This window comes from Mercenaria mercenaria, chromosome 15 (assembly GCF_021730395.1).
Source record: "Mercenaria mercenaria strain notata chromosome 15, MADL_Memer_1, whole genome shotgun sequence".
NCBI lineage: Eukaryota > Metazoa > Mollusca > Bivalvia > Venerida > Veneridae > Mercenaria > Mercenaria mercenaria.
The window spans coordinates 25,567,518-25,695,108 of NC_069375.1; the positions used below are offsets into that span (position 1 = coordinate 25,567,518).

The following is a 127,591-nucleotide window of genomic DNA, read 5'->3' on the forward strand; positions in this document are numbered from 1 at the left end:
AAATGTGCGGTTCACCTTATTCATGGTCAAATATCTAAAAAAAAATAAGCACACGGATATATATTTTATTTCACCACATTATATGTATTTCTCTCATTCTATCTCTCATTCATACACGTAAGACAAACAATACGATTGGACATACATGACAAGTGTAGACAAAGACTGCACGGACAAACACACGGATGAATTGCCTCGGGAACCTTCGTTAATATCCGTGATAAAACGCACATTAACGAGGATCAACGATTCAATAAAACAGCAGACGATACAAGGCATACAGACACTAAATAGAAAAATGGCGCGAAAAAATGGTAGTCGCATAATGGCGGATACAAATAGTCCTCATTTTTTTTTGCTCTGTAGAGCTATTTTCCTTATTTTCTTTGCATTTTTTTTTGCTAAAATCACATGGCAGATCTATGCTTGACATGTAGGTAGCATTTTCATAATGAAATAACAACATGACAGATTTTTTTTTATGAAAACTTAGATCATACACCACCACTATAATTTTGGGTCTCATTTTTTAGCTTCTTCTTCTTGTCGTTCGCGACTAAATTGTTAGCCCAGTAGCCTCGATAATAGTGGTTTGCCGCAGATCCTCAATGCCTCCATACAGTTTCTGGTGGATTGAGGTTTCTAACGGCCAAGTCGCAGCTCGCTCCTGGTCATGCCTTTTACATCTCTGAAGTATATGCTCCGCAGTCTGATCTTCTTCACCACATGGACAAGTTGGCGATGATGCCAGTCTGTATTTCTTGTACATGTGAGCATTGAACTTGTTGTGCCCTGAGCGGAGCCTGACCATCACCACTTGTTCAGACCGATCAAGGAGATGAAAAGCATCTTCCTCCATCCTTGGTCTCGTTAGTGCCTTGATGATGGCGGCTTTCTCCTTGTAACTGATAGGTTCTGTTGGTTGCTCTGACTGAGCTCCTAGCTTAGCCAGTTTGTCTGCCTCTTCATTGCCTGCAAGTCCACAATGGGATGGAATCCACTGAATGCTACTTTGCAGGTTAATCTCAGGCTCTGCATTCTCCTGGCTAGCTGCGGAGCTTTATTGTTTATCAGAGCTTCCATGACAGACAGTGCAGCTGTGAGAAAGACGACTGAGGAGCTTTCTTCTGCCGAGTCTTCAACCATTGAGACGGCCTTCATGAGTGCTTAGTCACTGCCTTGTAATTGCTGCAGTGTTTTCCTGTGTAGTGTTTCTCTCTTGCCAGATGGGTATTGAATGAAAACTCCTGCTCCTCCATCTTTGACGGCGCATGTGGCTGATCCGTCTGTATAGACGTGAGTCCATGATTCCGGAGGATAGTCTTCATTGATCATAGCAAGTTTGAGGCTCTTCCGAATGCCTTCATCCTCTTGCTTCCCGCGGTCAAGACGAGGAACAGCAAGTCTCAGTCACAGAGGACAGATCATTCACTAGTGAGTTTATAATGTCTTCACTACTCAGTTTTGAACTCTCGGTTGAGTTTCTTTGCCTCATATACGAAGCTGCTACGTTTGAGCCGATTCTTTGTGTAGCCATCTAGCTTGGCTTTCAAGGGATGGTCTTGAAAAGACCTGAACTTCTCCGCTTGAAGCAGAACCTTTACATGTCGTCTGTCTTGTAACGGCTGTGTGCCTGTTAGCTTCTCCATGAAGGAGATTGGTGTAGACTTTGTAGCACCTGTCATGATCCGCAATGCTTGGTTCTGTACCTTGTCTAAAGCCTGCTGGTTAGTTTTGGCAGTGGTGGACCAGGCAGTTGAGCTATACTCTAAATGGGGTCTCACTATTCCCTGATATACTGTCTTGAGTATTTGCTTATTTGCTCCCCACGTTGTTCCAGCAAGTTTGCGCATCATGGCAAGCTTCCTACGGGCCTTCCCTTCTGCTTGACTAATGTGGGGCTTCCAGGTTAGCCGTTTGTCAAAGGTCACTCCGAGGTATTTTGCCTCGTCTGCTTCAATTATTATTTGATAAACGACATTGTGTCAGAAATCATTAGTCCTCCACCTCTGATTCATGTGGCGAAGTTGGCAGTTACTTGCGGAGAACAGGTTTGTACTGGTACAGAATCAAGGAATACTGGTTAGGGTAACTGCCCGCCGTTATATGACTGAAATACTGTTGAAAAAACGGCGTTAAACCCAAAACAAACAAAACAAACTAATAATTCCGGACGATGCTCGAACCAACGAAAGCGGGGGCAGTTAAGCACTCGACCACGTGTGATGAATTTGATGAGAGTTATGAGAAAACGTGTGCAACAGAGGCGAATTACGATAGAAGAATCACGATACAGATTCCGGTCTCAGAATGCAACATTGCTATTGGTATATTTAGACAACCAATCAAGATGCGAGGTTATAAAGCCGAATTCGTAGACTAGTATTAGATTTGACGCATCTAAAAACGCAGTTTTAAAGTTGATAAATTTCACACGGAAGCATTTTTAGACTGGTCTTCAAATTCCCATTTAAAGAATCTTGGACCGAGGATACCAGCCCATTGACTATATATATTGTTATATTTCTATCCCCACTAACCCCCCCCCCCCCCCCCCAAAAAAAAAACAACAAACAAACAAAAAACAAAAAAAACCCAGAAAAAACAAGCAAACAAACTTTTGTCATATTAAACCACGTTAAAGTGAGCGTTAGATATATTTTTAAATTATTGAATATCTTGATGTAAATACTCCGTTAATCATTTTAATGTTGCTTTTTGGTGTTGTGTTGACGTGAATGCACACTTTATTATGACCTTAATTACAAAATAACAAACCCAGAGACTAAAATACATCCATTGAAATACATTGAATGGTTCCCAGTTTTGCTTTTGTGTGATTTGACCACTTAAACACGCACGAGTTTAAAGTGAGTATTCGCTCCCAAGTCAAAAAGTCGGATATTAGTTTGGTGGGTGCTGACTGACAACAATGTTAAAGATTAGAAAATGGTGCAGAAGAATGCCGAAGACGGCCTGATAGCACTATGTCACATGAAAGCAAGTACGTTATAGCTTAATTACTTTAAAACTTGGTAAAAACTAGGTGTGATTCTAAAAAATAGTCAAGTCGAACTGAAGGACTGTACAGACTGTGCTTGAAATGCTTCTCCTGACAAAATTCGAACCGTCGTTCAGTTCACTTCTACGGTGCCCCTAAAGTGACATGTTACGCACTTTTTTTCCACTTAGGTAATGTGAGACTTTTTTTATTTCGTTTAAACGAAATCATTTCGTTTTAACGAAATAACTATTTCGTTTAAACGAAATCATAAATAACTAATTGGTTTAAACGAAACGAAATCATTATTTCGTTTAAACAAAATGATTTCGTTTTTACGAAATGTTATTTCGTTTAAACGAAATGATTTCGTTATGATTTCGTTTAAACGAAATAAAAAAAGTCTCACATTACCTAAGTAGAAAAAAAGTGCGTAACATGTCACTTTAGGGGCACCGTACACTTCAGGTCTGATCCTGAGATGATTTTTTTGCTGTTTCATTTTTCTTATATTTCTCTTTTCTTGCAGTTTTTAGGTCTTGACCTAAAACAGCAGCTACCACATGGTTTTTAACTTGTCATTATTACATTTGAAATTGTTGTTGTCATGCCATCTTATGTTCTGTTATGTGCTAGAAATGTGTTTAGGTTCGACTAACAAACTATATCTCTTAATGTTTTTAGTTCTTGCAATCATTGTATTTCTATTACTGCTTTTTTACTTTTGAAAATAAAACATAGTCGGTTCAAAAGCACCTGGAGTGCTTATGTTGTATTGTTGTGTGTTTTGCCGACTCAAAATAAAATTGTCTTAATTTCTTATCTCGACATAGCTCGGCTATTTGAAGAATAAGTACAGCTATCCTATTCACGTCGGCGTCGGTGTCACACCTTGGTTAAGTATTTCACCTCGTTTTTTTCCCGTTTCTTCACGTTTTGACAAAATCTTTTAGGATAAAGCTTTGAAACTTTCAATACTTGTGTACCATCGCCATGTCCAGTTTTCGGCAAGAGTACATAACTCCATTAAGAATTAAATTATGGCCCCTTTTAACTTAGAAACCTTGGTTTAGTTTTTCGTACCTGTTCAATTTTTGTGTAAAGTGTTTGACATATGGCTTTAAAACTTTTATCACTTGTTTATTATAACAGTCTCTATCTGTAGGCAATAGTACATAACTACTTTGACTGAATTATGCCGCTTTTTGGACTTTGAAATTGGTACAGTTTTTGTACAAGTCCATGTTTTGTCGAAAATATTTGACTTGTGGCTTTGAAAGTTTGAACAATTGTTTATCATCATGATTTCTGTCTGTAGGCAGGAGTATGTAACTTTGTCAAGAATTTTGGCTGAATTATGGCCCTTTTTGGACTTTGAAATTGGTTCAGTTTTCGTACAAGTCCATATTTTGTCAAAACTATTTGACATGTGGCTTTGAAACTTTTAACAGTTGTCTATTGTCACGATTGCACATGACCCAATTTCAAATCTGACCTAGATATCACCAAGGTGAACATTCTGACTAATTTTCAAGAAGATCCATTCACAAGTATGGCCTCTAGAGAGGTCACACGGTTTTTCTTTTTTCAGACCTACTGACCTAGTTTTTGACCGCACATGACCCAGTTTCAAACTTGATCTAGAGATCATCAAGGTGAACATTCTGACCGATTTTTATGAAGATCCATTGAGAAATATGGCCTCTAGAGAGGTCACAAGGTTTTTCTATTTTTAGACCTACTGACCTAGGTTTTGACCCCACGTGACCCAGTTTCGAACTTGACCTAGATATCATCAAGGTGAACATTCTGACCAATATTCATGAAGATCTCTTGAAAAATATGGCCTCTAGAGAAGTCACAAGGTTTTTCTATTTTTAGATCTACTGACCTAGTTTTTAACCCCATGTGACCCAGTTTCGAACTTGACCTAGATATCATCAAGGTGAACATTCTGACCAACTTTTATGAAGATCCATTGAGAAATATGGCCTCTAGAGAGGTCACAAGGTTTTTCTATTTTTAGCCCTACTGACCTAGTTTTTGAACCCACGTGACCCAGTTTCGAACTTGACCTAGATATCATCAAGATGAACATTCTGACCAATATTCATGAAGATCTCTTGAAAAATATAGCCTCTAGAGAGGTCACAAGGTTTTTCTATTTTTAGATCTACTGACCTAGTTTTTGACCCCACGTGACCCAGTTTCGAACTTGACCTAGATATCATCAAGGTGAATATTCTGACCAATATTCATGAAGATCTCTTGAAAAATATGGCCTCTAGAGAGGTCACAAGGTTTTTCTATTTTTAGATCTACTGACCTAGTTTTTGACCCCACGTGACCCAGTTTCGAACTTGACCTAGATATCATCAAGATGAACATTCTGACCAATTTTCATGAAGATCTCATGAAAAATATGGCCTCTAGAGAGGTCACAAGGTTTTTCTATTTTTAGATCTACTGACCTAGTTTTTGAACGCACGTGACCCAGTTTTGAACTTGACCTAGATATCATCAAGATGAACATTCTGACCAACTTTCATAAAGATCCCATGAAAAATGTGACCTCTAGAGTGGTCACAAGCAAAAGTTTACGGACGGACGCACGGACGGACGGACGCACGGACGACGGACGACGGACGCCACGCGATCACAAAAGCTCACCTTGTCACTTTGTGACCGGTGAGCTAAAAACAAGAGGACTATGATGTTCCTGAATCGCCCACCTGTCCCCACATGACCCAGTTTTAAACAGAGTATGACGTCGTTTTTTTCTATTATTTGACATTGTGACCTAGTTTTTGAGCTCATGTGAATCAATGTTGAATCTGACCTAGATATCATCAAGATAAAAATTCTGACCAATTTTCATGAAGATCCATTGAAAAATATGGCCTCTAGAGAGGTCACAAGGTTTTTAATATTTGATCTACTGACCTAGTTATTGACGGCATGTGACCCAGTTTCGAACTTGATCTAGATATCATCAAGGTGAACATTCTGACCAATTTTCATGAAGATCCATTTAAAAGTATGGTCTCTAGAGAGGTCACAAGGTTTTTCTATTTTTAGACCTACTGACCTAGTTTTTGACTGCAGTTGACCCAGTTTCGAACTTGACCTAGATATCGTCAAGATGAACAATCAGACCAACTTTCATACAGATCCCATGAAAAAGATGGCCTCTAGAGAGGTCACAAGGTTTTTTTTATTATTTGACCTACTGACCTAGTTATTGATAACATGTAACCAAGTTTCGGACTTGATCTAGATATCATCAAGGTGAACATTCTGACTTATTTTCATGAAGATCCATTGAAAAGTATGGCTCCTAGAGAGGTAACAAGGTTTTTCTATTTTTAGACCTACTGACCTAGTTTTTGACCGCAGTTGATCCAGTTTCGAACTTGAACTAGATATCATCAAGATGAACATTCAGACCAACTTTCATACAGATCCCATGAAAAATATGGCCTCTAGAGAGATCACAATTTTTTTTTTGTTATTTGACCTACTGACCTAGTTATTAAAGGCATGTGACCCAGTTTCGAACTTGACCTAGATATCAGCAAGGTGAACATTCTGACTAATTTTCAAGAAGATCCATTCACAAGTATGGCCTCTAGAGAGGTCACACGGTTTTTCTATTTTTAGACCTACTGACCTAGTTTTTGACCGCAGTTGACCCAGTTTCGATCTTGACCTAGATATCATCAAGATGAACATTTTGACAAACATTCATACAGATCCCTTGAAAAATATGGCCTCTTGAGATGTCCCAAGGTTTTTTTATTATTTGACCTACTGACCTAGTTTTTGATGGCACGTGACCCGGTTTCGAACTTGACCTAGATATCATCAAGGTGAACATTCTGAATAATTTTCATGAAGATCCATTGAAAAGTATGGCCTCTAGAGAGGTCACAACGTTTTTCTATTTTTAGACCTACTGACCTAGTTTTTGATCGCAGTTGACCCAGTTTCGAACTTTAACTAGATATCATCAACATAAACATTCTGACAAACTTTCATAAAGATCCCATAAAAAATGTGACCTCTAAAGTGGTCACAAGCAAAAGTTTACGCACGCACGGACGACGGACGCTGCGCGTTCACAAAAGCTCACATTGTCACTTTGTGACATGTGAGCTAACAAAAAAGTAGGTCAGTAGGTCACGATTAAGGCTATACAATACGAGTACTGAAATCTGTATCAAATATTATACATGTTATCAAAGTTTCGTTGCTTAACTTCAAAAACAAGAGCTGTCCGTAAGACAGCGCGCTCGACTTTTATCAGTGCTTGACTCTGAATTAGAGCTTTGCCAGTAAACAAGAGGGCCATGAAGGCCCTGTATCTCTCGCCTGACCTATTAACCTAAAGACCATCAAGATTAACATTCTGACCAAGTTTCATTAAGATATGGTATAATGTGGCCTCTAAAGTGTAAACTAGCTTTTCTTTTAATTTGACCTAGTGACCTTTTTTTTGACCCGACATGACCCAGATTCAAACTGGACCTTGAAATCACCAATAATACGATTCTGACCAAGTTTCTGAAGATACAGTCATAAATGTGGCCTCTAGAGTGTCAACAAGCTTTTCCTTTGATTTGACCTAATGACCTAGTTTTTGACCCCACCTGACCCAGATCTGAATTTGACCTATAGATCATCAAGATTAACATTCTGACCTAGTTTCATTAAGATAAGGTCATAAATGTGGCCTCTACAGTGTAAACTAGCTTTTCCTTTGATTTGACCTGGTGACCTAGTTTTTGATCCTACATGACCCAGATTCAAACCGGACCTAGAGAATATCAAGACTACCATTTTGACCAAGTACGATACAGTCATAAATGTGGCCTCTACAGTGTTAACAAGCTTTATCTTTTGAGTTGACCTGGTGACCTAGTTTTTGACCTGACATGACCCAGGTTCGAACCTGACCTAAAAAGTATCAAGATTAACATTCTGACTAAGTTTCATAAAGATACAGTCATAAATGTGGCCTCTAGAGTGTTAACAAGCTTTTCCTTTGATTTGACCTAGTGACCTAGTTTTTGACCCCACCTGACCCAGATTCAAACTTGGCCTAAACAGCCTCAAGACTAAGATTCTGACCAAGTTTCATTAAGATATGGTTATAAATGTGGCCTCTACAGTGTAAACTATCTTTTCCTTTGATTTGACTTGGTGACCTAGTTTTTGACCTGACATGACCCAGATTCAAACTAGACCTTGAGATCATCAAGATTAACATTCTGACCAAGCCTTTGATTTGACCTGGTGACCTAGTTTTTGAACCCAGATGACCCAATATCAAACTCGTCCAAGACTTTATTGAGGGTAACATTCTGACCAAGTTTCATTAAGATTGGGCCCAAATTGTGACCTCTAGGGTGTTAACAAGCTTTTTCTTTGATTTGACCTGGTGACCTAGTTTTTAACCCTAGATGACCCAATATCGAACTCGTCCAAGATTTTATTGAGGGTTACACTCTGACTAAGTTTCCTTAAGATTGGGCAAAAATTGTGACCTCTAGAGTGTTAACTAGCTTTTCCTTTGATTCGATCTGGTGACCTAGTTTTTGACCCAAGATGACCCAATATCGAACTCATCCAAGATTTCATTGAGGGTAACATTCTGACCAAGTTTCATTAAGATTGGCTCAAATTTGTGACCTCTAGAGTGTTAACAGTCAAATTGTTGATGCCGACGCCGACAACGACGGACGACGGACACAGGGCGATCACAAAAGCTCATCTTTGAGCACTTCGTACTCAGGTGAGCTAAAAAAAGTCTAAGCTAAAAAGGGACATAACTCTGTTTAAACAGAGTTATGGGAATTGTGTCTCCTGATGTAGACTTTGATAGTAAATAACTGTTTTGAGTTTCAAGTCAAAAGCTTTAACAGTAAAAGAGATATTTGACTTTAACAAAAAATTCTAAGTTAAAAAGGGGCATAATTCTGTCAAAATTCAAATCAGATTAATGGATATTGTTTCTTCTGGTGTAGACTTTTATGGTAAATAAGTATTTTAAGTTTCAAGTCAAAAGCTTTGATAGTAACAGAGATATTTGACTTTATCAAAAACTTTAACCAAAAATTCTAAGTTAAAAAGGGGCATAATTCTGTCAAAATTCAAAGCAGAGTTATGGGGATTGTTTCTCCAGGTGTAGACTTTTGTAGGAAATAACTATTTTAAGTTTCAAGTCAATAGCTTTGATAGTAACAGAGATATTTGACTTTATCAAAAACTTTTACCAATGGCGGCGGCGACGCCGGGGCGAGTGCAATAGCTCTACTTTTTCTTTGAAAAGTCGAGCTAACAAGAAAGTAGGTCAGTAAGTCACTTTAATGATCCCTGAAAGTCAGTTATAAGATTGGTGTGCAAAACTGTACACGTCATCCAAATTTCAAGCTGGGTGACCTAGTTTTTAAATAGATATGATTCAAACATGGCGCAGAGATCATCAAGATAAACATTCTGACCAAGATTCATGAAGATAGGATCATAAATGTGGCCTCTAGACTGTTAACAAGCTTAACCTGTGATTTCAGCATATGACCTAGTTTTTTACCCCACATAACCTAAATTCGAATTTGGCCTAAAGATCACCAAGATAAAAATTCTGACAAAGTTTCATGAAGATAGGGTCATGAATGTGGACTCTAGAGAGTTAACAAACTTTTCCCTTGATTTGACATGGAGACCTAGTTTTTGACCCCACATGACCCAGATTCAAACTTGACCTAAACATCATTAAGAATAGCATTCTGACCAAGTTTCATGAAGATATGGTCATGCATGTGGCCTCCAGTGTTAATAAGCTTTTCCTTTGATTGACCTGGTGACCTAGTTTTTGACCCCAGATGACCAAATATCGTCCAAGATTTTATTAAGGGTAACCAAGTTTCATTAACACTGAGCCAAAATTGTGGCCTCTAGAATGTTAAAAGTCACATTGTTGACAACGGACGATAGCATACAACGGACACATGGTGATCACAAAAGCTCACCTTGAACACTTCGTGCTCAGATGAGCTAATAAACAAGAGGACCATGATGGTCCTGAATCGCTCACCTCTTCCCACATGACCCAGTTGATAAACTTTCAGACCAACTTTCATACAGATCCCATGAAAAATATGGTCTCTAGAGAGGTCACAAGGTTTTTTCATTATTTGACCTACTGACCGGCTTTTTGAAGGCACGTGACCCACTTTCGAACTTGACCTAGATATCATCAAGATGAACATTCTGACCAATTTTCATGAAGATCCATTCACAAATATGGCCTCTAGAGATGTCACAAGGTTTTTCTATTTTTAGACCTACTGACCTAGTTTTTGACCGCACATGACCCTGTTTCGAACTAGACCTAGATATCATCAAGATGAACATTCAGACCAACTTTCATACAGATCCCATGAAAAATATGGCCTTTAGAGAGGTCACAAGGTTGTTCTATTATTTGACCTACTGACCTAGTTTTTGATGGCACGTGAACCACTTTCGAACTTGACCTAGATATCATCAAGAATAACATTCAGACCAACTTTCATACAGATCCCATGAAATATATAGCCTCTAGACAGGTCACAAGGTTTTTCTATTTTTAGACCTACTGACCTAGTTTTTGACCGCACGTGACCCAGTTTCGAACTTGACCTAGATATCATCAAGATGAACATTCAGACCAACTTTCATACAGATTCCATGAAAAATATGGCCTTTAGAGAGGTCACAAGGTTTTTCTATTATATGACCTACTGACCTAGTTTTTGATGGCACGTGACCCAGTTTCGAACTTGACCTAGATATCATCAAGGTGAACGTTCTGACCAATTTTCATGAAGATCTCATGAAATATATGGCCTCTAGAGAGGTCACAAGGTTTTTCTATTATTTGACCTACTGACCTAGTTTTTCATGGCACGTGAACCACTTTCGAACTTGACCTAGATATCATCAAGAATAACATTCAGACCAACTTTCATACAGATCCCATGAAAAATAAAAGCCTCTAGAGAGTTCACAAGGTTTTTCTATTATTGACCTACTGACCTAGTTTTTGACGGCACGTGACCCACTTCAAACTTGACCTAGATATCATCAAGGTGAACATTCTAAACCAATTTCATGAAGATCTCATGAAATATATGACCTCTAGAGAGGTCAAAAGGGTTTTTTTTCTATTTTTAGACCTACTGACCTAGTTTTTGACCGCACGTGACCCATTTCGAACTTGACTTAGATATCATCAAGATGAACATTCAGACCAATTTTCATGAAGATCTCATGAAATATATGACCTCTAGAGAGGTCACAAGGTTTTTCTATTTTTAGACCTACTGACCTAGTTTTTGACCGCACGTGACCCAGTTTCGAACTTGACTTAGATATCATCAAGATGAACATTCAGACCAACTTTCATACAGATTCCATGAAAAATATGGCCTTTAGAGAGGTCACAAGGTTTTTCTATTATATGACCTACTGACCTAGTTTTTGACTACACGTGACCCAGTTTCGAACTTGACCTAGATATCATCAAGGTGAACGTTCTGACCAATTTTCATGAAGATCTCATGAAATATATGGCCTCTAGAGAGGTCACAAGGTTTTTCTATTTTTAGACCTACTGACCTAGTTTTTGACCGCAGCTGACCCAGTTTCGAACTTGACCTAGATATCATCAAGATGAATATTCTGACCAATTTTCATGAAGATCCATTGAAAATTATGGCCTATAGAGAGGTCACAAGGTTTTTCTATTTTTAGACCTACTGACCTACTTTTTGGCCGCACGTGACCCAGTTTCGAACTTGACCTAGAATTTACCAAGATGAACATTCTGACCCATTTTCATAAAGATCCCATGAAAACTGTGACCTCTAGAGATGTCACAAGGAAAAGTTTACGCACAGACGCACGGACGACGGACACTGCGCGATCACAAAAGCTCACCTTGTCACTTCGTGACAGGTGAGCTAACAACGTCAACATCAAAGCTTTATTTCACTAGGGTAATACCAACTTTATGTAATGGCTTTATTTCACTCCCATAACACTTGTACTCAATGCCTCTTCTCTGTATCAAGACAAAAACTGTTAAATGCCAACTTTAAGCAATGAAGAATGCGTAAGCTAGGAACCAAAGTTTTCCTCTTACTGTTAGTTTGACCCACATAAAACTAGTATCTTTCGTCTGTTAAACTTTTGACATCTTCATTACTAAGGACTTTTTCAGAAAAGACATCAAAATAGAGCACTTTTTAGACTGTTTGTTTGTTTTGTTGTGCTTAAAACAATCATAGGTCATATGGCAACTTTCCAGCCTTGATAGTGGAGGAAGACCCCAGGTGCCTTTCTGTGCATTATCTCATCACGGGCACTTACAAACACTACAAGTTAAAAGGTTAATGAACACAAGAGGACCATGATGGTCCTGAATCGCTCACCTCTTCCCACATGACCCAGTTTTGAGTATGACGTCATTTTTTCTATTATTTGACATAGTGACCTAGTTTTTCAGCTCAGTTTTGAACTTGACCTAGATATTATCAAGATAAAAATTCTGACCAATTTTCATGAAGATCCATTGAAAAATATGGTCTCTAGAGAGGTCACAAGGTTTTTCTATTATTTGACCTATTGACCTAGTTTTTGAAGGTACGTGACCCTGTTTTGACCTTTACCTAGATATCATCAAGGTGAACATTCTCACTAATTTTCATGAAGATCTCATGAAAAATATGGCCTCTAGAGAGGTCACAAAGTTTTTTATTTTTATACCTACTGGCCTAGTTTTTGACTGCACGTGACCCAGTTTCGAAACTGACCTAGATATCATCAAGGTGAACATTCAGATCAATTTTCATAAAGATCCATTGAAAAATATGGCCTCTAGAGAGGTCAAAAGATTTTAATAATTTTAGACCTACTGACCTAGTTTTTGACCGCAACTGACCCAGTTTCAAACTTGACCTAGATATCATCAAGATGAACAGTCAGACCAACTTTCATACAGATCCCATGAAAAGTATGGCCTCTAGAGAGGTCACAAGGTTTTTTTATTATTTGACCTACTGACCTAGTTTTTATGGCACGTGACCCAGTTTCAAACTTGACCTAGATATCATCAAGGTGAACATTCTGACCAATTTTTATGGAGATCCATTCACAAGTATGGCCTCTAGAGAGGTCACAAGGTTTTTCTATTTTTAGACCTTTTGACCTAGTTTTTGACCGCACATGACCCTGTTTCGAACTTGACCTAGATATCATCAAGATGAACATTCAGACCAATTTTCATACAGATCCCATGAAAAATATGGCCTTTAGAGAGGTCACAAGGTTTTTCCATTATTTGACCTACTGACCTAGTTTTTGATGGCAGGTGACCCACTTTCGAACCTGACCTAGATATCATCAAGACGAACATTCGGACCAACTTTCATACAGATCCCATGAAAAATATGGCCTCTAGAGAGGTCACAAGGTTTTTCTATTATTTGACCTACTGACCTTGTTTTTGAAGGCACGTGACCCACTTTCGAACTTGACCTAGATATCATCAAGACGAACATTCGGACCAATTTTCATGAAGATCTCATGAAATATATGTCCTCTAGAGAGGTCACAAAGTTTTTCTATTTTTAGACCTACTGACCTAGTTTTTGACCGCACGTGACCCAGTTTCGAACTTGACCTAGATATCATCAAGATGAACATTCAGACCAACTTTGATACAGATCCCATGAAAAAAATGGCCTTTAGAGAGGTCACAAGGTTTTTCTATTATTTGACCTACTGACCTAGTTTTTGAGGGCACGTGACCCAGTTTCGAACTTGACCTAGATATCATCAAGGTGAATGTTCTGACCAATTTTCGTGAAGATCTTGTGAAATATATGACCTCTAGAGAGGTCACAAGGTTTTTCTATTTTTAGACCTACTGACCTAGTTTTTGACGGCACCTGACCCAGTTTCGAACTTGACCTAGATATCATCAAGGTGAACATTCTGACCAATTTTCATGAAGATCTCATGAAATATATGACCTCTAGAGAGGTCACAAGGTTTTTCTATTTTTAGACCTACTGACCTAGTTTTTGATGGCACGTTACCCAGTTTCGAACTTGACCTAGATATCATCAAGATGAACATTCTGACCAACTTTCATATAGATCCCATGAAAAATGTGACCTCTAGAGTGGTCACAAGCAAAAGTTTACGGACGCACGGACGGACGACGGACACCGCGCGAGTATAGTAACAAAAAACAAAGTCCCAATAACTATGCAGAATATTTATCTAAAAGAACGTAAACATGCACCATGCACAACTAGGGGTTGGTACTGATCACTTGTGTGAAGTTTCATTAAATTGTGTGCAAGGGTCGGAAGATTAGGCGCGCACAAGACGCATAATGCAGACTGTATGTACATAGTATGTTAACAAGAAACAAAGTCCCATAACTCTGCAATTTTTGTCGTTGAAAGAACCTAACATGCCCAGTGCACAACTACTGTTGTTACTGATCACTTGAGTGAAGTTTCATTAAATTGTGTCATGGGGATGAGGAGAGATGGTGTGCACAAGCTTGTGTCTATGTATATAGTTTAGTAACAAAAAACAAAGTCTCGTAACTCTGCAAATTTTTTTTCTGAAAGAACCTAACATGCCACATGCACAACTACTGTTGTTACTGATCACTTGTGTGAAGTTTCATTAAATTGTGTCAAGGGGATGAGGAGAGATGGTGCGCACAAGATTGTGTCTACAGACGGACGGACAACCTGAAACCAGTATACACCCCCTTACAACTTTGTTGTCGGGGGAGGGGGGGGGGGGGGGGGGGGGGGGGGTACAATGAAAATGTTTAATGTTCATTTATAATAAAGTATTTTATTATCTCATAATATGTTGGTCAAATACCTCTGAACACAGACCACTTGGGACTAAAGATTATTAATTTCATGTCGGATTGAACTACTTGGAATAAATTTATATCGTATGACTTAAACTTTAACAATTCTGAATAATTCAAGAGCCAAGATGTAACGATATTGGCCCAAAGTAACTGCTTATCGGACTTGGCTTAGATGCTATAATAAAACATATTCTGAATCAGTTTGGTAAAGAAAAATTAGTTTAGTTCTCAAGCCGAAAATGTAAACACTGGCAATTTTGACTGATTCAAGGGCCATAACTCTGACTATACTGATCCGAACTGGCTGGTTATCTACTTGACATTAATTTTATAGAGATACACACTTTATATAAAATTAGTTAAGTTCTGACACAAAATACTCTATAGTTATTGAGCAGACATTGATTTTATTCGCCTGTAACACCGACAAAACACAATGCGTCGTTTTTCAAACGGGCGTATAAAATGTGATTAATTGTTATCACCCCCATGTAGCCTCTGCTCATAGGTGAGCTTTAGCACAGCTGTTCATAGGTGATCTTTAATACAGGTTTCACCTATTTCTCAACATTTTTCATGTAAGCTGCCTAAATAACAAAAATCAAACTTTCACTGTAGTTCATGCTTTTCAATTTGCAATCACATGTATTTGCAATTATAGATATAATATATAATTAAAATGGTATCCATAGGCAATAGTATCTATCTTACAGAAGACATTTCATTGCACTTCTTATTACAGAGCCATTCACACCAGTTCATTCAGTGAAATATGAAAAACATCTTTTGTAAATCATAATGATATTCATTTGTATGTTTCCATTTCTTGGGTTTTTAAGTCACACAAACACTACTTTAGGTCAAATGGCGACTTTGCACCTACTGGAGGTAGACCCAATGTCCGCCTCTAGCCATTGTCTCAGGCACAGACAGACATCTTGGTAGAACCACTGACTTTTCATAAGCCTACAGGCAGGCTTCCCAATGAAGGAATTCTACACCTCAAGCTAGGTTTCAGACCCAAAGTGAGGGACAAGTGATTTAAAGTCAGTAAACTTAACTACTCGGCCATAGAGACCGACAAATGTATTAATAGCTTCAAGCATTTGAACCATACTGATTTGTGTCTGTTGCTTGGAAGAAACATTTACAGTGTCTAATATATGTAAAAAAGGTACAGACAGACAAAGGGAGTCTCCAGTCTGAGTTGCCTAAACACATACCGGTAGCTTCATTGCAACAATATTATAGGTTAACACACACATTTTACACAAAGGGTAAATCTAAGTAATATTTTATCCCATTTAATATCAAGTCTGCAGATATGGTATTTCTTACGACATGACTAACACACAAATAAACTGATTAGCTTCTAACATATTCTGCTCCAAAACCTGAGGCAACCACATCCTGCCTTAGATTCAGTTAAACAAATCTTTCGCTATGTCCTCAGGCTGTGAGTTTATCCAGTCAAAGATATCCTTCATTTTTGCACCTACTTCAAGGCGGTAGTTCTTTGGAAACTGAGGTTTTATCAATTCTGGCAGACTGAAGTAGAAATCTGGCAGACCATGTGTTAAGATCCCAACAACTTGAACAGACCTTTCATTATCATTTGTCAATGCCGGAGCTCCTGATGCCCCATGTTCCATATAGCAGTCAAATATTAACTTTGAAGACTGGTCATAGCCTTGGTAGCCTTTGTCAACCAGAGCTGGATCTCGACCTATCCCATGTAACGCTGATTTGAAATAATCTCTATTTTGCTGCAACCAAGCCTGAGCTGACAGAATTCTATGTGAATTTGGATGAACAATCTCGCACTTTGGATCTAAACATTTTTTTATCTGACCTGGATGACCATATCCTATTAAAGAAACGTTGGTTACCCCACTTTCAGTCTTGCTTAAGTTCAGTTTCATGGGTAAATTTGACGGGTTTGATATTTCCAACACGGCTACGTCTAAATCTACACTGAAGATGAAGTTTCTCATCAACCTATAAGGCACCATTGGAGGTGTTAAAGGCGACTCATTGAAATTTATGTATGTGTCTGTACTTTCTAGTTGCCCAACGTCTGCAGCACCTGTGCCAGAAGGATCTGTGGATAAGAATACAAGTTTGTGTTAGTCAATGGTAATAATCAGTGAACAGATTTCTTTTTATTTCTGAAAAAAAAAACCAAACTGAAATACCAGTAATTTATTAAGTAGATTGTATTATCAAAGAGGTTCTAAGAAAGATGATCCTTGCCTTCTTTTAACATGCTATGTTTCAAAGAAATAACAGTAATGTAACCATATTTTCAGAAATTATGACGTTTTTGGCCTTTTTTTACCTTGACCATAATGAACCAAAAGTCTATAGAAATTTTTATTTGAATATTCACTCCTACACACCAATTTCTACTAAAATATTGTACAGTAACCAGTTTGTATTGAGCAAGAAGGGAATTAATTCCAGCTTCATTTCAAACTGTAACAAGCAAACAAAATCTTCTGTGTAATGTCACGTGCGATCAAACACACTCGCATGCATATCTCAATTGTGAGTGACGTTACTCAGAAGAAATAAAGCCCAAATACAACCTATACCTTCCACTGTTATAATGCATCGCATATTAAAATTTTATTCAAAAACATAATATCATAATGTAGAGATGCATACAGAATACTAGCAGTTGTTTTCGTGTACGACTGACATTTCTTTTGCAGGATAAAAACCTGATGTCATATTTTTATTAACGGCATTGCAATGTAAGATCTATTGATTGTGTTATAGATGTTATGTAAGACCAGGTGATCATGAGTGAAACAAATTTTCTATTTTTTAGTGCTTATACCTAAATTTTTATTTTTTGTATACTTATTTTTTTTTCACTCACTTTTTATTGTGAATTGAGCAGATATATTTCAATAAGGCAAAGAAAACCTCATAATAAATTTTGTTATGTTAATGCTGAAGTCAAAACAAGAGGGCAATGATGGACTTGAGCTGTTCATCTGATCTTGTTCGTTTGTCCTTGAATATATGTCATCATGACCCAATTTCTAACTTATCCCCGATATTATAAAGACAAATATCTAACAAGATTTCAGTAGTTTCGGTAGAAAATGAGGTTTTTCTTTTAACTGACCTACATCTTGATTTTCTGAACACTGATGACCCACTTTGGATCTTGACCTAGATTTCATACAGACAAACATTTTGAAATGGTTTCATAAAGTATAAAATATGACCACTAGAGTGTTAACAAGATTTTTGCATGAAACTTGACTTTGTGACCTACTTTTGACCCCAATGACCAAGTTTAATAAAAACATTTTAACAACTCTTTAAAACCATCTTTTCTTCATATATTTCATTAATATATATGGCCTCTACAGTGTAATCAAGAATTTTGTACGATTTAACCCGATACCTACTCTATGACTCCAATTGACTCAATTTTGAAAATGTCCAAGATTTCGTAACTATAAACATTCTGACCAGGTTTTATAATGATCAGGTAGAAAGTATTGCATCTATGGAGTGTTAACAAGTTATTTAGATGATATGACATAACTTCTGAAACCAAATGACCAAGTTTCAAACTTGATCTAAATTTCATTAAGGCAAACATTCTGACCAGGATGCATAAAGATAAGGCAGAACGTAAGTCTCCTAAAACTAATGACCTAGTATTTTACCCCACAGGACCGAGTTTTATAATTAGATCCACAGTTTACAAAGACAAGATTAGGTTTCATACAGATCAAAAAAATATGGCCTTGAAATGGTTAACAAGTTACAAAGTTTCTGACTATCAAGACTGCATTAAGACAAACATTTTGACCAGTTTCACTATCTTTTGGCTAAATTTTAATGATGACCTAGAGTGTAAAAGAATCAACTTTGGACTCCAGATGGTGCACAACTGATCCAAGACCGTCCGATATCCACTTATATTTAGAACTGGGTGAGCCAAAAAGTTAATGTCCATCAAACCATCAACCATGGTTTCCATAACATAGGTAGTACTAACTTGTTTGTGCTCAAGCAGAAGACAATCTGAATTCTTTTACATGTATTAGTCTAACTGTATCTGCTGTTATGTGGAGACATTTAACAACTAGCTTTTGTATTTCACCAAATAATTTACCATATTATACAGTTTGAATGAAATTTGCTAATACCTATTATTTTGTTTATGACATGCAAAGCTGTCATTACGGATCTACTTCCAACACGAAAAACTGTTCCAACCAAATTTCCACCAGAAATCAGGACACCCACAGACTTCATCTGTTCATGTAAAGCTAAAACCATGGTTTGGCTCAATGTGTCATCAACTGCTTTTTTGAATGGCTGCCCAGCAGACTTCAACGATCCCATGGACGATGCTCCAGAGTCTTGAACAGCTTGTGTTTCACCTGAAATATGTTTGTTTGATACAAGTTGATATACCAAAGGGCGTCTCATCTATTTTGTTCAAATACAATCATTTCATAAACAAGCAAATTCGATGAATTGGTATCCCCCGCCGAAAGGGTTTGTGGTGAGGAATGGCAAAAAAACATACCCGGCAAAAAGTTAAGGAGCAAATAATTTCAATAGTCAAAATCAATTTGAAAATGAATGCTTTTTTTTTTGGTTGTGGTGGGGGGGGGGGCAGCGGGGATGACTGGGTGAGGGTACAAAACATCACATGATGATTATAAATATTGATGGAAAATTAAAAATGAAAAAAAAAAAAAATGTCGCATACATAAGGTTTTTCTTTGATTTGACCTATCAACCTAGTTTATTACCCCAGATGACCCATATCTGAACCAGACATAGATTTCATCCAGACAAACATTCTGATAATTAAGTCTTATAAAGATCAGGTGTAATGCAGTCCCTATTGCATACATAAGGTTTTTCTTTGATTTGACCTAGTGGCCTAGTTTTTGACCCCAGATGACCTACATTTGAAGTTTACCTAGTTATCATCAAGGCAATCATTCTGACCAAATTTCATGAATATCAATTGAAACAAGAGGGTCATTATAACCCTGAATCCCTCACCTGAGTAATATGAGCCACATGTTTAAAATGGCAAATTGATGCTAAAATATTAGAAAGTAGGTCAGTAGGTCACATTCATGGTCACTGAAAGCCAGTTTTAAGATCGGTGTGCAAAACTGTACATGTCATCCAAATTTCAAGGCTGTATTTTAAAAAACAACAAGCAAATTCGATGAATTAGTATCCCCCGCCGAAAGGGCTTGTGGTGAGGAATGGCCAAAAAATATATCTGTCAAGAAGTTAAGGATGTTACTAAGAAGCAAATAATTTCATTAATCAAAATCATTTTAACAGAATATGAATGTTTTTTTTTTGTGGGGGGTGGGGGGGGGGGGTTGCGGGGATGACCAGGTGAGGGTACAAAATTTCACATGTTGATTATATATATTGATGGAAAATTAAAAATGATGAAAAAACTAGATGCCCGCCAGCTGTCAAAAGGACTGTAAGTTGCACATGACACTCCCTGTCTCAAACATTTATGCCAAATAAAAAAGAGATTGCAAAAAGTAGTTACAATATAAGTCATTTAAAGTAACAACTACGGGACGTAAATGTTTTTAAAAAAAAAAAAAAAAAAAAAAAAAAAATTCTAAGTTCTAAGTCCACACAAAAATCCTCACCAGTCGAGATAGGTCAAAATTCACCTGAAAATTGGATGTAACATGCATGTTGTACTACAGAAAAGTGGTCTTGATTTTTCCCTACGACCAGTAATAAAACAGTTACAAATATAAGCTATTTATAGTAACAACAAAGGGAAGTAATTCTAGGATCTTGCGCATGACACTCCGTCTCATGATGATGAACAATTGTGCCAAGTTACATCAAAATCCCTCTATGCATCAAAAAGAAATGCTCCAGACAAAGTCATTCTTGTATCTGACTTTTGACCTCTAAGTGTGACCTTGACCTTAGACCTGGTTCTTGCGCATGACACTCCGTCTCATGGTGGTGAACAATTGTGCCAAGTTTCATCAAAATCCCTCCATGCATGAAGAAGAAATGCTCCGGACAAAGTCATTTCTGAATTTGACCTTTGACCTGTAAGTGTGACCTTGACCTTTGAGATAGGAACCTGGGGTTTGTGCATGACACTCCGTCTCACTGAGGTTAACATTCATGTCAAATATAAACAAGATTGCTCCATGCATGTCAAAGTTATGGTCCGGACAAACAAATCCGGACGGACGCACGCACATACACCGAACAACTATTTGGACAACTATGTCTTTGCATCCGCAAGCGGGCTTGACAAAAAATGGGTGGGGGATGGAGATGCATGACTGGGGTGGTAGGCAAGACTGAGTGGAGAGTGAGGTGGGGGAACAGTACAACTTTGCATGCTGATAAATATTCATGGAAGGTTTAAAAGAAATGTTTTTGTTTTTTTTCTTGTTTTTTTGGGTGGGGGTGGGGGGGGGGTGTGACCAAGGCAAGGTGGTGACCAGGTGTGGGTACAGAACTTCACATGTTTATAATAAATTTTCATGGAAAAGAATGAAAGAAATTTAATGAAATTCTACCAATTGGTTGGTTTGTTATGTACAAATCTGTAGATTTTTAAACAATTAAAGGGCAATAACTCTAAGGAAAATTGACCAATTGAAAAAAAAATGACAGGCATCATCGAAGTATGTTGGTTCATATTTATTTCAAGTTTCATGGAATTCTACCAGCTTATTACTGAGAAATGGCTTAAGACGTGGATTTTTCATTAAATCAAGGGCAATAACTCTAAGGGAAATTGACCAATCCAAAAAAAACTTGACGGGCATCATCGCAGTATGTTAGTTCATGTTTATTTCAAGTTTCATGAAATTCTACCAGCTAGTTACTGAGAAATGGCTGCGGACGGATGGACAGACTGACAACGTCATTTCAACAAGAGCTCATCGAACACGAAATGCCCCCCTTGATGCATTCAGTAATTGCACAAGGAACAGAAATTATATGCTCACTGTAAACAAAAGTTCTACCATTCTGGTTTAATTTGACCTTGACCTTTAACCTATTAAGCTAACAAGAGATCACAGAGTGATCTTGGTGCCATCCACTGAGCCATTTTTGAATGTTCCAAATTTCAAGACTAGCTCAAGGTCAAAATCAAGGTCAAATTTCATTTTGGTAGAAAACAATGTGAATGTAGTCCAAATTTGAAAACTGGCTTGAGAAATGTGAAAGCAGGTCACTAGATCAATTTCAAGGTCAAAGTTCATTTCGATAGACAGAACTATGCATGTGCTTCAAATTTGAAGGCTGTAGCTTGAGAAATGTGAAAGTAGGTAATAGGTAAAAATCAATGTCAAATTTCAATTCAGAACACAAAAATATGCATGCGGTCCAACTTTGAAGCCTGTAGCTTGAGAAATGTGAAAGTAGGTCACTAGGTCAACCTCAAGATCAAAGTTCATTTCGGTACACAAAACAATGCATGTGGTTCAAATTTGGAGGCTGTAGCTTGAGAAATGTGAAAGTAGGTCACTAGATCAAAGTCAAGGTCAAATTTTATTTCAGAACACAAAACTATACAAGTGGTCCAAATTTGAAGCCTGTACCTTCAGAAATGTGAAAGTAGGTCACTAGGTCAATCTCAAGATCAAAGTTCATTTCAGTACACAAAACTATGCTTGTGGTTCAAATTTGTAGGCTGTAGCTTGAGAAATGTGAAAGTAGGTCACTAGGTCAGAATCAAGGTCAAATTTTATTTTGGAACAAAAAACTAGCATGTGGTCCAAATTTGAAGCCTGTACCTTCAAAAATGTGAAAGTAGGTCACTAGGTCAATAACAAGGTCAAAGTATTTTTCGGTAAACAAACCTATGCATGTGGTCCAAATTTGAAGGCTGTAGCTACAGAAATGTGAAAGTAGGTCACTAGGTCAAGATCAGGGTCAACTCATGTCAAGGTTCATCTTGCCACTCAAAACTATACATGTGGTCCAAATTTGAATGATGTAAGTTATGGACGTGAAGGTTCTAAGTTTTTCCCTATATAAGTCTATATGAACCATATGACCCCTGGGGCGGGGCCACATTTGACCCTAGAGGGATAATTTGAACAAACTTGCTAGAGAACTACTAAATGATGCTACATTACAAAATATCAAAGCCACAGTCTTTGTGGTTTGGACAAGAATATTTTCCCTATATAAGTCTATGTAAGCTATGTGACCCCCAGGGCAGAGCCATATTTGACCCTAGGGGAATAATTTGAACAATCTTAGTAGAGGACCACTAGATGATGTCATATACAAAATATCAAAGCCCTAGGCCCTGTGGTTTTGGACAAGAGGTTTTTCAAAGTTTTTTCCTCTATAAGTCTATATAAACCATGTGACCCCCGGGATGGGGCCATATTTGACCCCAGGGAAATAATCTGAACAATCTTAGTACAGGACCACTAGATTTTGCTACATATCAAATATCAAGGCCTTAGGCCCTATTGTTTTGGACAAGAAGATCAGAAACCGTTTAACTGTTCCTGGCCAATGTGACCTTGACCTTTAGCCTAATGACCTCAAAATCAATAGGGGTCATCTGCTGGTCATTACCGACCTCCCTATCAAACATTCATGATCCTAGGCCCAAGCGTTCTTGAGTTATCATCCGGAAACGGATTGGTCTACATTCCGACCGACCGACATCTGCAAAACAATATACCCCTCCTTCTTCGAAGGGGGGCATAATAACCCCCTCCCAATTTCATTGGCAGGGGATAAAAAAAGTAGGCCAGTAGGTCAAGGTCACAGTCAAGCGACCCCTAATTACTTGGTGTCATCTGGTAATTATAATTAAGCAGTCTAGGAAATATTTATTTATTTATTTATTTATTTGGGTTTTACGGCACACCAACACAGTATAGGTTATATGGCGCCAAACAGGACTACAAATTTTGGTTTCACATCCCATTTACATCGAAATAAAAACATGAGGTATGGAATCAAAATTTGCATACCTGCTGGAATCACAGAGTTACAGCAAAACCAAGTGTTAAGACCCTATCTGTCGCCTTTTACGTTCATGCAAGGGTAAGGCAGTGGTTCCAATTCTTTTCGTACACAGATCGTCCTAGAACCACATGGGGCCATATGATCTGATATTTTTTGAAGTATTTATAATATTCCTACATAACTCCAGGGCGGGGCCTCTTTTCACCCCAGGGGCAAAATTTGGGCAATCTTGTTAAGAGATCCACTAGGCAATGCTACATACAAAATATCAATGACCTAGGTCTTGTGGTTTTAGACAAGAAGATTTTTAAAGTTTTTTCCTATATAAGTCTATGTAAAACTTGTGACCCCCGGGGCGGGGTCCTTTTCACCATAGGGGCAAAATTTGAACAATCTTCATAGAGGACCATTAGATGATGTCACATGCCAAATATCAAGGCTCTATGCTGTGCAGTTTTGGACAAGAAGATTTTCAAAGTATTTCCTTTTGGTTGAGTTCTGCGTGGAATTTAATTCTTTGAATAATTTTTGAAAGAAGGCCGCCCAAGGATCATTCCTCTGAAGTTTGGTGTAATTCTACCCAGTTGTTTTCAAGAAGAAGACTTTTTAGAAAATGTTGACGGACGGACGACGCACAACGGACATAGAACGGTCACAAAAGCTCACCATGAGCCTTTGGCTCAGGTGAGCTAAAAATACAGCCTGCATCACATATGGAAGGATTTTCTTTTATTTGACCAATGACCTAGTTTTTGACCCCAGATGACCCATATCCGAATTTGACCAAGATTTCATCCAAATAAGCAATGTGATCAAATTTTATGAAGATCTGGTGTAAAATGCAGTCCCTAATGCATACAAAAGTTCTTTGATTTGACCTAGCGAGCTAGTTTTTGACCCAAGATTACCAATATTCGAAATTCGAATCGGACCTAGATTTCATCAAGGCAACAATTCTGACTAAATTTCATGTATTTCAAGCGTAAAATGCAGCCCATATGGCATACACAAGGTTTCTACTTTGTTTTGACCTAGTGACCTAATTTTTACCCCCACCCCGATAACCCACTTGACCTAGATTTCATCAAGGCAATCTTTCTGATCAAATTTCATGAAGATCAATTGAAAAATACAGCCTCTATCGCATACACAAGCTAAACGTTGACAGACAGACGATAGATATCGAGCGATCACAACAACTCACGGTGAGCTAATCAAGAGGGCCATGAAAGCCCTGTATCGCTCACCTCACCTACTGAACTAAAGATCATCAAGATTAACATTCTGACCAAGTTTCATTAAGATATGGTCATAAATGTGGCATCTAAAGTGTTAAATAGCTATTCCTTTGATCTGACCATGTGACCTAGTTTTTGACCCCACATGAACAAGATTCGAACTTGACCTAAAGATAACCAAGATTAACATTCTGACTAAGTTTCATGAAGATACAGTCATAAATGTGGCCTCTAGAGTGTTAACAAGCATTTCCTTTGAATGACCTAGTGACCTAGTTTTTGGCCCCACCTGACCCAGATTTGAACCTGACCTAAAGATAATCAAGCTTAACGTTCTGACCAGGTTTCATTAAGATACGGCCATAAATGTGGCCTCTACAGTGTAAACTAGCTTTTCCTTTGATTTGACCCTGTGACCCTAGTTTTTGACCCCACATGACAAAGATTCGAACTTGACCTAAAGATCATCAAGATTATCATTCTGACTAAGTTTCAGGAAGTTATAGTCATAAATGTGGCCAGTAGAGTGTTAACAAGTTTTTCCTTTGAAATGACCTAATGACCAAGTTTTTGACCCCACCTGACCCACATTTGAACTTGACCTATAGATAATCAAGATTAATATTCTGACCAAGTTTCATGAAGATACAGTCATAAATGTGGCCTCTACAGTGTTAACAAGATTTTCCTTTGATTTGATCTGGTGACCTAGTTTTTGACCCCCAGATGACCCAATATCGAACTCGTCCAAGATTTTATTGAGGGTAACATTCTGGCCAAGTTTCATTAAGATTGGGCCAAAATTGTGACCTCTAGAGTGTTAACAAGCTTTTCCTTAGATTTGACCTGGTGACCTAGTTTTTGTTCCCAGATGACCCAATATCAAACTCGTCCAAGATTTTATTGAGGGTAACATTCTGACCAAGTTTCATTAAGATTGGGTCAAAATTGTGACCTCTAGAGTGTTAACAGTCAAATTGTTGACGACGACGCCGCTGACGCTGACAGACGACGGACACAGGGTGATCACAAAAGCTCACCTTGAGCTAACTAGAGCTATCACTAAAGGTGATGAATGTACCCCCCGCATGCACTGACACAGTACACTGCAATTTGACGCACGCAAGATTGCATAATTATGTGGACGGTATGTATATAGACTGCATGTATACAGTATAGTAACAAAAAACAAAGTCCCATAACTATGCAGAATATTTATCTAATCGAGTGTAACATGCACCATGCACAACTAGGGTTGGTACTGACCACTTGTGTGAAGTTTCATTAAATTGTGTGTAAGGGTTTGGTAGATTAGGCACGCACAAGATTGCATATGCAGACTGTATGCACATAGTATGTTAACAAGAAACAAAGTCCCATAACTCTGCAATTTTTGTCGCTGACAGAACCTAACATGCCCCATGCACAACTACTGTTGTTACTGATCACTTGTGTGAAGTTTCATTAAATTGTGTCAAGGGGATGAGGAGAGATGGTGCGCACAAGATTGTGTCTATGTATATAGTATAGTAACAAAAAAACAAAGTCCCATAACTCTGCAATTTTTTTTTCTAAAAGAACCTAACATGCCCCATGCCCAACTACTGTTGGTACTGATCACTTATGTGAAGTTTCATTAAATTCTGTCAAGGGGATAAGGAGAGATGGTGTGCACAAGACTGCGTCTACTGACAGACGGACAGACAGACAGACAGACAACCTGAAACCAGTATACCCCCCCTTACAACTTTGTTGTCGGGGGGTACAAAAAGTGAGTCTATCAAATGAAGACAAGACAAACCCTATATCGCTCACCTGTTAAATCTGGCCTTGGAATCATCAAGATAAACATTCTGACCAAGTTTCATGGAGACAGGGTCATAAATGTTGCCTCTACAGTGGTAACAAGCTTTTCCTTTGATTTGAGTAGTGACCTAGTGTTTGACCCCACATGACCCAGTTTCGAACTTGGCCTAGATAAACAAGATCAGGATAAACATTCTTACCAAGTTTCAAGAAGATAGGGTCATAAATGTGGCCTCAGAGTGTTAACAAGCTTCTCCTTTGATTTTCCCGGTGGACTTAGTTTTTGAACCCATATGACCCAGTTTTGAACTTGGCACAGGAATCATCAAGATATACATTCTGACCAAGTTTCATGATGAAGGTTCATAAATGTGGTGTTTAACGTATTAACAACCTTTTCCTTTAATGTGACCTCGTGATCTAGTTTTTGTTCCCACAAGACCCAGTTTCTTATTTGGCCTAGAGATCAACAAGATAAACATTCTGTGCAAATCTGCATCAAATCAAAGCATAAATGTAACCTCTTTAAGGCTGAAAGGGCCAAAATAGAAACAGTAACTCTATAACCCATGATGGAATCTAGCCGGTTTTCGAAAAGAACCAATCTAATTTGTGACTTAACTTGTGTGTAAATGTGGTTAAAATCAAATGTAAAATGTCACTTCTATCATGTTCACAAGGTAAACATTAACAAATTTTGCTCTTTCAGGGGTTAATCAGGGGCTGTAACTCCGGAACCTATGATTGGATCTGATAGATACATCAAGGAATCAAAGATCTATTGTTGTCAAAGATATTTTGCAAGTTTGTATCAAATCAAACCATAAGTGAAGACTTTATATGGCTGCAAAACCCTAATAAGCGTTTTTGGCCCTTTAAAGGGTCAGAACTCTATAACCCATGATCTGGCCAGTTTTCGAAAGGAACCAAGATATATCACTAGTACAAGTGTGTGCAAGTTTTATTAAAATTGATTACAAATTGTGGTCTCTATATTGTCCACAAGACAAAATAAAAGGCCAGAACTCTGGAACCCATGATGGGACCTGACCAGTTTTCCAAAGGAACTGAGATATTTTGCAAATATAAGTTGTATACATTCAACTTTGATTAAAATCAATTGCAAAATGTGGTCTCTATCGTGTTCACAAGAAATTGTGGACAGCCAGAAGAAGGGTGATAACAAAAGCTCACCTTGTCACAACTTGATAGGTGAGCTAACAAGAGGACCATGATGGTCCTGAATCGCTCATTTGTCCCCACATGACCCAGTTTTGAAATGAGTATGACGTCGTTTTTTTCTATTATTTGACATAGTGACCTAGTTTTTGAGCTCATGTGACACAGTTTTGAACTTGACCTAGATATCATCAAAATAAAAATTCTGACCAATTTTCATGAAGATCCATTGAAAAATATGGCCTCTAGAGAGGTCACAAGGTTTTTCTATTATTAAACATAATGACCTAGTTTTTGAAGGCATGTGACCCAGTTTTGAACTTGACCTAGATATCATCAAGTTGAACATTCTCACCAATTTTCATGAAGATCTCATGAAAAAAATGGCCTCTAGAGAGGTCACAAGGTTTTTCTATTTTTAGACCTACTGACCTAGTTCTTGAACGCAGTTGACCCAGTTTCGAACTTGACCTAGATATCACCAAGATGAACATTCAGACCAATGTTCATACAGATCCCATGAAAAATATGGCCTCTAGAGAGGTCACAAGGTTTTTCTATTATTTGACCTAATGACCTAGTTTTTGATGGCACGTGACCCAGTTTTGAATCTGACCTAGATATCATCAAGGTGAACATTCTGACTAATTTTCATGAAGATCCATTGAAAAATATGGCCTCTAGAGAGGTCACAAGGCTTCTCTATTTTTAGACCTACTGACCTAATTTTGGACCACACGTGACCCAGTTACCTAGATATCATCAACATGAACATTCTGACCAACTTTCATAAAGATCCCATGAAAAATACCTCTAGAGTGGTCACAAGCAAAAGTTTAGGCACGCATGCATGGACGGACGAAGCGCGATCACAAAAGCTCACCTTGTGTCACTTTGTGACAGGTGAGCTAAAAATAACTGTGACATGAAAAGTACCAGATCTACTGTGTACCCAATCAACTGTATATCTTTATTATTAACTGAATCACGACCAATAAAACCTTAGAAGTATTGTATACCGCTAGAACAACTAGAGTTGTCACAAGAGTGACGAATTATACCCCCACAATATGGCCTTGTCACAGAACTAAGCCAATGTCAAAGCCAAATTTGCTTGACCTTTGACCTAATGACCACAAAATCAACAGAGGTCATCTGCTAGTCATGATCAACCTCCCTATGAAGTTTCATGATCCTCCGCCCAAGCATTCTCAAGTTATTGTCCGTAAAAGGTTTAAACAAGAGGGCCATGATGGCCCTATATCGCTCACCTGTTATCATTGCACTTGAGGACAAGAAGGTACTCAGAAAAAATATCTAAGTCCAAAGGACAGGAACAACAAAGGGAAGAAATTTAACCAAAAAGAAAAAAAAATCTTACAAGGTATAGATATGTTAAAATACACCTAAAAATTTGAGGTACCATCCATGCTGTACCACAGAAAACTGGTCTCGTGTTTTCCCTACAGCCAATAATAAAAAAAGTTACTAAAAATAAGTTATTTACAGTAACGTAAATATATTTTATGGTTACATAAAAGCATTTATGTCATTGTGACATGCTGCTCTATTTACTTGTTGTGTTTATCATCAACCAATCAATAGCTAGCTAGCCATCACGTGACTCGCATAATCCAATCAATTCTAAGCATCGCCATTATTCTCGCAGATTTTTCAATAATTACACACGATAGTTCTGAAGATTTAATTTTAAGAAATTCATGGTTATTTGGAGGATTTCGTCTTAACAGTTTATATCATCGTACGTATAAAGTGACATAGTTTAACTTAGTGTTATTATTTTCATCAGGGCGACCACAGAGTGCTTGAAAACGATCGTTTTTGTTTCGATTCTTTGTTCTCAGAAAGTTACTGGGACTCGGAGATTCTATTTTTAGTAAGCGGTTTCGCCGCTATTCATAGCTGACCTTGACCACTACAGTACTGATCACGCACGCTATCAGAGGATAATAAACAAACATGGCGGATATACAGAAGATACACATTTTCGGACATTCTTTTGTGAAAAGGCTGAAGCAATTTATACAGGATTCTGATGACTTAAAATTTAATTTAGATTTGAACTCTAGGCCCATGGTGCAATATACAGGATTCTCTGGAGCTACGATCATGACAGTACGGCAGCACTTAGACCAGATCGAAGACTTTGCGCCAGACTTAGTCGTACTGGTTATCGGTACTAACGATTTGTGCGATGCCTCAATGAGCAGTGACGGAGTAGCAAATCAGTTAATGGACTTGGTGGACACATTACTTTTTGTGATTGGTGTACCTAAGGTGATTGTTACCCAAATCCTGCATCGCACAGAAGGGAACATCAGGTCAAAACACTGGGTCAATATCGACTGGTACAATAACCGAGTAGACAAAACCAACATCATTCTATCGACACTAGACAACAAACCACACCATCGATCAAAACTTTGGCGGTTGAAAGGGTTTTGGACAGTCGATACGAAAGCTATGGTGTATGCCCAAGATGGCTGTCACCTCAGTCCTACTGGCAACATGAAGTTGTACAGGAACCTAAGGGCAGCAGTGGTCGCCTCGATGAATTGTTCCGTACTACGTGTGTAAGATAAGATAAGTACTTTGGTTTGTTTATTTCACAGTACAAATTAGCCTGAAGGCTCAGCAAGGTTTAAAATTCCTAATTATCAATCAAGGATACAAATTATTCACACTTCTAAATAATTTGATTTTAATTGCAAAACCAGGTACATTATTTAGCTCATCAACAAAAGAGTTTTCATGTAACTGGTTACAAAAGTATAGGTAGAATTTGTATAAATGACATTACCTACAGGATTATACTATAATAGGTGATGCTATGTCATTTAGTCATATTAACATAATTGCCATGGTGTTAAATGCAAGTTCCTATTTACTCATAAATCTATTTATGTCGATCAGTTTGACACCCTTTATTGTCTAAAGTACTTCCCAATGCAAGCAACAAGGTAGAAAACGTTAATTTACATGTATTGTATTATTAATTGTGGCGGATGTTGTCGCTGTTTTACTGTCGAAAAGATTATAATGGTCGAAATAATACATTTACAAGATTAAAACGCTTTACTTCGTATTTTGACAGCTGAAGCGATATACAATGTACTGACGTTTTTCCAGTAAAGACTTATGTTTCTGATTTAGAAACACATATTATGATGATGCTGGGATCATTATTTTCCAGCTGTTACAGTTACAATGTAACTACTGCAGGTTTAACCACTTGCACGTGTGTGTAGGACAGCTGATGCGATAAACACTGTACTGACGTTTTTCCAGTACAGACTAGATAAATGTTTTACAGCCATAATGTTACTTATTTGAGACATTTGTCTTAAATCATTAACTTCCAGCCGTCATGGTCTTAATTTTAGACCTAAATTGGTCACACCTTTATGTAAGACAACTGATTGTATAAACAATGGACTGATGAATATTCCAGTTCTTATGAAATATTAGCACATTTGTAATTTAACTTAATTACTTATTATATAAACATCTTTATTCACGTTAAGATTCAGTGAATGCCTTACTCTGTTTCGACAAAACTTTATCAACAATTTTATTGAATTCCAGATGAAAAGAATACGGTCTGCAAAAAAGACGCACTGCTGCAGTACGCAGCCTCCAGATGAGACTCAGGCAGACAACTCTGCACAGAACACAGTAGAATGTCAAGAATCATCTACAACAGTTACAAAAAGGGCTAAAACAAAAACTAAGAAACAAAGACCTTCACGCGCTCATCCTGTGCTAAACGCGCCAGCGCCAATACTAGACATGGAACAATCAGTCATACCAAGTACCTCAGTAAATGAAGCACAGAGTGGTGAAGAGATCTCATCACCAGATGACTCAGTCTTTTCTAACACAGACAGTGACACAACTCAGACTCCAAACAAGACTACCAAAAAGCGCAGACATTCAAAGCCTAAAAACGGAAAAACGACAAAAAGCTCCAAGCGAGCGAAGCGCACAAGGCCGTGTCAGGTGGAACAGTCCAGTTCCGAATCAGACTGCAGTGATAGTGATTCAGATGATTCAGAATACAATGATTTAAATGACGTTAATCACATTGTTGAAGCTCATACAAAGGCTATACTCCCAGGTAACTGTAATGGCAAGGACTCACTAACACCCATAAATACACCCATCCTCTCGCAAATAAAATCATCGCTACAGAAAAAAATCTGGAAAAATAAATACATTGATTTCGGCCTTCTCTTACCAAATAGTTCCCTTGTCCAGGATTCCAAGTTCACTCTTCAGGTGGACAGACGTTCTAACTTACATGTTATTCCCCAATCCAGGTCACGTAAAATAACAAGTATTGAATCCTGGACAACCGCATTTCTACGTTTTGTAGCTGTCTATTCTCAAAAATATCCAGCAGAGACCCCGGCCCTTATGAAATATGGTGAAATTGTACGCGACATTGCCACTCGCAGCCCTGGTCTGAGCTTTCTCCAGTATGACATGCAATTTAGGCTACTGAGAGAACATGCAATTGTCCAATGGGACACATTGCAGGGAGGGTGGCGGCGGTGTCCCTTGTGGCGGTTTCAGACCACTCTGATATGTTATCTGTTCAAAGTTTCAATAATGTTAGTTCATATGTAAATATTGTACATATTTGGCATTTCAATAAAATGCCCATTTTCACTCTATCCGTACTTGTGTTTTCACTGATAACATACTAGTGTCCGTTTGCCCTCGTTTTGCCCCAATCCATGCACCAATACATAAATATATTTTATGGTTACATAAAAGCATTTATGTCATTGTGACATGCTGCTCTATTTACTTGTTGTGTTTATCATCAACCAATCAATAGCTAGCTAGCCATCACGTGACCCGCATAATCCAATCAATTCTAAGCATCGCCATTATTCTCGCAGATTTTTCAATAATTACACACGATAGTTCTGAAGATTTACCACCTCCTCCCATTCCTCCACCTCTTCCAGTAAAGATAATTGTATAAGTTAATTTCCCTTATGTTTATTCATTTTTAACACATGTGTAAAAGCTGTACATATTGAAATATTAAGATTTAAACGTGCTCATAATTCACATAATATTTTATGCGAATTGTTTCTTCCATGCTAATTTTTAACTACCATGCTTTGTATCATGTATTTTAATAGTTGGGCGGTTTCAGACCACCCTGATATGTTTTCTGTTCAAAGTTTCAATAATGTTAGTTCATATGTAAATATTGTACATATTTGGCATTTCAATAAAATGCCCATTTTCACTCGGCGGTTTCAGACCACCCTGATATGTTTTCTGTTCAAAGTTTCAATAATGTTAGTTCATATGTAAATATTGTACATATTTGGCATTTCAATAAAATGCCCATTTTCACTCTATCAGTACTTGTGTTTTCACTGATAACATACTAGTGTCCGTTTGCCCTCGTTTTGCCCCAATCCATGCACCAATACATAAAAGGGAAGTAATTAAAAAAAATAAATATTGTAAGTGGACAAAAGAAGGATCTGCCAAATAAATCTGTTGACATAAATGAAATTTCAGATCAGTATCTTCATTAGTTATGGAGATATAACAATTTTAATTTGAAATACAGGGAGGTAATTTGACATAAAATCAGTCCATAGTTATCTACCCTGATTGTCTCAGTCCAACTAATAGCAATAATGAAATTTCAAATAAGTCCTGTAAGTACTTACTGATATAAATCCATTTTGATTACAATCAGGGGCAGTAATCAGATATAAAATAACTCTGGAACCTATGATTGGATCTGATTTGTCATGGAATCCAAGCTTTATTGTTGTTGAAGATATTTTGGAAGTTTGTATCAACTAAAATCATAAATGAAGTCTCTATATAGCTGCAAAAGCCAAAATAGCCAATTTTGGACCTTTAAGGGGCCATAACTCTGGAACCCATGAAGGAATCTGGCAAGTTGAAGAAAGGAAGCAAGATCTTGTGGTGACACAAGTTGTGTGCAAGTTTGGTTAAATTCAAATCATAAATGAAGCTGCTATTGTGCAGACAAGGTCAAAATAGCTAATTTTGGCCATTTTAGGGGCCATAACTCTGGAACACATTATGGGATCTGGCCGGTTCAAGAAAGGAACCGAGATCTTATGGTGACACAAGTTTTGTGCAAGTCTGATTAAATTCAAATCATAAATGAAACCACTATCGTGCAACAAGAAATTGTTGACGGACGGACGGACGGACTGACGATGGAGGAAGGGTGATCACAAAAGCTCACCTTGTTACTGTGTGACAGGTGAGCTAATGACCTTTGACCTTTGGAACTCAAAATCAACATGGGTCATCTGCTTGACATTACCAACCTCCAGATTAAGTTTCCTGATCCTAGTCTCAAGAATTTTCAAGTTATTATCTGAAAACTGTTTAAATGTTCCGGTTCACTGTCACCTTGACCTGTGACCTACTGACCTCAAAATCATTAGGGGTCATCTGCTAGTCATAACCAACATCCCTATCAATTTTCATAGGCCCAAGCATTCTCAAGTTATCATCCGGAAACCGTTTAAATGTTCCAAGTCACTGTGACCTTGACCTTTGACCTACAGACCTCAAAGTCGAACTTGACCTGCATTTCATGATGTTACACCTATGTACTAAAATTTATGATCCTTGGCCCAAGCGTTCTCAAGTTATCATCTGGAAACCATTTAACTGTTCTGAGTCACTGTGACCTTGACCTTTGACCTACAGACCTCAAAGTCGAACTTGACCTGCATTTCATGATGTTACACCTGTGTACCAAAATTTATGATCCTAGGCCCAAGCGTTCTCAAGTTATCATCCAGAAACCATTTAACTGTTTTGAGTCCTTGTGACCTTGATCTTTGATCTACAGACCTCAAAGTCGAACTTGACCTGCATTTCATGATGTTACACCTGTGTACCAAAATTTATGATCCTAGGCCCAAGCATTCTAAAGTTATCATCTGGAAACCGTTTAACTGTTCAGGGTCACTATGACCTTGACCTTTGACCTACTGACCCCAAATTCGAACTTGACCTGTATTTTCTGATGTTACACCTGTGTACCAAAAATTATTTCAATTGGTCAATCCTTTCTTGAGTTATCATCCGGAAACCATGCAAAACCAACAGACTGACCGCCAAGCTCACTCCTATATACCCCCACAAAACGAATAACTAGCATGTCTATATATAACATACCTCTAATTACTGGTGGGTTAAAATTCTGTGCCGGATAGCTCTGTCCAGGAGGACCAATGACAAAATTTGATCCAGCACCCATTGCCACTTTTCCACCAAACACATTAAATGATCCTGAAGGAGGCATACTCATTGTACTACTACTGCCACTGCCATCAAGCCCATCTGAAGCTACAGAGTTCATGTCTGAAACACATCAATAACATCCAACCCATTACATCCTGAACTTTAGACACTAACAGACAAGTATGCCCATGGGCAGAATGTCGAGCCCACCAGCTGTCAAGTGTGACCTTGACCTTGGACCTGGTTCTTGCATATGACACTCCCTCTCATAATGGTGAACATTCATGCCAAGTTACATCAAAATCCCACCATGCATGAAGAAGAAATGCTCTGGACAAACTTTAATTTGACCTTTGACCTCAAACTGTGACCTTGACCTTTGAGATAGGAACATGGGGTTTGCACATGACACACCTTCTCATTGAGGTAAACATTCATGCCAAATATAACAAGATTGGTCAATGCATGTCAAAGTTATGGTCTGGACAAAATCAGACGGACGCACTGTCGGACGGACGGATGCACACATACACCAAAAGTGGCGACTATATCGAGCTCACCGCAAGCGGGTTCCACAAAAATCATACTTGTCTCTGAATGCAACACCTTTGCCAAAATTGGAAGTACGAAATGCGAAGAAGTCATTTAAAGTTATTTCTATTTTCAGTTCTAGCAGCCAAAAAGTTTGGCAAAGTGCCTACAATTTAAACAAGAAATGTCTTTAAAAAGACAAACGGCATACAGGTAAAAATGTTTGAAATGCGGAAAATGCAGAATAAAACAGGATGTACAAAAAAGATTTGAATTTGCATCTATGAACACTTGATTTATTTGCAAATATTTCAATGAAGCAGCAAATTTTAATGACCAATATGTATCCTTTCAGTGATAGAAAGTAAAACTGATTTGACGTCCTGTTCTTATTCTGAAATAATTTTGTGTTGGGTCAGAACCCCCAAAAGTAACCCACTAGACTAAGTACAATATCTCATCCCATAATTATACAATTAGTTGGACTAGAAATAAAAAATAAACCACAGAAGCTTTTATATCACTAGTAACCCAAACAATTCTAATTACTTGATTAAGTCTTCAGTTTTTATAAAACTTAAAGCAAGAAATCAAGTTGAGATCAGTTGAACATTAATTTGCAGGTTGGGAAAACTTCTATAAGTGTTGAAATATTTTTTTGTTTGGGTAAAATAATAGTTAAATACTTACATATATGATGGAATAGTGATTTTTCAATTGAATTTGCACATTGTTGTTGTTTGCATGGTCATTTTTTTCATAAAATTAATGATTTTTTTTCAGCTTATCTAAGCGAGGTGCCCAAATGGGGAAGAAGTTTACTTTCGATTTCTCTTATGATGATAAATTACTAAAGATTTTAAAATTGGAATAAATCATGTTAGCTCTGGGTACAAAAACTACGACATATCCTCTATTTAATATGTGCCTTCTGTTATTCAATGTCATTTAAATCTTAGTAATAAATGGTCTTCTTTTCAGCGTGCACCTGTTCCATGCCCCGATTATTATAATATATGTCAAAATTCATGTTATACAGCTCACGCTGAAAAAATGAGAGGGCCATGAAGGCCCTAGATTGCTCATCTGAGTTACACTGTTTGCTTGAACAGTTATGGTGGAGGTTATGCAACTTGAAGGAAATATTCTGCAATAATTCTGAAATAGTGTCAGTGTTTTCCAACAAGAATTTTAATTATATATACGAGGGATGTTCGAAATGAATTGCTTATTTCTATCTGGAGACTTCAAATTTCAAGTTAGCCCAAAAGGGCTCATTTCATGCCCTCAAAGTACTCCCTGTGGCTAGAAATGCAAAGTTTCAGCCGATGTATCCACTTCTTGAAGGCGTCACGTTACGCTGATTTGGGCACAGTAATAAGGTACTGATGAATGGCAGATCCAAGTGCCTGTCGGGACTGCTATTTCCGCCCAGCAAGGAATGATTTCAATTTCAGAAACAAAAAGAAATCACATAGGGAAAGGTCTGGGGAATACGGGGCGTGAGGCAAAACAGTTACTCTTTCTTTCTTCAAAAACGCCGTAACTATTGCGGAGGTATGAGTGGGGGCATTGTATGTAGAAGACAGACATGTTTTAAACCAGTGGCAGGGCGTCGTTTCTGATAATACTTTTTCAGTTTCTTCAGTACTACGTCTTTGTAGTACTTTCCGGTGATGCTTTTGCCCTTTTTCACCGGCACTTTTATTGCGACTCCTTCACCAGAGAAGAAGATTGCATACAAAACCTTCTATGCACTCAAAGAACGTTTGGCAATTATTGGGCATTTGCTGTGTTTAGTGGCCCAGATCTTATTGCTAACCTTTCTGACGGGCTCAAAATAATGGACCCAGGTTTCATCACCTGTGACGACATTGGCAAACTGTTTTTTGTCATATTTTGGAAACATTTGAAGCAGCTTTTTGGCCACTTTAACCCGTTGCCTCTTTTGCTCATCAGTCAACAGATGTGGCACCCATCGTTGATAGTGATATGCCTACCTTTCGTGCAATATCATGAACTGTAAATCTGGCATCTCCTTCAATGATTTCCTTTATTTTGGAAACAATTTCTGTACGAGATGCAGATTTTGGCCTACCTGATTTCCGTGCATTTTTGATGGACTCTACACCAGACTCAAATTTCTTTTTCCACCGCCGAACTGTGTCATAAGACACACAAGAAGGTCCATAAGCAGTAGAAAGTTCAGTCATCAGCTGCTTCAAAGAACAACCAGTTTTGAGCAAGCTTTGATGTAAGCCTGTATTTCATCTTTCTTGCCGACGCTTCTACCAACCATTTTTACTACAGTGGTCAATGATTGCGTGTATTCAAATGGCAAATTTTATGTCTTACACTTAGTCTAACATGTACATTTATACACCGTTGTGTATGTATTGAATAACCCTATACAGGTAGGTATTGGTTTTTATCGTGCCCCACGTGGATATCAAGCTAGAGGACAATAAGCAATTCATATCGAACACTCCTCGTATATAACTATAATTTGTATCATAGCTCAGTGTTTTTTCTTAACAAATTTGGTGCAGGTAATTCGTATACTCTGAGTACAGAGTGCTGTAACTAAAAGTGTGCAGGTATTTAATACCCGCACGCTAGTTACCGCACTGTTGGAAAGAAAAGTATGCCTGCGTGTCTGAAACAGTAGACTGCGAAGTGTATTTTATTGATTTTCTGCTCTAGCATTGGTTTATTTTACCTGGGCTTTACACATTTGTAAAGCAAGGATTTTAGTACTCACTGAACTGCTGTATATGGCAATGTGGAACACCTACAACTACCATATATGACAGGCTATGATACAAAACAGAAAGAACATTAAAACTCTCGGGTAAACGATTTATACTCAGGGGCTATGCCCCCTCGTACAAATCGTTTACCCTCGAGTTTCAATGCTCTTTCTATTACATATATCTATTCATGGGCAAATAAGTGTATGTTGCACGGTAGGAGCGGGCATAAGACGTTGGGGGAATGACGACATGGGAAACTAAGAGACAATATCAAAGTTTCCACTACATACAATTAATTCTTATGGAAAAGTGACAACTCACTCTGGTGCCCAGGTTGTTGACAAATCGGAATAATTTGAACAATCTTGGTAGAGAGTCACACAATGACCATTCGTATAAAATAATTTTAGAATCAGGCCAGCAATTTCTGACAAAGATATTCTTAAAATTTCCACTATATACGTATAGGAAAAAAGTGACCATGTCCTCTGGCAGCCAAGTTCTTAACGAATCAGGATAAGTTGAACAAGGCAGTCTGAAAGACAGCTATATCCCACGTCGCTGTTATCATAGTGAATGGGTTGATGGTATTGGGTGGAAGCATTGACGTTGTTAAGTATATTTTATAGTTCATGTATGACAACATCAATGAATTTGAAAATCCTTCAAAGGGTCCAGACACAAAATGGAAAGCTCAAACCTTTGACCTTGAATTGTGACCTTGAACTTGAATCAACATAGCTGTCTCATGAGTTCTGCACATTGTCTTGATGAGGTGATCATTTGACCCAAGTTTCATTAAAATCCTTCAAGGATTTTAGGAGATACAGAGCGTACACAGTGTTACGAACGGACGGACAGAGACCATTCCTATAACCCCCCCACTGCTCTTGGCGGAATTAACAATCTTGGCAGAGGATCATAAAAAGACCATTTGAATGTGTGAAATTATTATAAAATTGGTCAAGCAATTCATACAAGATTTTAAAAGTTTTCACTGTATACATACTGGGGAAAGTGACCACGCCCTTATGCGGCCATTTTTTGACAAAGCGGAATAATTTGAACAATCTTGGTAGAGGGTCATACAAAGACCAAAGACCACTTGTGCAAAACCGTTTTTTATGGTGCCAAAGACTAAGTCTGATGAAGATCCATCAAGTGCTATACGCGAAGAAATAGTTTAAAGTTCTTTTCTCCATTTTTTTGCTCTAGCGGTTAAAAAATTGGGCTAAGTGCCCCTACCTGAACAAAGTTGAAGGAGGACCATAGGATAATGCTACAGACTAAGTTTGATAAAGGTCCATTGCAGGGCAAATGTGAAGAAGTCATTAAAAGTTATTTCTTTTTTAGCTCTAGAGGCCCCTTAAAGGGGTCAAATGTCAAAATTTGAACAAATTTGATAAAGGACTTTATAATTACGATGCTACAGGCCAAGTTTAATGAAGATCCATCAAGCAGTTCATGAGTGGAAGTTGTGTAAAGCTTTTCATATTTGTAGCACCAGTAGCCCCTTAAAGGGGCTGAGGGGCTGAGTGCCCCCATTGGAACAAAACTGGGTGAAGCCCTAATAATAATGGTACAGACCTAGTTTGATGAAGATCCATCAAGCAGTTCATGAGAAAAAGACCTTGCCAAAAAGTTGTTTAAAGAATTTTCTATTTTTAGCTCTAGCCGCCCTTTAAATCAGTCAAGCTGAACCATTTGAAAAGTTTGAGCTAAGACCTTGCCAGGGTGCTACATACCAAGTTTGGTGCAATTCTGACAAATAGTGTCAGAGTATATGTTTACGTAAACTTTGGACCATGTACGACAAATGATGGACTATCCACCTAAACTTATAAATTACCCAGAAACCTTCAGTACAGCTGAGCTAAAAACCAAAAGTGTTACAGAAGTTTCTGTAGGTGCTGCCATATTTGTATATCTACTTCTTTACCTGTAACAATAGAAAGTAGTAAGCAACTACAGTATGTACACTTTCTGTTTTTTACTACGCTATACAATATTAGGTAATTAAACAAGAGCTGTCACTAATGGTAACAAATGCCCCCGCAGCACCTTGACCTTTGACCTGGTGACCCCAAAGTCAGTAGGGGTGGTGTACTCAATAGGTACTATCAGCATGTGAAGTTTAAAGGTCCTAGGTGCAGTGGTTCGCGAGTAAAGTGCCTTCATGCAAAAAGTTAACGTTGGCCCCTGTGACCTTGACCTTTAACCTGGTGACCCCAAAGTCAGCAGGGGTGGTGTACTCAATAAGTACTATCAGCACGTGAAGTTTGAAGGTCCTGGGTGCAGTGGTTTGCGAGTAGTGCCTTCATGCAAAAAGTTAACATCGGCCACTGTGACCTTGATCTTTGACCTGGTGACCCCAAAGTCAGTAGGAGTGGTGTACTCAATAAGTACTATCAGCATGTGAAGTCTGAAGGTCCTGGGTGCAGTGGTTCGCGAGTAAAGTGCCGTCATGCAAAAAGTTAACGTTGGCCCCTGTGACCTTGACCTTTGACCCAAAGTCAGTAGGGGTGGTGTACTCAATAAGTACTATCAGCATGTGAAGTTTGAAGGTCCTGGGTGCAGTGGTTTGCAAGTAAAGTGCCTTCATGCAAAAAGTTAACGTTGGCCCCTGTGACCTTGACCTTTGACCTGGTGACCCCAAAGTCAGTAGGGGTGGTGTACTCAATAAGTACTATCAGCATGTGAAGTTTGAAGGTCCTGGGTGCAGTGGTTCGCGAGTAAAGTCCACACAAAAATCCTTACCTGAGGTAGAGATAGGTCAAAATACACCTCAAAAATTGGATGTAACATGCATGTTGTACTACAGAAAAGTGGTCTTGATTTTCCCCTATGACTGGTAATGAAAAAGTTACAATATAAGCTATTTATAGTAACAACAAAGGGAAGTAATTCTAAAGAAGGGACTTGCCCATGACACTCTGTCTCATGATGGTGTACAATTGTGCCAAGTTACATCAAAATCCCTCCATGCATAAATAGGAAATGCTCTGGACAAAGTCATTCTTGAATTTGGCATTTGACCTCTTAGTGTGACCTTGACCTTAGACCTAGGTATCTGGTTCTTGCGCACAACAATCCGTCTTATGTTGGTGAACATTTGTGCCAAGTTACATCAAAATCCCTCCATGCATAAATAGGAAATGCTCTGGACAAAGTCATTCTTGAATTTGGCATTTGACCTCTTAGTGTGACCTTGACCTTAGACCTAGGTATCTGGTTCTTGCGCACAACAATCCGTCTCATGGTAGTGAACATTTATGCAAAGTTACATCAAAATCCCTCCATGAATTAAGAAGAAATGTTCCAGACAGTCATTCTTGTATCTGACCTTTGGCCTCTATGTGTGACCTTGACCTTCGACCTAGGGACCAGGTTCTTGGCAAGACACTCCGTCACATAGTGGTGAACATTTGTGCCAAGTAATATTCAAATCCTGTTTTGCATGACAAAGTTATACGCCAGACAGGAAATATGACCCTTTAACCTTTGATCTCCAATTGTGACCTTGACCTTTAAGCTAGGGTTCTGGATGACACATCATCTCATCATGGGGAACATTTATGCCAAGTAATATTAAAAGCCCTCGATGAATGACAGAGTTCTGGACGGAACAGGAAAAAAACCCTGATTTTTGACCCCCAATTGTGACCTTGACCTTTGAGCTAGGGGTCCAGGTTTTGCGCTTGACAAGTCATCTCATCATGGGGAACATTTGTGCCAAGTAATATTAAAATCCCTTCATGGGTGGTAGAGTTATGGTCCGGACAGGAAAAAAGCCCTGTTGACCTTTGACCTCAAATTGTGACCTTGACCTTCGAGCCAGGGGTCCGGGATTTCTGCCTGACATGTCGTCTCTTCATGGGGATCACTTGTGCCAAGTGATATTAAAATCCCTTAATGAATGACAGAGTTATGGACCGGACACGGAACAGTTCCTATTCATGCCATGTTAACATTTGACTGCCAAGTGTGACCTTGACCTTTGAGCTAGGGGTCTGAAAGTCGTGCATAACACATCGTTTTATTATGAGGTACATTGGTGCCAAATAATATTAAAATCCTTTCAAGGATGGCAGAGTTATGGACCGGACAGGAAAAAAAGCCCTGTTGACCTTTGACCTCCAATTGTGACCTTGACCTTTAAGCTAAGGGTCCGGGGTTTGCGTATGACACATCGTCTCATCATGGGGAACATTTGTGCCAAGTAATATTAAAATCCTTTTAACGGACGGATGGACAGAAAGACGGACGGACAGAATGACGAACGGTATAGCACATTCCTATAGTCCCCGAAACTGGTTTTCAACCAGTAGGGGACTAATAAGCAGAACAAGTTTTATTTTTCCAATTTTTTACTTATTAGCCCATTGAGCATTTCCTGGATATAGACCAGTTGTATAGCACAAACTATGAACCAGTGCTTTATGTAAGGAGCCATGTAATAATACCTACTGTATGACTGGTTGGAATGTGAACTGTGTATTGCCACGGTTCCTTCAACTCTTACATCCCCACCATACACATTAAAAGACCCAGGTCCACCATGTGGCATTGAAGAACCGCTACCCGGATGATAATAAAAGCCATCTCCTTGATCATAACCTCTTTTACTGAATGATATTTGTTGAATGCGTTCTACTGTTGCTGGTTTGGCTTGTGCATTTTCTGAAAAAAATAATGAATAACTGTAAACTTTGTTAACGTCTACAGAATGCTTTAAGGTAAAAAAGGCAGACAGAAATTGCACAAACAGAAGTAATTTACCATAAAACTAGTTTATTCTTGAAATTTTGACATTGTAACATATTTGGTTGGTGTAGCTGTATCAGAAATTGCTTGTTCTACTAAGCAATGAACTGAAACAAAGGAAAACTGAGCCATTTATACATTAATCCATTTTTTAATAGTGCCACATAAGAATATCCTGCATTCTAAACACTTACTGTTGTATAAAGTCACACTACTCTTTTCAAATAACAAACGCTACTACTGAAGACTCCCACTAAGAGACTTGAAATAATTTTGAAATCATTAAAAGTAAATCTGTGTCCAATGTAAAATTATACCATTAAACTTCTCCTTAGGAACCAGCTTGTATGCCATTGCATAGTTTGTAGAAGCATTGACGAAAGCCGCTGCAAGCAGCATCTTCGGATTCTCGCCGCATTCAACCACAACATCATGCCAGGACTTCAGCATCTGATGGATCCTCTGCTGCACCTATTTAATAATAAAGTATCTCCTTAAAGCATTTCAAAGTTCTCCATAGAACCATATAGGAAACAAGAGCTGTCACTAATGGTGAAAAATGCCCTTGCAGCACCTTGACCTCTGACCTGGTGACCTTGACCTTTGACCTGGTGACCCCAAAGTCAGTAGGGGTCGTGTACTCAATAAGTACTATCAGCATGTGAAGTTAGGAGGTCCTGGGTGCAGTGGTTCGCAAATGAAGTGCCTTCATGCAAAAAGTTAACGTTGTGACGAACTAAAGGATGGAGATTTGAAAACTAATATGCCTCCCTTCGGGGGCATAAAAATAGCCTCCCATCCAATCTAAATTTTCAAACACAGCCATATTGGGAAAGTCTGATCAACCCACTGACAGGCATGTTTGTTTTGGGACTAATAAAGAGGGCATTAACAAATTTTATAGAAGGTCACCTAAAGATTTCTTGTAATAATTTCAAAATCATACCAGCAATTAACAAGATGTTTCACAAAATTTCCTGTTTTTTTTGTTTTTTTTTATCTATGTGGGCCATGTTTTTGAATAATATGGGTATTTCGCACAAACTTTGTAAAGGGTCACCCAAGAAACATTTGTGTGAAATTATTTTGAAGTTGGACAATCAGTTTTTAATATTGCCAGAGCAAAAGATAAGCTACATATTTGCATAAACACACAAATTTGTAAAAGACACAATCTGAATAATTATAATGCTTATCAAAACACATTATGTAAATTCAAAATGTACACTTCTCTTTTTATTTGAGGCATGCGCATCCGCACTCTGACAAAATGTCAAACAGACTGAAGACTACAGCAAATACATACCAGTCACAAGTATTATTGATTAAAATTTACTTCGCACTATGTGCTTTTGTCCCTATAATTTTGGACATGTGTCATTCTTCAAATGGTGTAAAGTACACAGCCAATTACAAGTTTATGATGCTTGATTGAGTAACCAATTTGAGAACTGACTTCAGTAATCTTAGGAAATATTATTATCCAAATGTTGGTAAAAACATACACTGGTGACTTATGCACATGGCTTTCATAAAGCTCAATTCAGTATGGATCATTAACCGAGCATTCATTAATAGGTTTTAATTCCAACAAATGCTGTTTTTTTCTAATTACAATTTTATTAAACATGACACTTTGTAAAACAAGAGGGCCAAGATGGCCCTAGGTCGCTCACAGTGACACCTGTGTAACACACCATAACAGTGTAAACATGTTTACCTAGTGATTTCATGGAGACAAATATTCTGACCAATTTTCATTAAGATTAGACCAAAAAATGTAGCCTCTTGAGTGTAAACAAACATTTTCTTTGATTCTAGAGTGTATACAAGCTTTCCCTATGATTTGATCTAGTGACCTAGTTTTTGACCCCACGTGACCCAGATTTGAAATCTACCAAGAATTCATGATAACAAACATTCTGACCAAATTTTATGAAGATAAAATCAAAAATGTGCCCCTAGGGTGTAAACAAGCTTATTCTTTGATTTGACCTGGTGACCTAGTTTTTGACCCCACATGACCCAGATAAAATTCCATTTGATATTTCATGCAGACAAACATTCTGACCAAGTTTCATGCACATTAAATGAACAAGAGTGTTAACAAGCTTTTCCTTTGATTTGACTGGGTTACCTAATTTCTGACCCAGTTTCAAACTTGACCTAGAAAGATTCTGACCTAGTTTCACGAAAGGAACCGAGATCTTATTGTGACCTAAGTTGTGTGTAAGTGTGGTAAAAATCAAATATAAAATGTCACTTCTATCATGTTCTCAAAGTAATAATTACCAAATTTTGGCTCTTTCAGGGGTCAATCAGGGGCTGTAAATAGAAATATCTAAGCTCTAGGCCTCCTTGTTTATTTTTAGAAATTTTTTTAAGATTTTCCTATGTAAAATCAAGTGACCCCTGGGGAGGGGTCAATTTTGACCCCAGGGGCCATGATTTGAATAAATTTTGTAGAGGTCAATGCTACATGTCAAATATCTAAGCTCTAGGCCTTCTGGTTTATTTTTTTATTTTTTTTGAAGATTTTCCTATAGAAATCGATGTAAAATCAAGTGACCCCTGGGGCAGGGTCAATTTTGACCCAGGGGTCATGATTTGAACAAGTTTAGTAGAGGTCCACTAGGCAATGCTACATGTCAAATATCTAAGCTCTAGGCTTCTGGTTTTTGAGAAGAAATTTTTTAAAGATTTTCCTATGTAAAATCAAGTGACTCCTGGGGTGGGGTCAATTTTGACCCCGGGGTCATGATTTGAACAAACTTGGTAGAGGTCCACTAGGCATTATGCTTCACACCAAATATCTAAGCTCTAGGCTTCTGGTTCTTGAGAAGAAAATTTTTTAAGTTTTTCCTTTCGGTTGCCATGGCAACCAGAGTTCTGCATGGAATTCAATTCTTTGAATAATTTTTGTAGAGCTTCACCCAAGGAACATTCCTGTGAAGTTTGGATGAAATTGGCCTAGCAGTTTATGAGGAGATGTCGTTTAAAGTAAAAGTTTACGGACGACGGACGGTGAGTGATCAGAATAGCTCACCCTGATTTTGTTTTTTTGTTTGTTTTGGGTTTTAACGCCGTTTTTTCAACAGTATTTCAGTCATGTAACGGCGGGCAGTTAACCTAAACAGTGTTCCTGGATTCTGTACCAGTACAAACCTGTTCTCCGCAAATAACTGCCAACTTCCCCACATGAATCAGAGGTGGAGGACTAATGATTTCAGACACAATGTCGTTTATCAAATAGTCACGGAGAACATACGCCCCGCCCGAGGATCGAACTCACGACCCCGCAATCCGTAGACCAACGCTTTACCTACTGAGCTAAGCGGGCGGGCTAGCTCACCCTGAGCCTTTGGCTCTGGTGAGCTAAAAAGTGATCAATAAAATCGATCTTAATGGTAATATTGATCATTATTGATTATTTTTAAAATAGTATTTGAACGTTGTGGGCATGTTGGCAAAAGTTAGGACTCTTCATCCAGTAACATTCACAACCGTATTTATTACATCTATCGACGTTCAAATTGTTGCTAAAACACTGCAGAAATGACAATATTTGTTTGAACGTGAATATGCAATAGGTTGGTTCACATACATGTTTGATAATACTGCCTACTTTACTTATACTATATAATTATAATAAATAATACAACAGGGTTCCCACAAAGCAGAGAAAATAAAATTCCCTGACTTTTCACTGACCAAACTCCATTTTCCCTGACAAAAACGTTCGCGTTCTGGGATGCTTACCTAGTCATCTATTGATAATTGTGGCCTCTATTCTTCCCATCAGACAACCCTTTCCATGTTTCTTGTTATATTGATAACTACAGGGTGTAAACATAATTTGTTCCAATTTAACGAATCGCTATAATATGTTAGTGTGATGTAACAGACAACAAGAAAGGCCCATACTATTCACTAACAAGAGGGCCATGATGGCCATTTTCGCTCACCTGAGTACCATTTCTTTAACCAAAAACAAAAAGAAAAAATTCTTACAAGGTACAAATGCAGACCAATATTCACATAAAACAAAGTCATATGACCTTTGACCCTTAAGTGTGACCCTGACATTGAATTTAGCCATCCGAAACATGCGCTCTGCACATCCTTTCAATGAGTGAACATTTGTGTCAGGTTTTTCTGAAATCCATCAAGGGGTTCAAGAGTTACAGAGCGGAAAGGAAATTGCTAACCAACACACAGACAGACAGACGGACACCAAGGCGATAACATAATACGTCCCTGCAGGCATATAAAAAAGAATCGAGATCTTACGGTGATACAAGTTGTGTGCAAGTTTTTTTAAAATCAAATCATAAATGAAGCTGCTATTGTGCAGACAAGGTCAAAATAGCCAATTTTGGCCATTTCAAGGGCCATAACTCTGGAACCCATTATGGGATCTGGCCGGTTAAAGAAAGGAACCAAGATCTTTTGGTGACAGAAGTTTTGTGCAAGTTTGATTAAATTCAAATCATAAATGAAGCTACTATTGTGCAGACAAGGTCAAAATAGCTAATTTTGGCCCTATCAGGGGCCATAACTCTGAAACCCATTATGGGATCTGGCCAGTTCAAGAAAGGAACCAAGATCTTATGGTGACCCAAGTTTTGTGCAAGATTGGTTAAAATAAAATCATAAATGAAGCTGCTATTGTGCAGACAAGGTCAAAATAGCTAATTTTGGCCCTTTCAGGGGCCATAACTCTGGAACCCATAATGGAATCTGACCAGTTCAAGAAAGGAACCAAGATCTTATGGTGATACAAGTTGTGTGCAAGTTTGGTTAAAATAAAATCATAAATGAAACCACTATCGAGCAGACAAGAAATTGTTGACGGACGCACGGACTGACGACGGGTGATCACAAAAGCTCACCTTGTCACTATGTGACAGGTGAGCTACACTAGAAATGTGTCCATGGGACATAGATGCCCCCACTACATGTCATTAAAATGACAATTTTTTCCCAGGTCAGGGGCCAGAACTCCTACAATACTGAATGAATCCGGACGCGAAACCCCAGGTGCACAACTGCACATGCTGACCAACATTCCTGTAAACTTTGGTGATTCTAGGTCAAATACTTTTGGAGCTACGTGCGACACAACATTAAAATGACCAATTTTTTACTAAGTCAGGGGCCATAACTCCTACTTGACTGGATGAATCCGGATGCAAAACCCCAGGTGCACAACTACACATGCTGACCAACATGCCTGGAAAGTTTTGTGACTCTAGGTCATATACTTTTGCAGCTAGGCATGACACAACATTAAAATGACCAATTTTTACAAAATCAGGGGCCATAACTTCTACAAGACTGAATGAATGCGGACACGAAACCCCAGGTGCACAACTACACATGCTGACCAACATTCCTGTAAACTTTGGTGATTCTAGGTCAAATACTTTTGGAGTTATGCGCGACACAACATTAAAATGACCAATTTTTTAGTAAATCAGGGGCCATAACTCCTACATGACTGGATGAATCTGGACGCGAAACCCCAGGTGCACAACTACACATGCTGACCAACATGCCTGTAAAGTTTTGTGACTCTAGGTCATATACTTTTGGAGCTAGGCACGACACAACATTAAAATGACCAATTTTTTACTAAGTCAGGGGCCATAACTCCTACATGACTGGATGAATCCGGACGCGAAACCCCAGGTGCACAACTACACATGCTGACCAACATGCCTGTAAAGTTTTGTGACTCTAGGTCATATACTTTTGGAGCTAGGCACGACACAACATTAAAATGACCAATTTTACAAAGTCAGGGGCCATAACTTCTACATGACTGAATGAATCCGGACGCGAAACCCCAGGTGCACAACTACACATGCTGACCAACATTCCTGTAAAGTTTTGTGACTCTACGTCAAATACTTTCAGAGCTACGCGCGACACAACATTTTCGGACGGACGGACGGACAAGAGCAAATCTATATGCCTCCCCCCCAAAGTGGGGGCATAAAAACTACCTATGATCAAGTTTTGGATTTTTCTACTGTGTCCGTTCAGACATTTAGTGTACAACATTCTATGAAAATTTGCCTTGATTCATATATCCTTAGGACGGCCAGCACATATTTATGCAACCTCGCAAGGTATATGTATGTTTTTGACAACACAGAAAATGACGTCACTTGACCTTCAGCTATTTGCGGAAGTAAATAAAATGAAAGTAGAAATGCTAAACTTGAAAACGAAAGCTGCATTTTGATTCGTAGATAGTCAGGGATCACGCGCAGGGGTCACCCCGTCTAAATGTATGCGCGTGGACTTCTTTTTTTAATTTTTTTTTTGCTATAGGGGAGCCAATTTTCAGCACTTTATCACGAATTGAAATTACCTGGGCTTTAGTACAGCATGTCAGCTTTTAATCTATGAAAAATTATTTGAGCTCTGGATAAACACAAATCCCACAACAGGGGTCCGTAACGGACCAAGGGTACATTGATAATTTGGAACTTCATCAAATCGCTCAAATTGTCATTTTTGATGTTGTCTGAGAGTGTCAGTATATGCCTCAGATGTAAGATATAACCGTATTTGAGAGCTGCAAACCTAGACATTTCAGAAATATTTTCAAAATAAGTTTCGTGTAATAAATGTTCTTTCTACGGAAACGTGAAAGGGCCATCAGATGCTAATACGTTTTAGTACGTTAAGGCTGCGGAAAGGATATGGCATTTTTCACATAATTAATAGGGGTAGTCTACTTGTAGACTTAATAGCATAATATGTATGTTGCAATTTATTTAGAAGTTGTTTGTTTCTTTTTACATTACAGTATTCGAGTTTGCTTTCTACAAATAATGATTAAAGATTGACATAGAATCATTTAAAGAAGAAATGCCTGTTATTTTCAAAAGTTGAAAATTCAATACAATATAATTATATAGATAGTATTCAGCTTAAATACGTCAATAGACTTAACAAATGTAAAATAATTGAAAAAATCTTATTTACATATTTTATCATGCTGATTTACTTTTCCAGCTGTAGCAAACTTAACTTACACCCTTTTTTTGTACAATGGTATTAGTGTTGGGTTTCTTTTTTGTTTAACCTTCCATTTTTAATTGTTTTTCTATGATGCCAGGTAAGTCCTAATATCCACCCTAAGTATGCAATTTGTTTGCATCTTTTCTACATCTCTTAATCTTTCAGTCTTTCTCTGTTAGCTGATTTCTAAAACATTTACAGGGTAATATTAAGAATCTTTTTTTTTGCTGCAAAGAACTCTATTAGAATAGTCTTTTACTTTTAACAGAACAATGATAACCATTCAAACTTATTAAACACAACTTCCATAAACACTTTTGCACTTGAAAACTAGTTTTGATCTTTACTAAGAAGAGTTGTCCAGAGGACTAAGGTCTATTTAAATATAAAATAAATCAAAATAGCAATGTTTTGCACATTACAATCTGTAAGCATTAATTTGAGTAAAGAAAATGGTAAACATGTAATAACGGCAATGGTATGAAATAAGTTTTCTTAAGAAACTTTTCCATACAAACATAAATAACAGAAAAGTTTTACTATGGCTTATATGGTAAAATGAAATAAATTTGCAACTATACTGGACTATACAGTTCATAGCATTCATATATGGTCTTAATTCTGTTAAAAGTTAAAAATAATTTTGTTTAACAGACTGTTTTTTTTAACAAGAGCACCGCCTTGCGGATGCAGACACTCATCTGATTTTTTGTCTCTGTATAATAGAAATATTGTCCTACCCATGATTTTCTAAGTCCAAAAAGGGCCATAATTCTTTCAAAAAGCAGGATGGAGTTATGTTTCTTGCTGTACCGAGTCAGCTTATGATGGTGAACAACTGTTGCAAGTTTCAAAGCAATAGCTTTGATAGTTTAGGAGACAGGATGACCTAAATATAAAACTTAACCAATAAATCTGATATTTTCTAAGTCCAAAAGGGGCCATAATTCTTGCAAAAAGCAGGCTGGAGTTATGTTTATTGCTGTACAGGGTCAGCTTATGATGGTGAACAAGTATTGCAAGTTTTAAAGTAATAGCTTTGATAGTTTAGGAGAAAAGCTGACCTAAACACAAAACTGAACCAAGAAATCTGATTTTCTAAGTCCAAAAGGGGCCATAATTCTTGCAAAAAGCAGGATGGAGTTATGTTCCTTGCTGTACAGGGTCAGCTTATGATGGTAAACAAGTGCTGCAAGTTTCAAAGCAATAGCTTTGATAGTTTAGGAGAAAAATTTACCTAAACATAAAACTTAACCAAGAAATCTGATATTTTATAAGTCCAAAAGGGGCCATAATTCTTGCAAGAAGCAGGAGGGAGTTATGTTTCTTGCTGTACAGAGTCAGCTATTGATGGTGAACAAGTGTTGCAAGTTTCAAAGCAGCAATACCTTTGATAGTTTAGGAGAAAAGCTGACTTAAACATAAAACTTAACCAGGCAACGCCGACACCAATCAAGTGACGACAATAACTCATTATCTTTTTTCGAAGAATCAGATGAGCTAAAAATGTTTGGTTTAGCCAACAGAAAAGAAACTGCCTTTGCCTTTTATTTTCATTCATTTCACTTTTTCACAACTTTATTCTCCTGCTTTTGACTTCTGATTCCAAATTTCCCTGACTTTTCCCTGACTTTTGCTTAATTTCCAAATTTCCCTGACCAATTACAAAATTCCCTGACTTTTCCCTGACCTTGAAAAAAAAATTTTTTTTCCCTGACTTTTCCCTGACTGTGGGAACCCTGTACAAGGATTGCCTGCAGATTATATAAGTGGGTTCTAGGTTAACAGTTTTTGCAATTTCCGAAAGCACTGTATCGTTGAAGAACATATATTTGGTTCTTATCCGAAAGAGCACTGTATCATTGAAGAACGTATAATATGGTTATTTTATACGCTTTCATATGGTAAATGAAGTCATTATAATGAAAATCTGCTCTTGAGCTGAAGAAACAGCTACAACCGAGAAAAACGTATTCGTGTTCATTTTAATGTTGTTAAACGTACCGTATTTTGGTGTGTATAGGTCGCACTTTTTCTACCCATTTTGCTGCCTGAAAAAGTTCCTGCGACCTATACGACAGAACATTGCCAGCAGTAATTTTTTTCGGGCCAATTTTCTGACTGTAGCTCTCGCAAAATTACGTGCATCTGTTACGAACGAACAAAATGGATAAAGATATCAATATCGGCGGCTTTTCAGCCAGTAGCGGTTACTTTCAATAAAATATATCGTAAATAACCCATACAGACTATTAAAATTACGAATGACTTTAATTCAAAGCTGTTTTCTGAATTACGTTTGTTTCTACTTTCGTTTTACTGGACGCCATTGACATGTACTCCGGGTTGGATAAAATCCGGACAGATCCGTCCTCCATTCCAAACATTGTTTATACTAATTCTTAGCGTATTAAAAAATTTGAAAGATAATTTTTTACTTTTGATTTTTAAATAAAAGAAAAAAATCCAAACAGAGATATTTTGTTAATCTTTTTACTCAGAATCAAAAGAACGCGGTTAATTACATGACACGGAAAGGTGTTATAATTGCTGTGCAAACAATTCACACTTAAAACTTGCATGATAACAGAATGTAAACGCAAACCGTCTGCTGCCAATTAGTGTCAAAAAGCCGCTTTTCTTTGATGTAGTCTGTTACCGATACTACTGTTGGTACGAAACGGTTGGGAACGAAAATAACACTGTCCGATTTCCACCAATCAGGTTCTGATAATAATTCAGTCCGCGGCATCAATATGGCCGCCACAATAACTTTTTTGCCGGTAAATATTAAATATTGCTGGGGAAAAAATCCGAAATTTAACTGCGACTAATACGCTGGAAGTTAAATTTTCCGACCATTTCCAGAGCAAATATTAGATGCGGACTATACATTACCGCGACCTATACACACCAAAATACGGTACCCTTTTTTGAAAATACGTCAAATCTCGCATCCAGTTTTAAACCTACAAACAAGAGGGCCAAGAAGGCCCTGTATTGCTCACCTGACCTATTGACCTAAAAATCATCAAGATTAACATTCTGACCAAGTTTCATTAAGATATGTTCATGTACTGGGTGTTTCGTTGTTCCTTTCAACAAGCGCAAGACGTTCAGCGACAGAAGTTTTGGTACTGTTGGACCTAAACTCTGGAATGAATTGCCTCTCGAAATAAGGAACTCGGACTCAATAGATGTTTTCAAAAAGAAGTTGAAAACTCATTATTTTGGAGATTACTTTGCACTCTTTTAGAGACTGTGACTGTAATTTTTAAGAAACTGAAGTAACGTGAACTGGATGATTTTATTGTGTAAATACATTCGAAAATGAACTATATTATAACAAATACAAAATACAGTTGTTTGTAATAACTTCTGGACATGTCGCAATAACCCACTTATTCTTATTTAATAACAAACAGCTGTCTTACTGTATCTTAATATTCTAATATTTTATTAATCTTATCTGATGTCTGATCTTTTTTTTTTTTAATGCTTACTAATAGTTTATTCACAATGGTATTTATGCTCATTTATGTTATATGTCATTAAATATCTTAATTTTTGTCGTATTTTTATGTATCTGTAAAACGCCATTGAATATGTTTTGCGTAAAAATAGGCGTTTAATCAAATGAAACAGTTTCAGTTTCAGTTTCTTTGATTTGACTTGGTGACCTAGTTTTTGACTCTTGATGACCAATATCGAACTCGTCCAAGACTTTATTGAGGGTAATATTCTGACCAAGTTTCAATAAGATTGGGCCAAAAATGTGACCTCTAAAGTGTTAACAAGCTTTTCTTTCGATTTGACCTGGTGACCTAGTTTTTTACCCCAGATGACCCAATATCGAACTCGTCCAAGATTTTATTGAGGGTAATATTCTGATTAAGTTTCATCAAGATTGGGCCAAAATTGTTACCTCTAGAGTGTTAACAGCCAAACTGTTGATGACGGACGGACACAGGGCAATCACTAAAGCTCACCTTTGAGCACTTCCTGCTCAGGTGAGCTAAAAGGGCACCCGTCTCATGACGCTGCAGGCAATTGCTGTAAAGATTGGCCTGGTTTTGAAGCAAGGAATTTTTTACCTCTTTCAATACACTACAGGCAATCACTGTAAAAATTGGCCAGGTGCGCAAAGGATATGGCTGCAAAAGCCAAAATAGCAAATTTTGGCCCTTTAAGGGGCCATAACTCTGGAACCCATAATGGGATCTGGCCAGTTTTCGAAAGGAACTGAGATATTATGCCCATACAAGTTGTGTGCAAGTTTGATTATAGTCGATTGCAAAATGTTGTCTCTATTGTGTTCACAAGCCAAAAATAGCAAATTTTGGCCCTTTAAGGGGGCATAACCATGATGGGATCTGGCCAGTTTTCGAAACGAACTGCGATATTATGCCCGTACAAGTTGTGTGCAAGTTTGATTTAACTCAAATACAAAATGTGGTCTCTATCATGTTCACAAGGAATTGTGGACGGACGACGGACTGACGATCACAAAAGCTAACAAGAGGGCCAAGATGGCCGTAGGTCGCTCACTTGAGAAACACACTATAACAGTGTAAACATGTTTGACCGAGTGATTTCATGGAAGTAAATATTCTGACCAATTATCATTAAAATTGGAGCAAAAATCTTGAGTATAAAGAAGTATTTTCTTTGATTTGACCTAGTGACCTAGTTTTTGACCCCATATGACCCATATTCGAACTTGACCTACATTTCACCAACTAAATTTCATGAAGGTCAACTGAAACAAAAGCTGTTGGAGGACAGCAACACTCGACTATTCAACAGCCTTGTAGATTGAATGAACACGAAAGTCGAAAAAGGGGCATAATTTAGTATCAAAGCAAAATAGGGTTATGGAACCCGCATAGTGCTTATCAGCTCATGACAATGGACAAGTGTGTGAAGTTTCAATCCATTCCCTTTATACCACAGTCACACATACGGCGCGGATAGCTACGTCTAGCCACGGTTAGTAATCCGTACTGATCCGTATCGACCCGTACCTGTGCCGTACCTTATTGTAGTAACCCGTATCAATCCGTACCAGTCTGTACGGCTCAGGTACGGGTCGATACGGATTACTACGTTTCTATCCGTAGCTAAACGTAGCTATTCGCGCCGTATGTGTGACTGTGGTATAAATGGGTACTGAGATACCTGCTTACATATAAGAATTCTCCTAAGTTGAAAATGGGGCATAATTTTGTAAAATGCGAAGTTATTGACCCTTTGCACTGCATGTCATATCATGACAGTGAACAAGTGTGTGAAGTTTCAATCCTTTCCCATTAGTGGATACTGAGATACCAGCTTACATACAAAAACTTAACCAAAATTTCTATGTTGAAAAAGGGGCATAATTTTGTAAAAAAGCAAAATAAAGTTATGGGAACTGCTTTGTGCATGTTAGATCATGACAGTGAACAAGGTGTGAAGTTTAAATCCATTCCAATTAGTGAGTACTGAGATACCAGCTTACATACAAAACCATAACCAAAAAATTCCAAGTCGAAAAAGGAGAATAATTTTGTCAAAAAACAAAATAGAGTTATGGAACCTGTGCAATATAAGTCAGTTTATCACAGTAAATAAGTGTGTGAAGTTTCATTCCATTCCCACAAGTGGTTACTGAGATACCAGCTTACATACAAAACCTTAACCACAAATTTCTAAGTCGAAAAAGGGGCATAATTTTTGAAAAAAGCAAAACAGAGTTATGGAACCTGTGCAGTGTAAGTCAGTTTATCACAGTGAATAAGTGTGTGAAGTTTCAATCCATTCCCACAAGTGGTTGCTGAGATACCAGCTTATATACAACAAGAGGGCCATGAAGGCCCTGTATCGCTCACCTGACCTACAGACCTAAAGATCATTAAGATTAACATTCTGACCAAGTTTCATTAAGATATGGTCATAAATGTGGCCTCTAAAGTGTTAACTAGCCATTCCTTTGATTTGACCCCGTGACCTAGTTTTTGACCCAACATGACCCAGATTTGAACTTGACCTAAAGATCATCAAGTTTAACATTCTGACTAAGATTCATGAATATACAGTCATAAATGTGGCCTCTAGAGTGTTAACAAGGTTTTCCTTTGATATGACCTAGTGACCTAGTTTTTGACCCCAACTGACCCAGATTTAAACTTGACCTAAAGATCATCAAGATTAACATTCTGACAAAGTTTCATTAAGATATAGTCATAAATGTGGCCTCTAAAGTGTTAACTAGCTTTTCCTTTGATTTGACCTGGTGACCTAGTTTTTGACTCGACATGACCCAGATTCAAACTTGCCCTAAAGATCATCAAGTTTAACATTCTGACTAAGTTTCATGAAGATACAGTCATAAATATGGCCTCTACAGTGTTAACAAGCTTTTCCTTTGATCTGACCTAGTGACCTAGTTTTTGACCCCACCTGACCCAGATTTATATTTGACCTTAAGATCATCAAGATTAACATTCTGACCAAGTTTCATTACGATATGGTCATAAATGTGGCCTCTACAGTGTAAACTAGCTTTTCTTTTGATCTGACCTGGTGACCTAGTTTTTGATCCTACATGACCCAAATTCAAACTGGACCTTAAGATCATCAAGATTAACATTCTGGTCAAGTTTCATTAAAATTGGGCCAAAATTGTGACCTCTAGAGTGTTAACAAGCTTTTCCTTTGATTTGACCTGGTGACCTAGTTTTTGACCCAATATGGAACTCGTCCAAGATTTTATTGAGGGTAACATTCTGACCAAGTTTCATTAAGATTGGGCCAAAAATGTGACCTCTAGAGTGTTAACAAGCTTTTCCTTTGATTTGACCTGATGACCTAGTTTTTGACCCCAGATAACCCAATATCGAACTCGTCCAAGATTTTATTGAGGGTAACATTCTGACCAATTTTCATTAAGATTGGGCCAAGAATGTGACCTCTAGAGTGTTAACAAGCTTTTCCTTTGATTTAACCTGATGACCTAGTTTTTGATCCCAGATGACCCAATATCGAACTCGTCCAAGATTTTATTGAGGGTAACATTCTGACCAAGTTTCATTAAGATTGGGCCAAAAATGTGACCTCTAGAGTGTTAACAAGCTTTTCCTTTGATTTGACCTGATGACCTAGTTTTTGATCCCAGATGACCCAATATCGAACTCGTCCAAGATTTTATTGAGGGTAACATTCTGACCAAGTTTCATTAAGATTGGGCCAAAAATGTGACCTCTAGAGTGTTAACAGTCAAATTGTTGACGATGGACGGACGGACAACGGACGACGACGGACGACTGACACAGGGCGATCACTAAAGCTCACCTTTGAGCACTTCGTGCTCAGGTGAGCTAAAAACTTAACCAAATCGGGATGCGGACGCCGACGCATGGGCGAGTCCAATAGCTCTACTATTCTATGAATAGTCGAGCTAAAAATACAGCCTCTAGTGACCTAGTTTTTACAGCCTCTAGTGACCTAGTTTTTGACCCCAGACTACCCATATTCAAACATGACCTAGATTTCATCAAGGCAACCAATCTGACCAAATTTTGAATCCAGGAACACTAGTTAGGTTAACTGCCCGCCGTTACATGACTGAAATACTGTTGAAAAACGGCGTTAAACCCAAAACAAACAAACGAACAAACTGACCAAATTTTATGAAAATCTAGTGTAAAATGCAGCCCCTATTGCATACACAAGGTTTTTCCTTGATTTGACCTAGTGACCTAGTTTTCGAACCCAGATGACCCATATAAGAACTTGACCTAGATTTCATCAAGGCTACTACTCTGACAAAATTTCATGAAGATCAGTTGTAAAATACAGCCTCTATCGCATGCAGGAGGTTTTTCTTTGATTTAATCTAATGACCTACTTTTAGATCCTAGATAACACATATTATAATTCTATCTAGATTTCATCAAGGTAATCATTCTGACATAATTTCATGAAGATCAATTGAAAAATACAGCCTCTATCGCATACACAAGGCTTTTCTTTGATTTGAACTAGTGACCTACTTTTTGAAGTAAGATGACCCATTTTAAAACTCGGCCTAGATTTCATCAAGGTAATCATTCTGACATAATTTCATGAAGATCAATTGAAAAATACAGCCTCTATGGCATACACAAGGTTTTCCTTTGATTTGAGCTAGTTACCTACTTTTTGACCCAGATGACCCAATTCGAACTTGACCTAAATTTCATCAAGGCATTCATTCTGACCAAAATTCATTAGGATTATTTGAAAAATACACCCTCTATCACATACACAAGGTTTTTCTTTGAGTTGACCTAGTGACCTAGTTTTTGACCCAGGATGACCCATTTTTGAACTTGGCCTAGATTTCATCAAGGTAATCATTCTGACCAAAATTCATGAAGACTGTCAGAATAATTTGTATATTTAATATATTGATAACGTAACACATAAGCACAGATAGTGCTTGACTTCCTGAATCAAATCTATTTAGGAAAAATTGAGATAGAGTGAAAGTGCATCAAAACTGTAACCTGAAATTCCATGTGAAAAGGGGTGATAATTCATGAAATATTGGTGTGAGAGTTATGGTCCTTGTGCCATATGATTTGGGTGATGATGAGGAATAACCATTTTAAGTTTAAAGCAAATCCATCAAGTAATTACAGAGAGAAGTAGAAATTAGAATGTGTGTGTTAGACACAGGGTGTGCCCCCCACTGGTACATTTGTCACAAATAAGAGGCAATAATTCAAATGTCTGCCATCTTAAGGGGGTATAGCCTCAACAAACATTTTATGAAAAGGATTAATTATTCTAGGCCATATACTTTTTGAGCTACATGTATGAGCATAAAAAACAAACAAGAGGGTCATGATGACCCTGGATCGCTCACATGAGTAATATGAGCTACATGTTTCAAATGTCAAACTGATGATTTTTAGAAAGTTTTTGGAAGATTTTCAGATGTACAATCAAGTAACCCCTGGGGCGGGGCCAATTTTACCCCCAGGGTCATGATTTGAACAAAGTTTGTAGAAGTCTACTAGGCAATGTTACATATCAAATATCTAAGATCTAGGCCTTCTGGTTTATTTTTAGCAAATTTATGAAGATTTCTCTATGTACAATCAAGTAACCCCTTGAGCTGGGTCAATTTGACCCTTGGGGGTCAAGATTTGAACAAATTTTGTAGAGGTCCACTAAGCAATGCTACATGTCAAATATCTAAGATCTAGGCCTTCTGGTTTATTTAGAAAAAAATTAAGATTTTCCTATGTAAAATCAAGTGACCCCTGGGGCGGGGTCAATTTTGACCCAGGGGACATGATTTGAATAAATTTTGTAGAGGTCCACTAGGCAATGCTACAAGTGAAATATCTAAGACCTAGGCCTTCTGGTTTATTTTTAGAATTTTTTTGAAGATTTTCCTATGTAAAATCAAGTGACCCCTGGGGCGGGGTCAATTTTGACCCCGCGGATCATGATTTGAACAAATTTTGTAGAGGTCCACTAGGCCATGCTACAAGTGAAATATCTAAGCTCTAGGCCTTCTGGTTTATTTTTAGAAATTTTTTGAAGATTTTCCTATGTAAAATCAAGTGACTCCTGGGGGGGGGGGTCAATTTTGACCCCGGGGTCATGATTTGAATAATTTTAGTACAGGTCCACTAGGCAATGCTACATGTCAAATATCTAAGCTATAGGCCTTCTGGTTTTTGAGAAGAAGATTTTTTAAGATTTTCCTATGTAAAATCAAGTGACCCCTGGGGCGGGGTCAATTTTGATCCCTGGGTCATGATTTGAACAAAATTGGTAGAGGTCCACTAGGCAATGCTTCCCACCAAATATCTAAGCTCTAGGGCTTCTGGTTTTTGAGAAGAAGATTTTTAAAGTTTTTCCTTTCAGTTGCCATGGCAACCAGAGTTCTGCATGGAATTCAATTCTTTGAACAATTTTGAAAGGGGGCCACCCAAGGATCATTCCAGTGAAGTTTGGTGTAATTCTGCTCAGTGGTTTTCAAGAAGATTTTTTTACAAATTGTTGACGCACAACGCACGACGACTGACATCAAGCAGTCACAATAGCTCACCTTGTCACTTTGTGAGCTAAAAAAAAAAAAACCCATTTGTTTTTGCTATTTCAAGGACCATTACTCTGTAATAAGCGCTAAGATTCTCAAGAACAAGAGCTGTCACAGGAGACAGCGCGCTCAACTATTTCGATGCTGGATAGTGAAACTGGGTACATCTGAGGAAACTAGAGCTGTCACTGGAGTGTTTAATGACTCCAATTGTGGATGAAGATATTGCACAATAGCCTGAGTCTATGTCAAAAATATCAACTTAAAGTAATAAGTGAGGTAAAGTTAAAAATGTATCAAAACACTATATAAGTATATCCAAGCAAAAGGGGGATAATTCATTAAATATTGGTGCCAGAGTTATGCAGCTTTGTCATATAGTGTGCGTGATGATGTTGAACAACTATTTTAAGTTTGAATCAAATCCATTCAGTAATAACAGAGACAGAGTGAAAGTGCATCAAAACTTTAATCTAAAATTCTAAGTAAAAAAGGGGAATAATTAATCAAAAAATGGTGCCAGAGTTATGCACCCTGCGTCATATGGTATGGGTGACGATGTTGAACAAGTATTTTAAGTTTAAATCAAATCCATTCATTAATAACAGAGACAGAGTGAAAATGCATCAAAACTTTAACCTAAAATTCTAAGTAAAAAGGGGAAATAATTCATGAAAAAATGGTCCCAGAGTTATGCACCTTGTGTCATATGATAAGGGTAATGATGTTGAACAATTGTTTAAGTTTGAATCAGATCCATTCAGTAATAACAGAGATAGAGTGAAAGTGCATAAAACTTTAAACTGAAATTCTAAGTAAAAAGGGGAATAATTCATGAAATATTGTGCCAGAGTTATGCATCTTGTGTCATATGATGTGGGTGATGATGCTGAACAACTACTATAAGTTTGAATCAAATCCATTCAGTAATAACTGAGGTAGAGTGAATGTGCACCAAAACTTTAACCTGAAATTCTAAGTAAAAGGGGGAATAATTCATGAAAAAATGGTGCCAGAGTTATGCACCTTGTGTCATATGATGTGGGTGATGATGCTGAACAACTATTTTAAGTTTGAATCAAATCCATTCAGTAATAACAGAGATAGAGTGAAAGGGCATCAAAACTTTAACCTGATAATCTAAGTGAAAAGGGGGGATAATTCATGAAATATTGGTGCCAGAGTTATAGCCCTTATGTCAGATGATGTGGATGATGATGAGTAATCCATCAAGTAATTACAGAGATAATTTGAAAAAGGAGAAAGTGTAAAAAAACTTTAACCAAGGTTAGCCGGGGTGAGTAGGATAGCTCTCCTTATACTTCGTATAGTCGAGTGTGCAAGGTCACATCATGATAAAGACTCAATCAAGGTTTCATGAATTTACATCAAATACTTCTCGAGTTAGGCACATAATTAGGTGAAAATGTGCATTTTTGACTATTTCAGGGGCCATAACTCTGGAAATAGGGGGTAGACCCAGATGAAAAATAAGAGGTGCGCAAGTTTATATAATGATAAAGACTCATGCAAGGTTTCATGAATCTATATCAAATACTTTTTGAGCTAGGCATGTCACAAGGTGAAACTGTACATTTTTTACTATTTCAGGGGCCATAACTCTGGAAATTGGGGGCGGACCCAGATGAAGAGTAAAAGGTGCGCAAGTTCATATCTTGATTAAGACTCGTGCAAGGTTTCATGAATCTATATCAAATACTCTTTGACTTAGGCATGTCACAAGTTGAAAATGGGCATTTTTGACTATTTCAGGGACTATAACTCTGGAAATAGGGGGCAGAGCCAGATGAAAAATAGGAGGTGCACAAATTCCTATCAAGATAAAGACTCATGCAGGTTTCATCAGTTTATATCAAATCTTCTTAGAGCTAGGTGCGTCACGAACTTTGGATGGATGGACGGACAGATGCACGGACGAGACAAGTGTAAAAAAAACTTTAGCAAGGTGGGGACGACACCAACGCTGACGCTGACACTAGGGTGAGTAGGATAGCTCTCCAAATGCTTCATATAGTCGAGCTAATAAAAATTAAAAATCTCAGAAACTGCTGGCCCAATTCTGAAATAATTTCAAAGCAATATTTCCTGGCTGAACCTCCATAAAATTCAGTCAAATCACTTTATTACATTAACAAGAGGGTCAAGATGACCCTGGATCGCTCACCTGAGTAATATGAGCTACATGTTTCAATTTATTTATTTATTTATTTGGGTTTTACGGCGCACCAACACAGTATAGGTTATATGGCGCCAAACAGGACTACAAATTTTGGTTCCACATCTCATTTACATCGAGATAAAAACATGAGGTATGGAATCAAAATACATGTTTCAAATGTCAAATGTCAAACTGATGATAAAATATTAAGAAAGTCAGTAGGTTACATTCATGGTCAATGAAATTCATTTTTATGATTTGTGTGCAAAACTGTGTATGTCATCAAAATTTCAAGGCTGTATCTTAAAAAACAAGAAAGCAGGTCAGTAGGTCAAGGTCACAGTCAAGTGACATCATATTACTTGGGGTCATCAGGTAATTATAATTTAACAGTCCTGGAAATAGAATCAGATGATTTTTTTGAAATAACTCACATATTAACTAAGTGACCCCAGGGCGGGCTCTCTTTTAACCCCAGGGGCATAATTTGAACAATTTTGGTAGAGGACTACTAGACAATGCATCATACCAAATATCAAAAGCCTAGGTCGTATGGTTTCAGACAAGAAGATTTTTAAAGCTTTTTCTATATAAAACTTGGGACCCCCAGGGCAGGGCCTCTTTTCACCCAAGGGGTACAATTTGAACAATTTTGGTTGAGGGCCATAAGACAATGCTACAAACCAAATATCAAAAGTCTAAGTTTTGTGGTTTCAGATAAGAAGATTTTTAAACTTTTTTCCCTATATAAGTCTATGTAAAACCTGGGACCCCCGGGGCCGGGCCATATTTGACCCTAGGGGGATAATATGAACAATCTTGGTAGAGGACCACTAGATGATGCTACATACTAAATATCAAAGCCCTAGGCCATGTGGTTTTGGACAAGAAGATTTTCAAAGTTTTCCCTATATAAGTCTTAGTATAAACCATGTGACCCACAGGGCGGGCCACATTTGACCCTAGCGGGATAATTTGAACAATTTTGGTAGAGGACCACTAGATGATGCTACACACCAGATATCAAAGCCCTAGGCCCTGTGGTTTTGGACAAGAAGATTTTTTTAAGTTTTTCCTTTCAGTTGCCATGGCAACCAGAGTTCTGCATGGAATTCAATTCTTTGAAAAATTTTGAAAGGGAGCCACCCAAGGATCATTCCTGTGAAGTTTGGTGTAATTCTGCCCAGTGGTTTTCAAGAAGAAGATTTTTTTAGAAATTGTTGACGGACGACGTACTACGCACGATGTACTATGCACGACAGACGACGGACATCAAGCGGTCACAATAGCTCACCTTGTCACTTCGTGACAGGTGAGCTAAAAAACATGGCCGGAAAGGAGCTGGCTAATTTCCCCTATACCGCTTATTTTGAAAACGTTGAACCCCTCCTCTGAAACCACTGGCCCAATTTTACAATAATTTCAAAGCTTTTTCCTTGTTTAAATATTATCCAATCCAGCTGTATGTCAGGTGAGGGATCTAGGGCCATCATGGCCCTCTTATTTGATATTTTCTCTTTGTATCCTATGTCATTATAGATCCTCTGCAACCCCAACACACACATACATTACTGGTAACCCATCCATATTTATGTAATTATTTAGTGGAAACTTTTAAAATTTTCTTATCAAAATAATTTCACAGATATTTCCCTTGTGCGACAGTCTACGAAAACTGTTCAAGCTGTGTAACTCCGGTGAGCAAACTATAATCCGTCAACATCATGGCCCTCTTGTCAAATAATTCAATCAAATTTTTATTGAAAGACCCTTTATCAAGGCTGTTCAAAATTATTTTGACCCATTAGAAAATAGAAAAATCTTCAACCAACATCTCCTCCTAAACCAACAGTTTGATTTTGAAATGATTCTAAAGAAATGCTTCTTTGGTGATGTTCTATCAACATAATTTCAAGTATTTCGTTTCGCCAAAATGAGTGGAAACCAGAGGCTGTGATCACTCTTGTGAACTTTCAATCAGCCACATGCCAGCAGGATCCTTTGTCACATTTCAGACTTTGAGTCTGTTATGTTGAATAAAACTGCCAATATTTGTCATGGGTAAGTGTTTGAAGTCGGCAATCGTTCAAGATAATTCAACTTGTATTTTCTAAAATAAATCCTACTTACATCATCATCATATGCCCTCTTCAAGGCATGTCCCTGTGCTTCAGTGAAGTCTAGATGTATTCTAAGCTGTTCCCACTCATATCCTAACAAAAAGTATATTTAGATAAATTTGAGAGCAAAATGGTTCTGAAAGTACAAGATCACTATCTCATTATTTCATTACAAAACTTGAGCTGCTTTTGAGAAAAGCACATGTCTCCCACAACTGCTTAATCATCTGAATAGTTATGTATCTGAGTCAACCATGCAACAATACATGTATCGCTGGCATCTGTGTACAGAGTGATTTTCGGTAATTCAAAGGCTATAATTCTAGAGTGCCTGGGCAGATTTGGCTAGTTATCAAACTTGGCTGAAGACTTATTGGCAAACATGTTTTGTTCAAGTTTGGTGAAGATCGGATGAGAAATGTTCGACTTAGAGCATGGACAAGATTTATAACATACACACAGACAGGAGTAAATCAATATGTCTCCTACATCACTATGTGGTGGAAGACATAATTAACAAATGACAAGGCTACTTCCCGAGACTGGTCCTAATGTTCAGTTTTATAACCAATAACATTTCTAAATGATGGATTAAATATAGCTGACAGTGAACAGAAAACTGCCCTTAAACATATGATAACAGAAGGAGAATTCAATATATACAATACCTATCTGTCTACTTAAATCAAGAATCTCCTTTTCAGACATAGCATTAGGACTTTGGATCTTTGGTTTTTTAGGCTTGTTGCCCATTGGATGACTAACATGCTGACCATCTCTCTCGAACATAAATGGTGCTGGCTGATGGACTAAAGGAAGATAAAAACAAAATACATGCTTATCTATATTGCATAATTTCCACACAGTCACATGCAGAGAACATATAAAAGGTCTTTAAAAGACACTTCAAAATGTACAGGTTTTCAAACTTTCTAACTGCCTCTGATTTTTTTAAGAATAAAATTTCATAAAGCATTCTATGCAAACGTTAACATGAACTTGTTGCCCTATGGCCCCTATTACATAGAACAACAAAAGCGCCACCTACAGGTGCCAATGTTCATCTGTAAGAAATTGACATTAAGCACTATTATACAGAGTATAAATAAGCCCTTTTAACCCTTAATGCAAAATGCCTACATTTGTACAAAATACGGAGAGGACCTCAAAACAATTCTACAGACCAAGTTTGATGAAGCTCCATCAAGCGTTTCATGAGAAAAAGTTATTTAATGTTTTTTCTATATTAGGACTTAGGACGGACGGAGACCATTCCTATAACCCCCCACCATTTGTGGCGGGGGATTAATAAAATTGAAAGAAGACCTTATAATGATGCTTAAAACCAGGTCTGATGAAGATCCATCAAGCAGTTCATGCGAAGTTGTTTAAATGAGCCCTTTTAACCCTTAATGCAAATTGCCTACATTTGTACAAAATATGGAGAGGACCTCAAAACAATTCTACAGACCAAGTTTGATGAAGCTCCATCAAGCGTTTCATGAGAAGAAGTTATTTAATGTTTTTTCTATATTACTTAGCTCTAGTGGCTTCTTTTTATTAGAAATAATTAGGAGAGAGCCTTATAATGATGCTACAGCTCATGTTTGATGAAGATCCGTTCATTGATTCATCAGAAGAAGATGTTTAAAGGTGTTTCTAGTTTCAGCTCTAGCTGCCCCTAAATGCAAAGTGATTCCATTTGAACAAACTTTGGAGATGGCCTTTTGATGCTGATATAGACCAAGTTTGATGAATATCCACCAAACGGTTAATGAGGAGAAAGTGTTGATGATGAGATGACCCAATATCAAACTTGTCCAAGATTTTATTGAGAGTAATATTCTGACCATGTTTCATTAAGATCGGGCCAAAATTGTGACCTCTAGAGTGTTAACAAGCTTTTCCTTTGATTTGACCTGGTGACCTAGTTTTTGACCCAAGATGACCAAATATCGAACTTGTCCAAGATTTTATTAACAGTAATATTCTGACCAAGTTTCATTAAGATTGGGCCAAAATTGTGACCTCTAGTGTTAACAAGCTTTTCCTTTGTTTTGACCTGTTGACCTATTTTTTGACCCCAGATGACCTAATATCGAACTCGTCCAAGATTTTATTGAGAGTAACATTCTGACCAAGTTTCATTAAGATTGGGCCAAAATTGTGACCTCTAGAGTGTTAACAAGCTTTTCCTTTGATCTGACCTAATGACCTAGTTTTTGACCCCAGATGACCCAATATTGAAAACGTTCAAGATTTTATTGAGGGTAACATTCTGACCACGTTTCATTAAAATTGGACCAAAATTGTGACCTCTAGGGTGTTAACAGTCAAATTGTTGACGACGGACGGACAACGACAGACACAGGGCGATCACAAAAGCTCACCTTTGAGCACTTTGTGCTTAGGTGAACTAAAAATAAGCAAAAATGGTTTACAATATAAATGTGGACTCTTAATTTGTCTGACCCCCATTTCTTTTGGCATTTGAATCCAATGGATTGCTAAAATTGAAAAGCAATGTAAAACCCTATATGTAACCATTTGTAACAGAAATATTCACTGATCTTTATGATTAGATATAACTCAATTAATGATGAGTTTTCTAAAAAGCTTGTATAATATACAAGTAAATAATATAATATTCAAACGTTCTATAAGTACATAACTAACCAGCAATCTGAGTTTTCTGTGTCAACGCCTCCATATTGCGATTATTTGCATCAAGTTGTTGTTGTAGTGTTTTCATAGTATGAACGAGGGTCTGAACAGTGTCACCCATATTTTTCAAGTTAGCTTGAATCTTTAGATAAATAGAAAGTAAAAACTTATTGTTATATATAAACATACTTTAAACACAACTTCTTCATTTTCTTATGGCAGATCAAGAGAAGTGAGTAATATTATCTATCCCAGCTTTTTTGTCTGACAAAATAAAACCAAGGAAATGGCCGCTTTTACAAAACAAGACGGTCATAAAGGAATATAGCTACACATTAATTAAAATTTTGTCACTAACCTTCCATTGTTCAATGTCTTAACTGTATAATAAATGAAAGCAATTTTGTTAAATATGAAAATATTCATCCCAATATATGACAAGATATGACCCTGGCAAAACTGAAGCAGTCAAGCAGAACCATTTTGTTCTTAAATAAAATCAACTCAAAGTATTTGGTACATATCAATACTATGATTCATCATTTCATGAAAACTTATGTGAAGTTTTATTTTCTAATTTAAGCTTTGGTGACTTTTGGTTTAAACAAGAGGGCCATGAAGGCCCTGTATCGCTCACCTGACCTTTTGACCTAAAGATCATCAAGATTAACATTCTGACCAAGTTTCATTAAGATATGGTCATAAATGTGGCCTCTAAATTGTTTACTAGCTATTCCTTTGATTTGACCCTGTGAGCTAGTTTTTGACCCCACATGACCCAGATTCAAACTTGACCTAAAGATCATCAAGTTTAACATTCTGACGAAGTTTCATGAAGATACAGTCATAAATGTGGCCTCTAGAGTGTTAACAAGCTTTTCCTTTGATATGACATAGTGACCTAGTTTTTGACCCCACCTCACCCAGATTTAAACTTGATCTAAAGATCATCAAGATTAACATTCTGACTAAGTGCCATTAAGATATGGTCATAAATGTGGCCTCTAAAGTGTTAACTAGCTTTTCCTTTGATTTGACCTGGTGACCTAGTTTTTTAACCCGACATAAACCAGATTCAAACTTGTCCTAAAGATCATCAAGTCTAACATTCTGACTAAGTTTCATGAAGATACAGTCATAACCAGAGATGCTTTTGAGAAAAGCGCATGTCACCCACAACTGCCTAATCTTGCGCATGTGCTTTCGTGCACCCAAAACGTACCCTATAATACTAATACTAACTAAGAAGAATGGCAACCATAAGGAATCTTAAAAATACTTTTAAGTACTTCATCCTGGGCTTCCACATATAAGTAATACTAGTATAATACTAGTATAGTAATACTAGTAAATATATTAAATCTCTAATATTAGAGATACACTAAAAGTGAATACAAAAAAGTGTCTTACCGACCCATGTTACCACGGAAAAATGTTTTTACTTTTTACATAGGACTTATAATAAAAAAGTTAGAAAAATACCTAAAATATTGAAAATCTAAAAATAGGATTTCTAAAAATAGACATATTCCTGGAATTTAAGGGGAAGAAACTCAGTACAAAGGTTAAAAAAAGGTTACTTCCCTTTGGCTCTAAGCCAATCAGAATGAGATATAGTGAAAATACATCAAAATTAACCTTAAATTCTAGGTAAAAGGGGACACAATTCAAGAAAAATAGTGTCAGAGTTATGCACCTTGTGTCACATGATGTGGGTGATGAGGTGGAACATCTATTTTAAGTCTGAATCAAATCCATTCAGTAGCAATTGAGATATAGTGAAAATACATCAAAATTAACCTTAAATTCTAAGTAAAAAGGGGCATAATTCATGAAAAATTGGTGTCAGAGTTATGCACCTTGTGTCACATGATGTGGGTGATGAGGTGGAACATCTATTTTAAGTTTGAATCAAATCCATTTTGTAATAATTGAGATATAGTGAAAATACATCAAAATCAACCTTAAATTTAAAGTAAAAGGGGACATAATTCATAAAAAATTTATGTCAGAGTTAAGCACCTTATGTCACATCATCTGGGTGATGAGGTGGAACAACTATTTTAAGTTTAATCAAATCCATTTAGTAATAACTGAGATATAGTGAAAATACAACAAAATTAACTTTAAATTCTAAGTAAAAGGGGGCATAATTCATGAAAACTTGGTGTCAGAGTTATGCACCTTGTGTCACATGATGTGGGCACATGATGTGGGTGATGAGGTGGAACATCTATTTTAAGTTTGAATCAAATCCATTCAGTAGTAACTGAGATAAAGTGAAAATACATCAAAATCAATCTTAAATTCTAAGTAAAAAGGGGCATAATTCATAAAAAAATGGTGTCAGAGTTATGCACCTTATGTCACATGATGTGGGTGATGAGGTGGAACATCTATTTTAAGTTTGAATCAAATCCATTTAGTAATAACTGAGATATAGCGAAAATACAACAAAATTAACCTTAAATTCTAAGTAAAGGGGGACATAATTCACGAAAACTTGGTGTCAAGAGTTATGCACCTTGTGTCACATGATGTGGGTGATAAGTGGAACATGTATTTTAAGTTTGAATCAAATCCATTTGGTAATAACTGAGATAATAGATTTCGGGACGCGACGGGACGGGACGCGACGGGACGCGACAAAACTGACTCCTATATACCCCCCTCAAACATGTTTGGTGGGGGTATAAAAATTTCAAATTACAAGTACTGACTGGCACTGACCAGAACACTTCTGCCAACATTGCAATAAAAATTGTCAATTTTTTTTTTAACTAAATTACTTACATGATTAACATCATCTTGTTTTGCAATGTTTCCAAAACTCTCCACAAGGCTGACAACTTGTGACTGCAGTGAAGAAAGTGTATCTTCCGAGTCAGAACGGACAGCATCTGTCTCATCTGTAGGTTTTTTAATATTGTCAACCTGTATAAGAGAGTCACTAAAAATTTAAAGGGGAGCAACATTTCTCATTAGACAGAACTAGGTGAAACATTAACACAACGAAATAAGTTTCAAAATCAGACTGAAAACAAATGAGATATGACCATTTTGAACACCATCTATATAATATACTTAACTATATCTGGCACAGTGATGTCATCGTCCTTTCCTTATATGGGTATTACCAAATAATGTATTTATGGCAAAATTATATTAAATACAATTAAACATGAAGCATAAAAGTTAAGATTTACAATTTTACACATAAATTAATATCTGTATTATATTATGCCCCACAAAATATGTTTGTCTTAGTTGTAATTCACTGATTTTAAGGCCTAAAACTATTTGAATTGTAACTTTAAAATAAACTTTGTTATATTTTGTTATTGTTAATAGTTGCTGGTTTGTTTTTCTTATGCTTCAAGTAACAAACAATAATTGTTACCATTAAACATAACAAAAACTAATTTTTCTGCTATGGCTGGGGAGTCTCTATCTAAATACAATCACTTTGGAAAATTTACTGTGATTGATCATGCCCTAAATGTTCTTATTGTATAAAACAGAATCATGTAAGGTGTGAATTCATTTCCCAGCTAAAAGCAGATTAAAATTTCTGAACTGTTTTCTGTAACTAGATTCATGTAGTCGTACCACATACTGTCATAGAAAACTTGAAGTGTACACTGATCTGATCTCTTAGACCTATATGAATTTAGAGAGAGCTGAGTGAGTCTAACTTACTTTGAGCATTTCTGCTATCATTCTTTGAAACACCTCTATATTGATGACAAAGTCTAGGACCATGTGAAGACAACAATATTTGTCACAACAAACTAAGTAAATACATGTTAGCCATTCTCCCAAAATTGACTCTTTTGCAGCATGCAAATAGTCGAAATTTGAAGTTCCTGGTAACATAATAGTTTATATGTTTTTGAGCTTAGGTTAGGACATAGCTTTATTTTATTGCGGTTACATGATTTATATTAGCGGTCAAACATGCTTTTGCAATAAATTTGTTCAAAGGAAGAGATGTAGACCGCGATGAGATGAAAACATTATACTTCAGAAAGATTATTTTTCTTGTCACATGTACAAGAAACTAAGCAGCATTTTGCCCGACAGTTTCATGCGAGGATGTGATACATCATTAGTGTTTACGCAAAGGCTACACTCACAAGAAAATAAAACATTACAGATTTTAAGACTCAATAAGTTATTTTTCTTTTCATCGATCTAGCATAAGTACAGATACCACGATGCCCTCCAGACGATATTGCCTTATTTTGTTACGGAAAATAGGTTCACTGAGTTGTATTATACAGAAATGCAAAAATTTGCTACTTACTTCAAATTATTTTGATAAAAAGTCATTCTACATACAAATAAATATAGTAAAGGGTAAAAACCGATGGTGAAATTTACACATCTTTGTTAACTTTTATCTAATGGATAAGAACCCGCCCGCTTAGCTCAGTAGGTAGAGCACCGGTCTATGGATCGCGAGGTCGTAAGTTCGATCCTCGGGCTGGGCGTATGTTCTCCGAGACTATTTGATAAACGACACTGTGTCTGAAATCATTAGTCCTCCACCTCTGATAATTCATGTGGGGAAGTTGGCAGTTACTTGCGGGGAACAGGTTTGTACTGGTACAGAATCCAGGAACACTGGTTAGGTTAACTGCCCGCCGTTACATGACTGAAATACTGTTGAAAAATGGCGTTAAACCCAAAACAAACAAACAAACTAACCGATAAGAAATGCAAAAATCAGCAAAATCTTGAAATTGTCTCAAAATGTCAGCAATCTTGACAGATTCTTCAAAAGAAAAGAAATGTAACGTGTTTGAATTAAACGCATAAGACAACAGTCTGAAGTCAAACAGTAGGTTTTAAAAACACCAACTATCTCATACAACTAAATAACTGCCATAGAAACTTTTCCGAACATTTGTTACGGAGCATATAAAAAGTAACTTTTATAAAACCATAAAGAAGTCAGAAATACTAAATATTTTTAGAACTATATCAGAACTTTGCAATAGGCAGACTTTGTTTAATAACAGAAGGCACTTAGTTCACATAATTTTTTACCTTAGGATTCGTAATTTCAGTTTTTATCACCAATATCTGCAAATATACTATTCTACCATCATACACTTCCAAAAGGTCAGTTTTCTTAATACAAGAGGACCATGATGGTCCTGAATCGCTCACCTGTCCCAACATGACCCAGTTTTGAACTGAGTATGATGTCGGTTTTTTCTCTATTATTTGACACTGTGATCTAGTTTTTGAGCTCATGTGACCCAGTTTTGAACCTGACCTAGATATCATCAAGATAAAAATTCTGACCAATTTTCATGAAGATCCATTTAAAAATATGGCCTCTAGAGAGGTCACAAGGTTTTTTATTATTTGACCTACTGACCTAATTATTGACGACACATGACCCAGTTTCAAACTTGATCTAGATATCATCCAGGTGAACATTCTGACTAATTTTCATGAAGATCCATTCAAAAGTATGGCCTCTAGAGAGGTCACAAGGTTTTTCTATTTTCCGACCTACTGACCTTGTTTTTGACCACAGTTGACCCAGTTTCGAACTTGACCTAGATATCATCAAGATGAACATTCAGACCAACTTTCATCCCGATCCCATGAAAAATATGGCCTCTAGAGAGGTCACAAGGTTTTTTTATTAATTGACCTACTGACCTAGTTTTTGATGGCACATGACCCAGATTCGAACTTGACCTAGATATCACCAAGGTAAACATTCTGACCATCTTTCATGAAGATCCAATGAAAAATATGGCCTCTAGAGAGGTCACAAGGTTTTTCTATTTTTAGACCTACTGACCTAGTTTTGGACAGCACGTGACCCAGTTTCGAACTTGACCTAGATATCATCAAGATGAACATTCTGACCAACTTTCATAAAGATCCCATGAAAAATGTGACCTCTAGAGTGGTCACAAGCAAAAGTTTACGCATGCACTGGCGGACGACAGACGGTGCGCAATCACAAAAGCTCACCTTGTCACAAAGTGACATGTGAGCTAAAAAAGTAAAACAGCAATTTCATACAACATCTCGAACAAAACACCATTTATATATAACATTTCTTTGACTGTCATTTGCATAAACACGGCTTTTTAGTTTGTTACGGAAAATAGGTGTTACAGAAGCATATAAAAAAAACTGTTTATTGTCTTATATAATAAACAAAGATGAACTTACCGTTGTGACAGATTATGTTTCGAAGCATTCTCTGTACAATGTTTATCATTCTAACTCCAATCTCACATCTGGGCGCTCAGTTTTTATAATAGTAGCGTTATGGAAGCATAGTACTTGAAATGCGACAATTTTTAATTCTGACTTTGAACGACTTCTAAGCGTTTATTTCTTTTGGCAAGCCTATTCTTGGAATTTTGCTGATGACTTTAACCTTTTACACATTCAAAGCTCTTTCAAAACGATTATTTAATTGTAATCATCTTACGCTAGACTATGTTTAAAATTCGTTACGGTACCATAGGTGTGTTTTGGCGACATCGATTCAAAGAGAAATTACTACCAAAATACCAGTTTCTGATGGGAAACATGCTTCATTGTATCATGATTTATATAGGTACAGTTAAAAAGTTGAAACACCAATACAAAATGATGCCGTAGAATGACGAATTAGCACTTTTTAGTTCGCAAATTAGCGTGGCGACATGGGGTTTTTGCAATATTTGGCAATTTTAACGTCTACTCGTGGATGCTGATTGTGCAATAAGATACCAAGACATGTTTTAAGTAATTGTCCATATATTGCTGGTATATGCTTAAGCCAAAGTTAAAAAGTTTTGTGCTCGAACATTTTGAAAAATATTACTGAAAGCTCGGCGACATGGTTTTTTCCAATATGAGTCAATTTTGGGAGAATGGCTGATGTATACACAGTATTTGTACACAGTGTTTGTAATATGTTACATAACTTCTAAGTACACTTTCTTACTGATACTGCATTGTGTAAATGGACAGATGTAAGGATTCCTTTCTTATTTGATTGAATTGTTTGTTTCATCTGAAGGCACAACTACATTCCAGGTCTTTAAAACGCACAACCTAAGCATCTGGAAAACTTGATCCATTAAGATTTTATAATTAACAAATAATCAAGGCCTTCGAGTTGTTTATCATCTGATTTACCACGGTTCAGAGTTCAGATGCGTAGGAATTAAATACTGAAGCATCTGAACGATGAACCGTGGTAAATTAGACGATAAATAACAAGAAGGCCTTGATTGTTTTCATTCTGACATGCTCATTGATATATTTTAATAGATATTATACTGGACTTCGTTTACGCGAGGAATAATGTATCAAACGTCATGCGGCAATATGACGTCATAATTGACATCATAATGCTATCTTACCAGTCCGCGCGTCAACCGTTGTTTATCGCAGAATATATAGAGCTTGATTTTCTTCCTTGCTTAACTGGAAATCAAATCGAGTCATGTTAGAATTTTGTATATATTTATGAAATATGCATAATAAATAAGTGTATTAAAGTAGTAATTCTTCTATGTTAAACAAAGCAAGACTATAAATTATGAAGCTCATATCTGGTTCAGTTTTATTCTAAGATATAAAAGATTCATTTGTCTTAAAAAAATCATATACAAATAAACTGACCAATTTTTCCAATCATAAAAAGTTACACTGGTTCTTATGTTGCAAAATGCCATTTTAGGTAACATTGAAGTATTTCAAATTGATCACATTGTGGTGTTAACTTGAAATACTAAGAGCCATTGCCATTCCAGTATAATTTCTGAAAGTTAAGATAATTGGTATCTTCACAATTAAGGGTTTCAATAATAAATTTTGAACGAAAGGGTCAAGATGACCCTGGATCGCTCACCTGAGTAATATGAGCTATGTGTTTCAAATGTCAAACTGATTATAAAATATTAAGAAAGTCAGTAGGTCACATTCATGGTCAATGAAATTCAGTTTTACGATTTGTGTGCAAAAATGTGTATGCCATCAAAATTTCAAGGCTGTATCTTAAAAAACAAGAAAGTAGGTCAGTAGGTCAAGGTCACATTCAAGTGACATCATATTACTTGGGGTCATCAGGTAATTATAATTAAATAGTCCTGGAAATAGGATCAGATGATTTTTTAAGTATTTTTCCTATATAACTCACATAATAACTAAGTGACCCCAGGGTGGGGCCTCTTTTAACCCCAGGGGCATAATTTGAACAATTTTGGTAGAGGACTACTAGACAATGCATCATACCAAATACCAAAAGCCTAGGTTGTACGGTTTCTGACAAGAAGATTTTTAAAGCTTTTTCCTATTAAAAGTCTATATAAAACTTGGGACCTCCAGGGCAGGGCCTCTTTTCACCCCAGGGGTACAATTTGGACAATTTTGGTAGAGGATCATAAGACAATGCTACAAACCAAATATCAAAGGTCTAAGTGTTGTGGTTTCAGACAAGAAGATTTTTAAACTTTTTTTCCTATGTAAGTCTATGTAAAACTTGTGACCCCCGGGGCGGGGACACATTTGACCCTAGGGGGATAATTTGATCGATCTTGGTAGAGGACCACTAGATGATGCTACACACCAAATATCACAGCCTTAGGCCATGTGGTTTTGTACAAGAAGATTTTCAAAGTTTTCCCTATATAAGTCTATATAAACCATGTGACCCCCCCCCGGGGCGGGGCCAAATTTAACCCTAGGGGGATAATTTGAAAAATCTTGGTAAAAGACCACTAGATGATGCTACATACCAAATATCAAAGCCCTAGGCAATGTGGTTTTGTACAAGAAGATTTTCAAAGTTTTCTCTATATAAGTCTATATTATAAACCATGTGACCCCTGAGACTGGGTCATATTTGACCCTAGGGAGATAAATTGAACACTTTTGGACCACTAGGTGATGCTACATATCAAAGCCCTAGGCCCTGTGGTTTTGTACAAGAAGATTTTTAAAGTTTTTCCTTTCGGTTGCCATGGCAACCAGAGTTCTGCATGGAATTCAATTCTTTGAACAATTTTGAAAGGGGGCCACCAAAGGATTCCAGTGAAGTTTGGTGTAATTCTGCCCAGTGGTTTTCAAGAAGATTTTTTTAGGAAATGATAGACGGACAATGCACGCCGGACATCGAGTAGTCACAAAAGCTCACCATGAGCCTTTGGCTAAAAATACTGATTTTTACATCAGAAAAATTCAGTGAAAAACCATGTTCAGTATGCATGAGTTTGCTATTGACTTCAACATGTAATAGCATTCTATTTTTGCACTGTGAATTTTGTATGATGTGAATTACAGCATGAGCTACATCTGTACAGTTCGACCACGTGTTTTGAGCTGTGACAGAATGATACACTTTTCAACTGGGTTATACCGATATTTGGTCCATACATGTCTGAAAAATCTGGAGAGAGTAAGTTGTTATATATGTTTTGTTACCATGAACTTCATTATATCCATTGCACAATTGGTAGAGCGTTTTGATTACAAACCGTGAAGTGCAAGACTTAGTTCAAGCCAAGATTTTGGCTGTATTTTTTTTCTAGTATACATTATTTTTATTTTAGTCAAGAATCTTTGAAGACTCTTTAAAAACCATTTTATATATTTTAATAATAATGTTTGAGTTATTTTTTTTCCATTGCTTCTATATTTTTAATATATTTTTCTACTTGTATTTCAATTTAATTCATATCATGTATAATTTCAACTTCACTTGCTGTGTCTGTTGACGACCCTTCAGATGTGTCAGTCTCTGTGTCAGATGATTTATCGGATAGATGATCACCGGCAACATCACTATATTTGTTACGTGTTGAAGCCATTACACGATAAATAAGACTAGCAGGCAAGTATTTTTGATTAGCTAATACATCATTAACTAATCGATTCAATGAACTGCACAATGTTCATGTGCAATGAACTATTAGAATTTTTGAAAAATGTGAACTTACCAAGGCTTGAACCTCGAAAAGCAAGTTTATTAAGCCTTGAACCTCGAAAAGCAAGTTTGTTAAGCCAACGCCATATCCTTTGGGCCATGCATTCGTTAACATTCATCAATAACTTATACCTCTTTACTAATTGTATTGCATATATGTTCCTACCCTATTTTGGCGAATCAACTGTCCTGCATAAATTAGTCACGGCTCAAAAATGGGGTCGGCCTATACAGATGACAATGGTCATGCTTCAAACATCACAAACAAACCACCATTTGGATCAGGTTTAATTAATAACAACAGGGAAATATTGTTTGTTTGTTTGGGGTTTAATGCCGTTTTTCAACAGTATTTCAGTCATGTAACGGCGGGCAGTTAACCTAACCAGTGTTCCTGGATTCTGTACCAGTACAAACCTGTTCTCCGCAAGTAACTGCCAACTTCCCCACATGAATCAGAGGTGGAGGACTAATGATTTCAGACACAATGTCGTTTATCAAATAGTCACGGAGAACATACGCCCTGCCCGAGGATCGAACTCGCAACCTCGAGATCCGTAGACCAACGCTCTTACCTACTGAGCTAAGCGGGAAATATTGAAATATTTGGAATGAAATAATTGCCATATATGGAAGGCAAGTTTTTAAAGGCTTGAATGTATACAATTTAGGTTATATGCAGACATTTCAGCTTTAATGGTCGAGAAGCTCATCTGAACATTATTTCAGGTCCCGGCAGGCCCACCATTATTTACTAAGCCAGTAAACCTGACTTTCTTACAAATACACCTAGTGTAACATTCAACAGTTACTAGCAGAAGTTACCCTACCTTTATGTTAAGATTTTCCAGAGAATTCAGCACCTCTGTCATCTTTGTCTGATATTTTTCAATATCCTCCTTTTGCCATTGAACGAACACCTGCAACAACTTCTTCTCTCTGTCATGTAGTGGCTCGATCGGCCCAGTCTCAACATCTCTGATCATCTGCCTGATCTTTGTTTCTTCTTCTGTGCCAACATGATTTGCTAACCTAATGAGGACGGTTTCAACATCTGCCCAGAATTTTTTAAATTCTGTGACTTCCAACTGCGCATTATTACGATGCCCTATGATTTCATTTCTAAGTTCACGAAGGCGATGTAGGTCAGCCCCTACAGACAGATCAGAAGAGACTGGAGGGAATTTCTTTGCTAGAGGTATTCCACAAATTGTCTGACAGGTAAGCAGTGTAGTTAACAATGAGATATCATATGTGTCTGGGTCAGGATTAGCTGCAGTCACCTTGACATACTGCACTTTCGTAAGTGCATTCTTTCCTTTCAGTTTAATAAATTCTGCTTTAACTTCCCGAGTTCCAAAAAGAACCGATACATCTTCTTTTGGAACCTTGGAGTAGAAAATATCCAGCAAAGTCTGAGTTCCTACATCAACCACGAGTGAAATTATTCTGTAAAAACGGACTGAGTTTTCTGACATCTTGTACAATTTTCATTACTGAATAACTCTATAACCAAGCACTTTCTTACTGGACAGGATTGGTCTTCAACTTTTCTGTCCTGAAAAATATAAGCAAACAAATATACATGTATGAACTGATGGATGAAACTACAAAGCATACTGCAGTGAAATCCAGAAAGCATGTATCATCAATAGCAACTCACTCTCTTTGTTTAATAATGCTTTAATAAGCAAGTAATAAGGTAGCTGACATACACAAGCAATAAGGCACATGTAGCTGACATGATACTCTTTGATATTTTAGCAAGCATATAAGGAAGCTGACATCACACCACTTAAATAAGCAATTAATAAAACACTGGGTAGTTGCTGTCATACCTCTTTACCAAGAAAGTTTTTAAGTAGCTAGCATCATAAACTATTAAACAAGCAATCAGGTATTTGCTGTCATACCTCTTTTATAAGCAAGTAACTGTTAATAAAGTAGCCAACATACTCTCTACAGTTATTCCGTTTAATATTTAACCCAGAAGGAGTTCTATCATTTTTACCAAACTGTCAACTGCAATAAAAGTTGCACCATAATAACTCCCAGAAATGACACAGCAGGTGGCAGTTAAAGTAAGTCCAAACTAAAATTATAAAGCGGAAAATAATCACATTGAAAGAAAAAAATATTTTTAGAGAAAAAATCTATTTTTAGAGAAACAAGAGATCACAGAGTGATCTTGGTGCCCACCAATGTGCCATTTTTGAGTGTTCCAAATTTCAAGACTTATTGACTAGCTCAAAGTCAAATTTCATTTCCGTACACAACACTGTGCATGTGGTCAAAATTCGAAAGCTGTAGCTTGAGAAATGTGAAAGTAGGTCACTAGATCAATTTCAAGGACAAAGTTCTTTGTACACAAAACTATGCATGTGCATCAAGTTTGAAGGCTGTAGTTTGAGAAATTTGAAAGTAGGTCACTAGGTCAATCTTAAGGTCAAAGTTTTTTTTCGGTACACAAAACTATGAAAGTGGTCCAAATTTGAAGGCTGTAGCTTGAGAAATGTGAAAGTAGGTCACTAGGTCAAAATCAAGGTCAAATTACACTTCAGAACACAAATGTATGCATGTGGTCCAAATTTAAAGCCTGCACCTTCAAAAATGTGAAAGTAGGTCTCTAGGACAATGTCAAGGTCAAAGTTTGTTTCGGTACACAATCCTATGCATGTGGTCTAAATTTGAAGCCTGTAGCTACAGAAATGTGAAAGTAGGTCACTAGGTCAATCTTAAGGTCAAAGTTCATTTCGGTACACAAAACTATGCAAGTGGTCCAAATTTGAAGGCTGTAGCTTGAGAAATGTGAAAGTAGGTCACTAGGTCAAAATCAAGGTCAAATTTTATTTCGGAACACAGAACTATGCATGTGGTCCAAATTTGAAGCCTGTACCTTCAAAAATGTGAAAGTAGGTTACTAGGTCAATGTTAAGGTCACGGTTTGTTTCGGTACACAAAACTATGCAAGTGGTCCAAATTTGAAGGCTGTAGCTTGAGAAATGTGAAAGTAGGTCACTAGGTCAAAATCAAGGTCAAATTTCATTTCGGAACAAGAAACTATGCATGTGGTCCAAAGTTGAAGCCTGTACCTTCAAAAATGTGAAAGTAGGTCACTAGGTCAATGTCAAGGTCAAAGTTTTTTTCAGTGCACAAAACTATGCATGTGGTCCAAATTTGAAGGCTGTAGCTACAGAAATGTGAAAGTAGGTCACTAGGTCAAAATCAAGGTCAACTCATGTCAAGGTTCAGCTTGCCACTCAAAACCATGCAGTCATGTGGTCCAAATTTGAATGTTGTAGGTTACTGACAAGAAGATTTTCAAAGTTTTTCCCTATATAAGTCATATGAACCATGTGACCCAGGATTTGCCCTTTGAACAAACTGAGATGTACATAATGAATTTTTAGCTAGCTACAAGAAGATTTTCAAAGTTTTTCCCTATATAAGTCTATGTAAACCATGTGACCCCCGGGGCGGGGCCATATTTGACCCTAGGGGGATAATTTGAATAATCTTAGTAGAAGACCACTAGATGATGTAACATACAAAATATCAAAGCCCTAGGCCCTGTGGTTTTGAACAAGGGGTTTTTCAAAGTTTTTCCCTATATAAGTCTATATAAACCAGGTGACACCCGGGGCGGGGCCATATTAGACCCCAGAGAAATAATTTGTATCATCTTGGTAGAGGACCACTAGATGATGCTTCATACCAAATATCAAAGCCCTAGGCTCTGTGGTTTTGGACAAGAAGATTTTCAAAGTTTTTCCCTATATAAATCTATGTAAATTATAGAAATAAACAAAGGGCCATAACTCACTAAAAAATTGTTGAACCAGTCTGATTTTCAGAGGGACACAACTAGGGTACCAATACATCATTCTGACAAAGTTTGGTCAAAATCCCCCAGGTAGTTTCTGAGGAGATGCGATAACGAGAAATTGTTAACGGACGGAAGGACGACGGACCACGGACGCAGAGTGATTTGAAAAATCTATTTTTAAGAGAAAAAATCTATTTTTAGTAACTGTGACCTTGACTTTGACCAAATGGAATTATAATGACCTTTTTTTATCACAAGAAAAAAAGAAAAAAAATTTTTTTTTGATCTCCGTAAGTCATTTGAACCCCACTGACTAAAAAGTAGCTTTGGCCCAACTCTCTAGATCACTGTGCCACCATGAAATTTTCTAAATGTGAAGATTAAATAAGCTATCTTGACCATCAGAACTTGACCCCAATGAACCCATATACAATCCCAACCTTGTTTTTTCTATAAGTTACCTATAGGCCAAGTTTAATTTCAATAATACATCAATGCAAACTAAAGTTACTGAGCGGAAATCATTTTTTCTATTTTTAGCCACAGTGACTTTGACCTTGACCCAAATGCGATTTCAACAATTGCCTCCTTACCACCTATCTACAGGCAAAATTTGGTGTCTGTAGTTTGTTCCTAACTAAAATATTGGAAAGCTTTCTATTTTGCGATTACGGCATACATTAGGGAATCTGTGATTTACATCAGTTTGTAGAACTTGTTTCACAATCAACCTAAACTAATATCAATTTAAAGTAAACTAGAGCTATCACTAAAGGTGATGAATGTACCCCCCCCCCCCCCCCCCCCACCACCCATGCACTGACACAGTACATTGCAATTTGACGCACACAAGATTGCATAATTATGTGGACTGTATGTATATAGACTGTATGTATATAATATAGTAAAAAAAAACAAAGTGCCATAACTATGCAGAATATTTATCTAAAAGAACGTAACATGCACCATGCACAACTAGGGTTGGTACTGATCACTTGTGTGAAGTTTCATTAAATTGTGTGCAAGGGTTCAGAAGATTAGGCGCGCTCAAGATTGCATATGCAGACTGTAAGTACATAGTGTGTTAACAAGAAACAAAGTCCCATAACTGCAATTTTTGTCATTGAAAGAACCTAACATGCCCCATGCAAAACTACTGTTGTTACTGATCACTTGTGTGAAGTTTCATTAAATTGTGCCAAGGGGATGAGGAGAGATGGTGCGCACAAGATTGTGTCTATGTATATAGTATAGTAACAAAAAACAAAGTGTCGTAACTCTGCAAATTTTTTTCTGAAAGAAACTTACATGTCCCATGCACAACTACTGTTGTTACTAATCACTTGTGTGAAGTTTCATTAAAGTGTGTCAAGGGGATGAGGAGAGATGGTGCGCACAAGATTGTGTCTATGTATATAGTATAGTAACAAACAAGAGGGTTATGATGACCCTGGATTGCTCACCTGAGTAATATGAGCTACATGTTTCAAATGTCAAACTGATGATAAAATATTAAGAAAGTCAGTAGGTCACATTCATGGTCAATGAAATTCAGTTTTACGATTTGTGTGCAAAACTGTGTAGGTCATCAAAATTTCTAGGCTGTATCTTAAACAAGAGGACCATGATGGTCCTGAATCGCTCACCTATCCCCACATGACCCAGTGTTGAACTGAGTACGACGTCGTTATTTCTATTATTTGACATAGTGACCTAGTTTTTGAGCACATGTGACCTAGATATCATCAAGATAAAAAATTCTGACCAATTTTCATGAAGATCCATTGAAAAATATGACCTCTAGAGAGGTCACAAGGTTTTTCTATTATTTGACCTAACAACCTAGTTTTTGAAGTTTTTGACCCACTTTTAAACTTGATCTAGATATCATCAAGCTGAACATTCTCACCAATTTTCATGAAGATCTCGTGAAAAATATGGCCTCTAGAGAGGTCACAAGGTTTTTCTATTTTTCGACCTACTAACCTAGTTTTTGACCGCACATGACCCAGTTATGAACCTGACCTAGATATCATCAAGCTGAACATTCTCACCAATTTTCATGAAGATCCATTGAGAAATATGGCCACTAGAGACATCACAAGGTTTTTCTATTTTTAGACCTACTGACCTAGTTTTTGACCGCACGTGACCCAGTTTCGAACTTGACCTAGGTACCATCAAGGTGAACATTCTGACCAATTTTAATGAAGATCCCTTGAAAAATATGGCCTCTAAAGAGGTCACAAGGTTTTTCTATTTTTAGATCTACTGACCTAGTTATTGACCGCACGTGACCTAGTTTCGAACTTGACCTAGATATCATCAAGGTGAATACTCTGACCAATTTTCATAAAGATCCCATGAAAAATATGGCCTCTAGAGAGGTCACAAAGTTTTTCTATTTTCAGACCTACTGACCTAGTTTTTGACCGCACGTGACCCAGTTTCAAATCTGATCTAGATACCATCAAGATGAAGATTCTGACCAATTTTCATGAAGATCCATTGAGAAATATGGCCTCTAGAGGTCACAAGGTTTTTCTATTTTTAGACCTACTGACCTAGTTTTTGACCCCACGTGACCCAGTTATGAACTTGACCTAGATATCATGAAGCTGAACATTCTCACCAATTTTCATGAAGATCCATTGAAAAATATGGCCTCTAGTGAGGATCAGATGATTTTTTAAGTATTTTTCCTATATATATAACTCACATAATAACTAAGTGACCCCAGGGCAGGGCCTCTTTTAACACCAGGGGCACAATTTGAACAATTTTGATAGAGGACTACTAGACAATGCATCATACCAAATACCAAAAGCCTAGGTTTTTAAAGCTTTTTCTTATATAAGTCTATATAAAACTTGGGACTCCCAGGGCAGGGCCTCTTTTCACCCAAGGGGTACAATTTGAACAATTTTGGTTGAGGACTACTAGAAAACAGTGGCCCCGCCCCAGAGGTCACATGGTTTATATAGACTTATATAGGGAAAACTTTGAAAATCTCCTTGTACAAAACCACATGGCCTAGGGCTTTGATATTTAGTATGTACTGTAGTATCACCTAGTGGTCCTCTACCAAGATTGTTCAAATTATCCCCCTAGGGTCAAATATGGCCCCGCCCCGGGGTCCCAAGTTTTACATAGACTTACATAGGAAAAAAAGTTTAACATGCCCCATGCACAACTACTGTTGTTACTGATCACTTGTGTGAAGTTTCATTAAACTGTGTCAAGGGGATGGGGAGAGATGGTGCACACAAGATTGTGTCTATGTATATAGTATAGTAACAAAAAACAAAGTCCCGTAACTCTGCAAATTTTTTTTCTGAAAGAACCTAACATGCTCCATGCACAACTACTGTTGTTACTGATTATTTGTGTGAAGTTTCATTAAATTGTGTCAAGGAAGGGGATGAGGAGAGATGGTGCGCACAAGATTGTGCCTACGGATGGACAGACAGACAGACAGACTTACAACCTGAAACCAGTATACCCTCCTTACAACTTTGTTGTCGGGGGGTACAACAAAACTTATGCATGATTGCAGATTCCCCTCGAACAGGTAGCAGCTAATTTCAACTACTATATACATTTTGTTATGGGGGTTACTTACTCTACTGCTTTGGTTACTCTTTTTTTTAAATGTGCAGCAATACACATACCCAATGACTATTATAAGACTTGTTGAGGAAAACATGTCTCTTTTTCTTGTTACTGTGTTATCTTTCTTTCTTTGGTTACTTTTGGCTACTAGCGCATAGATATACATGAACAAGAGGACCATGATGGTCCTGAATTGCTCACCTCTTCCTACATGATCCAGTTTTGAGTATGACGTCGTTTTTTCTATTATCTGACATAGTGACCTAGTTTTTGAGCTCATGTGACCCAGTTTTGAACTTGACCTAGATATTATCAAGATAAAAATTCTGACCAATTTTCATGAAGATCCATTGAAAAATATGGTCTCTAGAGAGGTCACAAGGTTTTTCTATTATTTGACCTATTGACCTAGTTTTTTAGGGCACGTGACCCAGTTTCAAACTTGACCTAGATATCATCAAGGTGAACATTCTGACCAATTTTCATGAAGATCCATTCAAGGGTATGGCCTCTAGAGAGGTCACAAGGTTTTTCTATTTCAAGACCTACTGACCTAGTTTTTGATCGCAGTTGACCCAGTTTCAAACCTGACCTAGATATCATCAAGATAAACATTCAGACCAACTTTCATACAGATCCCATGAAAAATATGGCCTCTAAAGAGGTCACAACGTTTTTTCATTATCTGACCTACTGACCTACTTTTTGATGGCACGTGACCCACTTTCGAACTTGACCTAGATATCATCAAGATGAACATTCTGACCAATTTTTATGGAGATCCATTCACAATTATGGTCTCTAGAGAGGTCACAAGGTTTTTCTATTTTTAGACCTACTGACCTAGTTTTTGACCGCACATGACCCTGTTTCGAACCTGACCTAGATATCATCAAGATGAACATTCAGACCAACTTTCATGAAGATCCATTGAAAAATATGGCCTTTAGCGAGGTCACAAGGTTTTTCTATTTTTAGACCTACTGACCTAGTTTTTGACCGCACGTGACCCAGTTTCGAACTTGACCTTGATATCATCAAGATGAACACTCAGACCAATTTTCATACAGATCCCATGTAAAATATGGCCTTTAGAGAGGTCACAAGGTTTTTCTATTATTTGACCTACTGGCCTAGTTTTTGATGGCACGTGACCCAGTTTCGAACCTGACCTAGATATCATCAAGGTGAACGTTCTGACCAATTTCCATGAAGATCTTTTGAAATATATGGCCTCTAGAGAGGTCACAAGGTTTTCCATTTTTTAGACCTACTGACCTAGTTTTGGACCGCACGTGACCCAGTTTCGAACTTGACCTAGATATCATCAAGTTGAACATTCTGACCAATTTTCATGAAGATCCATTGAAAATTATGGCCTCTAGACAGGTCACAAGGTTTTTCTATTTTTAAACCTACTGACCTAGTTTTTGACGGTACGTGACCCAGTTTCGAACTTGACCTAGAATTTACCAAGATAAACATTCTGACCCATTTTCATAAAGATCCCATGAAAAATGTGACCTCTAGAGAATGTCACAAGCAAAAGTTTACGCATGCACGGACGGACGCAAGGACGACAGACGCTGCGCGATCACAAAAGCTCACCTTGTCACTTTGTGACAGGTGAGCTAAAAATGTATTGAAATTAATTTGAGAAAAGACGTCTCTTTTTCTGGTTACTGAATTAGCCTTCTTTTCTTTGGTTACTTTTGGTTACTAGAGCATATGCCTATGAAAAATGTTACAAATGGACACACTTCTGCAGGGGTGCACATTTTGGCCCATATCACAGGGGTCCAACACATGAGTGGATTGAGTTTAATGACCATGATGTGTACTTTTTGAGTCCTAGCCATAATTATGAAAAACACATACCAATATAACTACTCCCTAGTCATGGGTTTTAACCCCTCAGATGCTGTGATTTCAACTAGAGTGGACAGACCAATGCTCGGCGTAAAAACTACATATTTTAAATCTAAAAACTGATTTAGCATTAACTTACCGTACTTATCGTCAGTATGTAGAACAATCTGCGAGTATTCAACCATACTGTTTACATATTTCTAGTCACATAGTCACTCTAGTAATAGGCTGGAGCTAAAAATAGTACCAGTAAAACCTGTGCAGTTTGTGCGAAGTATACCAACACTCAGTGTACGGCATATTAATCTGCAGGTTGTAATTTTGAACTATTTATGCATCAAGGTGAAGTGTAAGATATATCTAACACAACATAGGATATACTGGTTAACTGATTTTTTTAAAGTATAATAACATGAACGTAAATTACCCCTCTCTCTATTCTATATCTATAAATTGAATAAACACATTTTATACAACAATTATCTTAAGGAATTCATTTGAAGATAATTTGTCACAATCATGTGAGTCTAACTAATGAAATCAATAACTCAGGGGTTCCACTAGACCTGAAAACCCAAGAGTCCCAGGACCCTTGGCCCAAATTTTGAAGGGTCCTTTTCCAAAATACAGGAGTCCTGTCCCAACATGTCCATATAATTGACTATATTTTTTTATTTAGTAATACGTAGATCTTTATCTAAGAAAACAATAAACCCAAAATCATGTTACAGCATAATAAAAATGTCAGTTTCAGGTCATATAGTCTCAAATTGTAAACTAATATTTATCAAAATTCATGTTATTTTAATTAGGTTTTTCTTCAATATTTCATTTAATTTTTAATAACAGAATAGTGCTATAACACTCTATAAAAATGTATCCAAAATGTACTATCCGGATACTGGTACACTTTCGGAATGTCATCGGAAAGTAGTTTTTACTCAGTTTACTTGGCTAACTAAGCTAAATCAGAGATAGTTCCTCAAATAATGATGCTGCTTATCATTAAAATCTGCATTGAAAGTCAGTTTTTTTAAGGAATTTTGGAAATATGCATATGACATCGGGTGTAATTAGACTCGTGAACGGACATTCTAAACTTATTTTTGCTTTCGAAATTCATCAAAATTTGTGAAGTTTCTTGTTGAAATTACGGTATGATCACTAAACAATGGTCTAATTTAAAGCTGGCATAAAAAATCTTGCAGGGCACTTTTAACATGCTCGGTAATCAGCTGCTTACGATAATTTAATAATTGGCGCCTTTTTTTGACAGTACACAGGATCAATACGCTTTATCAATTATTTCCACACTTCAGTGATTCTTGTTACCTATGTGCACTCGCCGTGACGTAACTTGCTGATAAAAAAATCAGCGAGGCATGTCTACAGGAGAAAGGGCGGGATTTAGCAGAAGATCAAAGGCAGGAGGGCATGACCGCGAGTGTTTATTTTGAATACACGTGTCTATCGTGGAAATAGTTTTACTGAAGGAAATGAATGATAAGAGAAAGGATTATCAAAGGAAAATGCCCCCGGGTCCCGAAGGACGCACAGGCAAATATCATGCCGGGTCCTTTGAGCGTCTTTTGAAAATCTCCCGGGTCCGGACCCGGGGTCCCGGGTCAAATGGAACCCCTGAATAACTGATGACAGTTATTATTATACCAGATTTATATAGCACTCTTTTCATGATCAATTTCATGTTCAAAGGCGCTTTACATAGTACATTATTTTTGGAAATCTTTTCAGAAGTGCCATTAGTCCACATAGTATATATCAATTACTTTAACAGCACAAGCTACATAAAAGTTAAGTACAATGGGTCCGTATAAAATGCCATGATAAGGGTTTATAGTTTATTTAAGCATAAAGAAATAAAATATAAAATAAAGAAACAAAAATTTTTCTCCAAAATTCCGCCCACAAGCTACTTTTTTTAATACTTGTTTTACCAGAAAACCTGTTTTAATGAGAATAGAACACAAAACTGAATGGCTTTAAGCCTTGCATCATCTCCTCTACTTGTGACCACGTGACCATAATTATTGGAAATAAACCGCACTTGGATAAAATCAGGCATAATGTAAACAAATGAAATGGGACTTGTAAGAGCTGATATTTTAAATATATATTAAGAATTTCCCGGAGAAATGTGACATACACCGAGCACTGGTCTGCCCACTCTACTTTCTTTATATGGCCAGGAAAAAGATATCATCAGCTATTTTGCCATTCAAACATTGCCTTCAGTTATTTAAATGCATCACCTTTTAAAATTACCTCAACACATTTTCCTATCTTTGTCTGTAAAATTTTCAACAATCCAACATCGTATCGAACAATACAAAGAACGAATCCTAAGTCTGACAACATCGCGTAACAACAAATCAATGAGCAATAACAGCTTGATTTGGCTTTTAAGCCTGATCAGGCAATGTGACCAGCCTGTTAAAATTATGAATTACAGAAATAAAACACAAAATATACATTCATAAAATGACAGCAAGGCAAGTCTATGCTTTTATGTCAACATAAATTCATTATCAGAGATGTAATCATTACAAATACTTTGTATACCGTTCATCTGTAATGTCGCGGTACTTGACATTCGATGTAACCACATTAAACAAGAAACAGCACAACAGTGTATTTCTTGTCTTTACCACAATATTTCATGTCATATGCATCAATAACTGTGTGAAAATGAATAAGATATCATTCAAGAAACATCCATGTGTACTTCGAACAACAACAGTCAGCCATTGTTATCGTGTGGCGTCACATCACTTATGTCGCGGTATAGTTCAACAATTGTGTCAATCAAACTATCATAGGTTAAAAAACACTAAATATGATTCAAACATTGAAAAGCTCCATATCTAAGTCAAACTAACAGGAACACTCAAAAGTCATTAAACGCCAATTTAAACGTTTTATATTATCTGTTTACATCTGCACTATCGAAAATATTCTCCTCTGGGCAGCAGACATACCAGATATTTTGCAAGTAAATCACAAGGTCACGGACGTGGTCATAATGTAGTGGAGCCTAAGAATCGTACTATTACTTAATATTTTCTATTTGATAGTTATCTAACATGTTAAAATTCACTGCTCAGTATCATGGGTGTATTTTGAGGAGATGGTCAGGGGCCCACATCCCTTCCTCCCCCTTAAAATCCATAAGTTAAGACGTTTTGATGTTTCTCCTGATACCGATATTTCATTTTTGTGTAGCTGGGGGATGTTACGTAAAATTTTGTGTCCTCTAACCTATAGGCGGGACTTAATTTGCATAATTAATGAGGACAAAATTAATGCCAATCAGCTGGTAGACGAACTTATAAACATTGCAAATATTTGCGTAATTCATGGATTTTTGCATTAGATATGTGAAAAGGCAGTGGCTAGGGTTACGGTACCGTAATCCTAGCCTCCGATTCTAGGATTACGGAAGTTCCGTATTCCTAGACAGCCCTTTGAGAATAGGCTAGGATTACGGAAGTATTTAAAAGGAATCAAATATATATGTAAGGACATGTTAGGACATGCGAAAATGGTGTTGTAAACTTACTTGTTTCACTTAAAATAGCATTTTTTCTTGTCTGCCATATTATTTCGTGTTATCGATCAACCATTTTGGGTAGGTAAAATATAGGTAGTCAATTATTTATATGCTGTTGAATGATTATAAATGATGAAAGTTAAAATCTTCTTAATGAAAATAGTAATGTGTCAGTATGTTTCAATGCTTACATAAAATGTTGTCCAACTATATCCGGGCCACCGTGATCACGAGGAGGTGCTCAGTTCATAGCCCATTTCTTTTTCTTTTCAATTTCCTTAAAAATAATCGTGTTTTATTTATTTATTTAAAAAAATATTGTTGAAAGTTTGTTTGTTGTTTAGAGTACGTTATTATTTGATAGTCATGATTTTGCATTTTTTTCTTTCATTTTTAATTGTTCTTCTCTATTTTTTTTCTTTTCTCTTTCTTCTTTTACTAACCCAAAATGGCGGATCGAGAACATGAAATAATACGACAGGCATGAAAAGTCACTATTTTAAGTGAAATATGTAAGTTTACAACATCATTTATGCATGTCCTAACATATATTTGATGCCACTTAAATACTTCCGTAATCCTAACCTATCCACATAGGGTTGTCTAGAAATACGGAACTTCCGTAATCCTAGAATCGGAGGCTAGGATTACGGTACCGTAACCCTAGCCACTGCCATGTGAAAAATACGATTTTAATAAATATTGACAGATATTTAGCAATGTAAATGCTGGGAGGAACATTTTTCGCCAGCATGAGTAAAACTGGTCACAAACTTCCCCGGTAAACACCACGTAGGTGGCGCAACTCAAATACCGCGAAATTAGTGATGATGCGAGATTAGTGATGTTGAGTATATCCCCACGACTTACGTTTTCGACGGACATACGTTTTCGACGATGTCAGTATTTCCGGTTAATTTGCATATCCCGCGAATGTAAAGTGGTGATCACGTGGTATGTTGGTAGAATAAACAAAGTTCTACTAGTGTCCACATTTTATAACTTAATCAAATAAAAATGGAAAGTAAAATGATAAATTAATATCAACATACCGTTTTATACATCTTTTATTTAATCCCAAAACTGGTACTTGAGTGGCACTCTCATTTAATCACTTAGAAGCATGAAAATAGTTTAGATGTTCGTCTGCAGACACGGCCATCTTTGTTGTTATTGGTCGTGTCATGCTTTTAAAAAACCTATACCATACAGTAAAAATATCACAATCTGATTTAGAAGACTCCCTTGCAGAATAAACTAAGAACGTCAAAGCCATTCTTTAAGATGTACTTACATTGCAAATGCTAATTGTTAACAATTCAGGCAGAAATTGATAAAAAAAATCCCATCTACATTGTTAAATGGGTGTTACTTAATAAATGTTATGGTTGGGTGCAAAGATCTATATGAGTAACACGGAGCAGAGCCGATTTATGCAAGGTGCCCAAAGTTTAACAATCAATTATATTTAATAAATGCAAATTTGAATAGGACTTACCAATAACTCACTGAAAATATATTAAATACCGTTGAATACGGTCAAAACGTTGATAAAATGCATAACAATAACTGTTTCTCATGATAGGTGATGCTTTGTACTAAATTCAATGTACGGTATAGATTTTTAGTGTGATTGGCGGGTACCGTCGAATACGTAAGTCGCAAAGTGCGCGCAGGTGCTTTCAACCAACTTCCTTTTTTATCCGAATAGAACTTGCAAAAATCAGATTTCCGGATAAAAACCACACACAAAGTGAAGGTCTTGTATTGTTTTGTCGCTTGACAAGTAGGCAATTTAATTATTCTCCTTTCCTATTTTTGGCAATCGTATGATTCCTTGCGTCGTCGAAAACCGATGTCACGGGGATACATGTACCAGAAAATGTTCCAAATAGATTTTAATTGGAGATTTAATTCCGAACAGAAATATGCAGCGACAGTCAAAAGTTATCACGCTGTCTCGAAATGTCCTTCTATTTGGACTAATGTTGAATGAATGTTATTGATTCTATAGCTGTTTCTAGCTTTATATAGCTGATTTGTTACTTCTCTGGGACCTGTTCAAAAACGAAAGTAGATGGTGTAATTCAAATTGTCAAGGATCGAGATGAATGTACAAATGAAAGGAATGAGTTTAATATTGCAATATAAAAGTAAAAGATTCATTTTACTTTGAATTTACATAGTACTTTAACTATATCAAGTACTATGAAGACAAAATATCAAGTTTCCTGCTTCTAGTGTTTTCGGTTACTTCCGTCTGTCCCGGTGCGGCGTGAAAATCCCGCACTAGCATTACTGATGCCAAAGGGATAAACACACTAAAATAAAATAGGCGGCAGTTTTCGAAAGCGCTCGTTATGTATTTTAGGAGATTTTAATGCAAGAACTCTGAATGATTTTGTGGATTTCAATAAGTATGTCGTGTATGATAATTTTGATGAAATTTCCATGCAACAAATAGTAAAACAACTTTCTGTCTTAACGGGGCATAGAGATAGCATTGCGCATGCGCAGTAGTTCACACTAGCCGAGTTTAAGACTTGAGCGGTGCGCCCGAGGGTTGGGATTTCCGATCTTCACCGAACACCAATGATGGATTCTATTTCTCACTTACCACAACAGAAACAATAAAAACAAGCATAAAAATATGAAACTACTTAAAACGCGGGAAATTGGCGTCCGTAAGCAGAAGTGACGTCGTGATATTTCAGTGACCCACAATAACAAAGTTCCGCTTTAGTTTTATCGTTTGTAACGTAACGGTACGTTCTTCTCATAAAGTAATGAATTTTGAATCGAGAAATACACTATAAGGAACGGAGAGAAAGGATAAAGGTACCTGATTTTTAATTATTTTACGTAAATAATATGTATATTCAGCGCATGAAGGAGTCCGTCACAGGAGTGTGGGATAACCCATGTGAGATAAGATTTTCCAGCACTTCTAAAAATAGAGATTTTTCTGTCCCATAAGTGAGAAATAATTAAACTACATAATGATTGTCTGCTGATAACATGTTCTACTTTAAGTTTCACAGTAAAAGTTACTTAATTAGGATGCAGGGCTGTCGATTTTTGCACTAAGTTTATTCTATATTTATTGGAATTATCAAGAATTCGTGTTAGACGGAATTCGAGTTTTTTATAGTCAACCTCGGTTTGCTTTCGTAGCTGCTATTGAAAGTCGGGATATGTTTCAAGTGCAATTTTGAAGGGATGAATAATAAAGAAATGTGTAGAAATAGTTTAATTACTTATTTTGATATCAAATTGACTGCAAAACACCGTCAAAATATTTGTCCGGAAACTGGTTTACCTGACGGGGAAAATAACTTTTATGGAACGAAAATTTTACGTCACAACGCGATGCTGATTACGACATTGGATGCGGCAGGAGCTGAAGTTTGTGCAGTGTGGGCTTCATTTATGTCAATTTTTTTAGGGAATAATGGAGCCGAAATATTAAAATGTGTCCGGAAAATGGTTCCCAACCAGTATATTTAGTATGCTTTTGGAAAGAAAAGCGTATGTATAATGACGGATCAATAACACGAAATACATGTAATACGGTAGGCATGAAAAACTCGCTATTTCAGTGAAATAAGTAAGTTTACAACATCATTTCATGGCCTCAACGCGAAGCTAGTCTATCTGCTTCTATTTCTATATACACATAGTCTAGTTTCGCGTTGAGGCCACGATTTATGTATGTTCTTACATATACTTGTTGCCTCTTACATACTTCCGTAATTCTAGGATTGTCTGGGAATACTGAACTTCCGTAATCCTAGAACCGGAGGCGTAATCCTAGCCACTGCCAATGAATAAACTTGATAAATTGGGTTTTCCCGTACTGCAGTAAAGCACTTTTCAAAAGATGACAAATGTAATAATTATGGTCAAAGACGTCTTCAGTTCTGTAAATCAGCAAATATCTTCATCGGCAATGGTAGATGTTTTAATGACGCATATATTGGTAAAAAATACTTGCATTAAAGGTAATGGTAGTCTAGTCGACTATTTATAGTGGTTATTAATAAAACCCGGCCCGGCCCGGCCCGGCCCGGCCCGGCCCAGCCCGGCCTAAACCACGGAAATACCCGATTCCGATTGTACGGAAACCACCGGAAACTTACGGACAGAGGGCTAATATAATTACGAATGATATCGTGTCGATATCAACTTATATATTTAGAATTTAGAAAAACACTGAACTTTATGATGCCCGCGAGGAATTTCTTTGAAGAATGAGTTAAGACTGCGTATTCTTTCTGGTTGCAAAAAACGTCTTTATTGTTTGTTAACATATACACAGGAAGTCTTTATAGATAGCGTTGTTTTCTATTGCAAGGACGAGCCTTATAATTAGTTTCTGAAATTTTGTATCGTTATCATAATATACTATTTCATAATCACGTTTTGTCCAAAAAGTTGTTATATTTTGAAGAAAAGAATTCCTCGCGAGCCTCATAAAGTTCAATGTTTTTCTTAGTGGTTTTTTTTTTTCTGTAATTTTGCTTCCACAATATCGGCACAAAGAAATGACGGCCACCGAAAAAAAGCTGGTCTATTAATCTATAATTTGCTTACTTTATTAAAAAAAAAAGTTTTTTGTTTCACATGTGCATTCTCAAGGCCTAAAAAGTTCTTTGTGCCCGGTAACATGCCTAAAAAATAGGTAGTAAGTGGGCAAGTTTTTTTTTATTATTCTTTTTTAATTCAGTGAGACTTTCCGGAAATTTTTTTTTTGTCAAAAAGAATGAATACGAATAATTTCTAACATCACTGACCATTTTTAAAGCATAGAATCAGCAGTTTTGAAACTTATTATTAAAAAGTTGAAAAAAAAATCTCAAACACCATAAAAACATTTAGGGTCTAGTCAAAAATTTAGGATAGGCTGGGATACCGGAAACAAAATTTTTTTTACGCACGAAGAATGCAGTGTTGAATATTGAAAAGTTTTACATATGGTACCCATATTTTAAAAAAATATTCCTGTATAAATATATAGAACCAAATACTGAGATAGATTTGTTCACGCAGTATTCTGATTATCTCTGGAACAAAAACGAATTGAACTTAGTCGAGTGAACAGACATACGATGAAAGTCACGCACTTTTTTTTTTTTTTACTTGTTAACAGTTATTCGTATCAACAGCATGTTTCACACAACAGCCTTTAATTATATGACGATAATTTCGAAAGTTTAGTATCTGTTTATAAACTGACCTCTCTTACGTTTTATCAAATTTTAAACTTTTTATGCATAGATGTCTCATAATCCGGAGGTCGCGGGGTCGAATCCCGTCAGCGGATTTTGACCGTGACTCAAGCAGTCCCTTCTTTCGGCGCGAGTACTGGTAAGTTTCCAGGAAGCAGTCATCGAGTGTATTTCACATTAGTTGGTGAACCGAAACTCGACGCAAAAATAAAAAGAAATACTTTAAATGGGAACAAATTAACCATTCAGTTGAACTCAATATATAGAACGATTCTCACTGTTTCGTGAAAAAAGACCAAGTAAAAACTTGTTAAGGTTTGTTTGCTCTACACTTTCAGTTTATGCATTTGGATACTTCAAGTTTAAACTTTAATGGTTAGACATATCTTGCAAATTTTTGCAGTTGATTTAGGTCGATTTGATATATTATTGTATACAGCATGCCCCTTCAGTCAGTTTGCTGGTGCTCGGCATTTTGGATATAACAACAGAAGAACCTCTGAGCCCGCTAATCATGACTTACAAATAAGTCTGAAAAAAGCAACATAAAACTTTGAATGGATGTTGTTTCTTCAAATCTCACAAATTTCTTCATTAAGAATTTTTAGTAAATTTATCAATATCAAGGTGTACAGCAGACGATTTGCTCTAACACTGCTTACTTTACTACGGTCACGTGACCACAACGGAAGTGAACTGTACTTGGATCTATATTGAGCAGCTTTAATGCTGTCGCATTCTGGTTATAACACACTAAATAGTTGTTGTTCTTTATTCTATATAAAATTGACCTAATTCCAATGACCGCAGCACACATCATGACCCATTTTAAATTTCTGTAACCTACATTTTCTTGAAGAATATTGTCAGTAGTAACTAAAAATCAAAAGAAAAGTGGGGGTCATGTTTGATGCAAGAAAAATAATTTCAGTCAAACACACAAACTGCAAAATAAGCTAAAAAATGAGACCCCAAATTATACTGGTGGTGTATGATCTACGTTTCCATGAAAAATTTTGTAATGTTGTTATTTCATTATAAAAATGCTACCTACATGTCAAGCATAGATCTGTCATGTGATTTTAGCAAAAAAAAATGCAAAGAAAATAAGGAAAATAGCTCTACAGAGGAAAAAAAACTGAGGACTATTTGTATCCGCCATTATGCGACTACCATTTTTTTTCGCGCCATTTTTCTTTTTAGTGTCTGTATGCCTTCTGAGTCCCTACGTTCTGTAGGTTTGTCATCGGTAGAACCAAACCTATTGTAATTATGCAAATTAAATTGTTGCTCTTTTTTTATACAGAGTAATTATACGATAGTTTGCAGTTTCTTACGAAGGATCTGGGTGTAGTTCTCCACCTAAAATGGTTTGTTAAACTGCCCATATGTGGCCAAATCCATAAAGCATCTCAGAAAGGTTTTAACCTTACATAATTTTTTCTATTTTACGGTAAAGAAGGTGTAATGAAAGGGATTTTCAAAAACAAGTTCCATCCTTCAAAACTTGTTTAAATTATAGTAAAAGTTGATCTTCATCCGATGTACACTAATCGGTAAAATTCATACTTTTTACGCAAATGGCGCCGAGAAATCACATTTTAGCTCAACCCTAAACATGTATAGTTGTGACGTTTCTGTTTTTTACGGCGATTAATCTAGTTTTTGGGGCGTCCATTAAATTCAAAAAGTAATTATGTTTCATTTGATATAACAGGCCCATTGAAACCTTTATATTTTCGAGCGGAATGACTAAGTAGTGTGTTCTTTAAAAAAATACAATTATCACAAAAATCTATTGAACTGTAAAATGAACGAAAAATACACGGGGTCTCCTACTTCGTTTTTGTCCTAATTTTCTCCTACCCTATTTTCACGCGCAGCTACTGCACACCAAATTTTTACATACAAAATTTAATGCTTGTATCTTAGGGAAAAATAAATTAATCACCAAAAAAAGTTTACAACAGCATAAATTTCATTTTAAGTATATTCCTATTTTGTTAGCCATTTTCGATTTCTTTCCGATTTTTATTGTTACATGTGTATACCTGAATGCATGTTACACACAAAAGCGGCGTAATGAAAAACATAATATATATACTTCTTTTTAAACATTTTACTGATCGTTCTCCATTCAGTGTGCATCTTTTATTTTCTGAAAATGTTCCTGAAATGTTTTTGAATGGAATAGAATTATAAAATGACTACCAGGTTCATTTTCACGCTGTGGTGCTGGGAAAATTTTGACTGTGCATACCATAGTCTCGACCAACTTAAAAGTCAGAATTAGTCGGGAAGAATTATTGCCTGTTTTGGCCTTTTGGGATGTTAAGTCCATTTTCGTCAACAATTTATTATACATTTCCATTGTAAGCACTAAACCCTTTCTCTACAGTAACTTACAACTGTCGCATTGAAAAATATTAGTCCCGGATAGAGAGACCATACCGGACGCCAACCCTATGATCGCTCGATTGACGGGCAAACGCTCCAACCCTTGTGACATAGACAAGAGATTATTGTCTACGAGTCAGTTGTATTTGAAGTTTCAAAACTGGAAATATTATATAAATATTGCATTCCTGAGGTGATATGAAAAACGTTCACCGCGAGATATATGAATATCGACCGAGGCGCCAGCCGAGGTCTGTATTCATATTTCGAGAGATCACCCTCTCAGGAATACATTATTTATTTTATTATACCGAAAAAAAGATATAGAAGTAAAAACATTTGCTGGAAAATCAGCATAATTGATAAAATGATTTATTTAACATTAAAAAGTTATTACTTACCAAATAATGAAGACAGAATTAAGGAGGCTTTACTAGTAAGCACTTAGTAACTGTGGCGACTTTGCTGTATAAAAAGACTTTTTGACAGGTATAGTCTAGACGTTTACATATCGCTGACCACTATTTCAACATAATCGGCAGCAGTAACATTCGAAAAACGGCGATAACTACGAAACATATAAGTGAGCACTCATTTTCTTAGTAGTTAGTTTATTTCCAACTTGATGGTGATAGTTTCAATTTAATATTTGATGAAAAACTGTTTTCAAAATTTTGCATGTAGAACTAATAAATCATTCAAAAGCAGAAAAGAAAAATGGGTCAGGTTCGCACATGCATGAACACAAGATAAAGTAATTTAATCCTAAATATAAATAAGTGCATCGTCTTTTAATCAATACGAAAGTATCGATCTCTCATATGTAATATCATATGCGCAGAAAAACAAAATAGCGTTGTTGCACATGTGATATGAAATTATTGTTTTTATTATTAAATCTATATTTATAGTCCTTTCCATTGTTCTAAAGGTAGTCACATGATCAATGATAAAAAGTCGTATTGACTCGAAGGCGGACCCAAAAACATGTATTGATACCAGCTTTGATGATAACACGTTATTACGTTAAAACAATGCGGCGTCGTACACAATTTACCACGAAAGATGACCAAAGGCTGCAGATATTTGTATTTAATGTTTATACTTATGAGTAGGCTGGAGTTAATAATAATACAATTGTTGCCTTTTAAGTTGGTCGATATGTGGATTTATCGACCTGATAAAAGCGATATCAAGTAGATAAATTCGCTCGAGGTTGATATCGCTTTTATCAGGCCGATAAGTCCACATATCGATCTCACCAAAAGGCAATAATTGTATAATATCACATGCGCAGTAATTGAAAATAACGATTTTGCGCATGAGATATAAAAACGTTATTATTCTGGGTATTTGCTTATGTCAAGTGCAATACCTCATCATACGTTTCATCAATATTAAAGCAGCATGCCTCCAGATTTGGTTCAAAATAATCTTTCTTTCAAATTGAAGTTTTGGTCATATTATGAACATTAGAATATGAATTTTTGTTTCTAAAATATTTTAAAAATTCCAAATTGGGAAAAAAAGATGACCGCGTCGGGAATCGAACCCCGGACCGCCGCGGCAATAAAGACATTTTCCCGTCGTCGTAACCAATAGCGCTACAGCTGATGTAGTGAATAATGACTTCAGAATATAGATATTTATAATGGAGACAGTTTACCTGGAGTAAAAGCGTGACAAACAAGTAGTAAAACAGCAAATTCTCATGTGTTTCCGTAACATAAAGTTTGTCAGTAATTAATTTTTAAAGCCTTCTTAAGAAATATAGCATTTATTTCAAGATATCTAAAGAAATTTTTGTTGTTGTCGAACGATCTGGAGGCATGCCGCTTTAAATACTTTGCTTGTTCTTTTGTAATAATGAAGCAAAATACACATAAATTTGCATTGATTAAGACGACGGTGTTACTATTCGTAATTGTATTAGCCTTCCGTCCGTAAGTTTCCGGTGGTTTCCGTACAATCAGAATCGGCTATTTCCGTGGTTTGGGTCGGGCCGGGCTGTCCGGGTTTTATTAATATTTACTTAGTCGGGCATATTGTTTCCTTGTATTACTTATTTTGATGTCTTACAGTTTTATCCAGTTTTATCTAATGTCCATTGTGCATTAGAATTTTGCTGTTATTTAAACATTATGCCAGATAGTAGTAATGATGCAGTTAATTCTAAAGACTGAAGATATTTGTTATAAACCAATATGGGATTCAAATTTAAGTACAAACTACAAAGAAAATTTTAATAATACTGTTGTTTCAAATTTATTAGATGAACTGAAAGATGTATGTGAGAACCATTGTTTTGACGAGAATGTTGTTAATCGTCTAACTTGTAATGTTTCTAGTATTTTGACTAATGCGGTTGAAAGATGTGATCTTATTCAGAAAACCATTATTCGTAATAAGCCAAAGGATCCAAACAAAGCATGGTTTGACAAAGACTGTAAAAATGCACGTATTGAATAGTTGAATTATTAAAACATGTATAGCAGGAATCCCACTGTTGATAATAGAGACACTTTAGTAAGAAGTAGTAGAAAGTATAAAAAGAAATTAACAAGAAATTAAAGATTTTCAGAAAAATATTGTTAATAAAATTAAAGGATTGAAAAAGATCCTAAGGCTTATTGGAGTCTGTTGAATAAGTATTCTAGTAATAAGAAAGAAATTGCCAACAAAATAACAACTGAAGCAATTTATGATCATTTTAGTAAATTAAAGGAGACCATTGTACCAATTTACATGTTGTAGAAGATTTTGATATCTCAAGTGTTTCTACAAATAACTCTGAATTGGATAAACCATTAACCGTAACAGAAATACGTAAAGCAATTAACTCTTTGAAAAATAATAAAGCGCCATTATCTTTCGATCACGTGTTGAACGAGTATTTGAAAAATGTACCTGATGTAATGTCGGATGTATTTTGTTATTTGTTCAATATTATCCTAGATTCTGGAATTTTCCATGAAGCTTGGAGTAAAGGGATCATCTTGCCTATATATAAGAATAAGGGTAGCATAGATGACCCAGACAATTACCGTGGAATCACTATCCTTAGCTGTTTTGGCAAACTTTTTACAAATGTACTTAACTCTAGACTCAATAAATTTTTAGAAAGCAATAATATCCTTTGTGAAGAACAAGCTGGTTTTAGAAAAAAATATAGTACCATCGATCATATATTTTCTATGAAAACATTGATTGATCTATATTTGTCAAAGGGTAAAAGTTATATTGTTCACTTATCGACTATAGAAAGGCGTTTGATAGCATCAGTAGAACTGCACTTTGGCAGAAACTACTTAGTAATAATGTTGATGGTAAATGTATTTAAATTATCTATAACATGTATTTACAAGCTTAATCTTGTGTCAAAGTAAACTCTTTTAGTAAGATGTCTGATTATTTTACTAATCATGCAGGTGTTCGCCAGGGCGAAAATATTTCACCGGTATTATTCTCTTTATTTCTGAATGATTTAAATAATTTTCTTTCACAACATTTTAATGGTTTGAATATGATATCTAACATTGTGTATGATACTTTGAGTGACTCTGATGTTGAAATGTACTTTAAATTATACATTCTTTTATATGCTGATGATATAGTAATTTTTGCCGAGTCAGCCGAAGAACTACAAAAGGTATTAGATGCAATGTCAAATTACTATAATTTATGGCATCTACAAGTCAATCCTTCCAAGACAAAAATTGTAGTCTTTTGGAAAAGTAGAAGAGGTTTACGTGATCTTCCATCTTTCAGCTTTGACGGTAGTATGCTAGAGGTTGTTGATCATTTCTCATATCATGGTGTTAATTTTTCATACAATGGTAAGTTTGTAAAAACAAAGAATCATTTATTGGAACAAGCAAGAAAAGCTATGTTTTCTGTTATAGTTAGAACTAGAAAATTGGATTTACCTATTAGTATGCAAATACATTTATTGTTATATGGAAGTGAAGTATGGGGGATAGAGAATGTTGATGTTATAGACAAATTTCAGCTAAAATTTTACAAACTTATTTTGAACTTGAAACAGAGTACTCCAAATTATATGCTTTATGGGGATCTGGGAGTATTACCGTTATCTGTTCATATTAAGAGTAGGATATTGTGTTTTTGGAATAAGATTTTGAATAGCAAACATGAAAAAATGTGTCGTATATTATATGATACCTCATACACCCTGTAAAGTAATGATATGGTTAAGCTTCCTTGGATTAGCAATGTTCATAATTGTTATTAGATTCATTGGGTTTATCAGACTATTGGATTAGCAATGTCACCGCTTCACCTTAATTCATTGTTTAAAAATATTCTTAAAAATAGACTTAAAGATCAATTCATTCAAAACTGGTATATATATATAGTGATGTAACAGGATCTAGCAAATGTTGGAATTATAGAATATACAAGAATGAATTTAGGTTTGAAAATTATTTGGATATATTACCTACGCATTTGGCAAAAATATTGTTTCATTTTAGATGTATGAATCACAAATTACCTGTTGAAAAATTCTTCAAAATAAGAGCTGCTTTTGCAAAATGTGATCATATTTTCTTAAATGCAGACTTTTTATTGGCTTTTTATTTAGACTGTACTAGAAAAATATTGTAAGAAATGATAAAAAATGTCCGAAAATGGCGGTCGCTAAAACGAGTAACAAATATGGAAAAGTAAATAAGTAAACATTTAAAATATTTGATAAAACACCCGTTTTAAATTTCGTTTTTTTTTCACTATACCGCTTTTAATTTCCGCTATTAATTATGATCAATTTGTTTTGGCCCAAACAAAGGCTCGGCAATGATAATAAATCTGCTATAGACTGTAACGGGCGACCGTCATTACACCGGCTCATGCAAAGAAGTATAAAATACACAGAATGGCAACTGGCTGTAATCTCGCGTGATGTCGTGTCAGAGCGAGAATCGGCATTATCTTACTAAAAACAAACATCGGCAAGCATGGAGTTACAATTTGTACCTTTAAAACTACATTTAAAATACAGCTTAGCGTCTAATACAACATAAGTTTAATGTGAAATAGTCTTAAGGTATTAGGCCCCTAATAGTAATGTTTAAAAAATGGCATTTGCTTGGTATATTCTTACAGTTGACCATGCTTCGCACTTTGTTGCAAATTTTTAAAAACTTTTACCATGCCGTTTTTTATAAATTTTGTGTAATTTATGGTATTTCCTCAAGCTCAAGTAGAGACAAATTTCAAAGTGGCGGCCTTTATCCAAAACGTTTGCAGAGAATTCATTATACCATTATTTTTTATGAAAGAATCATCAAACTATTGGTAAACAATTATAAAACTAAGAAATAAAAGTGTCAGTATCATTTTTTCTAGGGTGCCTCAAGTAAACGGATTTAATGAGACAGATTTCTATCTCCGACATTGAAAAATTAAGGTCGAATCCTGCGGGTCTGTTTTGAATTTTGCTCACTTCATTCAAAAGTAACTGTGGGGCAGAGGTAAAACCTACTTACATTTCTTCCACAATATGTAATCTAAAGAATGAAGGCAAAATAGAGAAATTTTACCGCACGTAACTCAGTATTTTTAAAGATGTCTAACTGTACCCCTTCTATTTCAGAGGTAAATTCACTTTGAACAGCAAGAAATCGCTTATCAAATGAATATTTTCCACTTTTGTACAATAAATCAATAACGAGTCTTGAAAGAAGTAAAAACTTACTAGAAAAAAAGAAAAATAAGGAGAAAAAAAATTTGGTCCTAGTGGGGCTTGAACCTACGCCCCCCTGAAAATTGCAGTCAAAGTAGGTTTATGTAGAAATTGAGTACTCTTCAAAAAGGAGATACTCTATTATGGGCCTAATACCTTAAGACACAAAGAACACGTTTCCTTGCCATCAAAAGAAGCGTGGTCATACGATGATACTTAATGTACCGGTGAATAATTGCTTTCGAATACAAAATGGCGCGCGGAGAAAGCGTTACTTCCGGTAAACGAGATCTCATTCAGTTATCACGGGATGTTGGCGAGATTTGCTCTATATGCCTTTCAAGAAAACCTTTTTCTCTGACACTGTGCCAGTTTCATTTAAAATGTACAAGAAACCTAAATACACGAAAAATACAAGGTTTTAGCTTGATATCAACAGTTTCTAAGGTTTTATGGCATTTTCAGTACCATATGACAAAGCATCAGATTTTGTCAAAAATAGCTGTCTTGACATAATTTTGAAGCAGTTACCCTAAATGTTTGCCCTTTTTGACATTTTCTACTCTGATCTGCATACATACTATACATTTAAACTGTTAAATATGTTCACTTTACCTCTGATGGCCAGAAATTAGCAATCAGTAGGCTATAAATAGGCAGTTTTTGAGAAAAAAAATACATTCAAAACAGTGAAAATGTGATATTTTTGGTTTTATCCTCATTTTCAACAAAATTGCAATAATTTTGTCATTTTCTATCAAATTCTAATTAAAGTGGCCCCTTTCCACCATCATCTGGCCAGATTTCAATTTTTACCAAATGTCATCTTATAGGTTATAACACACTAAATATTTATTGTTCTTTATTCTATATAAAATTGACCTATTTCCAATGTCCGCAGCACACCTCAGGACCCATTTTAAATGTCTGTAACCTACATTTTCTTGAAGAGTTTTGTCAATGCTAAATAAAAATCAAAAGAAAAGGGGGGTCATATTTGATGCAAGAAAAATATTTTCAGTCAAACACACAAACTGCAAAATCAGGTAAAAAATGAGACCCCAAATAACACTGGTGGTGTATGATCTAAGTTTCCATGAAAAATTTGTCATGTTGTTATTTCATTATGAAAATGCTACCTACATGTCAAGCATAGATTTGTCATGTGAATTTAGCAATAAAAATTGCAAAGAAAATAAGGAAAACAGCTTTACAGAGCAAAAAAAAACTGAGAACTATTTGTATCCGCCATTATGCGACTACCATTTTTTTTCGCTTTTCGCGCCATTTTTCTATATAGTGTCTGTATGCCTCAAGTTGCCGATTTTTATTTTTATAGCTCTTTGGCTGATGTAATCGTATCAAGTACACAAAATAATTAACAAGTGTTACAAACATGATTATCTAAGGCTGCATTGTTTATCAATTAAGTTTTAAACATTGATCAATTTACACCTGCGATAATGACATGGCATTATTGTACTAAATACACACCGCGAGAAGACCACGTGTCAGTCGGCGCGTGGCGTGACTGACATCTGTCAGTGGCTAATTAACATACGACGCTCCGCCTACTGCCATACTTCCGCTTGTGCTGGCGAACAGTAATGAAATTCAGCGGGGTTTTGATTGACAAGGGGCTTTCGGATTCGAGACGCATCAAAGTAAATTTCCGCAAGTCAAGCCGACGCACCGGGCATATTCTGTGCGGGTCAAATACTAGTTTTTCTCGATTTTTGCGTGTCAAAACCGGGACCTTGGGTGAACCGAACGCCCTGAAACTAAGGGTATGTAACTTGTGTACTTCAAACTCATTTGGTGATGAATTTAATTCTTTATTTAACTGTCAATTCTTTAGTGATGATAGAAGAAAGTATATCGCTAGAGCACATGCTATACGTCCTAACTCTATTAAATTTTCTATGTTAATGAATAGCACAGATAGAAACACATTGTTAAAACTTGCAATATGCTGCCAAAAAATTATGATGTCGTTTTATTAGTTTGCTTATGCTGTATATGTATGGTATGTAGTCTTATTACACTCTTAGCTTGACTATGCTTTCTGTATAACATTGGTATCATTTTATTCTGTGGATTTTATGGGATATTTCAACATATCATTTCACATGTTTTTGTTCATTGTATTATTGTTTTATGTGACTGATGCCTCTATGAGGCCCAACTTATTCAATAAACAGAAAATAAGCTATATTTTATTTTATTTTTATTTTTTCATACCTGATTTGATTTATGTTCTATTATTATATACTGAACATTAGTGCCAGGTGTATGTTTTTTATTCACTCGAAAATTCGAGTTACTATCTACAAATTTCCAGTTACTAAACAATAAAAACATTGACAAAGACAGAACTTTATGAGAAAAGTAGATCTACCTGCTAAACATTACATTACATAAATTTCAAATTAAAATACAAATGAAACATCCTATATTCCTCTTTCGAATGGGCTAACACTAAGTCGTAAACCTTCCGGACTTAAACATGTTTTAGGCACCTGTGGTCTTCCTCCACCATATATAAGCTGGAAAGTGACGCCATATGACCGTTAACCCCAACAAAATAAATAAATAAATAAACACACTTTAAATAGTGGTATTTTCTGTGAACAAACGCTGCCCTGTCATCTTAATCATACGACCCTTCCGGGGGTATAACACGAAATTTCGAGTTACTAAGTCGAACTTTCGAGTTAATAAGGCGTAAAAGAAATTGTTTGTTTCCGGTATCCCGACCTACCCTAAATTTTTGGCCCGACCCTAAATATTTTTATGGCCTTGGAGAACATTTTTTTTTTTTCAAATTTTTGACAAAAAGTTGCAAAACTGCACATTTTATGCTTTAAACATGGCCAGTGATGCTAGAAAACAACTTACTGATGCTCTGCTCTAAAGGCATAACCCCCTTATTTGTATTTATATTTTGACACAAAAATAATTTCCGAAAAGTCTCCCTTAATAAAAAAAAACTCCAAAATTACCCTAATTATTTTTAGCATGTTGCCGGAAACAAAGAATTGTTTAGGCCTAACTTCAATAGTTTACGTTGATGTATAGGTCCTGGCCAAGATAAGGTACCTGGTTTATCCATCGGGCAGCCATATAGATATACCCTACTTGAACGTGTATGTAGTGTATCATCCTAATGGCTTATCTAAAGATTGTGGGATTATATGTTTGCTTTGTTAAGAGTTCAGTTTAATCTGCGATGCTGTACTAGCCACATGCTTAATAAACATATAAGCTAGAACAGGTCTTCATGTGATATCTTACATTGGCGACGAGGAAAATATTTGTTTAAATTCGGATGGATTGGAGACATTGATTCAATTCGAGTGCCATAATTTTTATCTTCTAGCTATGTCAGTGCTTGGATAACTATAATGGCAAAAGCGATAAACATTCCATCAATTGAGCAATTTGATGTTTTGGGTGACCAAACTTCGCTTTCACAAAGATTGGATAAATGGATGAAGCAATTTAATTTTTTCACAGTTGGTTCCGGTATAACAGATACAACTCAAAAACAAGCATTGTTGTTACATCTCGCAGTTCCGGAAACACAAGAAATGTTTGGGACATTGACAGAAACAGGGGAAAATAAGGATTTTGACAAAGCTATTGAGAAATTGACGGATTATTTCAAACCAAAAAAGAACATAGCTTATGGACGGCATCTTTTTCGTTGTGAAATCCAGAGAGTCCGAAACTGTGGAACAATTTTCAACAAGACTGAAACATTTAGCATTAGCATGTGAATATGGGGATATAAAAGATGACATGGTAAGAGACCAAATTGTTGACAAATGTCGATCATACGAGTTGCGTCGTAAGTTTTTAACAGTAGAAGATTTAATGTTGCCGAATTTACTTGACATTGCAAGAGCATATGAAGGTGCGTGTGCTCGAGCAGAGAAGATTGAAAACCCATCATCTACGCCTGTGGTAAATAAAGATGCGGTCAAAGAAAAAAGTGGTTCCAGACCAAAACTGCGTTCTGAGCAGCAGTAACACAGGTGTAAACTGTTATCGCTGTGGAAGAATAGGACATGTGGCGCGGAAATGTGACGTTGTGAAAATCAAATTTGTCACAAGTGCGGAAACAGGACATTTTGCAAAAATGTGCAAAACTAGTACATCTAAAAGGACAACACAACAATTTAAAAGCCTTAATGCGTACGGAGCAAGTACACCTCTAAATTTGATAGGGAAATTTGAATCAGAAATATGTGTCGACGGGGAAATACAATCTGCAGAATTTCTGGTGACAGATACTGTTTGTGGATCTTTGTTAGGATATCGTACAGCGACTGCGCTGAAAGTGTTAAAAATAGGTGCAAATATAAATACGTTGGAAAGCAATGAAGAATTCAAAAGGAAATACCCAGAATGTTTTCATGGAACTGGAAAATTGAAAGATTTTCAGTTAAAATTACATATTGATAAGACTATTGAGCCAGTTGCTCAGCCTGTAAGAAGGCTGCCATTCAGCTTAAGGGAAAAAGTTGAACAGAAAATCGAGGATTTAGAGTCAAAGGACATAATAAAAAGCAATAGGTGCTACACCATTTGTGTCGCCATTAGTTGCCGTGACCAACGGAAACAATGACGTAAGGATATGCGTTGATATGCGTCAAGCGAACTGTGCAATCTTGAGAGAAAGACACCCTATACCTACCGTTGATGAAGTGTTACATGACATGAACTCTGCGACAATTTTCTCAAAAATTGATTTGAAAGAAGTATTCCATCAAATAGAGTTAGAGGAAAGGTCGAGAGAAATTACAACATTTGTAACTTCAAAGGGAATATATCGTTATAAAAGGCTCATGTTTGGTATAAATTCAGCACTGGAAATTTACTAGTATATGATTTCACAAGTCCTGGAAGGCTTAGCAGGGGTAAAAAATATTACCGATGACATCATAGTTTATACACAAGACAAAACTACGCATTATCAAAGATTGAATGCAGTTTTTGAAAGGTTACGCGAATGTGGGCTAACCGTGAACTATGAAAAATGCAAGTTTTGTATGGATAAGCTAGTATTTCACGGACATGTATTATCAAAACACGGAATAGGACCAGAACAGTCAAAAGTAGAAGCTATTCTGAATGCAAGGAGACCTCAAAACGTTCAAGAAGTAAGAAGTATGCTTGGATTAGCTAACTGGAATCACAGATTCATACCGGACTTAGCTTCCGTTGTTGAACCCTTACTTAGGTTGACTAAGAAAGGAGTACGGTTTCAATGGACAAATGAGCAAACGGAATCTTTTGAAAAGCTGAAAAGAAGATTAGCTAGTGCAAAAGCATTGGGGTACTTTGATCCCAAAGCCAAAAAAAACAACAACTGTTATAGCAGATGCTGGACCCATGGCACTTGTAGCTGTGCTTATACAGGAACAAAATGGTCAGCAAAGAATTAATCTATACGCCAGTCGTATACTCCCAAAGACTGAACAAAATTATTCACAGACAGAAAAAGAAGCTCTGAGTTTTGTTTGGAGTTATGAAAAGTTTCGTATTTGGCGAATAGGTCTTGAGTTTGATCTCGTTACAGATCATCGTGCATTGGAGGTTATATACGGTCCAAAATCTAAATCGCCACCAAGGACAGAACGTTGGGTTTTGAGACTACAGGCTTCCAACTTCAATGTGAAATATAAGCCGGGCAAATACAACATTGCTGATCCTTCGAGTAGATTGACGCAGCAAAAAGTAACTAAGTCGAAAGTATCAGACATTGCTGAGGAATATGTCAAATTAATAGCTCTGAATGACGTACCAGAAGCACTAACTGCACGAGAAATTGAACAGGTGTCGTCATGTGATCCTGAGATTACGCAACTGCGAAGAGAGATCCGTAAAACCGGTGATTTTAAGGATTTACTTGACTACAAACATGCTAGAAAAGAACTGTTTTGGGGAAAATGGTGTTACGCAGAACTCGTATCGTTATTCCGAAATCACTACGATATAGAATAATCAAATTAGCACACCAAGGTCATCAAGGAATCGTTAAAACAAAAGATAATAGGTAAGGGTAGATTTCTCGGAAGCACAGATCACCAAAAACACAGCCCCAGAGCCATGCATTTGCCAACAACAAAAAGAAGCTGTAATGGAAAAATATTTCAGACGGGTTGCTTCAAACATCCAACAAGTACATATTAATTCATGCTAAATATTGATGGAGGGGAAGAAGGTTTAAAAAGGACGAATATACAAGGTAATTCCATGTTCTTTAGAAACAGTCGCACAACAACGTAAACCACAATAGCACAGACACTCATGTACCAAAGATAAACATACAACTACGATCAACTGAATAACATAGAAAAACGAACAAGCAACACATAAAAAAACAGTAGGACACCGTCATAGACTCACAAGCATACAAACGCACCCACACAAGTAGGAAAAAACAATCAAGTATCGTCTTAGGATTCGGCTGCCAAAGCAAAGGGGAGCCACGAAAACTTACTAAAAGTAAAGGGGGAGGGGATGCAAAAAGTAGCGTAAATTCAAGGGAAAGGAGCGGGCAATAAGGGGAGTGATTGGAGGAAAAACGTTCACAACAAACAAAAAAAAAAACATAAGCAACAGACAATACAAGATAGACAAAACAGCCAGTTGAAAATAGGGGCACCGCCTTGGAACGGTCAGTAACCTATATAAAGGAAACTGGGGGTTAAAACGCGTTTAGGGCATGCCAACCTCGCACTTGCCCTATTTTCAACAAGTTAAAAAAACACAATGTAAATAAAATCCCCGCTGAGAAAGGCTCTAATATTAGTGCAAAAATAACAGATAAATAAAGTAAAACATAAAATTAAGGTAAATTCAAGGTATATTTACACCAATGTACTCAACAACTTGTCTGAAGTTAGAGCAACAAAAACCTAACTTTTAAGGGTACGACTAAGAAAACTGTTAGACAAAAATCAGCTCCCTCCGTCCGTTGTATGTAGGATTTAGGAGTTAGGAGAAAAGCATCATGGAGTCTTACACTTTATTAGTCATCGCACCATCAAATAGGAAAGCGTAGCAATTAACTGTAGAGGGGTCAATCACTAAATATGCATTGTGCTTCACGATTTTCGCATCGTATCCTCTTTTGATAAACTTTTTAACCAATTTTACAAATATTTGATTAAAATAAGGGGTATGTTCAATTTTCCGAGTTTTATAAACTACATCTCCATAGTATTTCGGGTGTGTAAGTCGAAGTTTTAAAAGTGTTTTAAGGGACATATTGTATATTTCTAACAGTTCCCATGATCTCTAATAAAATTTACCAAAACCTTTCCGTAGCTTATGATAACGGTAACCCTGTTGTAACAATTTCTTGGTGATATGAAGATTTTTGTCATTAAAATCTTCTACCTTTGAGCAAGCTCTTGCAAAGCAGAGAATGCGCAACACTGTATACTGGCCTGGTATGGACTGTCAGGCCGAACGAGAAGTTAAAAAGTGTCATAGTTGTCAATTAGTAAGTCAGCCGGAGAAGCCAGAAGTCGAGAACAAAACTGCCAGAGGGACCGTGGCAACACTTATCAATAGATCATATGGGACCATTTCCAAATAATGGTGATTATGTGTTTGTTGTTGTTGATTATTTCAGTAGATGGTTCGATGTGGATATTATGAAAAGCATAACATCAAATAAAATAATTGAAAGTTTGGACAAAATGTTCGTAACACATGGATTACCAATTTCAATAAAGTCTGATAACGCACCAATTTCTAATCTGAGGAGTTCGAGGATTACTTACGTGAACATGCAGTTGAACACGTAACAAGTACACCGTACTGGGCTCAAAGTAACGGAGAAGTCGAACGCATGAATAGGACAATATTGAAAGCAATTAAAACTTTACAAGGTGAAAGAGGGAATTGGAAAAAAACATCTGAATGAGTTTATTTTCGCGTATAGAGCAACGCCGAACACAGTTACAGGAGTAAGTCCTGCTGAATTAATGTTTCGTAGGAAACTTCGTACTAAGTTACATTATTTAATAGACAGTGAGACTGAAAAATGTGACTTTCGAGAAAGGGACATGATCCAGAAAGAAATAGGGAAGTAGTATGCAGATACTCACACCACGGTTTGAACAAGAACCGTATGTTGTTAGAGAAAAAAAACAGGAAACCAGGTATCGCTTGAGAAATCTGGAGTAACTATTGACAGAAATGTGTCACAAGTGAAGATGTATCATGAAAGTGATATATGTAGTACGGAACTAGACAGTGTTCCAGACGAAATTGTCTTAGAGAATACGCGACCAAAACGGTTAGGAAACCCAAGTACTTAAACGATTATGTGACATAGGCAACAAATATTGAAATATGCTTAGCCTAATAATCTGCTATTATATATTTGCTGTGAAAAAAAAGTGTTTGTTGAGTAACTTGATATAACAGACCAAACCCAAATTTCTAAGATAAACTTGTTTTCAGTGGTGATAAAACACTGCTTTAGCCTCTTCGCTGCTGGAGACTCACCCAGCCAAGAGTGATGAGTCTTGCGGTGACGCTGCTTTTACGCGAGTAATCCCCTAGAGTGAATCTGGAAGCTCTGCATGATGTTGGCTTGTGTGTGCGGGGAGGGAGGGGGTCCCATACAGTTGCAGCATATTCAACTTGTGGTCGAATGTAGGTCTTGTAGCAGGCCTCTTTTATTTGGACTTGGGACAAGCTGAGAGATTGCGACTGGGGAAGGTTGTAGTGTGTGTTGGCCTTTTTGGTGACCATGTTGATGTGCTCATTCCAGGATAAAGTGTCGGTTAGAACGGTATTTTGATTGTTTGGTTTGTTAATTGTGGCTGTTTGCCTTTGATGGTGTGGTCGGTATTGATGTTCTTCCGCTTGTTTGAGATTTGGAATACTTCACACTTTACCATTTCTGTAGTTTGTTGAGGTCTTCCTGTAGGACATGTGCATCCTCAGCGGTCTTGATGGTCCGATACATCAGAGAGTCATCTGTGAAAAGTCTTGTAGTAGACTGCACACACTGGGGCATGTCATTGATATAAACCAAGAACAGGAGGAGGAGGTCAAGAACTGTACCCTGGGGGACAACTGATGTTACTGGTGCAGACCGAGAAGATTTACTCTGAAGTGTTACCTACTGGCTACGGTTGCTCAAGAAGCTTTTGATACAGTCGTGAAGTCTCTCTTGAAGTCTCAGCTTCAGCGCAAGGCGCATATGCGGAACTTTGTCGAAAGCTTTGGAGAAATCCAAAAGAATGGCGTCGACCTGTTCTGCATTGTCAAGACTTGTTAATATTTCGTTGATGGTCGTGATCAGCTGTGACTCAAATGAATGCCTTTCCCGGAAGCCGTGTTTGTTCGGGCTTAAATTGGTGCTGTGGCAATCGGAAAACTGCATCAAGTTGTTGTGGACGATGTGCTCTAGGAGCTTGCAGGTGACTGTGGTATGAGAGACTGGTCTGTAGTTGGAAGGTTTGCTCTTGTCCCCTTTTTTGAAGATAGACAAAACATTAGTTGTTTTCCATTCGTTTGGAACTTTCTCTTGGTCGAAAGGCCGGGGAGATTAGGGTAAGGGCTGGTGCAAGAGGGTGTGCCATTTCTTTTTAGGAAGCGAGACGATATCGACTCAGGCCCTGTAGCTTTGTGCGGGTTAAGTACCTGAAGTAGTTTCAGGACACCATTGATAGTAACATGGATTGGTGGGGCATTTGGGTAGGGGTATTCTCCGAGGTTCGGTAGTGGTGCGTCTCCCTCATTTGTAAACACTGATGAGAACTGCTTGTTCAGTATCTCTGCCTTTGTAGCTGCATCAACATTGATGCCATCCATTTTCAGTGGTGCTACCCCAGTGCTGTCACACTTCTTACTTTTGATGAAGGTTTTCGATCTAGTTTGAGCCACCTGAACATACTATACATGTAAATGAAGGTTTATATCCTGGGTACAGTTTGAAATCTGGAGTAGCTGTAGAAGCTCTAGAATCTGTAGACGCTCATTAAGAATCTCATTGCGCGGTTTTGAAGATTATTTATATGCTGGAAATGTATATTACCCCAAATGTAAGCACAGCACTCAACTACTGGTGTTACGCATGAATTGTAAAGTTTTTCAAAACTCTTTGTTCATAATGCTGCAGAGTGCAGTCCAACCCCTTTTCCTAAAGCGCCACAACTGACTGAAAATCGTTCTTTTCCCGGAAATTAATGCCTGTATATTTATATGTCTTAACGGTCTCTAACATATTGTCTCCGAATGTGGGTTTTTAAAAAAATATCACCTGTAACACCTGTAACGGTTTTACAGCTGTAACTTTTAGGCGTATTAATTGAAGATATTTTGGTATGGAGTACAGGTAAAGCTTTAATGTAGGCTAAGTGTATAATTTCCTTACCGTTTCCTTGTTCAAAATTTGATGTACAGTAAATATAATGATATTCTTTGATATGATGGTCTATTTGATATACACCAGTCAATCTTTTCTGCACTTTCGATATCAATGCGCTTGTGCAGTATTGCCATTGACGGCACGTAGCGGAGCGGGATATTGCAAAACTACTTCATGTGATGATACAAGCATCAGATTTACAGGATAGTAACTTCATATCATACACTTTAACATAAGATCAAGGGCCACTTGATATTATGTCATTTTCAAGATGGCCGCCACAAAAACAAAATGGCCGCCATTTTTGGTACTTTTCAATACTTTATTTCAGGTAAGCATGCAATACATTAAAACGATTGCATTTTTCTTTTATTTATACACTTTCATTTCACTTAAAAACAGAATACCAAGCTGTAGTATGCATATTCTTTTAATTTGTAATCAACTTTGTATGACTACGCTCATGTGTGTAGACATCCCAATACTTTGTTTTTATAACTTACATTTTTTTTAACAATGGTTAAATCTGAAGCACAACAACCAATATAAGTTTTATATGCATTTTATTCAGATTAAATTCAATACAATAAATCAACATCTTAAGAAAATGCGTCTTATAAACCATAAGGGGACAAAGAAATAGGGCAGCGCGAGCACTTGCACAGTCAAAAGCAATATTTTCCTATAATGCAAACCTTAAGAAACTACCACTGTTGATTTACTATATATACCCATGAAACTATACACATCGGAAATAATGTTCTAACCGAAGCAAAAAATATCATATGCTGCGTTTAGTCATTTTCTTGACAGTTGCAAGAACAAACTGCTGTGCATAACAGACCTAAGCGGTCGCACTTGCAATTGCCCCCTTGAAATTACCAGTACAGGAAGTCCTTCTTCAGCCCCACTTTTGAAGCTCCTGGCAGCATTCAGCTATAGCAGACAACTACGCCCAGTAAGGGATCCACACATTGTTTTGCTTCAGCCATCCCCAGTTTGACGGAGTTGGCAGTTGCTGCATGGTAACTGTTGCTTGACCCCAGACATGACCTGCCTGAAAAATTGCTCGTTTGATGTGTTGTTTCACAGCTACTTTTGTTGGTGGAACCGCAATATACACTGTTTGTTTCTGGGCAAACAAATCAAGTTGAGCTTCATCCACCTTGCATGTCATGCTTGATCGATCATACAATATAACTACAATTTTTTAATGTATCCATTTCCTACTCAGTTATTGTGTATTTGGCAGTGCTGAGACTATTAAATACTTCAGTAGCTGTTTCGAACACATTCCGTGCCTGCCGTGTAGATTGCTTGCCTTTGCCGACAAATGCAGAAACAGTGTCGCAACCAATAAAAACATTAAAACATGGAAATGCCTTTGAACGAGGATCAAGTGATCTAAAAACATCATGAATCCGAATAAATATAAAATTCTTACCTCTCCAAAAGCTAGCCACAAAGCATTAATATTTAAATCAGGGTACACTAATATAACAAGAACTAACTACCAATTTTAATTGTTTGGTGGCATGTCAATGAGATATGCTTTGCATGAACAAACATACGACTATTGGCTTCGTCGTTATTACATGGAGAAAGCGCATTTCTGTTCATATTTAAATTGCAATCAATATCAGCACACTCCCAGATGCTGTAGATGGAATTAGTCTGCGCTGTTTCTTAGCAATTATTTTCCAGATTCTAATCAAGCCTTGTAATTATAATCAGTACAAGCCTAGTTGTCCATGTGCAACGCGGATTCCATTTGGATAAATTTTCAATTAAGTTATGGCCCTTTAAGAATTGTTTTTTTGTATGTATATGGGAAAATTTGTCCGCGCTATTTCTGGGTCATCATATGCGATACAAACATGGAAAACCACAGGTTGCCCAACATGACATAAACGAAAATGTTGCAGGCTCGGTTTGATTTGCAATCTACGGTCCACGCCTCTAGTCCAGGGTTGAGCAGACTCAACATTTACACATGTTATAAGCACAAAGAATGCTATTTTGAGACAACCGCAGATGCACATGGAACCTTCAATGATGCACAGATTGCAATTCCATGAAAAGCGGCGTATGGTCTCGAGAAGTAAACGAGAATACAATGGACATAACTAAATAAACTCGAATTTAGAGAGGGAGTCTGTGGTTATGGAGCCTGCATATCACAGAAACTGCCAAAAACAAGATTAAAAAGAATTACATGGTCCTTTGACCATGACCTTGACCTACTGACTTACTTTCTTCTTTTTTAAGATATTGCCATAAAATTTGGACCACTTGTACAGTTTTGAACACACATCTCAAAGCTGACTTTACGTGACATTGATTTTGGCCCACCTTCTTCTTTTTAAGGTACAGCAATGAAATTTTGAGATCTTATACAGTTTTGCACAACATTTTTTGTGCATCTTGGTACATTTTCTCCCTTTACAATATACAAATGTATCATATTTTCAATACCCGTTCCTCTGATAATACACTGCTGCCTGTGGGTATTCTTTACCATTAGTGATAGGTCTTTTATTATCCGCAAGAAAACTAAATAGTTCAGTTTTGTTTTCATCCCATCTAAGAAAGCTATTCCATGATTTAGGAGGTCTACTATTAAACTCTTTTCGACATCATCAAATGTTTGAAACAGAACACAAACAAAAGCACAAATGCTCAAACTTACAATGATAGATACAAATTTGGTATGTCAGTACAAAGTATGTACTATTATAATTTGAAGGCGGAGGGACTATCATTTTATCACTTTCAATATATATTTTAACATTTTGCTGTATGGGATACTACTTGGTTTGATGATGTTATTCCTAATGCATTGTTCTTCTTGGCTCGGCTTTCCTGAGATGGTACACCGTCTATTCGGGTACGGCTCTTTAACCATTAAAGGGGCGGATCAAAGCTTCATACAAGTGTTAAAGTTGTCACTGAACCCTATGCTGAGTTGCACGACAGTGAGCTACCCCATTGTGCCCTGGTAGTGTTTGTAGTCCATTCTATAGATTCATTACACATATCATTTAATTATAAAGGATTAAAAGATTTTGTTTCAGCTGATTAGCAATGGTTCAGTATTGCAATGATTTTGAGAAGGTTTCTCAGTGAAACATAGCAAGAAATTAAGAATAGAACAGAGAAGAGATTGAAAAGAAGATAAGTCCATATAAACAATAGTAGTGTCTTTCAGGCCAATACCATAATATATGCTATCAGGTTTATCTGGCACCAGGATCCAATCAACCGTCGATGGTGATAGCATTGAAAGTGGAAAACTCAAGCTTGGTTGTGGTAAGAACGCTATTTAAACGTCTGGCGGCCATTTTGAGGATGGCGATAATCTTAAATAGGTAGATATTTGGTAAAAACAGCATTAAAAATAAAACTAACAGCATATGGAGACACATTTATCGGAAAACACGCTATATCCATACAAATATGACACTTCAGAAGCTTAAAGATCCTGATTATGTGAAAAAAATGCCAAAAATGTCTCAATTCTGGCAGCCATTTTGAAGTGTAAATTTCATGCTTGTATCATCAAGTGAAGTATTTCCTAAGATTTTCTCACTTAGCTGCTCCACTAGTACCCTGCCTGTATAAATGCACGGTCGACGGACCCGTAAAGGAACAATTATTGAGTCGCTTAGATTACATTTTTTCACTTGTATGGTGCTAGTTTTATGGCACTCTCTTAAGTAGACAGAGAATGCTAGTGGTACTAGTTCATTTGGGTCGGTATTAAATCTCCCGCATTGAGTGTACGTACGCATTGAATGTACTCTATTAAACGTTTGTCTAACCTAACCCTAACCTTTAGTCAGTAGATAGTACACCCAATACGTGCGTACATCCAATAGGGGCGATTGGTTGGAGTAATACACTAAACTATGCACAGTGACGTTATGATACTGCGGACATTTTCATACGTTTAGCAAGATCGAAAGCATGAATGTGCAGCTGTTGTGATGTATAATGGGGTGGGTATGTGAGTGGGGTCCCCTTCAAATTCTGATTTTTTTTTTTAAGAAGTACATTGTATCATGAATGGAGCTATTTCCAGGCCTTTTAATCCTTTTTATACCGTAAGACATTTATGTTGGCGCATGTAGCGTTGCTGCTGTCCGTACGCCCATACGTACGTCTGCCGTACGTCCCGAAATCGTGTGTGTCCAACTCCTTTCACACTACTAGCCTGATTTGATTCAAACTTTCACAGATGGCCAAGCTTGACGCGTAGATGACCAAAAAGGAAGGATTTTTTTCTGTGAAATATTTTTACTGCAGTTATGACCCTTTGATAGTTTTTGCTATATTGAATATACTGAGAACAATATTTTGTGTCTAACTCCTCAGACACTATTAGCCTGATTTGCTTCACTTTCACTTACAGATGACCATAAAGGGTGGATTTTTTTCTGTGACTATTTTACTGCAGTAATGGCCCTTTGATAATTTTTGCTATATGGAATATTGAGAAAAGTCTTATTTGTCTAACTCCTCCCCCAATATACATGCATCAGCCAGAATTGCTTCACACTTCCACAGATGAACAAGCTAACAAAATATCAGACCAATTTGTTAACAAGAGGGCCATGATGGCCCTATATTGCTCACCTGAGTTAAGTTGCTTGCTTGAACAAATTTCTTTGCTAAAGCTTCAAAACAAGAAAGTAGGTCAGTAGGTCATATTCATAGTCACTGAAAGTCAGTTCTAAGATTAGTGTGCAAAGCTGTACATGTCAACCAAATTTCAAGGCTGTATCTTCAAAAACAAGAAAGTAGGTCAGTAGGTCACATTCATGGTCACTGAAAGTAAGTTTTCAGATCGGTGTGCAAAACTAAACATGTCATCCAAATTTCAAGGATGTATCTTAAAAAACAAGAAAATAGGTTAGTAGGTCAAGGTCACAGTCGGGTGACCCTTATCACTTGGGATCATCAGGTAATTATAATTAAACAGTCTAGGAAATGTGATCTGAACATTTTTGAAGTATTGTTTCCTACATAACTCATATATCAAGTGGCCCCTGGGGCAAAGCCTCTTTTCATCCCAGGGGCATAATTCGAACAAATTTGTAAGAGATCAACTAGGCAATGATTCATATAAAATATCAAAGGCATAGGCCTTGAACTTTCAGACAATAAGGTTTTTAAAGTTTTTTCCTATACAAGTCAATGTAAAATTTGGGACCCCAAGGGCAGGGCCTCTTTCACCCCAGGGGCTCCACCTATCATAACTCCCTGGTATATACAAACTTTAAAACTTCATTATAATCCATCTTCCAATCTTGAAAATGCTTGCTATATATCCTATATTCTATATTCATTGAATTATCCAAATTTTTATAATAGTAAAATATCCTTGATAAATATGTATGTTTGGACAATTGTGATGGCTTCTGCATCTACTGTGAGGTAAGTCTTTACTATATTTTTATTTTAACCCCAATTTAGCAGATAAATATCGGTTTAAACAATATCTATTAACTGAATAAAATTACAAATATAATAGTTCCATACTTGGGACCGAGAAGAAAAAGACCAATGTTGCTCATTATCTAGAACTGTTTATAACAAGGTATGTAAGAATAACAAAACATTCGTTCCAACTATTACAAAGTGATAATATCATTCTGAAAGAAGTTTATAATATGGCATATGATGACTGTTGTCATGATAGGAAATCTGTTTATCGACTGTTAAAATATATTGCATGTCTACGTTTAATAATGTTTTCCATCTCTTGTTCACTGTAAATAAGACTGTTTTAATCGTTTAAGTACTTTTGTGTCTATAATTCCTAGATTTTAGATAATAATGATAATTTTTTTAATCAACGATAATACCGGTAATTGTAAGTAGCTTATTATAGTAGAGCTCTAGAAGTCAATTTTATCTGTTGCAGTCTCATATAATTTAAAAAAAATATAGTTCATAGTATATGAATACAATTGTACACTGTATTAATGTTTTTATGATCTATGTTGTATATTGATGTTCAGCGAAGAGACTATAATAAAGAACAAATTTATATGAATCGTTTTTCATATCAAACTGTAATGAAACTGTAATATATATTATTATAATATTTCAGGCGAAATTTGGGTTGATTTGAAGAACGAATAAGGTATTTAATTGAAATAAATCACAAATCACTCCAGCAGTAAGAATCTCATATTCGTGTATGCAGACCGAATATGACTATGAGATATATTTATATAGGAAATTGTTCCATTGTAATTCTCCTGCCCAAAAATACAGTTCCTAGTTTTTATTTAAATATCTTTAAATACATTGAAAAATCAAATATATATTCTATTCTATTTATTGCAGAAGACCCAGGTATCAGATCTAGCAGTTAAATTGATATTGATACAGCTTGAATGAATTATTTCGAATAAGGCCTAAAAAATTCTTTGTTTCCGGTAACATGCTCATAAAAATTAGCTAGGGTAGGTAGGTCGAATATAAATTTGTTTCCGATAAATAAATAAATAAATATAATTATATATATAAAGGGAGACTTTTCATAAATTATTTTTGTGTCAAGAAATGAATACAAACAAGGGGGTTGTGCCTTTAGAGCATCAGTAAGTTGATTTCTAACATCAATGAGCATGTTTAAAGCATGAAAAGTGCAGTTTTGCAACTTTTTGTTAAAAAGTTGAAAAAATATTCTCCAAGGCCATAAAACATTTAGGGTCGGGCCAAAAAATTAGGGTAGGTCGGGATACAGGAAACGAACAATTTTTTTACGCCTAAATGCATTAGTAGTGCTTCAAATCAACCCAAATTTCGCCCGAAATATTATGAAAATATATATTACAGTTTGGTATAAAGAATAATTCATTTAAATCATAAATAAAAAAATAACATTGGTCTTTACCCCGCATACACGAATATGAGATTCTAAGTGCGCGGTTGAATTATTCTAATTAAAATTTAAATACCTTATAGATGCTTCAAAGCAACCCAAATTTCGCCTGAACTGTTTTATTAATGTGTTTTATTGTTTGATAGAAACAAAAATTACTTTAATTCATAAATGAAAAAAAAATATATCTCATATTCGGTATTTGATCTCATATTTGCGAATATCACTCTCTCCCAGCCGAAATGTCGCGCTGTGGTGGACATAGTTGGCGATTTTATTTACCCCCATTTGTTTCAAAACCGCCATATGCAAGACCAGAAAAGTTAGCAAATTGTATGGCCATGCCATGTTCGTTGTTTGATTTTATCAGAATAAAGAATACGTCATGTATTTTAGCTGCTGCATCAAGGTATACTGATTTCCAAGTAGTTTTCAGGCCGAAATCGCTTTTTTATCCAATAATATTCAAACAAATCTTCGTCAGTTCGTAGAAACGTGAAATTTCACAGAAGCTTCAAATACACCATAGTTTTCAGGGTCGTAGCGACGTCGGGGGGGGGGGGGGGGGAGAATAATTTGACCGATTATGGTAATTATCTTAGCAATTTTTGACAGAAAGTCAATTTTTAGTCCAAATGATTGGACGCGATCCTAGGAAATATTGAAATATTTTTTTCATATGGGCAATATCCCCACTCGCGTCAAACACTCTAATGACCAAAATAGTTGAAGCAACTTGCGATGAAATTTTCATCGCTGCCGACGCTTTGCTTTAGGTTTAAATGTCGATTATTTCACGAATTGGCCATAAATTAAAATACAACTTACATGTATTGAAAGGGGATTCAATTCCTATTAATCTATGTTAAAATTATCAAATAATATCCAAAATTACGAATTTTCTGTTGATTTAAACCTTTGTATAGTGGACGCAACTTGACCCCGATGGTTGACCTTTGTATTATAATACATAATGAGGCACAACTTATTATTGAAAAGGAGTGTACGTAAAACACGAACTGCACGAGAAAAATGAAATATAAATTTTGTAATTATAAATTTATTGTATTGGAAAGTTTTAACTGATCAAATGTAGGTATATATACTTTGATACTGCACTGCATACAAACTAATTCCATATCAATATACACGGCTACCCTAAGCACCCTTGATTTCTACAATGAAATAATCGATATGAATAATCAGCCTAAGGTCAACCATCGCGGTCAAGTTGCGACTACTATATGTACTGGACACGATCAACGTTTACCGTGTGTTTACACGCCATAAAGCATGAAAAACCAATAACTTTCATGACTGTGAACTGTGATTTAACGTCCATTATTTGGGCCCTTTCAAAGTTTTACGTTTGGGATTGCCGTCACAAATAAAAAACAATCTGAACGTCGAATTATTTTGACTAGTCAATTTTATCTGTGACCTGCTGTTTGTAATTGTTTAGGGAAGTGTCTATGGGTACAGTCTGTTTAATAGGGATTTTCAAGGGGTACTGGCCACCTTTTTGTAGAGATTTAGGGTTATTTACTCTTAAATTAGTTTAAAATGAAATAACAATAACTTAACAAGTTTTTATTTAAAAACTTTGATCTAAATGTGTCAGATACCAGGGTTCACCCAATTTGTTTACCTTCTTTTTTCAAAACATAAATAACCGAGGAACTCCAAATGAATACAACTGGTCTGTGCCGATTAATGTATTGTAAAATAAGCTGTTGATTACAGATTAATGATCAACCCTTGAATGAATTATATTTGAAATTCAGAGGAGAAAAAAAAATAGCAAAATAATATCACCTATATACTTCGTTATTTAGACCCTAGCAAGATTATAATGATAATTGGCACGGTACAAATTGTTTAATAATCAATTAACCGACATTAAGTAAAAGAACCTGTTTGTGAAAATGTCCCTTGTATCTCGTAAACGGCTCCCAAAATATGTGGACAACAAAAATACCCTAAGGTTAATTATTACAAAATAGTGTTGTTGTTTCTATTTCACAACACATTTTTTAACATCATTTTGTTTAATCTTTATACCTTTTTCTGCCAGTTCGAATCCTTGTGATTTATATTTGGTGTTCCTCTGTTATTGACGTTTTTGACAGAAAATGTTACACATCGGATGAACGTTGATAATCTGTAAACATTTAGATCTAAGTTTAAGTTATTTGTTTTTTTTTTTTTCATTTTCAAACCAAAATTTGGAATATAAATGACCCTTAATCTCTAAAAAAAATCGGAGGTTCGTACCCCTAGAAAACCCTTAACCAGGCTTGTCTAGTGGTACGGATCCATTCCTCTAGAATCAGATTCTAAGGTATGGATCCGTACCCATAGCACTTCAAATTGTTTAAGATGGGCTAAGCACGCACCGGGGACGCACCATGCTAAGTATGCAGCTTAGCACAGAACTGGTACTGATGATAAATCCGGACAGATGAAAAGTCGACCATCCTGGAATTATTCGATTGCATGCGGTTTATTTAATAATTGAACATGCTGTCTAATAGCAACACTACAAACCCAACGGGTGAAACAAAACAAAATTGCTAAATTGGAATTATATTCGTATAAATAAATGACTTACATTATCTGTTTAAAGAATATTTATCCAAAATTACTGGGGAAGAGGGGTTTTTTTTGCACATGCTCACTGTCGACATATAAAACTTTTGAAGGCCTGAAAATCGGGTCACTTTTCATTACTTGATCTGGAATGACTGCTGCAGCATTTTTGGGAAAGGTTTAATATAATGCTATGGAGAAAATTTTGTAAATGACAAAGGGGTCAAATTTATCATCAATTAACATTCGTACATTCCCCATTTTACATACCCCTTTCAGGGCATCACTTCGTGCGAGTTTGCTTAGTAAATATGAATTTGAATTAGTCAATTTTTCAGCATATGTTAAGCTTTATTTTGAAACCAACCATTGATAAAAAATTGCAAAAAATAAAAAAAGTTACAGGTGAAAAACCTCATTTTCTGTCCGGGTTTATCATCAGTACCAGTAGTGCTTACCCCGTTTTAAAAAACAAAAAACGTTTCCTTGAAATGGGTCTGTTATAGGGTTGGCTGATTTTCAAAATGTGTACCCCCTCCCCCCTCCCCCACCACTCCCAACACCTTATCTGAAAATGCTTCCTACATGCCTGGTTTTCATATTACGCCTGGATCATAACATGAATGATGAATGTAGATGATGCCTCAAAAGGGGCAATTAATTCCATTAATATCTCATTTAGTCCAAGTAGTTTTCCGGACCTTGTCTGGTATAAACATGGTGTGAGCATGGAAGCATTATTTTTCATGAGTTGATGTTTCAAAAAACTCAACTCAAGTTTTTTTTACAATTGTATGTACATTGTATTAATTTACCAGTGTAATAACTTGTGGTCTTCTTCAAATGTACTTAACACTGTCCCATGGTGCCATATTACATGTGTCCCATCGTGCCCAAACCCCTACGCCTTATATGTTCAAAAAAAAAATGATGATGATCATCTGCTTCACTGGGATCATGACCCTGTTGTTATAGATCCTATGCATTAAAGTTTATCATTGTTCCAATGTCTTATTTATACATACATGATATCACATTGTAAAATTTGTCTATGTGGTATATCTTGTGCAGATCTATGTAGATGGCAAACCAATCAGCGTGAGGAGAAGACAAAGTTAATTAACAATTAAAGATACAGAAAGTTGAGAAAACATAAATATGCTCCAGACTACAGAAGAGAATTCGGACAAAAGTGACATTTCTTATAATACTGTTAACAGCAGTTACTGTAATCCTTTGAAAAAAAAGCAAAAAGCATAATGGAGAAAAAAAAATTCAATGTAATGTTTGTAGTTTCGGAAGTAACTGGAATGGAAACCTGAAGAGACATTTGACTTTACATACCGGAGAGAATCCCTTTAAATGTGATGTTTGCAGTTATGTGTGTAATCAAAGCAATGATCTGAAGAAACATGTGACAATACACATTGGAGAGAAACCCTACAAATGTGATGTTTGTGATTTTGCATGTAATTTTAGCAGTGGTCTAAAGAAACATGTGATAAAACATACCGGGAAGAATTGTTTTGTATGTGATGTTTGTGATTATGTATGCAATGATAACACTTATTTAAAAAGGCATGTGACAAAACATACTGGAGATAATCTCTTCAAATGTGATATTTGCAATTATGTCTGTACACAAAGAAGTGAACTTAAAAGGCATATGAGAATACATACTGGAGAAAAAAAAACCTTTAAATGCGATGTTTGTGATTATTCATGTAATCAAATTTATTCTCTGAAGGAACATATGACATTACATACTGGAGAGAAACTCTTCAAATGTGATGTTTGTGATTACGCATGCAATCAAAGGAGTGATCTGAACAAACAGATGGTTGTACATACAGGAAAGAAACCCTTCAAATGTAGCATTTGTCATTTTGCTTGTAGTCGAAGCCATTCTCTGAAGAGACACATGATGATACATAATGGAACGAAACTCTTGAGATGTGATTTTTGTGATTATGCATGTAATTCAACATTTTCCATGAAAAGACATATGATCAAGCATACTGGATAGAAATGGTTCTAATGTGATGCCTATAATCACGCGTATGAAGGGGGTAATCTGAAGAAACACTTGTAAATACATACATGAAATGTTGCTTTAAATGGTATTTTTGATTGTCTATGTAATTCAAGCAGTTATTTTGAGATGTATTTCTAGTCTTTCTCGTAAGACATATGGGAAATTATACAAGGGAGTACTCGTTCACAGTTGGGTGAAAATTTTCGACATGTTTGTTTTGCACATATGCCACTGAAAATGATAAATTGAGAACAAAAAGTGTTAAACATTATGAACATTTTACTTCCATCTGCACAACATTTTTGGTAATTTATTAGCATATGTTGCAAAAATACATTGCCAGTAAGTTTATACCACGAGTCATTTCCACAGTACCCATAACTGTCACATCCACAGTGTCCATATTGTGTTGATTTTTTAGAGACAATTTAAACCTGTGCAGTGTAAAAGAACAATAACTCTACCGTGCTTGCTGCTGGATCTGCTTGTACTAGACATAACTTTGACGTGCTGTACTAGACATAACTTTGACGTGCTGACTAGACATAACTTTGACGTGCTTGTACTAGACATAACTTTGACGTGCTCAAGGGATTTTTATTTAAACTGCATACAAAGATGCTTATTTGTCCAACTCCTCCCACAGTATACATACATCACCAAATTCTTCAAAACTTCATTCACAATGAACCAAGCTAACAAATTTCAACCATTTTGTTAAAAGAAATTGAAATTGGCTTTGGGACAATTTGTCATTACTGACCCCGTTTACAAAAGGGATGAAGACAGCTCGTCTGTCATTGAATCACATTTACACACAAATGCGATCTTTTTACCGAAGTTTAGTACCCCCACCCCTAAATAGTAATAAGTGACACTTCCAATAAAGTTTTCAAATCACTAAAACATAAAAACTAAAAACAAAAATAAAACACATAAACTATACTTGATAGATCGTTTAAAAATTTGACGAAGTAAATTTTAGAAGACCTGTATTGGCGCATTTGATACTATTAAACAGTGAATGAACCCAACCCCGACTTTACAATTATTTCTATAACATTATAATGATGTTCTTATCAAAACATGGGGCCTTTAAAAACAAAAAGGGTTAAGCGTGATATCAGCCAGCATGGTTTTTGAGAAATAAAACATGCGATTTTTTCAAAGAGACCACCTGCATAAGAATAAAGAATTTAAAAAGTATAAAAATTCTGCGTAATAAAATTTCATCAATGATTAAGAAAAAGTAAAAAAGGATATTTACAATCAAAGGGTGTAAAAGAAAACAAAAGCACAAACTATCTTTGGAAAAATAAATTTGAAATATCTCAAACATGAGTACTGTAGACGAGAGCATAGTATTACCAGCTAAGTCAAAGAGTAATGGCCGGTTATAGAGGGAAAAGACTAATATATTAAAAATGCTAAATGAACATTTTTCAACCCAAAATATCAAATATTATTAAGAAAACAGCTTTTGTAGAATCAAATTTATCAAACTTTATGGACTCAAGTCTTCATTGATAGTAAACTTAATACCCATACAGATTTTGTTATTGAACCTATAGCACTTTTCGAAGTTAAAAAGTATATTGATAAATTAGATGTGCATTAATCAACAGGATTGGATAGAATCGGTCCAAATATATTGCGTTACTGTGGTGACCATATTACAAAGTCGATTGCTTTTATAATAAACACAAGCATTGTAAATGGTTTATTTCCCGATGCTCTCAAAGAGGCTTACGTTCTCCCAATATTAAAAGGTGGTGATAAAGAAGATCCAAATAATTACAGGCCCATATCTATTTTGCCAACAATTTCCAAAATATTTGAGAGACACATAGCAAATCAGATCCATTCATTCTTTAAGAAAACTAACCTCATAACTCAATCAGGATTTAGACAGTATCATTCATG

General features: G+C 36.5%; 2 protein-coding genes across 3 annotated transcripts; one reads left to right on the plus strand and one right to left on the minus strand.

Moving 5' to 3' along the window:
* Positions 1-15,564: 15,564 nt before the first annotated feature.
* Positions 15,565-92,700, minus strand: LOC123549420 (uncharacterized). 2 transcript variants are annotated; one of them, XM_053524820.1, is made up of 11 exons: positions 92,590-92,700; positions 78,374-79,101; positions 70,382-70,522; positions 67,601-67,730; positions 65,593-65,733; positions 64,935-65,017; positions 43,830-43,983; positions 43,216-43,428; positions 35,399-35,584; positions 19,127-19,363; positions 15,565-17,052 (listed from the first exon to the last, which is right to left on the minus strand). In XM_053524820.1, exons 2-11 carry the CDS (start codon positions 79,019-79,021, stop codon positions 16,373-16,375), a joined length of 2,613 nt encoding a protein of 870 aa, XP_053380795.1. In that variant the 5' UTR covers positions 79,022-79,101; positions 92,590-92,700; the 3' UTR covers positions 15,565-16,372. The 2 variants fall into 2 exon arrangements, with proteins under 2 accessions (XP_053380795.1, XP_053380796.1); XM_053524821.1 differs by lacking the exons at positions 35,399-35,584; positions 92,590-92,700 and adding an exon at positions 86,990-87,090.
* Positions 92,701-107,888: 15,188 nt separating this feature from the next.
* LOC128548738 (uncharacterized) lies at positions 107,889-108,377 on the plus strand. Its single transcript, XM_053524133.1, has one exon. It carries the CDS (start codon positions 107,889-107,891, stop codon positions 108,375-108,377), a length of 489 nt encoding a protein of 162 aa, XP_053380108.1.
* The last annotated feature ends 19,214 nt before the right edge of the window (positions 108,378-127,591 follow it).

Bases quoted from the DNA above. Each gene is read 5' to 3' on its own strand.
- LOC128548738 (XM_053524133.1), top strand. From the start codon at position 107,889: ATGTGCAAAACTAGTACATCTAAAAGGACAACACAACAATTTAAAAGC.
- LOC123549420 (XM_053524820.1), bottom strand. From the start codon at position 79,021: ATGTCAGAAAACTCAGTCCGTTTTTACAGAATAATTTCACTCGTGGTT. The intron at 65,018-65,592 runs GTATTGTATATA...ACTTTTTGTTAG, and splicing joins TGATTTAAGTAGACAGATAG to GATATGAGTGGGAACAGCTT. The intron at 19,364-35,398 runs GTATGTTATATA...AACATATTTCAG, and splicing joins TAACCCACCAGTAATTAGAG to GTGAAACACAAGCTGTTCAA.